This window comes from Microtus oregoni, unplaced genomic scaffold, assembly GCF_018167655.1.
Source record: "Microtus oregoni isolate MIOR12 unplaced genomic scaffold, Mior012 000023F_ref0000262, whole genome shotgun sequence".
NCBI lineage: Eukaryota > Metazoa > Chordata > Mammalia > Rodentia > Cricetidae > Microtus > Microtus oregoni.
The window spans coordinates 28996605-29128919 of record NW_024543082.1 but is presented as its reverse complement, the minus strand read 5'-3'; the positions used below and the strand labels follow the sequence as shown (position 1 = coordinate 29128919).

General features: G+C 35.0%; 9 protein-coding genes and 3 pseudogenes across 9 annotated transcripts; 3 read left to right on the top strand and 9 right to left on the bottom strand.

The window, feature by feature from the left end:
- Positions 1 to 262: 262 nt before the first annotated feature.
- Positions 263 to 1195, bottom strand: LOC121461935 (olfactory receptor 4C16-like). Its single transcript, XM_041673309.1, has one exon. The coding sequence runs from the start codon at positions 1193 to 1195 to the stop codon at positions 263 to 265; it is 933 nt and encodes a 310-aa protein (XP_041529243.1).
- Positions 1196 to 8833: 7638 nt separating this feature from the next.
- Positions 8834 to 11072, top strand: LOC121461647 (ATP synthase F(0) complex subunit B1, mitochondrial-like). Its single transcript, XM_041672733.1, has 2 exons — positions 8834 to 8845; positions 10207 to 11072. Exons 1-2 carry the CDS (start codon positions 8834 to 8836, stop codon positions 10975 to 10977), a joined length of 783 nt encoding a protein of 260 aa, XP_041528667.1. The 3' UTR covers positions 10978 to 11072.
- Positions 11073 to 23439: 12367 nt separating this feature from the next.
- On the bottom strand, positions 23440 to 24372 carry LOC121461932 (olfactory receptor 4C16-like). The gene has a single exon (XM_041673305.1). The coding sequence runs from the start codon at positions 24370 to 24372 to the stop codon at positions 23440 to 23442; it is 933 nt and encodes a 310-aa protein (XP_041529239.1).
- Positions 24373 to 42259: 17887 nt separating this feature from the next.
- On the top strand, positions 42260 to 45845 carry LOC121461646 (olfactory receptor 4C15-like). The gene is made up of 2 exons (XM_041672732.1): positions 42260 to 42279; positions 44924 to 45845. Exon 2 carries the CDS (start codon positions 44934 to 44936, stop codon positions 45843 to 45845), a length of 912 nt encoding a protein of 303 aa, XP_041528666.1. The 5' UTR covers positions 42260 to 42279; positions 44924 to 44933.
- A 4282-nt stretch (positions 45846 to 50127) lies between these two features.
- On the bottom strand, positions 50128 to 51519 carry LOC121461645 (annotated as a pseudogene).
- Positions 51520 to 53590: 2071 nt separating this feature from the next.
- On the bottom strand, positions 53591 to 54516 carry LOC121461863 (annotated as a pseudogene).
- Positions 54517 to 66893: 12377 nt separating this feature from the next.
- On the bottom strand, positions 66894 to 68142 carry LOC121461644 (annotated as a pseudogene).
- Positions 68143 to 78097: 9955 nt separating this feature from the next.
- LOC121461866 (olfactory receptor 4C15-like) lies at positions 78098 to 79030 on the bottom strand. The gene has a single exon (XM_041673200.1). It carries the CDS (start codon positions 79028 to 79030, stop codon positions 78098 to 78100), a length of 933 nt encoding a protein of 310 aa, XP_041529134.1.
- Positions 79031 to 97221: 18191 nt separating this feature from the next.
- LOC121461849 (olfactory receptor 4C15-like) lies at positions 97222 to 98178 on the bottom strand. The gene has a single exon (XM_041673181.1). It carries the CDS (start codon positions 98152 to 98154, stop codon positions 97222 to 97224), a length of 933 nt encoding a protein of 310 aa, XP_041529115.1. The 5' UTR covers positions 98155 to 98178.
- A 7480-nt stretch (positions 98179 to 105658) lies between these two features.
- LOC121461996 (ATP synthase subunit e, mitochondrial) lies at positions 105659 to 105954 on the top strand. The gene has a single exon (XM_041673394.1). The coding sequence runs from the start codon at positions 105682 to 105684 to the stop codon at positions 105895 to 105897; it is 216 nt and encodes a 71-aa protein (XP_041529328.1). The 5' UTR covers positions 105659 to 105681; the 3' UTR covers positions 105898 to 105954.
- Positions 105955 to 107138: 1184 nt separating this feature from the next.
- On the bottom strand, positions 107139 to 108074 carry LOC121461876 (olfactory receptor 4C15-like). The gene has a single exon (XM_041673209.1). The coding sequence runs from the start codon at positions 108072 to 108074 to the stop codon at positions 107139 to 107141; it is 936 nt and encodes a 311-aa protein (XP_041529143.1).
- Positions 108075 to 121140: 13066 nt separating this feature from the next.
- On the bottom strand, positions 121141 to 122088 carry LOC121461875 (olfactory receptor 4C15-like). Its single transcript, XM_041673208.1, has one exon. The coding sequence runs from the start codon at positions 122074 to 122076 to the stop codon at positions 121141 to 121143; it is 936 nt and encodes a 311-aa protein (XP_041529142.1). The 5' UTR covers positions 122077 to 122088.
- Between the last annotated feature and the right edge of the window lie 10227 nt (positions 122089 to 132315).

Sequence of the window (132315 nt, the reverse complement as noted above, 5' to 3'; positions counted from 1 at the left end):
AAGTGTTGTTGGGACAGAAAGGCTAGAAAGGCAGAGACACAGTAATACACATGTACAAAGAAAAAGTTTTTATATTTATGTATATTTCATTCTTTATCCCTCTATATAAAATTGACTCAAAAACCTTTTTTCCCTTGTTGCTTTAATATATAAGCTTATAAACCCACACCCTTAGAAACTGATATACTAAACTAATAATATAAATTGTATTTACTGACTTATTATGTAATGCTAGCTATGAAAAAAGATTGATGACCTCCTATTACTTTCTATCATCTGAGACAAGTTTCTTCCTCCATAACATTTTCATGGCATTTTTCACCTCTGCATTCCTCAGCGTGTAAATCATAGGGTTAAGCAAAGGTGTCCCAATTGAATAAAATATAGTTATCATCTTGTCCATAGGAAATGTGGTTGCAGGTCGTGTGTATATAAATATGCAAGGTCCAAAGAAAAGGATGACCACGATGATGTGGGAGATGCAGGTGGATAGGGCTTTTCTCCTCCCTTCAGCACTGTGGTTTCTTAGGGAATGCAAGATGATTATGTATGAGACCATCAACATGAGAAAACTCACTGTACAAATGGCCCCACTGTTGGACACCAGAAGAAGGTTGATCATATATGTGTCTATACATGCAAGTTTCAACAGTGGCTGCAAGTCACAGAAAAAGTGATCAATCTCATTGGGACCACAGAAGGGTAAACTCAAGGCTAGACATATTTGAACTAATGAATGCACACAGGATCCCACCCAGGCTATGACCACCAATATCCCACAGACCCGGTGGCTCATGATTGTCATATAATGCAGAGGCTTACAGATGGCCACATAGCGGTCAACAGCCATGAGGATGAGGATGAAGATCTCCAGGCAGCCAAAGAAATGGAAAGTAAACACTTGTATTATGCACTCACTGAAAGGGATAGATGCCTCCTTCAGCAAGGAATCCACAATTGTTCTAGGGGCTATGGTTGTAGAGAAGCAGGTGTCAGACAAGGATAAGTAGAACAAGAAGAAGTACATGGGACTCCCAAGGTTCTGGCTTGTCTTGATGGTCGCAATGATCAACAAGTTACCCAATAATGTCCCCATATAAAAGAGCAAAAACACAACAAATAGGATTTTCTTTCTAAATGGATCCTGTGTCAAACCAAGTAGAATAAACTCAGTCACATTGTTATTCAGCCACATTGTTTCATTAGTGATCAGAAGTGGTACATAAGAAATACTTTATCTGTAAAACAAAAAAGACACTTATTTTGAAGTTGGTGTGTAATTCTAGGTAGATTTTTTTGCAAAACTAAGTAATCCCCATTAATGATATTCTGCTATTTCTTTAATAAGTGATTCAACACTTCTTTCTAAATTTTAGTGATAATACATTTGGATTATTGAATGTGATGGTTTTCCATAGCAGTCTCTAAACACAAATCCCTGCTATCACAATTATGGTTAATTTAATAACTCAATGAATATAAATTTAGAATATGTTATCTATAGTATTTTGTCATTCACTAACTTCATTTTTCATTATAAATTAATACCCTACAACAGATGGGCACAGGAGATCGCTTCCTATGTATAACCCCAGAAGCACAGACATTAAGGGCAACATTGAATAAATGGGACCTACTAAAACTGAGAAGCTTCTGTAAAGCAAAGGACACTCACTAAGACACAAAGGCAACCTACTGACTGGGAGAAGATCTTCACCAACCCCGCAACAGACAAAGGTCTGATCTCCAAAATATATAGAGAACTCAAGAAACTAGACTTTAAAATGCTAATTAACCCAATTAAAAAATGGGGCACTGATCTGAACAGAGAATTCTCAACAGAAGAAGTTCAAATGGCCAAAAGACACTTAAGGTCATGCTCAACTTCCTTAGCAATCAGGGAAATGCAAATCAAAACAACTTTGAGATATCATCTTACACCTGTCAGAATGGCTAAGGTCAAAAACACCAACGATAACCTTTGCTGGAGAGGCTGTGGAGGAAGGGGTACCCTCATCCATTGCTGGTGGGAATGCAATCTTGTGCAACCACTATGGAAATCAATGTGGCGATTCCTCAGGAAATTCGGGATCAGCCTACCCCTGGACCCAGCAATACCACTTTTGGGAATATACCCAAGAGATGCCCTATCATATGACAAAAGCATTTGTTCAACTATGTTCATAGCAGTATTATTTGTAATAGCCAGAACCTGGAAACAACCTAGATGCCCTTCAATGGAAGAATGGATGAAGAAAGTGTGGAATATCTACACATTAGAGTACTACACTGCGGTAAAAAACAATGACTTCTCGAATTTTGCATGCAAATGGATGGAAATAGAAAACACTATCCTGAGTGAGGTATCCCAGACCCAAAAAGATGAACATGAATTCAAGAACAATTGCAGTGGGTTTTTGATCCTACTGCACGTACTGGCTTTGTGGGAGCCTAGGCAGTTTGAATGCTCACCTTACGAGACCTGGATAGAGGTGGGCAGTCCTTGGGCTTCCCACAGGTCAGGGAACCCTGATTGCTCTTCGAGCAGATGAGGGGGGGGGGACTTGATCGGGGGAGGGGGAGGGAAATGGGAAGCGGTTGTGGGGACGAGGCAGAAATCCTTAATAAATAAATAAATTAAAAATAATAATAAAAAAAAAGATGAACATGGGATGTACTCACTCATAATTGGTTTCTAGCCATAAATAAGGGTCACGGAGTCTACAATAGGTGAACCTATAGAAGCTAAGAAAGAAGGTGAACCCAAGGAAAAACATATAGTTATCCTCTTGGCTAAGGGAAGTAGACAAAATTGCCGGGGAGAAAATCGGATCTTGGGGGTGGGGTGGGATGGGGGTAAGGGGAGATGGGGAGAGAAAAGTTAGAAGGGAAGGAGGTCGGGCCTTGCGAAAGCAGGAGGATTGGGATAAAGGAAGGTTGGACAGGGGAGCACGGAACCACAATTCTTAGTTAAGGGAGCCACTTTAGGGTTGGCAAGAGACCTGACCCTAGAGGGGCTCCCAGGTGCCCAAGCCGAGGTCCCCAGTTAGTTCCTTGGGCAGCTGAGGATAGGGAACCTGAAATGACCCTATCCTAGATCAATACTGACGAATATCTTGCATATCATCATAGAACCTTCATCTGGTGATGGATGGAGATAGAGACAGAGACCCACACTGAAGCAATGGACTGAGCTCTCAAGGTCCCAATGCGGAGCAGAAGGAGGGAGAACATGAGCAAAGAAGTCGGGACCACGAGGGGTGCACCCACCCATTGAGACAGTGGAGCTGATCTACTGCGAGCTCACCAAGGCCAGCTGGAATGTGACTGAAAAAGCATGGGATAAAACTGGACTCTCTGAACATGGCGAACAATGAGGGCTGATGAGAAGCCAAGGACAATGGCACGGGGTTTTGATCCTACGTAATGTGCTGGCTTTGTGGGAGCCTAGCCAGTTTGGATGTTCACCTTCCTAGATATGGACGGAGGGGGGAGGTCCTAGGTCTTACCACAGGGCAGAAAACCCTGACTGCTCTTTGGACTGGAGAGGGAGGGGGAAAGGAGTGGGGGTAGGGGGAGAAGGGTGGGAGGAGGGGGAGGGAAATGGGAGGCTGGGAGGAGGTGGAAACTTGTTTTTTTTTTCTCCTTTTCTCAATAAAAAAAAAAAGAAAACTAAAAAAAAAACAAAAAAACAAAAAAAATTAATATTAAATCGTATCACCAATTAAATATTTGACATATACTTGATTTTCTTGGGGTTTCATGAAATATGAAGATGCCTTTCATTACAACACCATAAAGAATGACATACTTTTACATATCATCATACATTCTATTACAGATATGATTAAATATGTAATATTTCAGCATTATAAAACAGCCTAAAATGAGATATTTCAGATATTCCAGCCTAAAAATGAGGAAAATAAATATTTATAACTTCCAAATAATCTTAAAATACACTGTGATACTTATTATGTGATATATTCAATAGATCGCAATAAATATTTTTTGGTAACAAGAAATATCATTACCATTACCTCTTTTAATTTTAACCATGCAGAGCCCTGTATTTGAGTAAATTAATATGGTGGTCATTATTGTTCAATTGGCAAAATTTTTGTGATAACAGTTTTATTTTCGATTTATTTATTTAGATGTGTTTGAATCAGCTTACATTGTACTGGAAAATACATGTAATCTTCTGTAGTTTTTATTATTTATTTATCTATAAACACTGTATTCTTGGAATGAGGGAGCAATACATTAGAAAAGGAAAGATGTTATTTTGCAGAATAGGAAATATAGATAGTCAGTAAATGATCATTCATTTTTTTTTTTGCCTGCAAAAGTCAATATTTACAGATGTTAAAATACCACTTCTGGCAATAATCACTAATATGTAAATGATATTAGCATGGTTTTTGCTTTTAAGAACAGAGCCATTTTACCAATTATTTCTGATCAAAAATGAAATTGTATGATATGTATAGACAAGTAATACCAATGAAGTGGAATCTATTTATAAGCTATACAAAAAGACTATTTATCCCACTGTGCTCCTACCAATCCCACCACCATATTTTCTGTATGGTGTTGAAAGTTGTTAGTCAAAAAAAAAAAAAAGGGACAGACCAGACATGACAGACACAAAATTGTCATTACAGGGATTTACTTTGCTCTCTTGACAAATTTTATTCTCTATCAAGGACTTGAGATGTCTTCCCTTTGTATGAATCAAAATATTAATGGCAAAATGTCAGACAAAGTTACTCACCCATAGGTTCTGTGATCTTTGACAAGTATCTTAGGCTGTAAGAGAACTGAATTGTTCTATCAATCATCAAATATTTTTTCCTTCCATTTTACATTCGACTTTGCTGTGACATGTTTGTACACTATTATAACATATGGTTTGTGGACATGGTGATGGAAAAATGCATATGCTTCTTATATAAAACAGCGTTTTGTATTAATCCCATTACTGTTTTCATTTTTAGAATAAGCACATTAACCTCAAACACAAACTCTGATTTCTTTCTCTAAGGAATCCAAAGGACTAGATTTAATGATCTTGGTAAAGTTTATAGTTTTGATTAAACATTTAACCATTACTTTCATCAGTAGTCAAATACTTATCTTTCTTCATGGAACATATTCAATTTATAGTTATTATGACCATCTTGACATTTTAAGACTCAGTTTTAAAGACAATTAATGAAGTTTTTAATGATTGTTTTGTAACAAGGAAAATAATCTATGGTTTGTGAAAAAACTTTCCTCATAGGTTTTGTTGTACTAATGTAGATACTTGATTAATTGCAATTACTGAATGGTTCTTTTGTTTTCTTCCTTGAATAAATATGCAGAAAATCTATGCTTCCAATATATCATATTCCATTATAACAAACTCAACATTTGCATATATGGATACCTAACAGTTTAAATTGAGCATTGTTCCTTTCTTCTTAAAAATGTAACACTTGTCTTATAGAAGGAGACAGGGTTCAGTGGACAAAGTGGTTACTGAGTATGATGTTATGAGTTTAAATCTCTACTATATAAAATGCTAGGCTTGGTAGAATGTACTCATAACTCAAGAGCTGAGTGCTCACAACCCAACAATTCTAGCCCAACTGAACTTCACAATATTTGAAACAACTGAAGAAAGCGTCCTGATGTCTGCTTCTGACTTCCACACACAGGAAAATACATTCTCATGCACATGTGCACATACACACACCCACACCTCAAGTTTAGTATTTATCTAATTATTTTAGTGCTTTTCTAACTTTAAATCATATTGAAATCATGAATTTATTGGGGTTTCCACCTATTATGTGTGGAGGGCAAGAAAATATTATCCTAATTTATTTTTTAAAAGCCCTAAGTTCTAAGTAACTGATAAATTAACAAAATAAACTGTAACACAAGATGTTTTATTTTAAATTGTGCTGGGTCTCTGGCACCCACAAAATGAAAATTTTCAGAATCTTTTCATTGTGTTTTACATAATCTTGCTGATTTCATATCCTAATACAATTTTTTTCTCAGTGTCTGTGCATAAAAATCTTATGTCCATTTCCCCCCAAAAATTGTTACATTTTCAGCAGGTTCTTAAAGAATAAGATTTTAAAATTCTGTTGTACTGGTCTGAAAACAGAGCAGTGCTGAAGGGAAACTGGGATGACTATAGGATGGGTATAAAAGATCAACACAGCAATAACTAGAAAATAGGTTGTTGTTGTGAGTGGAGGAAAAGAGCTCAATGAAAAGAAACCCAGAAAAGATAGGAACAGAATTGGACTAGAATGTGGTGTGATGACTCCTCCCATGGCTGGACGCTGCAATGCAGAGTCCATATGATAAGCATCAGTGCTTCTCCAAGTCCCTATTTTGCTAATTCAGCTATCCTGCTTGTCTCTCTTCTAGAAAAATGCTACACTCCCCTATTTTCATGAGGAAGTTAATATTATTACAGAAAATATAAAAATCTTTTCTTATACGTAAAAATATATTATTTCTCTGGAGTTTCAATACTTCCTAAAGCCCAAATTAAAGAGTGATAATCTCCCCTCGGGGTAGAATGATACCTGAAAAGCAGCTTTTCTAAGGACTTATTAAACATTCAAAAACTCTAACCTAGTTTTGACTTGCCAGATTCCTTAAATAGCATGAAATTATTATGTAGTTATTCTTCATTTCAAATATTACTAAGCTGAGGACAGGATCATCATGTTTGGGCACGAGTAAATCATAATAGCGTATTTTCAGTTAAAAAAAGAGTTACTAGGACAAACACTGAAGATAAAGGAAAATTTTCTGCCAAAATATTTTGATGGTTTTCTGTGCTCTATAGAATCTTCTCTCTACTATATTATATAATCATCTTTATATTTCTTTAATTCATGCTACTGATAAATGAGTTACATAATGTATATATATTATGTTTAGGGTCCATTTATATATTTGCTCTAAAATTCTCTGAGATACAGTCACTTATTTTACAGACTAAATCTCAGATGTGAGTGAGTTACAAATTGCAGTCTCATGATATCATTGAAGATACATGGGAAAAGCACAGTATTCTGCCCTAGTTTGTCAGTTGGAGATGGAAAAAATGGCATCCTCCGGAAGGCTTAGCAAAGTCACTAGGATTTATTTGCCTTACTCTAGTTGTTAATAAGGCAACAGTCTTCTCTCAATTTCTGAGATCTATAGCTTCATAGAGATATCATATTTTATCCCACCACCTCAGAAGTAAAGTATTTGTGAATTATTCTTCACCATCCCATATCAATGAATTATCATCAAATTTAACATATGGAACACATTTTTTTCTTCTCACTATAATGATTTTTCACATACTTGGTGTTTATATAAAGTTTTTGTCAACATTAAAGAATGTCTTCATCCAAATATTTGGATTTCATTTGATTTAGTAAGTGTTTAAAGTTTGGGGTTATTTTTATTTATTTCTTGCTCATAGGATGTCAGAATGATGCAGATTAAACATGGACATGTATTAAAATATATTTAATTAACCTACTATAATGAGAGGCTGACCCCCAAAAGCAAAACCTCTCACTTACCAGTTGGTAGGCTCAGGAAGTTAACATCATTGTCTGTCTGTCCACTGCCTTTTGAAGGCAGATTTTCCATAGGGAAAAAGAAATTTATTGTTGCATCCCAGAGGGAATTTTTTGACAATAATGCTATAAAGTATCAATAATCCAAAATAAATTATTCCCTAAAGTTATCATTATTTTACAAATGAGACTTGTATGATATTATGAGTTCAACTATGAGTTCTTAGCTCATTCAACGTAATCCTCATCTCACCTGAGAACCAGATGGAAATGAAAGCATGGGATTAGAAGCTTCAGACAAACTCAACCATTCTCACACACATGCACACATGCATACACTTGTTCATGCACACACACACACACACACACACACACACACACTACAAGTACATGATGAAGAAGATAGCTGAAAATAGGAAAAAATAATTTTATTAGTGAAAGAATAAATGGGTAGTGGAAGAATATTACTGCTCCCACCAGTGCCTTAAGCTACTAAACAGAGTATTAGCACATACGTCTTCAAGCTCTTATAATATAATGTGTTATATTTTCTCTGTTTTTTATTTTATGTTTTCTTTAAATTTTGTACAATGTTTGTTTGACCATGCTTTCTCCTCCATAAACTCCTTTCAGATCTTGGTCAATTCTATACCCTGCTGTTGTCATATTCTGTTTCTCTCTCCCTCTCAACTGCGACCTGGGTGAGAGCAGACCTAAGACAGCAAACTCCATAGGAACAGGTACAGGGGAGCAACTACTGAGCAAGTGAGCCAGAGCCAGAGACTGCTGAGGGTCTGGACATGTATCTGGGATCTTCAAGGGGGTATACTTAAGCCAGGACTTCTATGGGTCTGAGCATGAGGCAAGGACCTCCGAGGAACTAGGTCTAAGACAGGGCCTCCATAGGGCATGAATCTTTGACCTCCAAGGGAGTAGGCAGAAACTAGAGCTCTCTCTGTGTCCTATTGTGAGTCTGGGACCTCTGAAGGAGTAAACCTGCACCAGGTCATCTGCAGGTCTGGGTGCACCTGAGCCTGGAACTCCAAGGGAGTAGACAGAAGCCAGAGTCCTTTGCAGGACCAACCCCAAGCCAGGAACCTCTGCAAGAACAGATCCAGGCCAGGGACATTTACAGAAACAGGTTCGAGCCAACAATGTAGGATAAGGCAGGCCTGGTACAGCAAAGTCCAAGGAGAGGAGCAAAGCCTGGGAGCACTGAGTGACCCAAAGTTGTAACTAGAACCATGGAACTTACTGTACCACGAGGAACAACCATCTGACCCTTGGATTCATTGGCATCTAGAAGATTAATCAATAGAATCACAGACAGACCCAACCAAACCTATTAGAGGAAAAGATGAATAGAAAGGGTAAGAACACACAAAACACCACAAAGAGCAACATGATACCAGTAAAACCTAAAGACCCTACAACAGCAAGACTTGAACAACCAAATATAGATGAAGCTGAAGAAAATGAGATTAAAAAATAACTTCAGGAGAATGTTTAAAACTCTTAAAGAGGAAATGAGAAATTTCCTTAAAGAAATGGAGGAAAAGACAAACAAAAAATTGGAAGACATCAGCAAATCCCTTAAAGAAAACCAAGAAAAAGCAATCAAACATATGAAAGAAACTATTCAAGACCTGAAAACTAAAATAGAGATAATAAAGAAAACACAAGCCAATGGAATTATAGAAACAGAAATCATGAGAAAATGATCAGGAACCACAAACGCAAGCATGAACAGCAGAATATTGTTCAGCAGAGATGGAGGAGAGTATCTCAAATACTGAAGATACAATAGAGAAAATAGACTCATCAGTTAAAGAAAACACTAAATCTAACAAAAGCTTAATTCAAAATATGGAGGAAATATAGAACACCGTGAAAAGGCCAAGCTTAAGAATAATAGGCATAGAAGAAGGAGAAGTTCAATTCAAAAGCACATTTAACAAAATCATAGGAAAAAACCTTCCAAACCTAAAGAAAAATATGCTGATGAAGATACAAGAAGCTTACAGAACACCAAATAGACTGAATCAAAAAAAGTCCTCTTGCCACAAAATAATCATATCACTAAACATACAGAGTAAAGAAAGGAAACATACAGAGCAAAGGAAAAAGGCCCAGTAACATGTAAAGGCAGACTTATCAGAATTACACCTGACTTCATTGGAGACAATGAAATCCAGAAGGTCATGGTCAAGCATTATGCAGACATTAAGAGACCACAGATGCCAACCTAGGCTACTATACTCAGCAAAACTTTCAATCACCGTAGAAGGACAAAATAAGATATTCCATGACAAAACCAGTTTTAACCAATACCTAACCACAAACCCAGCCCTAAACAAAATACTAGAAGGAAAACTAACGCAAGGAAGTTGGCTACATCAACACAAACACGGACAATTGATGGTCTCAAAGAAGGGGAAAATGTACAAATTAACATCACCAACATTGAAAACTAAATTAACAGGAGATAGCAATCACTGGTCATTAATATCCCTTAATATAAATGGACTCAACTCACCTATAAAAAGGCACAGGCAGCCCCTGACAGTCTCCGGTCGGGGTCACAGGGACGTGAAGTCCGCTGCCTGGACCTTTGCAGACTGTACTGTCCGGGGTGGTACTTTCTGCTGCCGCTGCAGCGGCCCCGTGTCTGAAGAACGCGGCTGTCCTGGGACCAGGGATAGTACAGGCGACAAGGGTCTTTCACACAGGACAGCAACGTCTCGCCCCTGTACCACCTCTTCCTGAATATGGAGGAAAAGTACGTCTTGGGCTGATTCCTGAAGAATTTTTCCAGTTCCTTTACCCTAAAACTGGTGTAACAGGACCCTACGTGCTTGGAACTGGGCTTAGCTTGTATTTTCTGTCCAAAGAAATATATGTGATTACCCTAGAGACCTTCTCTACCATAACAGTAGTAGGGTTGATTGTCTATGTGATTAAGAAATATGGTGCTTCTATTGGAGAATTTCCTGAAAAACTTAAAGAGGAAAAAATTGCCCAACTAGAAGTAAAGCAAGCAACCATCCAACAAATCCAGGATGCAATTGAATTGAAGAAGGCACAGCAGGCACTGGTTCAGAAGCGCCACTACCTCTTCGATGTTCAGAGGAATAACATTGCCTTGGCCTTGGAAGTCACCTACCAGGAACGGCTCCATAGAGCATATAAGGAGGTAAAGAATTGCCTGTACTACCATATTTCTGTACAGAACATGATGCGTCGCAAGGAGCAAGAGTACATGATAGACTGGGTGGAAAAGCATGTGGTGCAGAGCATTTCTGCACAGCAGGAAAAGGAGACCATTGCCAAGTGCATCTCAGATCTAAAGCTGCTTGCTAAGAAGGCTCAAGCTCAGCCAGTTATGTGAATGTAGCTATCTCAGTTGAGATGGCCAGAGAGAAACGGGAAGTAGTCTGTGTGAAGAACTCTTCCTGTATTGCTGTCTATTGAAATCACAGTGTACCTTTCCTGAGAAATGATCTAGATTCATTTATTTAGTGACTTAATCCTATTGGCCAGTTCGGGTATTTCTGATCCTTGTTGTGTATCTGGAGTTGACTGAAGATCACTTTTGAGTAAGTAACTTGCAGTAACTTGCTGCCTGACTAAAATTACCAAGTTATAGTTTAAAGTTGTAATTAGTTATACCATCTGGCAATAAAATGACATTTGAAACAAAAAAAGGCACAGGCTAACAGATTGGATACAAAAAGAGAATCCATTCTTTTTCTGCATACAAGAAACACACCTCAACCTCAAAGACAAACATCACCTCCGAGTAAAGAGTTGGGAAAAGATATTCTAATCAAATGGACCTAAGAAACAAGTGGGTATAACTATTCTAATATCTAAGAAAATAGACTTCAGACTAAATCAATCAAAAAGAAGACAAAGAAGGATATTTCATATTAGTCACAGGAAAAATGCATCAAGAGGAAATCTCAATAATGAACATCTATGCCCCCCAAACAAGAGCACCCTCATATGTAAAAGACACTTTTCAAGCTAAAATCATACATTAAACCCCACACACTAATTGTGGGAGACTTCAACACTTCACTCTCACCACTGGACCAGTCAGTCAGACAAAAATTGCACAGAGAAATAAGATAACTAACAGATGTTATGACTCAAATGGACTTAACAGACATCTATAGGATATTCCATCAAAACAGAAAAGAATATACCTTCTTCTCAGCTCCTCATGAAACCTTCTCAAAAATTGACCACATGCTCAGTAACAAAACAAGCCTCAACAAATACAAAAAATGGAATAACCCCATGTACCTTATCAGATCACCATAATTTAAAACTAGAACTCAACATCAATAGTAACTCCAGAAAGCCCACAAACACATGGAAATTAAACAATGCTCACCTGAATCATCAGTGGGTCAAGGAAGATATAATGGGAGAAATTAAAGACTTCCTAAAAATTCAATGAAAATGACCACAAAACATACCTCAATTTATTGGACACAATGAAAGCAGTGTTAAGAGGAAAGTTCATAGCTCTAAATGCCTACATAAAGAAACTGGAAAAATTCCACACTAGTGAATTAACAGAACATTTGAAAACTTTAGAAAAAAAGAAGCAAACTTACCCAAGAGAACTAGATAGCAGGAAATAATAAAATTGAGAGCTGAAATAAAGAAAATGGAAACAAAGAATACAAAGAATCAATGAGACAAAGAGTTGGTTCTTTAAGGAAATCAACAAAATAGACAAATCTTTATCCAAACTAACCAAAAGGCAGAGAGAATATCCAAATTAACAAAATCAGAAATGAATGGAGGACATAAAAAGAGGCACAGAGGAAATACAGAGAATCATCAAGTCATATTTCAAAAGCCTGTACTCCACAAAATTGGAAAACTTAAAAGAAATGGACAGCTTTCTGGATAAATATCACTTACCAAAATTAAATCAAGACTAGATAAGCAAATTAAACAGATCTATAACTGCTGAAGAAATAGAAACAGTCATCAAAAGTCTCCTAAACATAAAAAGCTCAGGACCAGATGGTTTCAGCTCATAATTCTACAAGATTTTAAAAAAAGAAGTAATACTAATACACCTTAAATTATTCCATACAATAGAAACAGAAAGAACATTCCCAAACTCTTTTTTTAAAAGATTTTATTTATTATGCATACAGTGTTCTATCTGCATGTACACCTGCAGGTCAAAAAAGGGCACCAGATCTCATGGATGGTTGTGAGCCACCATATGGGACTTGAACTCATGACCTCTAGAAGAGCAGTCACTGCTCTTAACCTCTGAGCCATCTTTCCAGCCCCTGCCAAACTCTTTTTATGAGGTTACAATTACCCTGATACCCAAACCACAGAAAGACATTACTAAACAAAAGAATTCCAGACCAATCTCACTCATGAACATTGATGCAAAAATACTAAATAAAATACTGGCAAATCAAATCCAAGAACACATCAGAACCATCATCCACCATGATCAAGTCAGCTTCATCCCAGAGATGCAGGGATGCTTCAACATATGAAAATCTGTCAACATAATCCACAATATAAACAAACTGAAAAATAAAAACCACATGATCATATCATTAGATGCCAAAAAAGCTTTCAACAAAATACAACATCCTTTTATGATAAAGGTCTTGGAGAGAGCAGGAATACAAATAACATACTTAAACATAATAAAGGCAGTATACTGTAAACAAATAGCCAACATCAAACTAAATGGAGAGAAACTACCAGCGATCCCACTGAAATCAGGAACAAAAGAAGATTGTCTATTCTCTCCATATCTATTCAATATAGTTCTTGGGGGTCTTAGCTAGACCAATAACACACCAAAAGGAGATCAAGGGAATACAAATCTGAAAAGAATTCAAACTATCACTATTTGCTAATGATATGATAGTTTACATATGTGACCCCAAATTTTTTTTACCAAGGAACATCTACAACTCATAAACACTCAGTAATGGAACAGAATACAAGATTATTCAAAAAAAAATCAGTAGCCTTCCTGTACATAGATGATATAGGGGCTGAGAATGATATCAGAGAAACATAACCCTTCACAATAGCCACAAGTAGCATAAAATATTTCAGAGTAAATCTGACCAAACAAGTAGAAGAGTTGTATGACAAGAACTTTAAATCTTTGAAGAAAGAATTTGAAGAAGACACTGGAAAGTGGAAAAATCTCCCATGCTCTTAGGTAGGTAGAGTTGACATAGTAAAAATTGCAATCTTACCAAAAGCAATCTACAGATTCAATGCAAAGCGCATCAAAATCCTAGCAAAATTCTTCATATACCTTGAAAGAATAGTACTCAACTTCATATGGAAAAGCAAAAACCCAGGATAGCCAAAGCAATCCTGTACAATCAAAGAACTTCTGGAGGCATCACAATCCCTGACTTCAAACTCTACTACAGAGCTACAGTACTAAAAACAGCCTGGTATTGGCATAAAAACAAACAAGAGGACCAATGAAACAGATTTGAAGACGTGGATATTAACCCACACACCTTCGAACACCTGATTTTTGACAAAAAAGCAAAAAACATCAAATGGAAAAAAGATAGCATATTTTAAAAATGGTCCTGGCATAACTGGATATCAACATGTAGAAGAATGAATATCGACCCATATCTATCACCATGTACAAAACTCAAGTCCAAATCAATCAAAGACCTCAACATAAAGCCAGCCACACTGAACCTTTCAGAAGAGAAAGTGGGAAGTATACTTGAACACATAGACACAGTAGACCACTTTCAGCACAGACACTGAGAGAAAAAATTAATAAATGGGACCTCCTGAAACTGAAAAGCTTCTGTATAACAAAGGACACAGTCAATAAGACAAAATGACAGCCTACAGAATGGGAAAAGATCTTCATTAACCCCACATCAGACAGAAGTCTAATCTCCAAAATAAACAAAGAATTAAAGAAATTGGTTATCAAAAGAACAAATAATCCAATAAAAAAATGGAGTGCAAACCTAAACAGAGATCTCTCAACAGAGGAATTTAAATGGCTAAAAGACATTTAGGAAATGTTCAACATCTTTAGTCATCAGATAAATGCAAATCAAAACAACTCTAAGATGCCATCTTACACCTGTAAGAATGGCCAAGATCAAAAACACCAAAGGTAGCTTTTGCTGGAGAGATTGTCGGAATACAAGCTGGTATAGTCCCTTTGGACGACAGTGTGGCGATTTCTCAAACAATTAAGAAACAACGGTTCTCAAGACCCAGCAATACCACTTTTGTGTATATTTCCAAAGGATACTCAATCATGCCAAAGGACATATGTTCAGCTATGTTCATAGCAGCTTTGTTTGTTATTGCCAGAACCTTGGAACAACCTAAAAGCCCCTTGACTGAAGACTTGATAAGGAAAATGTAGTACATTTACACAATAGAGTACTACACAGCAGAAAAAAATAACAATATTTTAAATCTGCAAGCAAATGAATGGAGCTAGAAAATATTTTGAGTGAGGTAACCCAGACACAGAAAGACAATTATCACATCTACTCACTCATAAGTGGTTTTTAAACATAAAGCAAAGAAAACAAGGCCACAAATCAGAACGTAGACAAAAATGAGGACCCTAAAAGAGCCATACATACATCTAATCTACATGGGAAGTAGAAAAAGACAAGATCTCCTGAGTAATTTGGGAGCATGAGGTCCATGGAAGAGGGTTGAAGGGGAGGGGAGAGGCAGGGAAGGGAGCAGAGAAAAATGTAGATATCAAAAAAAGTGGTATGTAACTGGATGAAGACTCTAAAGCAGACAGCTATGGAATAAATGAGCCAACAATTATCTCTATGCTTCCACCAATATTTAAAGGAATTTACAAATAACAAAAATCTTTTGTTCAAAAAATTTATAAAAAAATTATGCTGGATAATAGAAACGTTGGAATATCCTCATGATAAAGTATGATCTTATTCACGATGTAATGTGGGTGGCAGTATCCATAAAGAAAATGTATTTAGCTCAATCTTTGATGTTATTTGTTGTTTTTCTAACAATATTTTAATATTTTTATATTTAAGTCCAGACTGCTGGAGGTTGATAATAATATGATTTGAGAGAACTATTTCTATGGATCCTGATTTTTCATACCTAACAACATTATCGCTTTAGTTTGAATAAATAAAATCTTTTAGGACTATTTTCAATATTTACCTTATTACATTTTGATATTTTCAAAACAATTCACACATTAGGCTTTCAGCAAACATTTTATTACTATGAACAATACAGTCATAAGCATTTTTTGTAATGTAGTTCATAAACTGCAATACATGTCATACTTCATTATCTACAATGATGTCATATATCCAACACGTAGGCAAGGAAATTTTGTCTATGGTCCACAAAAAAATAAGCTGAGATATTGGTATATTCATTAAAAATAGATTTAACTTCTTTATAGAATCTTTGGGGGTTGCACATCATGCACCCCACTTCTGTTCACCTCCTGAATCCCTCATATGCCATTCTCCACCCTGTTGTACACACCTCACAGGAAAGTAAACAAAATAAAATAAGCAAATAGGAAAGCATCTATTTTTTTTAACCTTTTTAATTTAACTTCATTTGTTTTAACAATCCATATAGTAAAAATCATTTAAAAATAAACTGACAAGTTGTGTTTCATTATTCTCTGAATATTTTATATAACTAGCTTACATCACTCATGATGTTTTTTCTTCTAATTCCATCCCTCTGCCTGCAAATTTTAAGATGCCATTGGCAAAACTCAAGTCGAAGTGTATCAACGTCATCAACATAAATCCAGTTACACTGAACCTAATAGAAAAGAGGGAAGTTGCCTTGAAAGTATTGACACAGGAGACCACTTCCTACATGTAATATCAGTAGCACAAACTCCGATAGCAGCAATCAAAAAATGGGACCTCCTGAAACTGAGAAACTTCTTTAAGGCAAAGGACATGGTCAATAAGACAAAATGGTATCCTGTGAGATGGGAAAAGATCTTCACAAACCCCACATCTGACACAGTGCTGATCTCAAATATATAGAAAGAACTCAAGAAATTAGGAATGAAAATACAAATAATCCAATTAAATAATGGGGTACAGATCTAAACAGAAAATTCTCAACAGAAGAAACTCAAATGGTAGAAAGACATTTAAAGAATTGTTCAACATCCTTAGCCATCAGGGAAATGCAAATCACAATGACTCTGATATACCATCTTACACCCATCAGAATGGCTAAGGTCAAAACCGCTAATGACAACTGTTCTGGAAAGGATGTGAAGTAAGTGAAACACTCCTTCATTGCTGCTTCAAGTGTTATCTCTGGACACCACAGTAAAATCCATTTTTAGCATAAAAATCAATTTATCATCAACTTGATAATCTATTCCTGATATCCTTACAGTTAGGAAGAGACTCATGGAAACTATATAAGCTGGCTCTCATGGTCCAAAAAATGTTGTCGGAGAAAGCATTAACTTCATTAACAAAGGCCTTCACTTTCAGAGGTTTATTACATTATCATTGGTAGAAGCCTGGCAGCATGAAGACAGACATGATGCAGGAGAGTACCTGAGAGTTCTACATCTTGATCTGCAGGCAGCAGAAAGAGAAACTGGATCCCACACTCATAATTTCCATTCTTAAGTCATGACTGGGTGTCACATGTCAAGTGACTTCTTACTCTCTAGACATGTATTCTGACAGCCATTATTAAAACCTTCAGAATCCACTTTCATATTGAAGTTCTCATAAGGCCCATTCCTGCACCTATTTAAGTATCTCCTAACATTTCGTCAAATGTCTCCCATCTCTGTAAGTCTGTATTTTCCTAGCCAGGCTTTCCTAAGATGTTTCACTGAATTGCTGGGGGAAGCAAAAAGTAATATAGGAAGGTGATTGTGCAGAAAGCAAACAATACCAAATAGCAGGTTTTTCTCATAAACAACAGTGTTGTCTAGATGTGAAAAACAATGCTCTCTTTCAAAGGAAAGGAAATGGTAGTGACAACCCAAGAGATGTAAAATAGTTCAACAGGTCATAGCCCTCCCTCATTTGCCCACATCAATGTTGCCATTACACTGCTCAGATTTCCATGTTTTCCTCCACTCTAGTGTTTACTTCAAGCAAAATACCTATTGGTGTTGAAATAGGAGCAGCGGGGCTGTGTCCCGCCACCCAGCCGCCCGCACGGCTAGCTTTATACCCGAAATAATTACATGGAAACTGTATTCTTTTAAACACTGCTTGGCCCATTATATCTAGCCTTTTTTCAGCTAACTCTCGCACCTGGACTAGCCCATTTCTAATAATGTGTGTAGCCCACGAGGTGGCTTACTAGAGAAGATCTTAACCTGCATCTGTCTGGAGTGGGAGAATCATGGCGACTCACTGATTCAGCTTCTTTCTCCCAGCATTTTGTTCTGTTTACTCCACCTACCTAATTTTATGTCCTATTAAAGGGCCAAGGCAGTCTCTTTATTTAACCAATTAAATCAACACAAAACAGCAGACTCCCACATCATATTGCAGTTACACACTTAGTCTTATTTGTATCTTTATTGCAAATTCTTTCAAATGGTTTAATGTAGGTCACAATCTGCAGGATATGTGCAACAGTAAAAATGGAGCTCTATGTTCACTACATATTCAGAAGTAATGTTAGATAGACTATAAAGAAGGTCCTAATAGTGGTAAAAAAGATGACTCAGCAGTTAAGTGCTGTTTTCAAGAAGACCCAGGTCTAATTGGCATCATCTGTATTGAGGTTCACAACCTATTGTGGAATATTTAAGTGGGAAAAGATGTGCTACATTTATTTATACTGCAGAATATTTCTTTAACCGTGTAAAGGTGTGTTACTTTTGTTTATGTTGCATTTGTATAATTATGTAAAATTGTGTAGCCTTTGTTTCAGCTTACCTGCCTAAGGTAACTGATTTGTCTAATAAAAAGCTGAACAGCCAAATATTTTTTTTATTTAAATTTATTTATTTATTAAGGATTTCTGCCTCGTCCCCGCAACCGCTTCCCATTTCCCTCCCTCTCCCCCGATCAAGTCCCCCTCCCTCATCTGCTCGAAGAGCAATCAGGGTTCCCTGACCTGTGGGAAGCCCAAGGACTGCCCACCTCTATCCAGGTCTCGTAAGGTGAGCATCCAAATTGCCTAGGCTCCCACAAAGCCAGTACGTTCAGTAGGATCAAAAACCCACTGCAATTGAACAGCCAAATATTATGCAGAAAGAAAAGATAGCTGGGGCTGCTAGGTAGATAGAATAAGGAGAAGAAACAAGAGAAGGAGGAGGAGAAAGCAGTAAGATACCCAGTGCAGGAAGCCAGGCAGATGCCAGCCAGGAGACATGAGAAGCACTTAAACTAAGATACACAGAAGAAAAGAAAATTTAAAAGCCCCAAAGCAAAAGTTAGGCAAGGAGAAGCAGGATAATTTAAATTAAAAGAGTTATCTTGAAACTAATATAAACTAGATCAAGCATTCAAAACTAATAATAAGTCTCCTTGTCATGACTTGGAACTGGTTGTTGTGTTAGGCCAAAAGAAAAACCCTGGTCCAATAAGAATTTGCAATTCCAGTTCCAAGACATCTAATTTCCTATTCTTGTGTCTGTGGACACTAGGCACATACACACTGCATGGACATATATGAAATCTAAACACTCATATCTATAAAGTAAAGTAAATGAAAACTATGCATTTATATTCAATATGCATTGTTTTCCTTATCTTTATTATTCTTTTCTCATATGCTACATCCCAGCAGCAGTTTTCTCTCATAGCTCTCCTCCCAGTCGGTCCCCCAAACTTGCCTCTTCCGCAGATTTGCCCTTCATCCATTTCCCTTCATAAAAGATCAGGCCTCCAAGAAATATCAACCAAACAAGGCATATTGAGTTGCAATAATTGGGTAGGCAAATTCCCTCATATTAAAAAAGAATGGAAGAAACTCATTAGAAAGAAAAGGGTCCCAAAAGCATGCAAAAGAATCAGAGACAGCTCCTTTTCCCACTTTTAAGAGTCCCACAAGAACACTAAGCTACAAACCATAACATATATAGAGAACCTAGGTCAGACCTATGCAGGCTCACTGATTGTTGGTTCATTCTCTATGAGTCTAGGTTAGTTGATTCTGTGGGTTTTATTGTGGTGTCATTGACCCTCTGGCTTCCACAATCCTTCCTCAGCCTCGTACACATGATTCTTTCATTTCCTTCTAATGTTTGGATGTAGGTTTCTGCATCTGTTCTCTTCATTTGCTGGACAAACCCTCTGTGATAATGATTATGATAGGCTTCTGTCTGTGAGTAGAGCTGAGCTTCAATAGGAATCATTTCATTGACTTTTATCAAATTAGATTTAGTTCTATCCTTGGCCTCTTGGCTATCTAGCCTCTGATTCCTGGCTCTCAAGTAGTGTCGGGCATGGGTTCCCTTTCATAGCATGGGTCTCTATCAGGACCAGCCATTGGATTGTCACTCCCACAAATTTTCCATATTTACCCAAGCACATATTACAGGTAGGACAGATTTGTAGGTCAAAGGTTTTGTGACTGAATTGATGTCACAATCCCGCCACTAGAAGCCTTTCCTGCTCATAGAAGATGGCCAGTTAAGATTTCATCACCCCCAATACTAGGAGTCTTAGTTAGTATCACCCTCATAGATTCCAAAAAATTTGAAAAATATAAAGGATATGGACAATTTTTTTGATAGTTACCACTCAACAAAGTTGAAACAAGATTAGCAATTTAAATAGATCTATAAGTCCTAAGAAAATAGAAGCAGTCATTAAAGTATTATAACCAAATAATAAAAAGCCCAGTATTAGACCGTTTTAGAACAAAATTCTATCATATGTTCAAAGAAAACCTAAAGCAATACTCCTCAAATTATTCAACAAAATAGAAACGGGTGGTACATTGTCAGATTCATTTTGTGAGACCGCAGTCATCATGATATTCAAACCACATGAAGACTCAATGAAGAAAGAGAATTACAAAACAGTTTCCTTCAGGAACATTAATGCAAAAATATTTTATAAAATACTTACAATCAGAATTCAAGAATACATTAAAAATTCATTCAATATGATCAGTTTAGGCTTCATTCCAGAGATGCAGGAATGGTTCAACATACAAATATCTGTGGATATAATCCACCATATAAACAAACTGAAATAAAAAATCCACATGATCTTTTCAGCAGATGCTGAGAAAACATTTGACAAAATTCAACATCCCTTTATGATAAAAGACTTGGAGAGATCAGAGCTATAAGGAATATATCTAAACACAATAAGTCAATTTACAACAAGTCAGTAGTCAACATCAAATTAAATGGAGAGAAATTCAAAGCAATTCTACTAAAATCAGGAACAAGACAAGCTGTCCACTCTCACTACATCTATTCAATATAGTACTTGAAGTTCTAGCTAGAACAAGAAGAAAATTGTAATTTTATAAGAAAGAGAAGGTACCAAATATTATTTTGTCATCTTGAATTTAAAACTGAAAATTCGATACTAACAGAATCAAGCTATAGGCATTACACAATAACAATATTTTCAAGAATGATGGGAAACTTGAAAATAAAAGAATATAAAAGGAAGTGATGTACAATATACATGGCAGTATGGCTTATTGTAGACTATACTTATTTCTACTAACACACAAAAAATGTAATCATGCTTTGAGCTAAATAAATTTAAGATATGATTATGTCTCTACCATAGATCCTATGGCCTGCAAGTACAAGGACCTACATATAATTCCAGGCACTAAAAATAATCCAAGGAATGCAAAATAAGAAAGAAAGAAATTTAATGGTTTCTGATATAACAAAATTGATTAAAAATTTGCTATACAATTTATTGGTTAATGAAAGTAATAGAAATCTTAAGTAAAAAATAATTCATGTTTAATTTTTTTCTATGAAGAAAATCACACAAGAAAACTTTGACATTAGAAATATTATTAGCATTAATATTCTTCAGTACTAGAGTGTTAATTTATGTCAAATTCAACACTTCTCTAATGTAAAAATTTCATCCCAAAGTCTGCTTTTCCTTTTCTAATATTTTCTTCTGGATTGGATTCAAAATTCATTAAAATAATTTATATTTGCAATATAAAATTTCTGTTTCAAAGCCTGAAATATTCTCTTGGGTCATCCTATTTCTGTTTAATCTGCTAATATATCCAAATACCCTATCTTGAAGTGATTTTTCTTTTGGTGCTGTCTTGTATAGACATCTATACCTTAAACTACTCCAGATATGCTGCACTAAGTCTTACACTTTGCTATGAAAAACATACTATAATTAATAGATTAAAGATGAATCTTAATAGATAAAGTAGAATAGATCAAGTCATAAGAAAGCTATAGGGATTATGAACACTGACTGCTCTTTGGACTGGAGAGGGAGGAGGAGGGAGAATAGGGGAAGGGGGAAGAAAATGGGAGGAGGGGAGGAGGTGAAAATTGGTAATAATAATAATAATAAAATACCATAAAAATTTAAAAAATTAAAAAATTAAAAAATGAATCATGTGACTGCAAACCCAACATTTAGAGAAGAGAACCAGAGGCTCTCAAGAGTGAAATTTTTTCTGTGTATCCTGTTAATGTTTGGTATAGATGGAAATTTTGGTTCTGCCTGTTCCCACAGCCATTCAGTCCCAAAGAAACATGAAAAGGCTTACATTAATTATATATTAGGCCTCTTCATTCATGCTTATTATTACATAGCTCTTACAACTTAAATTAAGCCATAATTCTTATCCATGTTTAGCCATGTGGCATTGTTATATGTTCCAGTAAGGCATTCTCATATTTATTCCTCTGCATCTAGCTTGTGACTGTTTCTTTGCTTTTCTTCTTACCAGAATCCTCCTAGTCTGATTGCCCACCTATACTTTCTGTCTTACTACTGGTGTTATTCATATTAAAATAAAATGAACACATAGTAAGAATTCTGGGTCAATCCACAAATAAAATAGGAATTCTTTTAAGTGTATGCATTTTCACATATATTCACACTTGCTACAATTATTTGTATCTTTAAAAATTTACTATGTTCATAGAATAACTTCTGTAAAACCAAAGCATCTTTATAAAAAATATCTAATTGGAATCTATGCATAAATATATATATACAAATAAGCATGCTATAGAAAGGTGAACCTAAAGAAGCTAAGTAAGAAGGTGAACCCAAGGAAAAACATATAGTTATCCTCTTGGCTAAGGGAAGTAGACCCAATTGCCGGGGAGAAAATTAGAAAGGAGTAAAAGGAAGAGGTTACAATTTTGAATGAGTGACAGAAAATATATATGGAAGAGTTTTGAGGGACGAAAGAGAAGAAAGAACAGTTATAACTATATTAAAATCTCACAAATAAAATACTAAAAATAATAAATAATTGAAAGTGGTAAACCTTATCAGGCTTTGAATATAAAATGTGATTTAACAGACAAATACATATTAGGAGGAAACATCAGAAGTCAACAAGAAAGAGGACAGAAGATTACAACCACACCTGCAAGCTGTTAGGACAGAAAGACTGGAAAGACAGAGACACAGCATCACTCATGAACAAAGACAAAGGATCTTCACACTTACTTGTGCTTCATGCTTTATTCTTCTATGTAATTGACTCAGCATGTTTCACATTGTCCCTTTACTATATGAGTTTATAATCTAATGCAGTAAGAAACTGATATATTAAACTAGTAATAGAAGTAAAATTTATTGACTTCTAATTTAAAGCTAACTATGAAAAAGGATCGAAGAAAGACCTCCATTTATTTTCTATCATCTGAGACAAGTTTCTTCTTCCATAACATTTTCATGGCATTTTTCACCTCTGCATTTCTCAGTGTGTAAATCAGAGGGTTAAGCAAAGGTGTCCCAATTGAATAAAATATAGCTATCATCTTGTCCATAGGAAATGTGGTTGCAGGTCGTGTATATATAAATATGCAAGGTCCAAAGAAAAGGATGACCACAATGATGTGAGAGATGCAGGTGGATAGAGCTTTTCTCTTCCCTTCAGCACTGTAGTTTTTTAGGGAATGCAAGATGATGACATAAGAGACCATCAACATGAGAAAACTCACTGTACAAATGGCCCCACTGTTGGACACCAGAAGAAGGTTGATCATATATGTGTCTGTACATGCAAGTTTCAACAGTGGCTGCAAGTCACAGAAATAGTGATCAATCTCATTGGGACCACAGAAGGGTAAACTCAAGGCTAGACATATTTGAACTAACGAATGCACACAGGATCCCACCCAGGCTATGACCACCAATATCCCACAGACCCGGTGGCTCATGATTGTCATATAATGCAGAGGCTTACAGATGGCCACATAGCGGTCAACAGCCATGAGGATGAGGATGAAGATCTCCAGGCAGCCAAAGAAATGGAAAGTAAACACTTGTATTATGCACTCATTGAAAGAGATAAAGGCCTCTTTCATGAGAGAATCCACAATTGTTCTAGGGGCTATGGTTGTAGAGAAGCAGGTGTCAGACAAGGATAAGTAGAACAGGAAGTAGTACATAGGACTTTGAAGTGCCTGGCTTGTCTTGATAGTAGCAATGATCAGCAAGTTACCCAATAATGTCCCCATATAAAAGAGCAAAAACACAACAAATAGGATTTTCTTTCTAAATGGATCCTGTGTCAAACCAAGTAGAATAAACTCAGTCACATTGTTATTCAGCCACATTATTTCATTAGTGATCAGAAGTGGTACATAAGAAATAATTTATCTGAAAAACAATAAAATCATTTATTTTGATGGTTGTATGTAATTCTATGAATTTTTTTTGCAAAAGTAAGCAATCCCCATTAGTAACATCCCTCTGTTTCTTTAATAAATGATTCAACAATTTTTCCTAAATTTGAGTGGCCATCTTATGCATTATTATGACTGTGATCATTTCCCAAAGCAATCTCCAAAGAGACATCATTGATTTTACAATTATGGTTCATTTTCCAACTCAATGAATATAATATTAGAATAAAAATTGTGTAATAATTTGTCATTAACTTTATTTTTTATATTAAATTGACATTAACAAAGTCAGGCAGTGGTGGAGCATGCCTTTAATCTCATCAGTCATGAGTCAGAGGTAGGCAAATCTTTGTGAATTTAAGGCCAGCCTTGTCCACAAAATGAATGCCAGGACAGGCTCCAAAGCTACACAGGGGAACCCTTCCCTGAAAAAACAAAAATAGCAGGGCAGTGGTGGCAAAAGCCTTTAATCCCAGAACTGAGGGGGGCAGAGGCGGGTGGACCTCTGTGAGTTCAAGGCCATCCTGATTTACAGAGTGAGTTCCAGGACAGCCAGAGATACACAGAGAAACCCTGTCTTGAAAAACCAAAAAAAAAAAAAAAAAAAGAAAGAAAGAAAGAAAAAAACAAAACCAAAACCATAAATTTATCATTCGTACACACGACCAATTCAATATTTAGCATGTCTTCCATTGCCTTGGGGTTTCCTGAATAAATCGGAAGATGCCTTTCATTACTACATATTTTTGACACATCATTACACATATTTTTGCAGGTGTGATTAAATACATAATTTATCTATACCCACCAAAGCTTCTTTCAAATATTCCAGCCTAAACATGAGAAAAATGAACGTTTATAACCACAGAATAATCTTAAAATCTACTGTGGTTCATATTACTTTATATATCCACTGATTCAGAATAATTATTCATTGGTAGATAGAAATATTATTATTATTACCACTTTTAATTCTTGCTTATTGTCTTCGAGGCATATTTTAGAACATCCAGAGCCCCGTGGTTATAGTTGAATGAAATGATAATGATGGACATCATTGTTCAGTTGTTAATGTTTTCATGATAAAGTTTTATTTCACATGTGTTAGAATCAGCTGATAGGGGGTGAGAAGACAGTTCTAATTCCCAGTAATATACATTATCAATGTATCTGTAAATACCAGGTTTTTGACACAAAGCAGTAATACAGAAGAGAAAGTAAGCTATTATCTTTTAGAAGAAGATATGTAAATTGTAAATAATTGACTTTTCATTCAGTTTGTTTCTGCTTGCAAAAGTCAATAACTGCACATTTTAAGTATTACTTTTTCAATTAATAATTTAAAATGAAATATATTTTCATGATTTTCACTTTTAAGAACAGAGCATTTTTTAACCAATTATTTCCTTGAAAATTATTTTGGATGACATACACAATCAAGTAATAGCAATATTGGAGTGGAATCTATTTACAAGCTATGTCAAGACCACTGTATCCCATTGTGCTCCTATCAATCCCACTAAATTGTTAACTGCTTGATGCTGGAAGTTGTTAGTCAAACAAAGGATATGACAGACACAAAATTGTCATTATATCAATTTACTTTTCTCTCTTAGAAAACTTTCTTCTTTTTTATAGACTTGAGATGTCTTTCCTTTCTATAAATCAAAAATACATGGTAAAATATCAAACAAAGTTGGTCATCATAGGTTCTGTGATCTTGGCATGGATCGTAGGTTCTAAGAGAATTGAGTTGCTTTATTTGTTATTAAAATAAGCCTAGTCTTTCCATATTTTTGCACTTAAATCTGCTATGAAATATTTGTACATGAGAATAATATAAGCTTTGTGGAAATGGTGATGTGTAAAAATGTTTCACCTCAAATTATTTTCATAACTTCTTGGATAATACAATGTTTTGGATGCTTATTCTGTCAATTCTAGAGCAAACTTACTAAACTCAAACATCTTCATAGTCTTTCTATAAAGGATGAATAATAGTTGATTTAATGAATCAGCAAAATTTATAGTTTTTTTTTTTGAGACAAGGTTTCTTTGTAGCTTTGGTGTTTGTTTTGGAACTAGCTTTTGTAGACCATGCTGGACTCAAACTCATAGAGATCCACCTGCCTCTAAATTTATAGTTCTTGACTGAACATTTAATCATCATTTCCATCAATAGTCAAATAGTTATTTTTCTCCCTGGAACATATTCAATTTATAGCTATTATGACTATCTACATTTTAAGGCTTAGTTTTAAAGAAAACTCAAAGAACCTTTTAATGGTCCTCTGTAGCAAGGAAAATAATGTCTAATTTGTTAAAATCTTTTCCTCATAGGGTGTTTTTTGTATTAATGTAGCTACTTGATTCATTGCAATTATATGAATGGTTCTTTAGTTTTCTTACATAAATAAATATGCAGGAAATCTGTGCTGCCAATATATTATTCTCCATTATAACAAACTCAACATCTTGTATGAATTGATATATAACATTTTAAATTGAACATTGTCTCTTACTTCCTAATATGTAATACTTATCAAATAGATGGAGAGATGGTTCATTGGACAAAGTATTTGCTGAGTATGAGGGCATGAGTTCAAATCTCTACCCTGTAAAATTCTAGGCATGTTGGAATGTACTCATAACGCAAGAGCATAGTGTTCACAGCCCAGCAACTCTAAACCAAGTGAACTACATAATATTGGAAATGACCGAAGGAAGTATCCAGATGTTCACTTCTGACCTCCACACATGGGCAAACACATCCTCAGACACATGTGCACATTCACATTCTCACACCTCAAATTTATTACTTATCTGAATATTTGAGTGCTTTGCTGACTTTAAATCATATTCAAAAAGTGAATTTAATAGAGTTTCTATCTATTTTGTGTGGAATGAATGAATATATTTTTCTAATTTATTTTTTTTAAAAGAATGAAGATGTTGTATTTTAAACCAGACTAATATTGCTGGGGCTCTGGCACCTACAAAATGAACATTTTAAGAATCTGTTGTTGGTGTTTTACATGGATAATCTCGACATTTTCACATCTTCTTGTTACAAATTTATTCCACTTTGGGTGTCGGCACATATATTATCATGTCCATTTCCCCACTAAAGTTATTATATATTCCAGTGGGTTCTGAAAGGAATCAAGAGTGAAAACTCTGTTCTACTCCTCTGAAAACAGAGCAGAGCTGGGAAGACAGCTGGAAAGACTCTAAGATGGCTATCAGAGATCAACACAACAATAAACTGAAAATGAGTTGGTGTTGTCGGGGGTAAAAAAAAAGAGCTGAGAGAAAAGGAACCCATTATAGTTTGAGTGCAGAACTGGACTAGATTGTGTGTTGACTCCTCCCTTAGATGGACAGAGCACTGTGAAGCCCCCACGAGAATGTGTTGACTCCTCCTGTAGATGGACAGAGCACTGTGGAGCCCCCATCAGAATGTGTTGACTCCTCCCTTAGATAAAGAGAGCACTGCGGAGCCCCCATGAGAATGTGCTGACTCCTCCTGTAGATGGACAGAGCACTGCGGAGCCCCCATAAGAAGCATTACTGACTCTTGTCCCTACCTTTGCTAATTCAGCTACACTGCTCGTCTCACTTGTAGATAATCCCTACACTTTAATTTCTTTGAAAAGAAAACGAGCTTTTTCTTGTCTTCCCTCCTGGTGGAATGATACATGAAAAGTAACTTGCCTGAGGATTCATTTAATAATCAAAAGTTCTAACCTATTTATTGAACACCAAGTTCCTTCAATAGCATTAAATTAATATGTAGTTATCCTTTTTTTTCAAATATTACTAAGCAGATGACAGGATCATTGTATTTGGCCAAGAGAAAATTCTATTATCATATTTCCAGTAAGATGAAAGGAATAACCAGGGCCAAACACTGAGGGAAAAAAAAAAGATTTTTTTATCCTCAAATATTTTTAAGCTTTCCCATGCTACCTTTATAGCATTTTTCTCTGACCTTTAGTATAAATTCATATTTATATGTCATTGATTTATTCTAATTTTAAATATTTTACACATTGCATATATTATGTTTTGAGTCTTTTTATGCAATATCTGAAAATTCTATGAAATATATTGATTTATTTTTCACACTAAATCTCAGATTTGAATTAATTACAAATTACAAACTCATAATATCATTGAATAAACATGAAAAAAGTACAATATTAAGTTTGACTATTGGACATTGAAAAACTGATATCCTCCCAGCAGACTTGGCAAAGTCACTAGTCTTTGTTCACCTCACTTTAATTGTTGATAAAACACATAATATCCCCTCACTTTCTGATTTCTATCACATCATAGTGATATCATGTCTTATTTCATTACCTAGGAATTAAAATATTTGGGAATTCTTCACTCTCAATATAGATAAATTATGGTCAAGTGTAACTTAAGCAACACATCCTGTCTTCCCACTATAATATTTTTTCACAAGATTGGTGTTTATATAAAGCTTCTGCGACATCAAAGAATGTCTTTATTCAGATATTCATATTTCATTTGATTTATTTTCTTTATAACAGTACATATTTAAAAGTTTTATGCTTTTTATACCTTGCTCATAGAATGCTAGAATAGTGCAGACTTATGAATGGAAAGGTATTAAAATATACTCATTTAACCTGTGATAATGACAGTCTGACCTCAAAAAGCAAACCTGTCACTTACCAGCTGGAGACCTCAGAAAGTTAACATCATTGTTTATCCATTGCCTTTTAAGACAGATTTCCCATAGAGTAAGGGACAACAAATTAATTTTTGTATCCCAGAGGGAATTTTTTATCACATAATGCTGTAATGTATCAATATTCTAAAATAAATTAATCCCCAAAGTTATCATTATTTTACAGATGAGACACCTGAAAGATACTGTAAAATCAACTTTGAATTCTACTTAATCCATAAGAACATCAAGATAACTCCCATCTTACCTGAGAGCTAGATGGAAGCCAAGGTGTTGGGCTAGAAGCTTCAGACACACCCACAACAACAACAAAAAGAAAAAAACAATAAAAGTGAATGATGAAGAGGATAGTAAAAATAAGAAAAAATAATTTTATTAGTGAAGGAAGAAAGGGATAGTAAAAGAGTATTACTGCTCCTCAGTAGATAACCCTTCAAGCTCCTATAAAATAAAATGGGTTATATTTTCTCTTTTTATTTACTTTCTTCTTTCTTTAATATTTATGCAATATATATTTGACCATGGGTTTTGCTCCATAAACTCATTCCAGGACCTTTCCGACTCCATACATAGCCAACTTCATCTTCTGTCTCTCAATCAACCAAAAAATAATAAAAGATATAAAATGATGATGATATTAAAATTGTAAAAAAAAAATCCCACCAACTACAGATTTGGTGATGTGTATTATCCAACATTTCCTGGGAATGGAGAGTGTGGTTGATACAAACAGTGAGAATTTATTGGAGGAAACTGATTATCACTTTGCCAGTTGGTATCAATTTCATATAGCTTCTTGATTAGAAATGGGAAACAATATCCATTACTTTTTCTCAGTGCTGAGACCTCATCTGACTTGAAACCATGCAGGTCCTATGTACTCTCATAGAGTATCTGTGAGTTCATATGTGGATCATTCCTGTGGTTTCAGAAAAACACTCTTTCTTTGGATTCTCTGACCACCTCTGGCACCTTAATTTTTTTTTTTTTTACCTCATTTTCCATAAAGATTTCTAACCTTTCAGAAGAGACATATGAAGTTGTTCCATTTATAACTAAGTGCACAAAATTATTGCTCAATGATTTTTTTTTATTTGTAGGTCTCTGTGGTAATTTCCATCCACTGCAAAATGTACCTTCTCTGAGGAGGGTTGAGCAAGGAACCATGAGTATTATAGTTGGTAAATTATCAGGAGTGATTTTATTGCTAAGTTCCTTATGCAAAATAACTGCAGTAGTCTTTCCCCTTGTCTCATGGCCCATATAGCCTCAGGTTCTTAGTCACTTTACCACTGTCAGATATGGATTTCATTTCATGGAGTATGCCTTAAATTTCTTTCTTTCATTTTTTTAAATTGGAAGGTGATTTGTTACTCCATAAAATGTGTACCCCTATTGGAGTGGAATTTCTTTATTTCGAATCTAAATCAGGGATAGCAAACTGATACAATGAAAGTATAATCTGTTTCCTAGGTTACAGACATGTCCTTCCAAAGACTTCAAGACTAATATGCAAATATGACAGCAACTATTTTTTTACCCTTTTAATTTAGTTTCATTTGCTTTAACAATTCATACAGTAAAAATCATTTAAAAATAAATTGACAAGTTGTGTTTAATGAAATATTCTCTGAATATTTTATATAACTACTAAAATTATATTTTAATTTACATAGTTGCTCTATAATGTAGGAATTAACAAGAGCACTCCAAATACAAGAAGCTAAGATCCACAGGCAGAAGCAATTTTTCTGATTTCATATTTATGAATATCAGTACTAATATATCTATTAATGCTTAGTGCTTTTCTTTTCCCATGTGCTTTGCTTATGTTAACTAAAATGAAAACTAGAGAATGGTCAAAGGTAATAGTGATAATGAGGATACTTCCAGTAGGGAAGAAATGTGTATGCCCGGCTTAATAATTGTAAGCAATGAAAACCATATCATTTGTCAATGAGACTCAGGTCCCTATGTTAAATACAAACTAAACTATTCGGTAGATTGGTAAACATGTTTCATATTTCTCAAATGTCCACAAGACGATGTAGTAAATCTTCATGTGATTGATCAATAGACAAACCCACAGGAGCTTTATCTGGTGGGGAACCTGTTTGCAGAGCTTTGGGAACACCTGTCTTTTGCATAGTTGCTGTCAATTCTGTAGAAATCTTGTGATGACTCTTCTCCCTTTCATAATGGAATTCATCCTGAAATATCTCAGCAGTGTATTAATCATTCGTTGAGAAAACTTCTTCCTCTAAAGCAACTGCAAGATCCTTTTCCATATGATGTGGCCCTAGTGTGAAAGTAATCATTTAGCCAAACCTTTGTTCTCACACTATAATCCACATAAAGCTTGTTGCTCCACAATTATTCTTATCAACAGGACTTTCAACAAAGATACGAGCATTATCAATATGTGGTCGCCTAAGAACTACAATAGGGACGGGCATCGAGGAACAAAGACAACATGTCTGTCCTTATTGATAAACAGTTCTTGGTGGCCATTCTCTAGGAACAGCTCAAAAAGGTGCAATCTACTGTTCTTTGCTCTCTAAAAAGCTATTAATATTCTGTATTTACCCTTTATCTTGGTTATAATTAACACAAGATCATAGGTAAGTAGAAATTTCTTTTTTTTTGGACTGCTATTTTTTCTGTATCTCTAAGGGTAAAGGCATAAACAGTTAATTTCCTAGGTTATGATCCTGTGTTAATTAAAACCAAGGTGAAATGAAAATCCATAACAACCATGAATATATATTTTCAGATATTTTTAAATGTCAATTGGTCCAGTTCATCACATTTGAAACATTTCTTAAGCTCTAGAAGTGACTAATGTCCCTGAATAAAACAGTTTATTTGAGATGCAAAGCCTTACTATTATTCATAAAAATATTACAATATCTGATCCGGAGAGTCAAATTTGATTATAAGTATATATAATAGTCAATCAAAAACATTTATTTGGTAATTTCCTTGTACTCTGAAAAACATACATTAATTACAGATGAATTGCCAGGTCTACCAGGGGTATAAATTTAAAACTTTTAAAGTACTGTGTGAAATGTTATAGTTCTTTCCTTTCTAAAATGCCACCTGGGAACATAAATAGATGAATAGATGGTCCTTTCTAATGATATCTATAATAAATCTGATACCTTCTAAAGTCAGATTCTGTATGCAATGTTGTTTAAATGTAACAGAATTTTTAGAATGTGAAATTAGTACCTCCCTAAAAAATTATCATTTTCAGTGTACATCATGATTTAAAAGTCACTACTTTGCAGATAACCAGGGATGAGTGAGCATATGCCTGCCACTTCTCAGTGGTCATATTTATGTAGCCTGTAACCTATATGCTGGTCACACTCACAAAAATGCATTTTTTTCTAATCAGCTCTACACAGAGAAAGCTTAGAATGTGAGTTTTTGCTTCAGGCATATGTAGCAGGGAAGGGACAGAGCATCCCCAGAGATGCTTGGCACACTGTGGTCAGTGTTTTCTTCCCATACGGTCTCTTGGTCTCCAAGGGTGATGCAATATTTTAATTGTTTGCAATACTTGTTGCCAAAACCACTTCTTCACTAACAGTCCTGTTGTTTATCAACTCCCCAATGATGGGTTCTAGCAGCCAACAGTTTCTGGCAAGAAGCTTTGGATTTGGCTATTGAAAATGACTCCTGAAAAGAGTACCCAATTCCCCAAACATAACAAAAGGTTGTCTGAGCTCATTATGTTGGCAGCCTTGTATTATGTTTTGGTCTCCAGTGTCCTGCCTGGTCAAGATGTATTGTTAATGCAGTTTAACTCTTTCCTTTCTCTATGTGAATCCGTGCCAACCCTGTTTTCACAATAACTGCTTCTTGAAATGACTCTTTCCCCCTCCTGTCATTCAGAACATGCCATATTTCCACCCTTATTCAAAACCTATGTGTTTCTAGCAAGTTTCTATATTTATATTCAAGGCACCTAATAACATTTTATTATTTTTACATATTTTTTCTTAAACTTGAGATTTTATTGAACTCCTCTAAATAGGGATGTCCTGAAGCTTAACCATAGGCAACTATCATTATTGATTTTAGTATCTGACAGGTTGAAATTGAGATGCCTACATGACTGTCATTTCTTATACATCTATATTTCAAAATATCACTGCACATTCTACTACCATTTCTAAGCCTCACAATAGTACCATTCACTCGAGTCATAGAGATTTGATTTATGTTCAATCTTCAAATATATTTTCTCTATTATTTTTGGATACCCTATATGTAATTGAACATAGGTCTTCTTAAAATACATTTTCCGCACAGTTTTTTATATCAAACATTAATCAAATTGATTATATGAATATAGTAATAATAACAATCATTTTCCTACATTTACACCTAATAAAGGACAACATAACTATACCTGAAATCAGATCACATCAGGTTAGAACACAAACATGGTCACAAAGAAAAAGGAAACTGAAATTGTACAGCCTTCCCTTGCTTCAGGTTTAAAGCAATACCATGTTGAAAAGCAATGGAATACTATTATATGCTACTGTAACAAGCTAATTAACAAAACATCCTGGTGAGAAAATGACAGTATTGTGATACTGGTCAGTGTTAAAGATTGAATCTGGAGTGTCTTCTGGAATGCCTGTGCTAAAGTTTGGTCATCAGCCTGTGAGACTAAAGGGGAATAACAGAACTCTTAGATGGTAAGTTTTATGTTCTAGAAGAAATGTGGTTCATACATTTGTACCCTTGAAGTAAATATTGAGTTTCTCCATTTTCTTCACATTCCAAGAATTTAATAAACCCTCTCTATTAATGCTCTTAATATAATTTGCTGTCTGCTACATGCCCAAAGCAACAGATCCAAGAAAACATGAAGTGAAACCTATAAGTCTATGAATCAATATAAACTTTTCTTCTGTTTAAGATAATTACCTTGGGCATGTTCTAAATGTATTGCAATTTTTTCCTTTTTTTTAAATACATCATTTTATTTTAAAAAACAGTTTTATCATTTATCTTACATAACCAACATGTTCTTACCCAAAGGTATGCATATTCAGACATACAATCCTTAAATAATATAAAATTTATACTGCATTAATACTTTTGGTTTAGGTAAAAAATGACAGTACTAAAAGGCGACTATTATTTCTCCAATAATATTATGTAAAAATATTTTCGTGGTAAGCTCATAAATAAAAGAGGATAAAGACAAGTCTTAGTTAATTTCTTACTACTACCATACAAATAAATGGAAATTAGATAATCATGCAAAGAAAAAACCTTTGACAAAATCCAATACCCCTTTATGATATAAGTCCTGCATAGATTGCACATACAAGGGACATACTTGGACATAATACACCAAGTCTATAGCCAGCATCAAATTACATGGATGAAAACCCAAAGCAATGCTATTAAAATTAGGAACAAAACAGAGGTGTCCACTCTGTCCATATCTATTCAATATAATAATTAATGCTTTAATTAGATGAGTAAGCAAATTGAAGAAGGTCAAAATTCTACAAACAAAAAAGTAAGACGTCAAAGCATCATCATTTACAGATGAAACAATAGTATATATAATTGACCTGAGAAATTCCATGGAGGAACTCCTACAGCTGACAAACACTTTCAGCAAAGTAGCTAGATACAAGATTAACTCACAAAAATCAGTAGATCTCTTATAGACATAGCAAATGGACAGAAGAAGTGAAGCAATAACCTTCACAAATAGCTTCAAATAATATATATTATCTTGGGATGACTCTAAGCAAGCAAGTGAAAGAGTTATATATAAGAAAATCTTCAAATAAGAAAATAAGATGAAAAGATTTTCTGAACAGAACACTGATAGTGCAGGCACTATTATCAACAGTTAATAAATGGGACCTCATAAAATTGAAGGTTTCTTTAAGACAAAGGACACTGTCATTCAGATAAATGATAACCTATAAAATGGGAAGATTTTACTAACTTCATATCTGATAGAGCACTACTATCCAAAATATATAAAGAACCCAATAAAGTAGATGTCAAAAAATTAATAATTCAATTAAAAATAGTATACATATATAAACAGAGAAATCCCAGTGCAGAAAACTCAAATGGCTAAGAAATGCTCAATATTCTTAACCATCAGAGAAATGTAAATCAAAACTACTTTGAGATTCCATCTTACACCTGTCAAAATGGCTAAGAACAGTTACGTGAGAAGCAGCAAATGCTGGCAAGGATGTGGAATAAGGGCAACCTCAACTTACTGGTTGGGGTGCAAACTTGTGCAGCCACTCTGAAAATCAGTGTGACATTTAATCAGAAGGTTGGAAATTTTTTTACCTCAAGTTCCTGCTATGCCACTCTTGGCATATACCCTAAGTATACTCCATACTATCCTAAGAACACTTAATCACATATGTTCATTGTAGCTTTATACAAAACAACTAGAAAGTGGAAATAACCTAGATATCCCTGAACAGAAGAGTTGGCAAATAAAATGTGGTACATTTGCACAGCAGAATATTATTCAACTTTTAAAAATTGATTTCATGAAATTTGCAGAAAAATGAATGGAACTGGGAAAAATCATTCTGAGTGAGATAACTGAGACCCAAGAAGATAAATGTGCTATGTATTTGTTTATAAGTAGATAATAGCCATTAAGTAAAGATAACACAGTTTCTACAACAACATGCAAGTTATCTATATACTTTATTTGAGGTTGGCATTGGATAGCCTGAACATTTTGACATCTAGGAATGGCCTCATATCATATGGCATCAGGAGTGACTGTGGGGATGAATATATAGGAAATAAATTCACATTACAAGATAAAGATTCATGAATCATATGATATTCACATGATATACAAAGATTCATTAGTCAGTGTCTTAGGGGTTTTATTGCTCTGAAGAGACACTATCAAGACAGCAACTTTTATAATGTTATACCCAAATTTCTGGTCCCCAACTAAATTCATGGAGCAGGATTCTGATGTAAATTACATGAGGGTTTTTAATTAATATTCAAACTTGAGTTTGAACTACACCTCTACCACACCAATGCAGTGGGAGAGGGAAGTGCAGCTCTAAACACGGGGAAGGGGCAAAGTTTTAAAGGGGAAACACCATGGTCGGGGAGGCCATGTCCTGTTGTTTTGGGATTGGGTAAGAAGTATATAAGATAAGGTAGATCTAGACCTTTGGTCAGTTTTTGGTCAGGAAAACCTAACAAAGAGCCATAAATTACTAACAAGTTATCTTTAAGGACAGGATGCCACCCAAGAACACTTGAACCTTATTAAATTTTATGGCCCTGCTCCCTGTCTTCTTAATTGGCCATTTTAATGCTATCTCTTCAAATGCAAGTGACAGGATGAGCATTTCCCCTAACAAAAGCAAGAACTCTGAATCTAATATCCTTTGTTTAACTTTTCTCCTGACCATTTTCCATAACAATTTGTAACCAACATTTTAAACAAAGGAAAATGTCTAGAGTCCAATTTTTGGGGAATGTGGGCATAGTTTTCCATGCTACTTCCTGATGATTGGAGGCACTGATAATTTTATGGGGACCTAAAGAAAATTTAGAATGATGATCAAGTCCTGACTGGAGTATGCTGTGAGGCTTGATCATCTCAGGCAGCATCTTGAATCCATTCTGGATGTAGAAGTCTGACATCTGGGCCATCTGTTCCTGCTGGAGATTTCTCAGATGGTCTTCCTTGATCAAACCTGAATTTTCTTAACCTAGAATAAATCCACAGCCTCTCATTTCTTGTGTAAACAAAAGCAAAGCCTCTTCTACAAAGTAACATTCCTTTTGACTTCAATTGTGAAGTCAAGGTATTTTCAAAATACCTATCTTGGATTAATTCAGCAGCATTTATAAACAGGTACTTTTTAGCAGCTGTTGCTCCTTCCTCAGCATCAAAACAATTCAAACATAATAACATACAGTATCGAGACTCTCTGCATGTTTTCCATCTTTGTGTGGCTTTATTTTCAACTCTATTTTTTTATTTTTTAATTTTTAGCTTTTTGAAACAGGGTTTTTCCATGTATCTTTGTCCTTGAACTCACTCTGTAATCCAGGCTGTCCTTGAAATCAGAGAGATCTGACTGCCTCTCCTCCCATATGTTGGGATTAAAGGTGTTTGCCACCACACCCAACTACTCTCTTTTTTTCTTTTTTCTTTTAAGGACTTTTTCCTTTTTCATTTCTCTCCCAACCCTACATATATCTTTAAACACAGTGTAAACTATTTAGATGTTTTCTTCATCTTTGAATCTATCTTTACTGTACATCTATTTTTCTGACCACACAAGTCTTTAATTTGCTTAGTGATATGGCTAGGATTAAAACCATGGCTTTGACAGTTGGATCCAGCCTATTCTTTAGCTTTCTGAGATTCTGGCCTCATGACAGAGGTACTGTCGGGAACCATGTTTATTGACACAACTATATGGCATGTCAAGGCTCCTGCCACACCCAAAAAGCATGAGGTCAGCTACTCATAAATACCAGTTAAGTGTCTGGTGGTGGGGCCTCTTAAAAGAGCTGCAAGGCTCTGCAACGAAAGCTGAGTTAGGAAGCCTCTCTTAAATGAGAGAGCTTGCCTCTAGCAAGCGGAGCCCATCCAAGAAAGTGCTGCCATTAAGAAGTCGTGCTTAACTCTATTCTTTTCTATCTAGAATAACTTCCCAAGGTCTCTCATGTTTTTAAGTGGATGCAGTTGTCCTTGTTGGCACCATTTGTTGTCTGAGATTTCTGTCCCACCCAGTACGCAGCCATTCAGCCCCAAAGAAATACACAGAGGTCTACATTAGTTATAAACTGATTGACCCATTAGCTCAGGCTTCTTACAAACAATTCTTACATCTTAAATTGGCCAATTATTCTTGTCTAGGTTAGCCAATGGCTCGGTACTTTTTTGGCAAGGCAGTCAAATCTTGCTTGCTCTGTGTCCAGATTATGACTACAGACTGCAGAATCCTCTTCCCAGAATTGTTCTCATTTTCCCATCTCTACTTCTCGCCTGGTCACCCCTCCTATTCTTCCTTCCTGGCTACTGGCCAATCAGCATTTTATTAAAAATAATACAAGTGACAGGATAAAATACTATTGTCCCAAAGCATACAAAGACAGAAAGCACATGAATGACAAACACCACAGTTAAACAAAGGGCAGAAAACAGATTCACATGGGTACCAGATGGTCTGATTTGCTGAAAGACCAGAAATTCAGCCTCAACAAGACCAAAAGTCATACAGATGGGACAAGAGTCATTAAGGCTAACTGATCCCCAGATTCTTACAAGTGGGGCCCTATTGGGTTCCTGACAGGATGGTCTCAGAGGAGAGAGACCCCTGTCCATAAAGGAAAAGAGATGTCTCTCAATTCCCCCAGGTAGGCCCTCTAGCGTGTCCACCATTGCAAACTGACCTTTTCAGATTCAGATTTAGTGTGCCACAGAATAGAAAACAGAAGACAGACAGAACCAGAAACACATAAAGCCAGTAAAACTCACCAGATTCTGGGGGTCTATGGAATCTTGGATTTCCTGAATGAGCCCTGAAATGTTATGCACAATTTTCTGGTCCTCAAATCAATTCACAGAGCCAGATTTCTGATACAAATTATATAAGAGTTTTGAGTGTGAACTCCACCTCCACCACACGATTGCAGTGGGTGATGGAAGTGCTGATCTGAACCCAAATAAGGGGCAAACATTTAAAGGGGAAATGCAATGTTCATGGGAGGCCATGTCCTGTCATCTTGGGATTGGATGAGGAGTACCTAAGATAAGATAGTTCCTGAAACCATTGATCAGTTTTGAGGGGCAAAATCCTAACAAAGAGCTATAAATTACTGACAAGGTATCTTCAAGGACAGGATGCTTCCCAAGAACAACTGGACCTCATTCTTTTATGGCGCTGCTCCCTAGCTTCTTAATTAGCCATTTTTATGGTATCTGTTTAAATATTTGCTCTCATAGCACATTTCTGAAGCTGATATCTGCTCACCCCCAAGCTCATTACATTCCTTAAGATGAAGCCCCTTCTTTAAAATGGAGTTTGCAAAGTTAGATCCTCACAATAAAGGAAAAAAATAATTATGGTGGCTTATATTTACAGAACTTTTGTCCACTATTTTCAGGTTGCAACATGGTGGTATAGGCAGACATGCTGCTAGAGGAGTAGCCAGGTGTCTGACATCTTGCCTTGCAAACAACAGGAAGTGGTCTGTCTCACTGGGCATGGTTTGAGCATATATGAAACCAAAATTTCCACCTTCACAGTGACACACTTCCTCAAACAAGACCAAACCTATTCCTAAAAGGCCACACCTCCTATTAGTGCTACTCCCTTTAGAGGTCATTTTTTTCTAAACTTCCACATTTATAACCTTGATACCCAAAAATTTATAGATATAAAATCATGTAAAAATGCATTTAGTCAAACTTCAAAAGTCCCCATTGTCTATACAGTCTTGAGCTTACTTAAATGACTAAAGTTCAAAGTCTCTTCTGATATCCATGCAAGCTCTTAATTTTCATACCATGCAAAATCAAAATCAAATAGCAATTCAAGTAATTCCATATAATGACACAGGATATACATTACCATCCCAAAATGTAAGAAAAGGAGAAAAGCAAGGAAATACTGAACAAAGCAAGAATGAAAACCAAACTATACATCTTCATGTCAGATGTCAAATGTTCTCCAGATCTCCAACTCTTTTCACTTTTGTAGACTGAATCACATTTATCTTTCTTGGGCTGATCCCATATGTGTTAGCAGCGTTCCTTGACAGGTATTCTCCAACTATGTCATCTCCAAAATTTTGGGGTCTTCAAGACAATCCAAAATACACCTTCTTAGTTTCTTGCAATGGCATCTTTAGGCTATCATTCAGGGACACCCCTGATATATGCCTGACCTCTGCAGCTTTCCTTCATCACCCCTTGATTCTAAAACCGAAAACACATGACAGAAGTTTCCAAGTTGAGGCTGGAACATGTCACCCTTATTTAACTACATCTTCACCAGCTCTGTTTTTAATGATTTCCTTCACTGCCTAAACTTGGCTGTTCTGGAGCTTCCTTTGTTGACCAGTCTGGCCTTAAAACTCAGAGATCTACCAGTCTCTCCCTTCTGAGTGCAGGGATTAAAGGCCTGTACAACCACACTTGCTGTGGGACAATGTTTTTATCCTGTCTCTTGTATTAGTTTTAATATAATGCTGATTGTCCAGTAGCCAGGCATGAAGTAGAGGAAGGGCAATGTGAATTCTGGCAAGAGGGAAGTTTTAGTCTTCAGTCATGACCCAGATACTGAGCAAGCAAGATGTGACTGCTTCACCGAAAAAGGTACCAAGCCACATGGCTAACATAGCCAAAAATAATGGGCTAATATAAGTGATAAGAGTTAATAAGAAGCTTGAGCTACTAGGCCAACCAGTTTCATAATTGATGTAGACCTCTGTGTGCTCATTTGGGACTAAACAGCTGAAGGTGGTATGGCTAACATAGAGGGACCAGGTAGGACATAAACCTTGGTCAACACCCAACTGACCTTAAACTTTTATTTAATTCTTTTTCAAAATTTGGAAATTTAGCTGGGTGGGATCTTGCCCTAAGGTCTCTATTTCCTTTGTCCATGTTCCTATTATTATGACCCACTAAACAACACTTAAAGCATCCAGCTTTTTTTTTCTAATCCGTAGTCCCTTGGTTCATATACCTTCAAACAAAAACATTATCAGGCCTATTAGAACAATATTTCATTCCAGGTACCAATTTCTGCTTTACTTATACTTTCTATTGTTGTGAAAAGACACCAAGACAATAGAAACCCTTCTAAGGAAAAATATTTATTTAGAGTGCCTTATATTTTCAAAGGATTAGTCCACTATCATCATAGTACAACATGGTGGTGTGTAGAGAGATACAGTGCTAGAGAAGTTGCCCAGTGTCCTATATCTTGACTTGCCAGCAACAATAACACAGCAAGACCACACCTCCTCCAACAAGACCACACATTTCAGTAATGCTACACATTTTGGGGACATTTTCTTACAAACCACCACAGTCAGTGTTATTACTTAGGGCTTCTATTGCTGTGATGAAACACCATGACCAAAAACATGTTTGGAGGAAAGCATTTATATAAAGCTTACAATTTTGTAGCATTGTTCATCATAATGTAAGTCATGACAAGAATTCAAACAGAGCAAGAACCTCGAGTCAGCAACTGATGTAGAAGCCATGGACAGGTGTTGCTTACTGACTTGTTCCTCTTGACTTGTCATCCTGCTTTTTTATAGAACCCAGGACTACCAGCCTAGGGATGGCACCAAGAACAATGATGTATGTCCTCCATAAATTATTAATTAAGATAATGTTTTACAGACATTCCTTCAGCTTGATATTATGGAGACATTTTCTTAATTGAGTTTCCCTCCTCTTGGATGATTTTTCTAGTGTCAAGTTAAAATTATCCAAACAAATTGTGCTTGCTCTTTTCTTAAAAAAATTATGTTATCCAAAAACTATATGAAGAATCTAGGAATAACAGCAAATTTATAAACACGAAAACTGTAGAAACAGAGGCAGGCAAATCCCTTGAGCTCACTGGCCAGCCACATTAACTAATTTGAGTGTTCTTTGTCAGTGAGAGACATTGACTGGCTCAAGAAAACTAGAAGGATGCCTCCTGAGATATAATATTGAATGCTGACCTCTTGTCTTCATGCACACAAGCACACAAGTGAATTTACTCTAATGTAGATGCCTGTGCTTATGTGAAGGCACACACACACACACACACACACACACACACACACACACACTTCTTGGATACTTTTCATATATTTGATTTACTAATGTTGTTCATATGGTTGAGTCCATCAAATTATTTTATCACTCCAGTAATTTAAAAGTCGCACAAAATCACCTCTGAGAAACCCCTGTGACCTAAATCCTGGGAGACTAAGAGTCAATCTCACAGGCTTATGAGCACTGAAGAAGACCTCTTTAAATTCCACTTTCAGTCAAGCAGAAAACTTTGTCTCCCATATTTTCATTTTAACCTGAGGCCACATTGAGGGCAGGACTTGAGTAGCAGTGGCAACATTCTCTACATCAACTGCCAGAGATGTTTTTCTACACTTAGGTATACAAGGAAGAGTTAGATACAAACTATCTGCTTTAATCATACTTTCTGTCATAGCAGACAGGGATTATCTATGAGATTTTCACAGACTGACACATGGTGAGATTTACAAGCTACAATTTTGCCTGTTATGACTCTACAATAATTTACTATGTATCTTTCCAAAGTGTTTCTTGAGTGAAAAAATTTCATTATAATTGGTATGACTTTTAAAGTGGGGTTTTAAAAACATATTTATTATTATGACCATTTCAACTTTTATCTTAGTCTCTAAAATTAATATTCATGTTTCCTTTTATCTTAGTTTATATAATATGTCAATAAAATTGTTAGTTATTTTTTTGCCTGAGTATGATGTCACAAGCTTGTAGTCCCAGCACTTTAGAGGCAGGAACAGCAAGAGCAAGAGCCCATGGTCATCCTAAAAAGCATGGTGAGTTCACACTCATGCCCATCCTGGGCTACAAGAGACATAATTCATTAAAAGACCACTAAAAATAAAAATGAACTATTATTGTTTATAAACCCATGTGCAAAATCATTGATATGAAATTGTTTGTTCAATGGCAAATGGGTATCACATATGAATATTTTCTCTGGCTTTTTGATATCAGACTTAACAATTTTGTTCTTTCTACTTAATGTTTTATTTATCCAATTTAAGATTAACAAAAGTATGAGGAAAGAATTTCCTTATGTGTATGTTATTCATTTGGTTTCACATGTCATGCTATGTTTAGAAAAGAAGATTGCATTTGTGCTTGTTTTAGAACGATGACAATGCATTGTAGAGATCTAATTCTGTTGTTTCCTGATCTAAAGTATATGAGTAGATACTGAGTTTATGTTACATCAGAAGACATAGAAATAGTATTTGAATGTTTTAGACAACACTGTTTTGGCTTTGTTTTCTATTTTCATAAAAATGTTAAACTATTTCTCTTTACTCTAATTAAAAATTATTTAAGTAAACTTATTCTTCCTCTTAGTACAAATACATTATTATTTTATGCACAAATTTTAAGAATAACAATCTATAGATGAATACTATTCATATAAAAATTTGTATTTTACAGAAACTTGCATTGTATATACAGGACAGAATATGGACATTTTGTAAGCTGTGTCTTCTTGAGAAAAATAAGCTTAGGGGCTGGATTATTTATCTGAATGATTCACAGGAAAATTTCTGTGGATATGGAAGTTGCAATTTCAGAAGAATGAATTGAATTATAATTGTAAAAACATAGCAAAAGCAGCATTTTTAAATTTTACCCCCTTCATGAGCTTAGACTAAACAGGTAAGTTGTTTACAAATATCTCCCATAGACTAAATTCACACACATTTCAAACCATGTCATAGAATTATACTTCCTAAAACCATGTGTCATGGTATGTAATAGTTGATTAAGAAGTGTAAAGACTATATTATAGTACAGCTTCTGTTTTTCTCTATAATAGGTTCAAGTAGATGTAGTCAATTTGCTTGCAAAAGTGTTTGGCCATTGTTTTCTAAGTCTTACTTTTAATTTCACTCATGTACAAAATATATCTTCATCATATGCACACCTCACAGTCCTTCAGACCCTCACAGAGGACTCCATTGCATAACCTCTCAATTTCATGACTCCTTTTATAATTTTTTAATTGATTATTTATTTAGTAATAGTTTCCTTTGGATTAGTTCAGGTATCATAACAAAAGACATTATTTTATTTAAGAAAGGGTCACATTTTACAATACTGAGTTAAAATTTATATCATAACTCTTTAAAAATATCAATCTTTCATAGAGCTAGACACCTCACCATAGACATTTCTGTATTAAAAAGAATGAGTTAATCTAACTTAAGTGTTAATGCATTCTAGACATCAAAGAGAATTTGAAATATATCCAGGATTTCTAAGTTCATTTCCTGTTCCTTCATCAATTGGCATAACAGAGTGTTTGAGTAGGCTCTAGCAGATATGGTTAATCAATTATGGTTTTTCTGTCCAGAAGTAGAATGTGGTTTGGGGATGTCTTTTAAGACTACACATCAGGAAGCTGCTGGAGAATGAGAAAAACTGAAACTTTAAAGATGCACTGTTTCTTTCTTTACACCAAGCAGGTGGTTTTTATTTCTTATAATACAAACAAGACTATTTTGAATATTCAGTAATTTTTATCCATCACAATTCTTCCTGATCATCAACTGATAAATTCTCAATTTTGTTTTAAATATCAAAGGAATTAAGCAATAGAAGGGTGCATATCAATGCACATGCTTGCTCATAATATTGTAAAGTTTTTTGAAACAATTTTTCTCATTAATTACAGATTTAAATGGCAACAGAGAAGGCACAGTGGTAAAGATACTTGTAATCAAGACTGAAATCTGAGTTCACACCCCAGAACCTGCACAGTAGAGAGGTGTTATTCCTGCTAACTGTTCGCTGACGTCTACACAAAGACTAAAGCATTTTTGCCTGTGCGCGCACACACACACATCAAAGTCCATAAGCGCACACACATACATAAATGACTAAATACATGCATAAATAAGAGGAATTTTATCTTAAACTTTCTTGAGAATCATGCCAAATCAGACTATTGTAACAGAGTTCATCCTCCTGGGACTTTCACAGAACCCAAAAGTTCAGAAAATAATATTTGTTGTATGTTTGTTTGCCTATATTGCAACCATGGGAGGCAACATAATGATTGCAGTAACCATCCTCTGCAGTCCTGCACTGCTTGGGTCACCTATGTACTTCTTCTTGGCATTTCTGTCCTTCTTGGATGCATGCATTACTTCAGTCATTGCACCAAAGATGATTGCTGACTCCCTCAATGACAGCAAAACCATCTCCTTTGAAGGCTGTATGACACAGATCTTTGCTGAACACTTCTTTGCTGCAGTAGAAGTGATTGTCCTCATAGTGATGGCCTATGACCGCTATGTAGCCATTTGTAAGCCCTTACATTACTCTTCCATAATGAACTGGAGGCACTGTAGCACTCTGGTGGGGGTGGCATGGGCAGGGGGATTCTTGCATTCTATCATACAAATAATCTTCATGTTGCAGTTACCATTTTGTGGGCCTAATGTCATTGATCACTTCATGTGTGACTTGTTCCCATTACTGGAGTTGTCCTGCACTGACACTTATGTGTATGCCTTGCTAGTGTTTGCCAACAGTGGCTCTATCTGCATCATAATCTTTTCTATGTTGCTCATATCCTATGGTGTCATTTTGTTCTCTCTAAGAAATCACAATTCTGAAGGCCGATGGAAAGCCCTCTCCACTTGTGGATGCCATATTGCTGTTGTTATTTCATTCTTTGTTCCATGCATATTTATATATGCACGATGCACATCTGCATCTTCTTTCGAGAAAAAGGTGGCTGTATTTGATGCCATCATGACTCCATTGCTCAATCCTATGATTTACACTTTCAGAAATAAAGAAATGAAAAATGCCATTAAGAAAATGTGGAAAATATGAGATGTGGTCTGACAAAATTTAAAACTTTAAACTCAGCCAGGTGATGGTGGTACGTGCCTTTAATCCCAGCATTCGGGAGGTAGAGGCAGGCAGATCTCTGTGAGTTCAAGGTCAGCCTGGTCTACAAGAGCAAGTTGCAGGACAGACCCCAAACCCTATTTCAATATACCATTATAAAACTTTAAATTTACAAACTTTAATGTATAGAATAAAGAGGTCAATATTTACTTCAAGTTCTTTAGGATTTGTTCATTTTACAGAAAGAGATGTCACAATTCTATAAAGAAGGCATCATTACTGTAGGCTGAAACCTGTATTTATCTTGAAATTAATGTTTGCACTATCTCAGTTATGATAGCTTGAATGAGATGTGGCCTATAAGTATAGAGCATTTGAAAATTTGCTCTTCGGTGGTGGCTACATGCAGAGAATTAGGAGAAATTGACTTGAGGGAAAAAGTATGCCATTGGAGTAGTCTTTTAGGTTTCAAAAGTCTTGCAATTTCAAGTTCTCTCTTCCTCACATTTGTGTTTTAAAATATGATCTCCCAGTTGCAACAGTCACCTGCCACTTACTACCTCTGTTCCTTCATCATGGACTCTGATCCTCTGGTACCACATGTCTCAAATAATCACTTCCTTTTGAAGGCTGTTTTTGTCATGATGTTTAATTACAGCAATAGAAAGTAACTAATACATGAGTTTTTTTTATTTGAAAGTCTATATCTTGCTCAGCCTAGATATAGTAGGGAGGGCCTTGGAGCTTTCACAAAGCAATGTGCCTTACTCTCTCTGAGGACTAAATGGGGTGGGGTGGGAGGGTATGTTTTTCCTGGTAGCCTACCATTACAATCATAGATTATAATTAATTCATCTATAAACAAGCTGTCCTACATACTAAAGGAGCTTCTATGAATCCCCTGTGTAAATATTCGAGCTCCAGGATTCATGGATTCATGGCCACAGGTAGTTACAGAATCAAAATGTGGCTGTATCTTCTGTATCCACAAACTAAATATTTCAGTAAAACTAATTTTATATGTGAATGTGTACATGAATATACATGAATGTATTGGTATATACATAAATATTTATATTCATAGTTAAAATATTTGAGTACAGACTTAAGAGTATTACAAAGAACTAAGCACAGTTTTATTGATTGCCACATACATGATCAGACACAACTCTACATCTTAAAATCAATTGTAAGAAGGTGCATACATTTTCTTCAAAACAGCATTTATCTTTATATTCCTATGTCACTACTTCACCAGCATCTGGACTCTTTATCAACTTCCAAATTAAATCCAAGAAAACAGTGGTGTGAAATGAACCATACAGGTTCACAGGATAATCATCAGTTATAACAGACTAAGGATTACACTATATAATTAGCCTGCTATTCTTCAAAACTAAAGCAGGATGACTGAAGAACTACCACGAGTAAGGAGAACACAGGGCATTGTCCATGTGTAAAATATCATAATAAAACTCAGAATTTCTTACAATTACCATAGTTGAATAGGATTCTGTAAGAAATGGTGTACGTGTTTTGGGGGAGGGAATGAAGGAGGGGAAGTGCTGTAAGGATGTGTTGTAATGAGAGAAGAATAAATTTAAAAAATATATGGTAGTTTCTCTTTTGTTGTTGCAGGTATTTAGTAAGGTAGGGTTTTTCCCGGTAATAGCCCTAGATGATCAGAACACACTTTGTAGATCAGGCTGGCATCAAACTCACAGAAATCTGTCTGCCTATGCCTCCTGCATGCTGGAATGGAAGGCATGTGCCACAAGTCTGGCCTTCTGCTGTTCTTTATAATCAATAGTGTAATGTGAAATCCCACATATATACTCACAGGGACTCATGTATCAGATAATTTTTCTGTACAAAGAACACCAAAAAGAGCAGAATGTTCTAAGGAAAATGGGCCTCCTGGTAATTTAAAAATTAAGAAAATCTTAGCTTCATTTTCATGGTCTACTTAACATGGCCATTGAGGCTAAGAAAATTTTTCTCCCAGTAAAGCAATTGCCAAATTTTCAGTGAAAATCCACAGAAGAGAGAGTACAGTGTAATTAAAGGTTATGATCACAGGGGCTGTGATTTTAGACTAGAAGATAATCAGTGTAATACAAAGTGTAGTCTAAATTGAATCACAATTCTCTATAATGCAAATGGAGCCAACTAAAGAAATCCACAACTACTCAGAGTGTAGAAAACAACTGACTGTGTGGTGACCAATGCAACCTGATGCATCTGCAACATAATTAACAGAACTAAGATTTGACGAGCCCTGCAGAAAGCAGGGGAAAAATTATAAGAGGCAGAGAGTCAGGACATCTACCAGGAGAAAGTTATCTTCTATATAGTAGAAAGATAAATAATTTTTATATGGCTAAATTTATCATGTCTACAACTATTTCATATTCTTGTTAATGCATGCATAGTAAAGCAGTATGGCAGCTATCAATGTATATACATGATATCCTAAAAGTTTCAATAATTCCCTAAGTATGTTAATCTAAGATTAGAGCAAACAAATTGTAAAACATAAGTTTTAAGAAAAATTATTCATTTTCTTCTTTTGAGTGGGTCTGGGTCAAGTTGCAGTGTTGAGAACAAGAAATAGATATGACCAAAATATCCTATATACATATATGAAATTTTCAAAGAATAATATATATTTAAAGCTAAGCTCTAATGCTGGTGAAGAAGTGAACTTGCCAGAGAGGCACAGAACAACCACTTCCTTCTTTCATGTCCTTTATCTAGGCTACCAGTAGAAAATGTGGCCTGGATTATAGTTGGACTGCCCCACCTCCAATGACCTGGATAAATGGTGGGTCTTCACACTTAGAATGATTTAATCAGAAAAAAATTACTCACACATGTACCCAGTCACTGGAGATTTACTTAATTCCAACCAAGAATAACCATCACACCAACCATTTGTAACTCTAGGTATTTAACTCTTGTCTTTAACATGGCTAGAACTGCACACACATAGAATACATGTATATAAGCAGGAAAAGCATTTGTACATATAATAATGTAAACATAAGTAAACATTTTTTAATGTATTTGTGTCACTGTCTGAATGTTCTCCTGTCTTGAAAGTTTCTTCACCGAATGAATTAGTTTATCATAATGAAATATTATTTCATTATTATTCTCATAAATAGTTATGATTAATATCTTGGCTGTCAACTTGACTATATCTGGAGGTAACCTAAATTTTAGAAGCTAAGTATATCTGTGTAGGATTTTCTTTGATTAAATCATTTGAGATGAGAAGACCTACCTTAATTCTAGGCCACACCTAATCACTACTGCAATGGTAAATATGAAGCCAGATTCTGGAAAAATACATCATGTGAATGGCTCATACATACTAGGAATTTTTTGACTAATGTTTCAGTCTTCCATATCCATCCCCAAATCACTTTTAAAAGGTAAAAAAAAACACATTATTATGTTTAAGAAAGAAAGAATCAAACTTCTTGTACCAAGTTTATGTATCTGTTAATCTAATTCTTATCCAGAGAACTCTATTCTAAATAAGGACACATTCATGTGTCTCACAGGGCAATGGTGAAGTCCATAATATCTGGCGGTCATGACAACAGGAACTGAAGGGAGCTGGTAATGTTGCATTCACAATAAAGAATCATAGTGATAAACAGCTCAGAGAACAAGACTGCCCACTTTTCAGGTGACCCTTCCCTGTCAACAAGTCAAGATAAATCAAATAGAGATAAATCCTCACAGGCATGCCCAGATGCTAGTCTAATCAAAAATTTCCTCACATGTGTTTCTGGAGACTAAGCAATTTGATTGTTCTAAATCCTGTCCAGCTAACTGTTCACACTGACCATCACAGTATTTCTCATGCTACCTTACTATATTGAACAGTAATAGAGAGAAGATATACTTGTCTTATACTTGAATTAGTCGGAATGCCTAAAATGTTCTCTCTTTCAATACCTTGTTCTCAGAACTCGTATGTCTCTTGATTTATGAGAAATTCTTGACTCTATGGACTTTGTTAGCCTGGTATATGCGTAAGTTTCAAGTACCCAACATTTTAGTGGTGGTGGAATTGATGACTCAGGTCAGTACACCAGTGTCTACTTAGGGTTTCTGTTACTGAAGTGAAACAGCATGACCAGATGCTACTTTGGGAGAAAGGGTTTATTTGACTTAAATTTCAGCATTGTTGTTTATTACTGAAGGAAGTCAGAAAACAAACTCAAACAGGGAAGGATCCTAAAGGCAGGAACTAAAGCAGAGGCTTCCGTGGATCCAAGAAAGAGACCTGAGCTTGAGAGCTCACTGCACACACTGACCATTCACTATATGATAGATCAGATGCATATTCTCTCAATGATATGGCAATTTGTTGGAAAGGAGCTTACACAGTGTATTTTCTTTTTATTCTTTTCTTTTCTTTTCTTTTTTCTGAAATGGGGTTTCTCTGTAGATTTGGAGCTTGTTCTGTGACCAGCTCTTGTAGACCAGGCTGACCCCAAACTCACAAAGATCCATCTGCCTCTGCCTCCCGAGTGCTGGGATTAAAGGCATGTGCCACCACTGCCCGGCTCACAAAGTATTTTCAACTTTCCAGAGATGAAAATAGTCATCCAATGATACTACTCCCAACTGCTTTTTCTTATTGAAGGCTAAAGACTACAACTTTCAGTTGCCCAGGTTTGTATGCTCCTTAAGGATATCATTTAAGACTTTGTGAGTGATGTGAGGATACACAGGGGCTAGTGACACATTATGTCTTGCATTGCTTTTGGTCAATCCATCATTTGTCACCTCCAAGAGTATCACAGAGCCATCCCATGAGCCAAACTGCAAGAGTATCATTGACACAAGCAGTAGAAAAGATCCAACTCTTATGTCCATCATCACCTCCACCACACATGCAGGATCTAATGTGGACAGTCAACAGAATGCAAGACTAAGTTTCCTCCTCCTGTGTCTAGGAGTGTTTAAAAGGATTTAGCTCAATGGCATGAATACTACAGCCCTGCTGAGTCATACCTCTAGGATCAGGTCTTTCAGAATGGGAATCTTGGTGATCTGTCTTGTCTGAACATCCACTACAAAGAGCATATTAATTTTTTTTTTGCCATACACGCTTGCCTATGATTCAACCACTGAGAAGCAAGCACTTTATTAAGGGTCCTAAGGTGAAATTCTCCTTCAGAAAGTTGTGTGCATAATCATGTAATACCCAAAAGGAGTTAATCTCATTCTGCATCCTGATTTCCTAGTTCTTCATATAGTACCCTAAGGAGGTCTTCACTGGGTGAAATCTTTTTTTTTTAATATTTATTTATTATGTATACAATGTATGCCTGAAGGCCAGAAGAGGGCGCCAGACCTCTTTACAGATGGTTGAGAGCCACCATGTGGTTGCTGGGAATTGAACTCAGGCTTCTTAACCACTGAGCCATCTATCCAGCCCCCTGGGTGAAATCTTTTGTTTTGCTCAGTGAGTGTTCCCAGCCAAATAGCAGACCCTGAACATCACTCCAGCTCCAGGCCAGGCAAGTGATTTCTGCTTCCTGCTAACAGTTTTCTGGCCATAGTAGACAACTCCTACGTATTCAGACAGACCCTTGGAGCTGAGGAAGCAAGGCGTAGCAAAGCTACAGGTCATATGCTGGACTCCTCCTCTTTCCGTTCCCCACCACCAACTCCCACGCCTTGCATGCTTTCCCAAACCTGGCCCAGAAAATGGTCTGGATCCCCAGGAGCGACAGCTCATCAAATAAAGACACATAAAGAGAATGAGGGATGGGAAAAGGAAGGGAAGAGGGAGGCAAAAAGAAGATACAAGCAGCTTTCTTACCACCGTGTCTGGAAAACCATCAAACAGTTTTAACGTACTGTTTTATGTACTCTTGTCACTTTAACACACTACAGGAAATGCAGAACTTAAACGATGTATAACACTAACAACAAAACCCATGACTACTATATGAATTCTGAGAACTGTATTCTCAGAAACATAGCTTCTAGAATAAATGAATTCAAGAAACAAGGTTTATTTTCTTTAAATATAATTTTATACACGTGACCCTACATGAAATAATCACATGGCATGAATTATATCTTATAACAGGTAATATTTCCTAGGTAATGATCAGCAATCAAAGACTCACATTTCTGTATCCATGATTCTCATTTTAAACCATTCTTGGAAATTTTCTGTCTGTTTTTCTTAGTTATCCGTTATCTGTTTTTGTTAGAAAACACACTAATAACAATGTATGAAAATGTATTGTGGCTGAGAGTGTAATACATGTTTTAAACAGTTTAAAAATTACTAAAAACTTTAAAAATTGAAACATGCAATTAAAAAGAGACAGAGCTGTCTACAAATGAGGAAATATATACAATAGTGTTTGGTGTGTGTATAATCATTCCAATAATTGATCCAGTATTCCACAAATTTCTATCGATGTAAAATCCCCTCTCGTGTTTAATCCCTGCACTGCAAAAGCAGAGTGTGGCATATCTGTGAGAGTTTGAAGTTATTTGGATGTGCACAGTCAGACAAGGATATATAGTGAGACCATGTTTGAAAAATAAATGGCATATTTACACATTAAATTTGAAAAATAATGTAAGGTTCCTAAATATGTATTTATAGTTTATGTAATCTCAATGTCACAAAGAAACCTATATTCTCCTGGAAAATTCTCAACATGGGTTTTTCTTCCAATTTCAAGACACATTTATTCCATAAATCAATTTTTCTTAGACATTCTAATTGCTAAATCTTTCCAATATTTCCTTAAGATTTCTTAGAGTATAGACATCAACTAACTTTAAATTTTTTATTATTTTTAAACCTTACTATTTAAAAATATTTGCACAAAAACCTAAAACATTGTATTCCAAAATTAACCAGACCCCAGATGCATATAACTCAAGTGTTTTGAAAGAGGATAGAGTCCTATTTGTTTTTAATTCTTAGTTATAATTCTGCCATTGACTTTTTTATTGGTGGATAAGTGTATAAATTATATTCAATAAAGAAACTCTGAAATTTAATGAGAAGTTTCACAGCATCCTTTCTAAATGTCATTTTAACTGTGTAATTTTTCATTAAAACTGATTCTAACTTTCATTATAACAATCTTATTCTTCAATTCATAGTAAAAGTATATTGCAAAAAAGTATGATATTGCAAATGGATTTCCTCACATACAGTGTTAATGTACCCTCTATAGAATTGTGTCATGCACTTACATATAAAGGTAATCATGAAAGACTTACATAAGAAATTATAGATTTTCCCTGTTCTTTAAATTAAGATTGCTAAGAATGATTTGTTTGTGCATGTTTACTTGAGTGCTTGTGTGTGTGTCAAGGGGCTTGTATGTGCAGGTGTGTAATATTTGTAAACATATAAAAGCTCTGATACCCATACATGTTCCAGCAGAGACTAAATGATGTGTTGATATATATGTGTATTCCTTTCTACCGCCATTCCTTGAGAAAAGGATTGTGATGGAGTCTTGAGATAGCTGTGTTATTTAGAGAAGAGTTTTCAGTTTGTCCATGGGAACTGCATGGTTCCGATTCAGCAACAGTGGTTTAAGGTTGATCCACCATGCCTTGCTTTGGACATGAGAGCTAAGAATACAAACAAAAGTCTTCATTCATACTCAGCAAGTACTTTTATTCACTGAGCCATCTCCTCAGTCCTTAAGTACGCTGTTTTAATATTTATCAGAAACCACCATCAGTCTCGTCCACATTTTTCTGACAGCACTTATCATTTCTTTATTCCTGAAAGTGTACACCATAGGATTGAGCAATGGTGTAAGGACATCTGTAAATACAAACACATTTTTCTCAAAAGAGAATGGAGATGTAGGTCGGGCATATATTAATATACAAGGTACAAAGAAAAAAACGACAACAGTAATATGGGATCCACAGGTGGACAGAGCCTTACGTCGTCCTTCAGAACTGTGACCTCTCAAAGAGAACAAAATGACACCATAAGAAACAAGAAGAAATGAGAATATAATGATGCAGATAGAGCCACTGTTGGCAAACACCAAAATGACAAAAATGTGTGTGTCAGTGCAAGCAAGTTTCAGCAATGGGAACAAGTCACATATGAAATGATCAATGACATTGGGTCCACAGAAGGGCAATTGCAAAGTGAAGATAATTTGTATGATAGAATGTAAAAATCCTCCAGCCCAGGCCACCCCCACTAGAATACCACAGAGCCTCCTACTCATGATTAAAGAGTAGTGTAAGGGCTTGCAAATGGCCACATAGCGGTCATAGGCCATAGCTGCCAGAACGATCACCTCCACTGCAGTAAGAAAGTGCACAGCAAAGACCTGTGTCATGCAACATTCAAAGGAGATCGTCTTCCTCTCATAAACCAAGTCTGCAATCATCTTTGGTGTGACAACAGAAGAGACACATGCATCCAGGAATGATAGAAGAAGTACATAGGGGATGCCAACAGAGCAGGACTGTAGACAATGGTCACCACAATTATCATGTTGCCCACAAGGGTTGCAAAATAGACCAGTGAAAATATAACAAATGATATTTTCTCAATTTGGGGGTTCTGTGAAAGCCCTAAGAGTATAAACTCATTGACAAAACTCCGATTATGCATTATTCTACAAAGGCATTGAAAGGAGAATGTATTCATGAATCTGCATTCATAAACCTCTCTCTGTATATTACAAGTTTACAGTATCAACATCATCAATATAGTGTATCTTTATGTAAAATTATATTTAATGATTTTATTACATTCAGAACAAAGTAGTACATCTTTTAAAAAGTATCAATAGATCTTACATAAAATTGCCAAGTGGTTTTGGTGGCATACACCTTTAATCCCAGCTTTTAATTGGGAGGTAGGGGCAGGCAGATCTCTGAGTATACAATGTTCTAAGACAACAGGGCTACCCAGAGAAATATTGTCTTGAACCCCCTGCTCAAAAAGAAACAAAAATACATATAATTGAGATAAAATTATTGAATAACTTAATATAGTAATAATTTTTAAATATTTTTTTGATTAAACCATATGTGTTAGAGAAACCATGAATTTTCACCTTTTTTCTATCTCTAAAGCTTTCTGGTAGTAAAATATTGAAAATCAGTTGGAAACTATACCTTAATAATAAACCAACATCTACACTTTACTAATCATGTCTGCCATCTGCATTGAGAAGGTATGGCTGGTCATCTACAGCGAAGAATTGAAGTTCCATCTACCAATAGAAGAAGAGATAAAATGTACTTTGAAAAACCTGAGAATATTTTAAGTTTTGTCTCAAAACATGAAGTATATTAGAATTCAAATCAAGTAATTTGTTCTATAAAACACTGAAAGTTCTGCACAAGAGTAACTACCATTAATATGATGTTCAAGAAAAAAATGTTGAAAATTTATTTTAATTAATCAATGTACATGGTGACCAGAAGATATAAAAATGATGTTTTTGTCATAATGACTAATTGGAGTTGAAAAATTAAACTGGGTGGGACTCAGGCTCACTATCCTAAGGATTAACAAGGTAAAGAGTGAGTTTTTTTTTAAAAAAAAAAAACGGCGAGATTTCAGAATAGATGTGGTCTTCGTGCAGACTCCCTCTATCTATATTGGTACTGCATCCATTGTCCAAGTGTGAATTAGGCAGTTTAATAAAAGCAACAAGGTAAAAGATAGATGATTAAAACATGATGAACCAATAACCTGTATGAAAATTGGCAAATATGATATAGTATGAGGAGAGATATTTATATTTTAAATATTTAGAGTCCTGAGATTCAATTACGCACCAGATATTTAACAATTTGACCTAGTTTAGAAAAATATACTTCTATAAAAATATGGTTTGACATTCAGATAAATTTAGTAAAAAACATATTCATTATTAGCTTACTTGTTCAACTACAATAACTTTAAGGAGACTCAAATTAGACATTCTAAAAACATTTCTAATGATATTGCCCTTACAATCCTAGGACTAATTTACTTACTTGTAAACTCAATTGCTTCATGTAGATCATATGGCAAATTTTGCAGCTCTTGAACTCATTTTCCCAGGAAGTCAGAGTTTTAAAAGGTATTCTTATCTTCTCTTCAGTATAACAAAAATGTTTCACTAGATATATTTTTCTGTGTGAATATCTGTATGAACACAAGGCATAGATATAAATACATACATGTATATGTGTTAATACATATTTTAAGTAAAATGTATCTATATAGAAAAAAGTGGTGATTTTAATAACTCAAATTTACAGAGTACAGATACATTGCAGTTGTAGTAGCAATAGAAGAAAATACATACAATTACTTTGAAACAACCACTCCCACAACTACTTTTATGACGTTCTTAGGGTACTCGCTAATATCTATAATGGGAACTCTGTTTCCAATCACAAGTTACAACCAAAGAAAAAAATTAAAAAAAACCCCTACAGGATCTCTGGGTCACTGGATCAGGCAGTAATCATTTAAGACAGACAAAAATGGTCACCACATAATTCATCAGTTTTAATTGTGTGCTAAACTGAAATGAGTAAGGAGATTGTGGCAGATGGTGTCTAAGTATGAAATATCAGGACAAGGGACTGGAGAGGTGGCTCAGAGGTTAAGAGCACTGGCTGCTCTTCCAGAGGTCCTGGGTTCAATTCCCAGCAACCACATAGTGGCGTGGCTCACAACCATCTGTAATGAAATCTGGTGCCCTCTTCTGGCATAGAAATGTACCTGCACAAGGAACATTATATACATAATAAATAAATTTAAAAAATATCAGGACAAAATTCAGCATTTCTTAGAATGACAATACATGGAAATAAAAAAAATACTGCTCCAGATTCTTAATTTTTTTCTTTTCAGATTTAGACCTCTTTCTCAGGACAGGTCAGGTTACTTGATGATTCAAAAATGTAATAAACATAGGGACATTCAAAGGTCCTTGTGAAAATCACATCAAACTAATAATGTAAGCAAAAATGTAGGAGGAGTTATTGAGTGTTAAGAAAAGGGGAATTCAGATAATGATAGAGAGCAAGTAAGATTATTATATATGGAATCCTATTTTTTTCCCCAAAACCAAAGCTACTGTTTTTCTTCCTATTTTTTTCACAGTGCAAAATATTTGGTTTTATTAGTCGTGGTGCAATATGATAGTTTTAATGGTTCCAGTGCAAAGCATGGTCTAATGCTCTTAATTGGTAGTGAAAGGCTCAAGTTCTGTCCTCACTCACAGACACTCATATTTTACAGCAAAACCGCGTGGAAGTTCTCAAGGTAAACAAAGGCCAATATTAACTTTAAAATTAAGTAAATGCTAGCATAATCTTTTATGTTTACTTAAGATGCCCATTAATTCTGATAGAAACAAAATGGTCATTTTCAGATAGTAATTTTCTAAATTTGCTGTTACAAAGTCAGCAATGGATAATTCAGTGTAGTCACTATAGTTTATAACCACGAGTTATGATTTCATATTATTGAAAAGATCATAAGCCTAAACAGAAGCTACAACATAATTTATTCCTATAAAATAAAAGGCTTATACTAGAAAACTGAGCTAAATACACATAAAAATCTCTTATTTGGTTAAGGCTAATATATCCCTGTTTATTTCATAGTCTTGCCAAAGAAACTCTTATTAAAGCCCTGTGGCAGTGGCAGTTTCAATTTTGGAGATCATCAGATCTCAAATCTTATGACACTACACACAACCAAATTTGTTTTTAATCATATTCTAAAAAACCATAATTCAAAAATTACTTGTGACTATTGATGTCAACATTATTTTAAGAGATTCCTACACAGCCAAACTGGAATGAAATACTGAATCAATGTTTTTCATAAATCACATTATAGAGTAATCCAGTTAAAATGAAATGGATTCACTCATTCGATACATTTAGAAGACATATTAGAAATTATTCCAGAATCCTATTGGCAATTCTGAAATACTAATACAGTTCTCAAATTGTACTTTGGAAATAAAATGAGAGGAGAGAATTTTGCAATAAAGTAACACACTGTCAAAAAATGCAATACTATGAAAAATATTAAAAAGTTAGAAATATGGAAAACATTCATGAAGTATGTAACATGACAATCAGAATCTAACAACTCACTACCTTGTACTAGTGTAAATAAAACATTAAAAATAAAAAATAAAATATTTTAATTGTTTGGTGTTAAAGCTGGCAAAATTGATTTTTATTTTTAGAAGTTAAAACATAATATATTGTCTAGAACGGAATGGTAAATATGTTATACTTTATTTGTAACAAATACTTTGCTATCATCAAATTACTTAAAATTAAACATCAACCAAAGCCTACAACGCAGTTTTCCTTTAAATTTATAATAAAGGATGTGAGCTTTACAAAACATCCACCATATTAACAAAAGTAGAAGTAATGGGCTAATGCAACACAATTCCATACTGTTTTTCACTATGATATGTCTATGAAAGGCCACACCATTGACTCATCCATTTCAATTTCCAATACTCTTTGATTTTAGATCTATATTCTTATGTGTGAACTAAATCATTTTCTCTGCCATTCTCCTGAATATTCCATAACACTCTTTTCTCTAACAGTCATGCATTCAAAAATTCTGTAACTATCTGAACTTTCTTGGGACCCTCAGACCCAGAACTGTGAATACTGAGCCATGTTCTGAGCAGTGATGATGGGAAGAGATCTCCCCAGCTCTACCACCCACACAACCTACTATTCCCTTTCTATTCATTTTGACAGGAAAACTAATTATTGCACCAAAGTATCTACAAATATTTAAATTTTTTTGTTAACTGTGAAGTATACATAATGCTCAAAACTATGAAATATATGAGAATTCTCACCATACGTAAATATTCCTAAATGGATTTTAAAAGAACCATCATTTAAAAGAGACATTAATAAATTAAGATCCTATTTGAAATTCCTTCAATGTCAAGTTCCACAGATTTATCATATTATTGATCTATTATATACCAAGCAAAGATTGATTTCTTATATTTGTAGCTGAGCTAATTCCTCCCCATGACGCTGTGGAACACAGCTGTTCAGTTTTCCAACCATTTCTCACTCTGAGCAGTGGGACTCTGCTACATTCCCTGACTGGCTCAACGTTTCTTTTATTTCTGGCATGTAATGGAAAGGATTTTGCTCTGTTCCCTTCATGCCCTTCCGGATGGGTTTCTGAAACTTGTGGCTATCTTGGTTTTTAGTTCATCATAAAAGACAGGCCGCACCAGAATTATGAGCACTTATGATGTTCAGAGCTTCAATCACTCAAAATACTGGGCATCTATGAGGTAGAAACCTTATGCTTATTGGAACTCAGAGGAACACAGTTTGACTTTTTGACATCCAGTGTCCTTCGTTAAAACAGGTTTGAGGATGCATTTCTGGAAATGGGATATTTTTATACTTGATCTGAATAACAGTCTGTGGAATGGGAGCACTTTCATTCACCATGTTTCTAGGTCAAAAGTCTATATAAAACCACAAAAGCCCAAAATTCTTCCTTCCAAAGTGACTATCACATTTTGTTTGCACTAGTACATAAGTGATCATTTATTTAGAAATATAAACTATTATTGCAGATAGATATGGAGAGAAGAAGAGAATTAAGAAGGTAACCAAGTAAGGAAGGAAGCATAAGAAAGAAGAAAAGATTTTGTCCTCTAGTAAATGATATTTGAGCACTGTCAATATTTGAGCAGTTTCTATTTGTGAAGTGTTATTCTTTGGGCTCCTCATGTATTACTGCATATGCTCCTGGAATCATCAACTTTGTTCACATTTTGATGAATTTAAAAAAATCTGAGCATCAGAATTTATGCAACTCTCTCAGGGACAAATAGTTATGAAGTGAAAACCTCATGGTTGTATTATCAGTAATCTGTCAAGAATATCCAAGATTTAAATAAATATCACAAGTTGGACTCATTTCTGATAATTTAAAAGGGTGCCTTATGAGTCTCATCATATGTCAGTTCTAGAAATATTCTGAAGATATATGCTTCCCATTCTCTATTGCACAGTGACCATCAGTCTTGACTAAGATTCTCTACTGTTTTCATCTCTTCCTTCCACATCCAAGGAAGAGCAAAAGAACAGCTGTCAGTGAGAGTAGAAAGCATTAATTACCTTTGTGTCTCAAATGCTGTATTTATCATAGTTGATGAGAAAAATATACATGAAGGAACCAAAATTCTTCCTTCAGTGTATCCAGAATTTAAACATGTTTCCCTGAGACATCATGAATTTGTAAGAGTGATTCCTAGTGCCCTTGGGTTTTATAAAATGCCTGTCCTAATGGGATTCTAAGACATACTGGCCTGCATGTTTTCAATTATGGCAGAATTCATAATGCTTTTATGTACATCCAAACTTATTTTGTGTTCTAAAAATTACAAAAAGATTTGATTGGTCATGTTTTTGTATACAATCTTTTTCAGACACAAAACACAATTTTATAATGAATGGAACACAATGCCTCTGATATTTAACTAAAATTTTTCTTTTCACAAGGAATATTTAAATCAATCTGTCAGGAAAATATTCACTGTTTTCAGAAACATTAACAAAGATTTTCTTTGAAGAAAAAATGATATGCATATATATGGTTTTATATTATATATGTATGTAAGAATTACTACTAATGTATATATTAATTTCTCTAAGAATTTTTGTTTTACTATTATGAGTTTTTGACAATGTCATATGAGTACACATGTATTATGATCATATTGATCACATAACTGCTTCTTCTTCCCATTTTGCAGATATACTTCTTGCAATTACCTCCTTCTATATTGATATTCATTCAATGACCAATGAGTTATTTGTGGTCTCTCATATGGACATGGATGGAAAATTATGACTGGACTATTGGAAACTTACTGGCGACTATGCACATGTAGATGCCTTTATCAGTATCCATTAAATTCAGGAGGGAAGAAAACTCTTGAGTCCTTCCTCTATATAATTTACTGAAATATTGAAGAGTAAATTTTGTGCCAGTGTTGTTCAGGGACCATGAACTAATGCTTGTTAATGATTAAAATGGCCATATTGCACCTAGCAGAGAATGTATCATAGTACACCTCACCATTCCCTAAGTCTTATTATATCTTACCCTGTCAGTTCCTTTTCAATGGTAGATTCAATGCCCTAGACACAGTTGTCTTCATGCCTATGCAAACCAATACCTTGTTGACAATGCTTTAAGTCTCATTTTTTACCAGCTTGAAATATGATGTGGGATTCCCCTCTGTATGCTGTAACTATGTTTTGTTACCATTTGTTAATAAAGAAGCTTCTTTGGACTATGGTAGGGCAAAATAGAGCTAGGCAGGAAAACTAAATTGAACGCAGGGAGAAAGAAGGTGGAATTAGGCAGAGGCCATGCAGCTGTTGAAGGAGAAAGATGCCAGAACATTAATGGTAGGCCACAGCCTCATGGTGATACACAGATTAGTAAAAATAGGTTAATTTAAGATATGAGTTAGGTAGGAAGACACCTGAGCTATTGGCCAAGCAGTGTTGTAGTTAATATTGTTTATGGGTGATTATTCAGGTCTGGGTGGTTGGAAAATTAAAGCACTCTCTCTTTTTACAGAAATATAGTCTTATATTCCAGTTCTACAACTTGATGTCTTGTGCACGCTACTCCAATGAAAGACAATCCTAGGCCGTATTCCATAGAAAAGTAATTCCTTCAGCTACATTTCTCAGTTCATGTGTTCCTCTACCAGTTAGGGCCACAGATCACAAGACATTTGATGGGTGGGAATTTTCTCTAATAACTATTTTTCTAATATCCTAGTTAAGAGCAGAGTTTTTCTTTGGAAGAGAGACATATTTATGACAAACACCTTATTCTTTTCCCCTTGGAAACTACATATTTTAAAATAACCTTTCGGTTCATAGTTACATTTGTAAAAAATACAGTGGACATGGAGAAATGTAGTGAAAAATAAATATAGTGCAGACACAATGCCCCCCTGTACTGAAATTTCTTCTGCTGAATAAACTAAACCGTCATCTTCCACGTCCTCATGACACAGGCATGAGGAAGTCAGATTCTTGAACAACATGTAGAACAAACAGACACCAATATGGAAGCTCAAGAGCCAATGTACCACTACCCATATTTCTTTATGCATTCTGTGGTCTAAGTTTCCACAGGAAATGTTCACTGAACCTTGATTTCATCCTACTCAGGCTTTTACACGTTGAAACCACGGTTTCATTTTAAAGGTCCAAACACACATTGTTTATTTTTACTAGAACAATAGCCCCACTTCTTGCATCAATTTTACCTGCTGGGTTTGATATTGATATGTAAAGACTTATTCCTATTTTGAATAATGACAAATACTAAAAATGTTGACTTTAGACACTGAAAAAAATTTACCTTTTATTTTATTTGTTAGATGATATGAATGGTGTTTATGGTGGAAGAACAGATCTATGTAATGTATATGTGAATTTGAGTAATCTGAAGAAATCAGATATCAACATGATTTGCTTGTTAGTTTGGTTGCTACTGTTTTTTTCCTGTTTTTACATGCCAACTGAAGTCCTCCCTCCTTCAGCTCTACCCATCCATGTCATTCACTGCTCCTCCATTGTTTTTCTGCAGATATAGAATGTTATTCCTTGAATATCAGCCAACAAAGTTGTATTAATTAGCTGTCTGGGCTGCTTCTCTTCTATTAAGACTGGATGAGGCGCTGGAGAAATGGCTTAGAGGTTAAGAGCATTGCCTGCTCTTCCAAAGGTCCTGAGTTCAATTCCCAGCAACCACATCCATCACAACCATCTGTAATGGGGTCTGGTTCTCTCTTCTGGCCTGATGGCATACACACAGACAAAATATTGTATACATAATAGATAAATAAATAAATGAATGAATAAAAAAAGACTGGATGAGGCAGTGCAGATGGAGAAATAAGTCCTAAGACCAAGTGTCAGAGTCAGAAACAGCCCTACTCTCACTGCCAGAGTTCCACAAGAAGGTCACATTACATAATTGTGATATAAATGCAGAGGCCCTAAGTGAGTCCCATACAGGCTCTCAGGTTGTAGGTTCAATCTCTATGAGGCCCTATGACCCCAGGTTAGTTGTTTCTATTTTGTGTGTGTGTGTGTGTGTGTGTGTGTGTGTGTGTGTGTGTGTGGTGTCCTAGACCCTTCTGGCTCCTAAAATCTCTCTTTCCCCTCTTTGATAGATTTGTTGGAGCTCTGCCTAGTGTTTGACTGTGGTCTCTGCAGCATTTGCTGGGTGAAGAATTTCTGATGATAGTTGAATACCAATCTATGAGAACAGCAAATATCATTAGGAATAATTTCATTTCATTTACTTTTTCTGTTTCGTCAGTCATGGTTGGTTTTATCTTAGCTCTCTGGGGTATCCTGTCTCTGGGTTTTGGCCCTCATGGGTGAGCTTCCTCTCAGCATAAGGTTCTGTTGTTGCACCCATCACTAGTTAGTCATTCCTACAGCTTCTGTCCCATCTTTACCCCAGCACATCTTGTACACAGGAAAACTATAGGTAAGAGTTTATGAGCTGGGATATCAATGCTTCCACTGAAAGTCTTGCTTAATTACAAGAAATGTCCAGTTCAGGCCTCTCATCCACCATTACTAGAAGTCTTAGGTAGGGTCACCCTCATAGATTCCTGGTAGATTTCATTACACTAGGTTTCTAGTTCCTCCCAGAGATACTGCAGTTGCCCCTCCTAGTACTTTTTTCCTCCATCATCCTCCACCTGGTCCTTACTGTTCCCATCCTCATTTCCCCTTACAGCCCCCACCACTGCACACACACAAGTGACAGCTCATGCTGGAAAGGAAGTGGAGCAAAGGGACACTCCTCCACTGCTGGGGAGAGTGCAAACTTGTATAGTCACTTTGGAAATCAATATGATGGTTTCTCAGAAAATTGTGAATTGATCTACCTCAAGACTCAACTATACTACTCTTGAGCATAAGCCCAAAGGATGCTCAATCACACCAAAAGGACACTTGCATAATGATTTGTAAAGTAGCTTCATTTCTAATAGCCAGAATCTGGAAACAATGTAAATGTCTCTCACCCAAAAAAATGGATAAAGAAAATGTTGTACATTTACACAATGGTGTATTACTCAGGTGTTAAAAGCAATTATGTTAGCAAATTTGCCAGAAAATGGATGGAAATAGACAAAAATCATCACAAGTGAGGTAATTCAGACTCAGAAACAAAAATATGTTATATACTCACTCATAAGTGAATATTAGCCATTCAGCAAAGGAGAAACAAGCTATAACCCACAGACACAGAGAAGCTAAGTAACATAGGTCAATATATTAATGTCTTCATCTTCTTCCTCTATAGAATTTTTGAGCCAGATTCTGTTACTGAACCTGGAGCTCATCCATGAGGCTAGAATGATAGAATGAGCTTAAAATGATAAATCCATTAGTTAGAAATATGTTTATTATTGTTATTACTATTATTAAAACTTGAAAATGAAATACCACAATAACACCCACAGTATTTAATTTCTGAAAATAATGTCAGATTTTCCGTCCATTATCTGAATTTGAAAACTGGCAATCATGATTGAACTTAACAGGGCATCTTGACATGGGCTATTTCATTGTAGCATGATCTTTCCCATAACAACCATACATTGGACTTGATTGTTTTGCAAATTCATTGCTTTTTGGTTTCAAATCTATATAAACATTTAGGAACAATTAACTTTCCCTTTACTTATCCTAAAATATTCCATGATCTTTCCCATAGCAGCCATGCACTTGAAAATCGTAGAGGAGTAACTTACTTTACTCAGGGGTACAAAGCAGAAACTATCGTCACTGAACCATCATCTCCTAATCAGTGACCTAGCGAAGTGTGCCTCCCTTCTCAACCCTCCACCTTGATTCTTATTTTCCTCATATTCATTTAAGAGGCACAATTAATTGTAGTCCATATTTGCTTTCAGGTGACAGAAAGTCTTCTCTTCATTAGTTGTAAAAAAAATGCAGAATTGAAATTACCCATGTAAAAGTTTATAAATAATGGTGTCCCAAACACCATAGCTTCTACTGTTAATAGATATACCCAGGGTTAATCCATTGGAAAAAAAGACATGTTTTTCCTCTTCCAACAGGTATAAATGACAGTTCATTTGTTAGCCTTTCACCTATTGTCTAGGTTTCCATTTATTCATCTATTCATTTTTGAAAACAGCAAAATAAAAATGCGATTGGATAGAACAAAACTATCATACCACAATTAGGCAGGATAAACCAACAGAAGAAAAGGAGCCCAAGGGAAGAATCAGAGACCCTTTCTTTTGCACACTGAGGAATTCCATGCCAACACTGACTGAACTGGAAATCATAGTATGTACACAGAGGACCAGGTGCAGACCCAGATAGGACCAGTACTTGTTGTATCAGTCTCTATGAGTTCATATGAGATTGCACATGTAGATTTGGAGAACCTTGTTTCCTTGGTGTCCTCCATCCTCCCTGTCTCTTAGACTCTTTCACCTTCCTCTTCTGCAAGATTCCCTAAGCACTGAGGAATGTGATTTAAAGGAAATATCCCTTTTAAGATTGTGTGTTCCAAGGACTGTTTCTCTCTGCATAATGTCTGCCTGTTAGTCTCTGTATTTATTCTCATCTATTAAAAAAAGAAACTTCTCTGATAATGGATGAATAATGTACTGATATATGAGTATAGCAGTTTATGTTTAGAAGTTCTTTAATTGAAATAGGTTCTTTTAAATTTGTTTTTTGAGAGCAATAAAATTTGTTTTGTCCTAGGTTCCTAGGCTCAAATCTGTTGACGCTGGATTATTTCCCCTCTAATATACAGTAGGAGGCATATGGTCACTATATCAACATATTACACCTGGTATTGATGGGAGAATAATGACCAAATTCCTTTATGTTTAGACAGGAGGTGCCTCTGGGCATTTTTTTTTATAGAATCAAGTAAAGGGCCCAACAAAGTAGAATATGCAGAGGCACCTAGAGACGAGGCTCAATTGACCTCCTCTCTCTCTCTGCATTTTGAGGTTCTGAGTTTTCACAATGTTCTTTAAATACCATTTTCCCTTGAAAATATTTCAAATATTATTTTAGTAATTTCAATTAATTTTAATTTAATTTTATTTTTATTCAACTTTTTAAATGAAAAATGCTGTGAATACCAAGAATTCCAATAGTTCCAATAATTATAGTCACTTTTAATATTTCACTGGTTTCAGGAGAGTATAAAATTGAACAGACTTTATTTGTTAAATAATAATACTGGGTAGTCAATTTAGAGTGAATATTTGAGCTCAGAAAAATAATTTTATCACTCCAATATTATTTACACTTTATAAACTGATGTCATGTCTTCATAATAAATGACATATCTGTACAAATCAATATTGACATCTTTATTTTTGCTTTTTGTTTTCAAAGTGTACAGTTTTTTATTTGTACAATATGTGTCACATGGTGTGAGGTACATATCTGTGTATACATGAGGAGTAGATGGTATTTGTTGTTATGCACATGAACATAGCGTCAAAATGGTACTGACTATGACTATCTGTGGCACTAAGCATCATTCCCTTGTGACAAGGTCTCCACTAAACCTTGAACCAACAGTTCTTAGAATAGATTAGCAGTCTGGTGAGACCATTTAATCTACTGGTTTCAATTTTATGAGCATTGGATAAACATCTACTACACTGTCTTCTGAAATGGGTGCTGAAAATTCCCACTCAAGTCCTAATAATGATCTTATCCGCTGATCAATCTCCTCAGCAGTGTATATGAAATATTTTAATAATTATCAGAAATCACTATCAATTTTCATCACATTTTCCTAATGGAGTTCTTCATTTTCTTATTTTTTGAAGTCTATACAATAAGCCTGAGCAACAAAACCACAGCCATAATATGGGATCCACTGGTACACAGAGTTTTATGTCACTCTTCAGAGCTGTGTGCTCTCAGAAAGAATAAGACATCATCAGAGAAGACAAGCAGGAAGGAGAGGATAATGATGTAGGTAGAACCATTTGTAAACACCAAAAAGAAAAACAAGTGTGTCAATGCAGGCAAGATTCAGCAATGGGACAAAATCAAAAACATGATAAAAATATTGGGTCTGCAGAAAGGTAGCTGCTATGTAAAAATAATTTGTGTAATAGAATACGAGAATCCCCCTGCCCAGGCTACCCTCACCAAAATGCCAGAGAGTCTCCTGATCATGATGAATAGCAGTGAGAAGGGGTTTTTAAGTGGTTATGAAGTAGTCATAGGCCAAAACTGCAGTGAAAAATACCTCCATACCAGTGAAGAAGTGGACAGTAAAAAGCTATCCACTTCTTTATGCAACATTCAAAGGAGATGGTCTTCCTCTCATAGAAGAAATCTATAGTCTATTTGGTATGACAGTAGTAGAAATGCAAGTGTCCAATTTGGACAGGGATACCAATAAGTAGTATGTGGGAAATGCTAGCAAAGCAGAGCTATAAATAATGCTTGCCACAATTATCATGTTGCCACCTATTATTGTTAGGTAGTGTAGTTGGAAGCTTTTCTGCATTCTACCTGGTCCCACAGATAATCATTGTGAGACTTAATATTAATTGTAATGGCTGGGCAATGGTTTAGGTATATTATTGATGAGCTCTCATAGTTAAATTAGCCCTTTTCTACTACTCTGTTTATTCTACATGGTCATAGTTTGCCAGTCATGCCCTGGCATGCTACCCTTCAGCAGATACGTGGTGTCTCCCTGACTCTGTCTTCTTTCTTTCTATATCTCTGTTTGGATTTCCCATCTAGCAATATTCTGTCTTGCCACTGACAAAAAAACCCAACAACTTTATTTATCAACATTAAAACAACACATATTCGCAGCAAACAGAAGTATATCCCATATAATCTCTCCTTCTCTGCCTAAAAAGTCTCCTTCAAGGGCTATATGGCATCTCCCTGACTCCACCTTTGTTCTCTCTGTACCCCTGTTTGTATTTACTGCCTAGCTATATTATGCCTGGTCAATGGCCAAGACATCTTTATTCATCAATCACTGAAGGAAGCACATATTTGAAACATACAAAAGGACATCCCCTGTCAACATAAACCAACAAAAACACAACAAACAAAACTATCTGAATCTTTGGATTGTAGAAAGTCTCAGAAATTCAAACTAATTTACAAAGATTTGGTTTTAAGAGATTCTCAAGAGGAAGATGGAGGCAAAATATGTTCTGTAAATCTGAGTAATGATAAAAATTATTGTACACATATATCATATTCAATCAGCAAAGTTGTCATCCAAAATTGAATTTCATGGAATCAGTAAATTATATGTTCTTTTCTTAGTGAGAATTTTATTGCACTGTTGTTTTATCTAGTCTCTTTGCTATAAGCAATAAAGCATCTTTTTTATTTTGTCTGTGTGTAGACGAAGCATATTCATAAATCAAAAAGAGCAAATGTTGATTCAGATTATGATGGCCCACTCACATACATATAAAAATCGGTGCTGGCACATAACTCAAGAGAATTGACATGTTGAATATAATTTAGTCTCTTGAGGATTAATTAATTGGCACTTACTTATACATTGTTAACTTATTTACGAAAATAATATTCTGTAATACATGCTTTAAAATTTATTTCAATTTACTATAAAACATTCATACATAGCTTACATGCTCAAATCGAAGTGTTAGGGTCAAACTGAAAATCATAAATGTCACTCGTGGTCATATTTTCTTACAATAACAAAGGAAAGTTTTTAATGTGAAGATCCAGATGCTTTACCCACAGACAGCACTTTTACAAACACTACTTAAATTGTTTAGCTCTAGCATCTGAAATATGAACTCTGAATCTACTCACAAACTAAAACCAAGGAAATGGGAGAATAAAATGAAGTTCTATGAGTGATTGGATCAGTCAGTGATAAAAAAATGACAGTCAAATAAGTTAATTTACCCATTATCACTCAGTGAAAAAGCAGAAAGTTTGGAGAAGTACAAAGAATAAGCTAAGCACAGAACATGCCACACATGAATAAAAATATCATAATGAAACTCAGCATTTCTTACAATGATGATACTGGGAAATAAAAAGGAAAATATTCTAGACTTTTGAGATTTGTCTTTAGATCCAGATCCTTACCATTACCTGTGATATAGATCAGGTGACTTGATGGTCCTAAAATCTTATAATCCTTAGGTTTTGATTAGAACATCTTTTGTGAAAAAATGCATAAAAGTAAAGATGAAATAATAAACATATTAGGATAAATTAAATATTAAAAATAAAATAACACAGAGCTGAGAAATTAATTTTAGTTTTGAGATGTACATTTGCATATCTAAAGCTTATGAATGATATAATTGTTATTTGCAAAGAAAACAGTTTTATCTCATTGATTGCAGTAAGATATGATAGTTGAAGTGGGCAATGTATTCTTACATTCTTAATAATCAATGGTGCAGTGATTTAGCCCTGCCCCCATCTTTTGTAGTGTTTTCTGGTGATATTCAATTTAGACTACATAAAATTTTAAAGAGAATTTTTACTTTCTCTGTGTGAGCTTCTAAGATATGAATTGGATATGATTAAAATACATTGTGTACAAATGTGTAATAATATAAAAATGAGTAAAATAAAATTTCAGCAGTACCATCTATTTTTCAAGTGACTGTTCCATGTAAGCAAATTGAGATAAACCTAAGATATATAAATCCTTACAGGCTTGCCCCTAAGCTCTCCTATTAAAAAAATTTGCACATGTGTATATGGAGGATATATATATATATATATATATATATATATATATTGACGGTCCTAAATCCTGTCTAGTTAACCGTTCATATTAACCATCAAGTAATTACTAGTTACATTACTGTATTGAATAAAAATAGAAAGTAGACACTCTTGTCTTATTCTTGAATTTACTGGAAATGTCTCAATCTCCTCCCCATTTAGTACATTGTTCTCAAGATTCCATAGCTTTCTTTTTTTTTTAAATTTATTTATTTATTAAGGATTTCTGCCTCGTCCCCACAACCGCTTCCCATTTCCCTCCCCCTCCCCCGATCAAGTCCCCCCCACCTCATCTGCTCGAAGAGCAATCAGGGTTCCCTGACCTGTGGGAAGCCCAAGGACTGCCCACCTCTATCCAGGTCTCGTAAGGTGAGCATTCAAACTGCCTAGGCTCCCACAAAGCCAGTACGTGCAGTAGGATCAAAAACCCACTGCAATTGTTCTTGAATTCTCAGTATTCCTCATTGTCCGCTATGTTCAGCTAGTCCGGATTTATCCCATGCTTTTTCAGACCTAGGCCAGCTGGCCTTGGTGAGATCCCAATAGAACATCCCCATTGTCTTAGTGTGTGGGTGCACCCCTCGTGGTCCTGAGTTCCTTGCTCGTGCTCCGTCTCCTTCTGCTCCTGATTTGGACCTTGAGATTTCTGTCCGGTGCTCCCGTGTGGGTCTCTGTCTCTGTCTCCTTTCATCGCCTGATGAAGGTTAATATTCCTGAGGATGCCTATGTGTTTGTCTTTGGATTCACCTTATTTAGCTTCTCTAGGAACATGAATTATAGGCTCAATGTCCTTTATTTATGGCTAGAAACCAAATATGAGTGAGTACATCCCATGTTCCTCTTTTTGGGTCTGGCTTACCTCACTCAGGATAGTGTTTTCTATTTCCATCCATTTGTATGCAAAATTCAAGAAGTCCTTGTTTTTTACTGCTGAGTAATACTCTAATATGTATATATTCCATACTTTCTTCATCCATTCTTCCGTTGAAGGGCATCTAGGTTGTTTCCAGGTTCTGGCTATTACAAACAATGCTGCCATGAACATAGTTGAGCATATACTTTTGTTGTATGATAGGGCCTCTCTTGGGTATATTCCCAAGAGTGGTATTGCTGGATCCAGGGGTAGGTTGATCCCGAATTTCCTGAGAAACCGAAACACTGCTTTCCAGAGTGGTTGCACAAGTTTGCATTCCCACCAGCAATGGGTGAGTGTACCCCTTTCTCCACAACCTCTCCAGCAAAGGCTATCATTGGTGTTTTTTATTTTAGCCATTCTGACAGGTGTAAGGTGGTATCTTAAAGTTGTCTTGATTTGCATTTCCCTGATCGCTAAGGAAGTTGAGCATGACCTTAAGTGTCTTTTGGCCATTTGAAGTTCTTCTGTTGAGAATTCCCTGTTCAGATCAGTGCCCCATTTTATAATTGGGTTGATTAGCCTTTTACGGTCTAGTTTCTTGAGTTCTTTATATATTTTGGAGATCAAATCTTTGTCAGTTGCAGGGTTGGTGAAGATCTTCTCCCAGTCAGTGGGTTGTCTTTTTGTCTTAGTGACAGTGTCCTTTGCTTTACAGAAGCTTCTCAGCCTCAGGAAGTCCCATTTATTCAATGATGCCCTTAGTGTCTGTGCTGCTGGGGTTATACATAGGAAGTGGTCTCCTGTGCCCATGTGCTGTAGAGTACTTCCCACTTTCTCTTCTATCAGGTTCAGTGTGTTCGGACTGATATTGAGGTCTTTAATCCATTTGGATTTGAGTTTTGTGCATGGTGATAGATATGGATCTATTTTCATTCTTCTACAGATTGACATCCAGTTTTGCCAACACCATTTGTTGAAGATGCTCTATTTTTCCATTGTATACTTTTAGCTCCTTTATCGAAGATCAGGTGTTCATAGGTTTGTGGGTTAATGTCAGGGTCTTCTATTCGATTCCATTGGTCGACTTCTCTGTTTTTATGCCAATACCAAGCTGTTTTCAATACTGTAGCTCTGTAATAGAGTTTGAAGTCAGGGATGGTAATGCCTCCAGACAAACCTTTATTGTATAAGATTGTTTTGGCTATCCTGGGTTTTTTGTTTTTCCATATAAAGTTGATTATTGTCTTCTCCAGATCTGTGAAGAATTTTGATGGGATTTTGATGGGGATTGCATTGAATCTATAGATTGCTTTTGGTAGAATTGCCATTTTTACTATGTTGGTCCTCCCAATCCAAGAGCAAGGGAGGTCTTTCCATTTTCTGGTGTCTTCTTCAATTTCTTTCTTCAAAGACTTATAGTTCTTGTCAAGTAGATCTTTCACTTCCTTGGTCAGGGTTACCCCAAGGTATTTTATGCTATTTGTGGCTATCGTGAAAGGTGATGCTTCTCTGATTTCCCTCTCTGCTTCCTTATCCTTGGTGTATAGGAAGGCAACTGATTTTTTGGAGTTGATCTTGTATCCTGCCACGTTACTAAAGCTGTTTATCAGCTGTAGGAGTTCTTTGGTAGAATTTTTGGGGTCGCTTATGTACACTATCATATCATCTGCAAATAACGAAAGCTTAACTTCTTCCTTTCCAATACGAATCCCCTTGATCTCCTTATGTTGTCTTATTGCTATTGCTAGAATTTCAAGCACTATATTGAAGAGGTATGGCGAGAGTGGACATCCTTGTCGTGTTCCTGATTTTAGTGGGATGGCTTTGAGTTTTTCTCCGTTTAATTTAATGTTAGCTGTTGGCTTGCTGTAAATAGCTTTTATTATATTTAGGTAGGACCCTTGTATCCCTATTCTCTCCAAGACCTTTATCATAAAGGGGTGTTGAATTTTGTCAAATGCTTTTTCTGCATCTAGTGAAATGATCATATGGTTTTTTTCTTTCAGTTTATTTATATGGTGGATTACATTGATAGATTTGCGTATGTTGAACCAGCCCTGCATCTCTGGGATGAAGCCTACTTGATCATAATGGATAATTTTTCTTATGTGTTCTTGGATTCGGTTTGCCAGTATTTTATTGAAGATTTTTGCGTCGATGTTCATGAGTGAGATCGGTCTGTAATTCTCTTTCTTGGTTGGGTCTTTTTGTGGTTTTGGTATCAGGGTAACTGTAGCTTCATAAAAGGAATTTGGCAATGACTCTTCTGATTCTATATTGTGAAATACCTTAAGGAGTATAGGTATTAATTCTTCTTGGAAGTTCTGGTAGAATTCTGCATTGAAACCATCTGGTCCTGGGCTTTTTTTCGAAGGGAGATTTTTGATAACCATTTCTAATTCTTTGCGAGAAACCGGTCTATTTAGATCATTCACCTGGTCTTGGTTTAGCTTTGGTATATGATACTTATTTAAAAAAATGTCCATTTCTTTTGTATTTTCCAGTTTTGTGGCATACAGGCTTTTGTAGTAAGATCTAATGATTCTCTGAATTTCCTCTGTGTCTGTGGTTATGTCCCCCTTTTCATTTCTGATCTTATTTATTTGCGTGTTCTCTCTCTGTCGTTTAATTAGTTTGGATAGGGGTTTATCAATCTTGTTGATTTTCTCCAAGAACCAACTTTTTGTTTCATTGATTCTTTGGACTGTTTTCTGTGTTTCTATTTTGTTGATTTCAGCCCTCAGTTTTATTATTTCCAGTCTTCTACTTCTCCTGGGCGCGTCTGCTTCTTTTTTTTCTAGAGCTTTCAGGTGTGTTTTTAAGTCCCCAATGTATGCATTCTCCGTTTTCCTTAAGTGGGCACTTAGTGCTATGAACTTTCCTCTTAGCACTGCTTTCATTGTGTCCCATAGGTTTGAGTATGTTGTCCCTTTATTTTCATTAATTTCAAGGAAGACTTTAATTTCTTTCTTGATTTCTTCCTTGACCCAGGTGTGGTTCAGTAGATGACTGTTCAGTTTCCATGAGTTTGTCGGTTTTTTGAGGGCAGCGTGGTTGTTGCCTTCTAACTTTAATCCGTGATGATCTGATAAGACACAGGTGGACACTGATATTTTTTTGTATCTGTGGAGGTTTCCTTTGTTTCCGAGTATGTGGTCAATTTTTGAGAAGGTTCCATGAGCTGCAGAGTAGAAGGTATATTCTTTCCTATTTGGGTGGAATGTTCTATAGATGTCTGTTAAGTCCATTTGCTTCATTACCTCCAATAATTCTCTTAATTCTCTATTAGGTTTCTGTCTGATTGACCTGTCCCTTGGAGAGAGAGGTGTGTTGAAGTCTCCTACTACTAGTGTGTGTGGTTTGATGTCTGCCTTGAGTTCTAGTAATATTTCTTTTACATAAGTAGGTGCTTTTATATTGGGGGCGTATATATTCAGGATTGAGACGTCCTCCTGATGAATTGTTCCTGTTATGAGTATAAAGTGACCGTCTCGGTCTCTTCTGATTGATTTTAGTTTGAAGTCAGTTTTGTTAGAAATTAGTATGGCCACACCTGCTTTTTTCTTAGGACCATTTGCTTGAAAGACCTTTTCCCAACCCTTTACTCTGAGTAGGTGCCTGTCTTTGTGGTTGAGATGTGTTTCTTGCAAACAGCAGAATGTTGGATCCTGTTTTCGTATCCAATCTTTTAGCCTGTGCCTTTTTATAGGTGAATTGAGCCCATTAATATTAAGTGATATTAATGACCAGTGGTTGTTTACTCCGGTTATTCTTATTGCTTTTGGTAGTAGAGATTGTGTGTCTCCTTTCTTTGAGATGTGCTCGTGAAGGGTCATTAGATGCCTGGGTTATTGTAGGCAGTGTTGGCAGTGTTGGATTCCTTGGGTTGCGATTTTCCTTCTATTACTTTCTGTAGGGCTGGATTTGTGGCTACGTATTGTTTAAATTTGTTCTTATCCTGGAATGTCTTGTTTTCTCCGTTGATAGTGAACGATAGCTTGGCTGGGTATAGTAGTTTGGGTTTGCATCCATGGTCTCTTAGCTTCTGCAGAACCTCTATCCAGGACCTTCTGGCTTTCATAGTTTCCATCGAGAAGTCAGGTGTAAGTCTGATCGGTTTACCTTTATAAGTTACTTGCCCTTTTTCTTTTGCAGCTCTTAATATTCTTTCTTTAACCTGTATATTTTGTGTTTTGATTATTATATGGCGAGGAGATGTTTTTCTTTGATCCAGTCTGTTTGGTGTTCTGTATGCTTCTTGAATATTTAAATGAATATCTTTCTTTAAGTTGGGAAAGTTTTCTTCCATAATTTTGTTGAAAATATTTTCTGGGCCTTTGAGCTGTGACTCTTCTCCTTCTTCTATTCCTATTATTCTTAGGTTTGGTTTTTTTATTGTGTCCCATAGTTCCTGAATGTTTTGTGTTGAGAATTTGTTGGCTTTGCTGTTTTCTTTGATCTGTTCGTTTATTTTCTCTATGGTGTCCTCAGCATCTGAGAGTCTTTCTTCTAGCTCTTGTATTCTATTGATTATGCTTGTTTCTGTAGACTCTGCTCGTTGGCCTAGATTTTCCATATCCAGCTGGTCCTCAGTTTGTATTTTCTTCTTTGCCTTCATTTCAGTTTTCAATTCTTGAACTGTTTCCATTACCTGTTTGATGGTTTTTTCTTGGTTTCCCAGGGTATCATGTACGTATTTACTCATTTCTTCAAACTTTTTGTTATACTTCTCATCCATTTCTATAAGGGCATTTTTTACATGTTGTTTAAGGGACTCTATTATCTTCATAAAGTCGATTTTTTCCACTTCTTCTGTGTTAGGTTGTTCAAATACTTCTGTTGTAAGATCATTGGGTTCTAATGTTTTCATGTTGTTTTTCGGATTATTGGGTGAGTTCTTGCCTTGGCGCCTGCCCATCTCCTCCTATTGATCCTATCCAATGGATCCTTTAGAAACCGGATCAGGTTTCCCTGCTGGCCAAGGGCTCCGCTTACAAAATGCCCCCACTCTCTTTCGTGGTTCCTGCTGCAGGCCAAGAACCCTCTCACCCCTCCGAAGGATCTTCAGGACAGGACCAGGCTCCCCTTGTGCCAGTGACCTGGCCAACCAAAGGCCTACCTCTTTGATTCAATTGTAGTAGGGCGATCTTCTCTCCCTATTGCAAGCCTGTCCCAGCCGCTTGGGTCTGGCCACGCTCCGCCGCGTCTGGCGACGCCGCCGCTGCGCCTCTGTGCGTCTGGCGCCGCCTGGCGCCGCCTCTGCGCCTCTGTGCCTCCATAGCTTTCTTGATTTGTAAGAACTTTCTCATTCTACATACCATGTTAACCTGGTACTCGCATTGATTTCAATACTCCGCATTCTGGTTGTTCGAACTGATGACACAAGCTAGTACAACAGGATTAAGTTTAAATTTTATAACAGAAAATAAAGATTCTAGAGAGTTAAAAATAATTTCTCTTTTAACATATATGGCAGATTATATTAAAGCATGTTTAATATGAGGGGGGAGAGTATTGTGTGCACATTTAAGGGAAAATTTGTACTTGCACATTAGACCCTGCTCAGAGAGGGAACATGCTAAACTGTTTAGTACATTAAACAATTTTAATGCAGTGTTTCATGTACTCCTATTCTATTAACACACTACAGTAGATACATAACTTAAATGACTCATAAAAGCAACAACAGTGGTAGCAGCAGCAATAAAAATCATATGAATACTAGTTCTCAAAAACACCACTTCTATAAAAAATGAATTCAAGACACAATAAATACTTCCCTTCTATCTTAGTTTTATTCCTCTGTCCAAAGACAAAATAAACACATGACATGAATTATACCTCATATCAGATAACATTTACTAGATAATGGTCGGGAATCACACAGTAACATTTCTGCATCCATGACTACCATTTTAAGCCATCTGTGACTACCATTCTTGGCATTTTTAACCAGCTGTGGTTAGTTATCTGTTTTTTTTCTGTTAGAAATAGTATAGAATAGCAAATTGAAAGCATTGTGTGAAAATGTCTTAAGAAAGAGGATGTAAGAAAGAACACTAAAATTACTGAAAAATGTAAATATCAAAACGGAATCAAGAAGAGAGACAGCTACTTACAAATAAGGAACTAGTATATATGTATATATATGTATACATTCCCTTATTATATATATAGTTTTGATGCCAGTTATCCCTTCTAGATTATATCCCACACCCCATGAATTCATAATGATTTAAAATCCTATCTCCTATTGGCATGTTTGTGTAAAAGTTTAATCCCTGCACTCCGAAAGCATTACCAGGTAGATCCCCAAAGGTTTGAAGCCAGTTGGGTCTCTGTCATCAGTGAGGAATCTGTAGTGAGATGTCATGTAAAGAATAGAGAAAATTCCACCCACTTATGCAAGATGTTCATGATTACACTCATATTAAGAATAAATATCCTATCTTCATATACTAAATTAAAAAATATAAGGTTTCTAATTATATTCTTCACTTTGTATTTCTAACTTTCATTATATCAGTGTTACTAAGCAACCTATATTCTCCTGGAATATTTCACATGTTGCCCTCCCAATTTTCAATATGTATTCTAATATGTAAATTTTGTTCATGGTTCCTTAGATTTTTAAGATCATAGAGTACAACTGACTTTTTATTTTTTTAATTATTCCTTAACATTTTATTTTGTGTAAATATATTTGCAGAAACCTAAAACATCCCACTCCATAATTAACCAGACTCCAAATCAATACAATTCATGAGTTATGAAAAAGTATATAACCATTTTTGTTGAATTTTTATTTCTAATTTTGTCATGAACTTGTTTTTATTGATTGGTAAGTACATTAAATATATTCAATATGAAAACTATGCAATTCATTGTGAAGGTTCACAGAATCATTTCTGAATACCAATTCAAAATGTCTATGTTCATTGAAACTGACTTTAAATTGTATATGCCAATCTGAGTATTCAATGCATAGCAGAAGTGTGATTTCCCAAAATTTTCTCATATACAGTGTTAATGTGTTCTCTATAGAATAGTGCTGCATATTTTAATATGAGTGTAATTATGAACATCTTGCATAAGTGGGTGTGGATTTTCTCTATTCTTTACATTAAGCTTGTTAAGTATAATTACTTGATTTGATTGTATATGTTTACTGTATGCATATATGTGAGAAAATGTAGGAAATTCAGGTATCAAGGTACAAGCCTTCAAAGCTTTCAGGAGGTGTTAAAGATCCATTTCTATCACTGTGACTGAGTCTTGAGCTAGCTGTGTTATTTAGAAGTTAGTGTCTAGATCATCCTTGGGGACTTTCTGGTTCTGGTTTCCACAACAATTGTTAAATGATGATCTACTATACCTTTTTGGACATGAGTGATAAGGAACAAAACAAGGGTCCTTATTATGATACAACAAGTGTATTTATCCACTGAGTGGATGTCCTTAGTCATTTAAGTACAGTGTTTTATTATTTATCAGAAACCACTGTAAGCATCTTCCAAATTTTCCTAATGGCATTTATCATTTCCTTATTCCTGAAAGTGTACACCATAGGATTGAGCAATGGTGTAAGGACATCCGTAAACACAAACACATTTTTCTCAAAAGAGAATGGAGATGTAGGTCTGGCATATATTAATATACAAGGAATAAAGTAAAAAGCTACAACAGTAACATGGGATCCACAGGTGGACAGAGCCTTACGTCGCCCTTCAGAGCTGTGTGCTCTCAGAGAGAACAAAATGACACCATAAGAAACAAGCAAAAAACAGAATATAATGATGCAGAAAGACCCACTGTTGGCAAACACCAAAATGACAAAAATGTGTGTGTCAGTGCAAGCAAGCTTCAGCAATGGGAACAAGTCACATATGAAATGATCAATGACATTGGGTCCACAGAAGGGCAGTTGCAAAGTGAAGATAATTTGTATGGTAGAATGTAAGAATCCTCCCGCCCAGGCCACTCCCACTAGAGTGAAACAGAGTCTCCTGTTCATAATGGAAGAGTAGTGCAATGGCTTGCAAATGGCCACATAGCGGTCATAGGCCATGGCTGCCAGAATGGTGACTTCCACTGCAGCAAAAAAGTGCACAGCAAAGACCTGTGTCATGCAACATTCAAAAGAGATGGTTTTTCTCTCATGAACCAAGTCTGCAATCATCTTTGGTGTAACAACAGAAGAGACACATGTATCCAGGAATGACAGGAATGCCAAGAAGAAATACATAGGGGATGCTAGCAGTGCAGGACTGTAGACAATGGTCACCACAATTATCATGTTACCCACAACAGTTGCAATATAGACCAATAAAATTATAACAAATGATAATTTCTCAATTAGAGGGTTCTGTGAAAGCCCCAAGAGTACAAACTCATTGACAAAGCTCTGGTTATGCATAATTCTCTAGAGAACTAGGAAAGAAAAGTATATGAAATCTGCAAAAGTAAAGTTTATCTTACAAATTTAAAGTGTCAACAATATGGTGTATCTTTCTGTATAATTATCTTAATTGATTTTATTACTCTTTAGAACTTAATGGTGGAAAGATATTTTTGAAAATATTGGTAGATATTATATTGAATTTATGTGAAAAATTAAATAATTTAAAATAGTCACAAGTTTTAATATTCTTTAGATAAAAACATCTGTGTTAGATAATCCATATTTTAATATCCAGCTTGAGTAAATCTCTAAATATTTTTGGAGTAAAACATTAACAATCCTTGGAAGCCATACCTTAAAAATGAACCAAAGACTAAATTTTATTGATAATGTTTACCATCTGCATTGAGCAAGGTAGTGCTGAGTCATCTGCAGTTATCAACTGAAGCTCCATCTACCAATAGAAGAAAAAATAAAATGTTCTTTTAAAGTCATGACATTTTAAGTTTTGTTTTAATGCATGTCAAGTAGTAGAATTCAAATCAAGTAATCAGTTCTTCATAACACAAAAAGTTTTGTACAAAATTAACTCCCATTAACATAATGTTCATGCAGAACTTGTTGAAATTTCATTTTAATTCATCAATTTACAGTGTGTTCTCAGCTTATAAAAATCATTCTATTGGTATAATGACTAAATGGAGTTGAAAAATGAGACTGGGAAGGACTCAACATTTTAGACAAATATGTAACAAATTTAAAACTTTTAAGTCAAATTTAAGTTTAAAAAAATCAAGTTACTTAAATTAGGACTTTCTGAAATTCTAGGTCTAAAACTCCATGACCACTCCTGAGAATTGACACCATAAAAAGTGAGATTTTTTTTAAGATAAGAATTTTAGGTAGACATGGTCGTCTTTATTAAGTCTCCCTCTATCTATAAAGGTACTGTACCTCTTTTCATTGTCCAAGTATGAATTAGGCATTTTAATAAAGCGACAAGGTAGAGGATTGAGAATTAAAGAATGCTGAACCAATCACCTATACGAAAAGTACATAGCTGTAGAGACAAATCCCAGTGCCATTGTCATTGGCCCCTCAGTCTGCCCCAACTGTCAACCACATTCAGGACTAGTTTGATCCCTTGCTTGTTTACTCCCAGTCCAGTTGGAGTTGGTGAGCTCCCATTAGCTCAGGAAAATTGTCCCAGTGGGTGAATCCCTCATGGTCTTGACTTCCTTGCTCATACTCTACTGAATGTACTGACTTTTTGAGATCCTATTCTCTTTGGTTGTATACTGTGCTCAACCTGGATGTAGTGGGGAGGGCCTTGGACTTTCCACAGGGCAGGGTTTCTTGCCCACTCTTAAGATTGGAGGAGATGTGTGGAGGGGATGTGGAGAGAGTGGGGAGAGAGGAAAAAGTGGGAATTTTGATTGGTATTTTTTTAAAGTAATAAAATAATAAAAAAGAGAAAAGTACATACCTGTAAAGAAATTAATCATGGAATTATTTAGAGCACTGATATTTAATTTTTAATTTAACTTGTTAAGAATATTATGATTAAATTATATTATAAAAACACAAACAGAAACATGGTTTTATTTGCATATAAATTTAGTATAAAATATGTTTTTAAACAAATTAATTATCTCTAATGACTATAAGGACAATCTAACTTGACAAGGATAAATATTACTTATGAAATTGGCCTTTAATGCTAAGAATAAACCACTCACTTGTAAACTCTCCTTAATTGGATCATTTAGACAAATATGCTATTTCTTGCATGCAATTTCCCCAAGAATTTACATCTCAGAATGCATTTTATCTTCTCCTGCATATAACAGAAACATTTTACTTAATATATTTTTTCTGTGTGACTATCTGTATTAATATACATACATAATGGATATTAAATCTTTGTTTACAAATATGCTTATATACAGGTGTTTAGTGTTATTCTTCATATTTATTTGCAAGGTAAAATACTGGATTTCATAAGTTTTGGCAGAATATACATGTGTGAAGGCATAGCATGGTCATTAGTTCTTAATGTTAAGCTCATGTCCTCACTCATAGACACTCATTTCAACAGACTTTTTCTACAAAAGGCAAACAAACAACAAACAAAACAATAAAATAAAAATGCCTACAAACCTGAATAAAAGCTTTCCAAGAGAAAAAAAGGCCAGTGTTAACTAAAAAATCAAGGAAAGGTTAGCTAAATCTTTAGCTAACAGAAGATGCCCAGTTCTAATTGAACTGACTCTATCATCTCCAGAAAGCAATTTTCTAATTTTTTGTTACAAAGTCAACAGTAGATAGTACAGTGTAGTCACTATGGCAAATTGTCACTCATTATGTTTTATGTCATATAGAACATAAGCCTAAGCAGAAACTATAGCAATCTAGTTCTATAAAATTAATGATTAATAAAGGATAATTTAGCTAAATACACAAAAATCTTTTAGTTAAGACTAATATATCATTGTATATTTTATAATCTTGCAAATAAAGTTTTATTAAAGTGCTGTTGCAATGTCAACTGAAACTCAGCAAGTAGTCACCTGAAACCTTCTGTTCAAACACTTGTGTTCATCTGAAATGAAAGTAAATACAATGTTAAGGTGAATCTATGTGTTGCTTTTACTCAGCTGTGGGGGAACATAGGAGGAATTGGAAGCTTATGGGCTAAAAAAATTAAATACATGAAATTCTCAAATAATAAAAAATAAACTTATTAAAAAGCTAAGAAAAATAGCTTATATGTAAATAGTTATGTGGTTGAACAAACTACCAGATATTTTATCTTCATGAAAATATCTGGGTTTAATGAGATTGGTTGAAGTCAGGTTGTATACATGATCAACCATCTCTACTTCAGTGTTATAGTGTTACAGTCTTGTGCCACCTTACCCAGCCAACCTCGCCATTTTAATCATATTCTCTAAATCATAATTAAAAATAACTTGTGAATATTGGTGTCAACATTATTAGAAGCGATGTTTACATAGCCACAATTGAATGAAATATTGAACCAGTCAAAAGAAAATGTTATCTTATAATTATACATTTAAAGCATCACAATTAAAATGAAATGGATTCACACATTCAAAATATTTAGAAAACATATTAGAAATTATTCAGCATTCCTACTTCTAATTCAGAAACTGTATTACACTTCACAAATTTTACTTTGAAAATAAAATGAGATGAGGAAATTTTACAATAAAACACTATATTTTCAAAAAATACAATGCTATCTAAAATACTGAAAAATAAGGAATATGGAAAACATTCATAAGGAATATAATATAAAAATAAGAACCTAATGAATCACTACATCATGCTAGTATAAATTAAAGACTAAAATATGAATGATAAAGCATTTTAATAATTTTGTAACTGATAAAAGCAGGCAAAATTTAATGTCCTTTTCTAAGAGTTAAAATACAACACAGAATCTAGAATGGAACAGGAGCTATGATATACTTCATTTGTAACAAACACTTTACTATTAAAAAAATATTTAAATAAAACAAAAGCTAAAGTACAAAAAACAGTTTCCTTTAATTGTGACAGAGGATATGTGAACTTTACAAACTGTCCGCCACATTGAGAAAAGTGGAAGTATGGGCTAACACAGTGGCAACATGGAGTTTTTCAATATGAGCTTTCTAGAAGGGCTATACCATGTGTTCAACCTATTTTCAATTCTAATGTTTTATATTTCATGTTCATATTGTCATGTGTGAACTAACACAGGTTCACTGAATCTCTCCTGAAATATTCTATGACATTCTATTTCCAAATTCTCATGTATTTGAAAATTCTATACCTATTCTGGACTTTGCTCAGGGACCCCCGGGGCAATAACTGTCACTGAGCCATGTCCTTAACAATGATGTTGGAAAGGGTCTTTCCCAGCTCTACCATCCACAGAACCTACTGCTTGCTATCTATTCAATTTGTCAGAAAATTATAGCACTGTATCTACAAATACCAAACATTATTTGTTAACTATAAAGTATAAGAACCCTCAACACTATAAAATGTATGAGCAGAATGGTTATCATTATAAGTACTTACTTCAAAATATGTTTCAAATGAACAAATACTGACATTTAATAGATTAATTTAATAAATAAAATCCCTATTTGAAATTGCTTCAATTTAAGTTGTACAATTATATCATATTATTTGTCTAAGATTATTGTGTGCCAATGAAAGATTTATCTCTTATGTTTGTAGCTAAGCAAATTCCTCTCTATAACTCTGTGAAATACATGATATTCAGAATTTTAGTCATTTCTCTTTATCCTCACTGTTGCTATGCTGAATTCATTAAGTGTCTTCACTTTTTTTCTTTTTTTCTGGTTATAGGGTAAGGGAATTTTCTGTGTTCCCTTCATGCCCTTCCTGGTGGGTTTCTGAAAGTTCTTGAATGTCTTGGTGATTCAGCTAATCTTAAAAGACAGGCCAAGCAAAGATTACTTACACTGATGAATATGAGAGCTTCAAGCACTTAAGTTTTCTGGAATATTCTTAGGTAGAAACCTTATGCTTATTGAAACTTAGGTGGACATAATCTCAATTTATAATATTAATTGTGCTTCCTTATAGCATTGTTAGTGTGCATTTTTGGAAGTAAGATCATTTTATATTTGATATCAATAAAAATATGAAATAGAGCAGACTTCTATTCACCATGTTCTTAGTTTTAAAATATAAAAAACACAGAGATACTATATTTCAAACTTCACATCACATGTTTTATGTGGTAGCACGTAAGTATCATGTTTTTAAAAAAATAAACAAGCATTAGAGGGAAGATTGAAGAAAAGAAGGGAATTTAAAAAGGGACCAAGAAAGGAAAGAAGCAAAGAAAGAAGAAAGTATTTTGTCCCACAGAAAGCACTGTCGAAGCACTGCAGGCATTTGTGCAATCTTTGAAGGTGAAGTGTTGCTCTCTTGGCTCTTGTATTGTTGTATGTGCTGTTGGAACCATCGACTTTAGTCACATCTTGATGAATTTAAGGAGTCTAAGAATCAGAATTTAGGCCACTCTCTCTAGAACAGATAGATAAGATGTGAAAACCCCATGATTTGTTCATAAATTGCAAAACTCAGTTTTTGAACCATAAATTTAAGTATGTTTGCATTGATTTCAGAGCCAATTAAAATTCTAAGACTCAAAAAAAGAATAAAATGTAACCTGTCAACAATATCTATTTTGAAAGTAATATCACAAGTTGGACTTACTTCTGAAAATACAAAAGAGGATCCTATGAGTTTCACCTTGTCCCAGTTCTGGAAATACTCTAAAGATATATATGTTCTATTTTTTATGGTATAGGGTCCATCAATCTTGATAAAGATTTTCTGCTTGCTTCCATGAATTTCTTCTACATCTAAAGGAGAGCAAGAGAATAGCTCTGTCAATAAGGGTGGAAAAATTACCTCTGCTTCTCAAGTGCTGTGTTCATCATGGTTGATGAGCAAAACATGAATTCAGAAACCAAAATTCCTCCTTCACTGTATCCAGAATTTATCAATGTTTCTCTGAGACATAAATTTGTGAGTGTGATTCTTAGTCCCTTCAGGGATTAGAAAATGCTTGTCCTCATGAGATTCCAGGACATAGTTCCCAAACTTTTTATGTCCATCCAATTCTATACTGTCTAATTTTATAAATTACATTAAGGTTCTGCTTGCTAATGTTTTTGTACACCACTGACTTCAAATAAAATATCAATTTTATAATTGATGGAATACAGTGTCTCTGCGTACTATTTCACCAAAATTCTTTCTTTACAAGAAAATTTTTATTTATTCTATCTGGAAAACATTTATTGCTTTGAAGAAAACTAAGTTTTTCTTTTAATCAAAGAATCATATATATACATACATGTTTTTATTTTATATATATATGAAACAAAATTATAACAAAATATTTGATGTGGTATATCCTTCTGTATATATGTTGTTTTTTAAAAGTAGATTCAATAATCTAAACTTTTGTCTTATATCTATAATCTCTCTTTTTTCAGAGTAGATTCAAGAATTTACCCTTTTATCTTATCATATCTATATTCCTCTATTTTCTTTTCAAAATAAGAACTTTAAATCTAATTTCTTTTGTTTAGCTTTTTTTCAACTACTACCAGTGATAACTTATAACTAACCACATAAAGTCAAGTATCCATAATCCATTGAACAACCGAGTACCACCCACTCAAACTTTTGGGCATCATATTCTTAAATTTACTTCCTGATATCTGGTGGTGATGGTATATTTAGGGGATTCTGAAAAGAAATTTTGGGTTGTCAAGTCCTTGGAGAGGTTGCTGTATCTGCTTTTGAGCATTCTAAGAATAATGGGAATGTACAGCACTTGTCTAAAATCCTGGATAGACTGGTCTGTTAGGCTGGATCATCTCAGATGGCCACCTTGAAATTTCTTTGAGTGGTTTGTAGTCCAAAGTCGATATTTAAGTGGTTCTATCAGATGAATGAAATCATACGAATCAGGTAAAATAGTTGTTGTGGAGACCGATCTATTTCCTGGAAACTTTAGAGATTACTGTAGAAACATGCATTGCTCACTGTGGAAAACTTAAACATCACTTATATCAAAAGGGAAAGTTTGAATTTTTATAGACATGTATTCAAAAAAAAAGGTACCATACAGGCAAAAATAGATATGGGGTTAATTAGAATTATTGAAAGCAGAGTCTTGATAACCTTAATCTCTGAATTTTTATCTTTTTTCTGTCACACAACAGATGACTGCTTTTTATAGTACCTTATACTATCCTTCCTAGAATCATGAGTTGATTTATGGTCCATTTCTGATACTACAGAATGATAATGGAGGAATGTTAATCTGGGTATTCCATTGCTGTAACAGATCAAAAATACATAGGTTTACTGCTATATTAGTCATATATGGCCTTAACCTGATGGTGGAAGATACAAAATAATCTGACACTAGTGCAGAATTGTGTATAATAAAGGGCTATATATTTAGGGGAGACTTATAAATCTGTGCACAAACATGGAACAGGAATAGAGTCTAGTAACTGAAAGCAAGAGCCAAAAGCAAGAGAATGAGTGTATACTTTACAGCTACATTTATAGTATAAGAGACCATGCCCAAATGGGTTAGTATATTAAAGACTACTAGCTGAAGGTACAGAACAGCACCTCCCATTTTGTTTCAATAAGAGAATTCCAAACCCTATACAAAACTCTATATACTAGGAACAGATATCAAGTATAAGATTAGAAAATCAACCAGCATAAATAATATTAAACAAGGAATATATGTTAAATGTTTTAATAAACTTTCTATCATAGGAGTCTATGTCTTGTATTGGAAATGGCTTGGCTAGATCATAAGAGAAGGGTAACTATGACTATCTAATCTTCAACCACATTGAACACTTGAGAAGGGAGATAATAGCAATTTAGTATGCAGGAAGTACAACCAAACAACTTCCAAAATGTGCAGTAGATGACTGAGACAACTGACTGTCTGAGCAATCCCCCGAAGTCTCATTTGTGATGTTGAAGTAACCAACTCTGGCTAATGCCTAGAATAACTAACAGACCATTTTCAGAGGCAGAAAAATTTTCAAAACCATCTTACCCTGTCTTGGCAAGATTTTAAAGCCTTTTTTTCTTATATCCTGCTTGTCCAGTCTAGACATCATGAACTTTGTCCGTGGTTGAGGCATAGGCAGTTCCTTGCACAAAGGCCAGTTTTGCCAGGAAGAAGACAAACTCCAAGTGGAGTGTCTTTGGTTCTCAACATTCTCTCGTGAAAACATCAGGGTTGTCAGGAGCAATTGTGTCTCATGTCAACAGAATAATAAGGTATTTAAATGTCATGTTCTACAGATCTTTGAAGTGGTTGAAAGTTACCTACCTTTACAGAATACAATCTGTATCTATCTAAAGAACCTAATTAATCTGACTAAAAATATAACAAACATGAATAACTATTGACCTATAACACTTAATACCTACATAGCTCAAAGATTAAGACTTCATATCAGAATATTAAACAATCTTTAAACAACTGTGCAATAAAGGGGACAATGACATCAAAAAGTAAACAATGTATAAATATCTTAATCAGAGGTAGAAATATATAATGCAAAATGATAAATGTATCCTAAAATTGTATCAATATACAAAATGTTTTGAAAGGAGGTAGGAACAATCATGCATACAATATGGCAAAATAACTGCATAGGTGTACAAATATTGTAAACAGAAATAACAAATATAATTTGAACTTGTATCAATATACAAGAATTTATATCAGTGTAAATTGTCCATAAATAATAGCTCACAAGTACTCACTCTATTACTCACTATTATTGCTATTATTAGTGTGAATAAGTTCATATTAAATTACCTATTATCCCATTCAATCTTCTTTTTTTTAAACTCTAAGCCTACATAATTTTCACCTCAACTCCCAACTCTAAGCAAATAATAATCAACCCCTAGATGGTATCTCTTATTGTGAGGACATACTTTGTTGAAAGAGGTGATGTTGCTTTCTTGAATTGCTTCCTGCTGTCATGGGGGTGATGTTTTTTCTATGAGATCCTGTAAAAGTAAAATGATGGTTACATTTTAAGATTGTCTTTTTTGTATAATTACAAATGGTCTTTGAGAAGTCAAAAGGGTCATTTTGTTTTTCTGTTTTGAAGTTCCTATTTGGAGTTCTGGCCAGAAAGTTTAAGAAGGTGCATCATTTCCACAGCTGCTACCAAAAAAACAGTCTTATAGTAGTGTTATCAGCATCATGACTTCATATCAACCAGGCTGAGTCACTGTTGTGAGGCCCCATCTTCTTCCTTGAAGCTTCAAAGATTACTGCAGAAAATCTACTGTTCATTGTGGAAAGCTTAAGTATTACTAATATAGATTTATGTTCAATGAAAGATATGATATAAATAAAATGGTCATGGAGAAAAGTAAAATATTTCCTTAAAATCTATCTTTTTTCTGTCCTATACCAGATGGCTCCTGACATGAGACAGAAATTCTGAATTTTTCTTTTAACAACATGCTTGGAATTTGAGAAGGATAACCATTCTCCAACTCCAAAGCCAGCTCTTATTATTAAATAGAGATGCATATGTGTCCTAGTAATCAAATTTTACCATGCAGATAATAAAGCATCATAAAGCAAATTTTTCTTTGCTTGTTGTTTCTTTCTGGATAGCTATCTTTTTATCTTTAGGCATCTAGATGCCTAACTTCTCTCCACTCTTTGAATATAAATATTTTCCTGCAAAGACAAAACAGAACCCTGCCCCAACCCTTATGAGGTTGTCTTACCACCTATATGATTGTCACCTCTGTGCATGAGCCGTCCTTTCTCTTTCTCAAGAGATTTCTCTTTTTCAAACTGAATCTTTATCAATTTTGAAGATATTCATAGCTTTTCTTCTCCTGTTGAAACAAGAGCAAAATCCTTCCTCAATGTATCACATCTCCGGGTTTCCATTGTGAGGTCAGCATATCCTTGAAAAATACTGGATGATTTATTTCAGAAGGTTTTTCTATTATTCAATATCTCTCTGCTGCTGTTTTTCCTTTCTCATTAGCATTAAGAAAATTCAAGATTAATAAAGCATTCTGCAGTCTATTTCTTGTGGTATTTTTCATCCCTTTCAGTTTGTTTAGTATATCCTTTATAGTTTAATTTGATCTTTCTATAACTGCCTGACTTGTAGGATTGTTTGGTATAGCTGTAATATGCTTTATATTATAATAATCAAAAATGTTTCATTTTCTCAGACACATGTGCTGGACCATTGTCTGTCTTTATTTGTGTAGGTATACCCATGGTGGCCATAACTTCTAATAAATTACTGAATCTGCCTTTTCTGAGCTCAAGGAAGTTGCCCATTAAAAACCTGAATAAGTGTTAATGGTGTGGTATACATATTTTAGTTTTTCAAGTTCTACAAAATGGAACACACCCGTCTACCAGATTGCATTATTTTGAGTACTCTTTGAGTTACTTCTCGCAGGTAGTGTTGTTTGGTTATAGAAAGAGCAAGTAATACATCTCTTTATAATCTTCTTAGCTTTTTGCCATGTAATAGAAAACTCCTTCTTTAAACTTTTGCTATTGACATGATGTTTCCATAAAATTCTGAGGCCTTCAGCACACTACCAATCAACAATCAATCAATATCTACACTACCTTGTGCTAGAAGACCTGGGAGATCAGTATGGGATCAGATGTATGTTATGTATATGGGACAAAGCCTATTCCTGATTATAGCTTGAACCTGTATGAATAATGAAGTCAATTCTGTATCATCTGGTATAAATTCAGCAGTTTCATAAGCAAGACAACTCTTTCTGCATATTGTGAAGCAGTAACTATATTCAGAGGTTCTTTAAAATCCCTTAGTACCATGAAAATAGCATATAATTCAGCCTCTTGGAAAGGATTATAAGGGCTTTGTTCCACCTTACTTAATTCCTCTGATTTGTAACCTGCCTTTACTGATTTATTTGCATTTGTATAAAATGTATGGGCTCTAGTTATTGGTGCTTCATGTACAATTTGGGGAAGAAACCAAGTAGTTTTTTGTATAAGGTTAATTATATCATTTGGGATAATTATTATTAATTTCTCTGAAAAAATAGAAAAAGGTCTTTGTCAAGATTCATTGTCTTCCCATAATTTTTAAATTTCATCAGCATTAAAAGGAAGTATAATTTTCTGTTGGGCCTATACTTGCTAATTGACAAAGTCTCAACTTTCCTTTTATAACTAATTCAGAGACTTTTTCACATAAGTTTTTATTTTTTTTACTTGGCTTATGTGGTTAAAAAATCCATTATAAGATAATATCTTTCCTCTGCATTAAACTTCTGTAAAAGAAATTCTGGAAGGTAATATGACTAGAATACAATTAAGATTTGGATTCACTTTATCTAAATGTCCTTCCTGTAATTTCTCTTCAATGACCATCAATTCTTTTTCTGCTTTAGCTATTAATTCTCTGGAACTGTTTAAGTCTTTGTCATATCTAATATTTTGTTTAAATGAACTATTAGGTCAGGTGTTATCCTAACAGCTGGTCATAGACTGGAACTATCACCTAACAATCTTTGAAGTACATTCAGAATCTACAATCAGCCTCTTCTAATTTGTGCTTTTTGTGTTCTAATTTTCTGTAAACCTATTTTGTAATCTAGGTAATTTAAAGAATCTTCTATTTGTATTTTTTCAGGAGTAATTTTGTAATTCCTATTTAGGTAAAACTTTTTTTTTTTTTACTTCTTAAAACATTTCTAAAGTATCTGCATTTGAGTCAGATGACAAAATGTTTTCCATATAATGATAAATCATAGACTTAGGAAATTGCATATTATTTTCCATGGCTGATTTACAAAGTATTGGCACAGAGTGAGACTATTGAGCATTCCCTATGGGAAGACCATATACTGGTATCTCCTAGTAGACTGAGAATTATTTTAAGTAGGCACTATGAGAACAAAATTTTTCTCTATCCTTTACTTGTAAAGAAATAGTGAAAAAACAACCTTTTAAATCAGTAACTATCAGAGGCTATTCTTTTGGTAATAGAGAATACAGAGGTATTCCAGACTTTAGTTGGCCCATAGGTTGGATAACCTTGTTGGCAGCTCTTAGGTCTGTCACCATTCTCCATTTTTCTGATTTCTCTTTAACAAAAAATACATGGGAATTTCAAGAGATGGTTGATTCTTCAATATGGTGAGCATCTAATTGTTCCTGTACAAGTTGTTGTAAAGCCTGCAGTTTGTCTTCCAATAAAGGCCATTGTTCAATCCATATGGGTTTATGAGTAAACCATTTTAAAGGAAAGTCTGTTAGTTCCTCTGAAGGTTTTCTAGTTGCTTTGTGTTCTTGTACAGCCTGAATAGCTGGGATATATTTTTATAATAATTTATCACATCCTTCTCAGAAACATGAGTTTTGGGGACTGCAGGAATGTTAACCTGAGTATTCCATTGCTGCACCAGGTCATGGACCAAGAGATTCACTGTAATATTAGCTACATATGCCCTCATCCTTCCTTTCTGTCCTTCTAACACTATGAATTCAACCCATATCATGCTTTATTTTACTTGAGAAAGAGTTCCAATTACTTTCAATTGAATATCTGCCATCTAAAGGGGTCAATCTGGATGCCAAGATTCTAGAAAAAAAATGATAATCACATCCACACCTGTGTCTAGTAATACCTCAATTATAATATCATTTTTATGTATTCTTAGCTTTGATTTTTGATCATTTATAGACGGCTGCCAAAATGTATGTTTCCTATTTCCTACTGGAGTTTTTGACTCATCCTCCAGAACAGTATTTTTTTTTTTACAGTGGATTGTTACATTGGAGCTGCTCCAGGAATGCTGACTGAATGTTTGACACTTTATCCATACGGTATCTTGAGGCACAGAACATATTTTTGCCAGTATAGTGATCAATCTGCTGTTGAAATAAAAGACCTTAGAACTGAGACCTCCAGAAAATTTACCCTCTAGGGAAAAGAGACATGTTGAAAGTTTCTGCCAATGCTCAGAGAGTGACACAGGTCAGACTTATTTTTTAAACTTGGAAGCAGCAATGCAGTTCGACTATAGGAAAGAAAAAAGACCCGTAGCTCATCACCATCTTTTTTATTAGAACAGATATAAGAGAATTGTGATTTGACAAATTGTATGTTTGTGCTACATTACTGATATTGACCTGTTAATGTTTCATTAACAGGTTCATGATTATTAGAAGAAGATTAGAGCTTGTCTAAGAAAATTTTTACATGATAAATCCATATAACACGTCCCACCTCAGGTCATTATTAGGAAACAGGGTAGCCATAAGATCTTATGAATCACAAAGCATTATCTGCTTGCATATGATTCAATCTCTTGACAGAAAATTGGCTGAAAGATGCACAGAACCTAGAGATAAATTTTCCCTTAACCATTTATTCACAGAGACTGGACATTAGAGACAGTCAAGGTCTTTTACCCCAACGCTATCTAAGACAGAATATACATGAGGGAATGCCTGTACCAATTATGGATGAGTCTGGAAAATGACTCCCAAGACAGGCACACTTATCTGTCTTATAGCAGGAGCAAAGGACATATTAAATAAAATTAAAAGGTAGGAATTGTTTAAACTCACAGTGATGTGAGCCTGTTCTACCTTGACTGGAGGACAGAGAGCCTGTGATTATTTTTAAAATTGAAAATGCTTCAGTATATATTTCTAAGAAAATAAAACAGAATTTTACTGATTATACTATAAGAATATTACATGTATATTACACAATTCTACAGGGCAAGCAGTTGTATAGAGATCAAATGGAGCTCTAAAGGTTATGTTAAAATAATAGAAAGTGGTAATAAAGACCCCCCAGAAATAGATCACATAATACTTTATTGACTTTCAATTTTCTAAAGGCTAATGAGAAATGAATGACAACTGCCAAAGACCTTGAATAATAAAAACATGCAGATTAAAGCAGTCAATATACTTTAAATATGTGATGGCCTCAGAATGGAAATTAGCACATGTGTTATTTTGGGCAAGGGGTTTTGCTTGTTTTCACAGGACAATAAAAGCTATGGATACCATAAAAAATTAATAAAGATTTGATTTGAACAAGACAGACCTCTTAATTAGAAGAGATGATTGTTTGTCAGGCAGCATAACCATTTCATCTAAACTAGCCTATAAAACTAACAAATGCTTTTCATTTGATCAGACAACACTTTCCAAAAAAGAACTTCTCTTAAATTAAAGTTGGTGAAGGGTTTAAGTTTCTGTTTTTCCAGGAGAATAATGGCAATCAACTAAAAAATATGAAGACCACTAGGCAAATGAGACATGTAAAGAGCAAGGAAAAATAATCTAGAAAAAATTGCTCCAAGGAAAAAAAAGAGCAAATTTATCTGTTGGTATATCACATTCAAACAAGATAAAATTTCACAAATCTTCCCAAAAGTTTGATTTTGCTTTTCCCTACATATATGCAGTACAAATGGTCTTTTTGTAGTCCAAGTCCAATTAAAGATTAAAGCTAACTTTGGAGTTTGATTTTGACTCTCTCCCTTTCTAAACACAAGAATGCTTGTTGAATAAAATAGAAAATTGCTGTCTCATGTCAGAAGAACAATCTGATATGGGACAGAAGAAAAACCAAAATTAAGGAACTATTGCATTGCCAATAACCTCATAATCCATTGGTTTAAACTGACTCTTTAACATCTTATTTTAAAGTATAAAAGTCTCAAAATTTATAATATATATTTAACTTCTTGTCATGATATTAATGGTCATACTAATTTTAAAATACTGCTTCATCTACTCCCTATACAAGATTCTTGATTTGAGTCCCTATTAGTTTTCTACAATGAATCATGATAATGTCTAATAGTGATCTTTGAAGTCTTCCAAAGAGGATGGGGCCCCATAATGGTGATACCACAAGGGCTATGATAATACCACCAAACTGACAAATGCCACCCAAAGATTGGCTTTGAACTACAAACTGTGCAGAACAATTTCAAATTGGCCAGGACTTGAGACAAGCCCTGCACATTACCATTATGCAGAGACTGGACAACAAATGATACAGCTACCTCTCCCATGAATTGAAAATTACCCCAAATTCTTCTTTTCAGGACCCCTATACAATAGGAGTAAATTTAAGAAAACAATGCCCACATTCTTAAGATGTGGGGTGGGTTGTTTTTTGGTCTTTCATTGGGTTATGGATATTTGTCATTGTTTAGGGGAACTGGTTATAATATGTTATTGGTAATATTTTCTAAGTAAGCAGGAAAAATGAGCAAACAACTTCCAAAATATGTGAGAAATGACAGAAAGAGGTGACTCACTGGTCAGTCACCCAGGTTTCCTATGCAACACTGTGACATTCATCTTTGGCTTAAAGGCCAAGAATGTTGTACAGACATTTTTATGTAGGAGAATTTTTGAAGTACTGCCCTGCCTTTTCTTGACAAGGCTTGTCAATCGTTTTGTTTTGTGTCCTGCTTGTAAAATTAGCATATTGTCAGCAGTCAAGGCAAGAGCCATTTCCTGCCCAGTGGCTTACATTTGCCACATAGAGATTACTTTCTATATGGAGTTTCCTTGATGCCTATCATCGTCTCACCATCAAATACCACCCAAAGATTGGCTTTGAACTATAAACTGCACAGAACAATTTCAAATTGGCCAGGACTTGAGACAAGCCCTGCACTTTACCATTACACAGAGACTGGACAACAAATGATACAGCTACCTCTCCTATGAATTGAAAATTACCCCAAATTCTTCTTTTCAGGACCCCTATACAATAGGAGTAAATTTAAAAAAAACAATGCCCACATTCTTAAGATGTGGGGTGGGTTGTTTTTTGGTCTTTCATTGGGTTATGGATATTTGTCATTGTTTAGGGGAACTGGTTACAAATTGTTATTGGTAAAGGTCAGGAAAAAGCCAAACAAAGGAGATTAGATTCAGGGTTCATATTTTGAAAAGAAAAAAAAGTGGGATACAAAAAAAAGTGGGATTCAGATATGATAAGATAAATAGGTAGATTATTGAATTTACTGTAAAAAGGAAAAAGGGAGGCTATAAATAAGATAAAAGAGATTATTGGATCTACTTTTTAAAAGCAATGACTAGTTTTAAATATTTTACACTGGATTGAACTTTGAAGATTGTATACAATTTTTGTATACTGATAAAAAAATGAGATTAATTTTGTTAAAACATTCTACATGTTTTTCCAATCTTGCTCAAGGTATTGTACCCATACAGTTCATTTAACAATGTAACTCAAATTTTAGCTCTTGAAAGTTATTATTAACAAGTATTTAGAATAATAAGTAAATGGAGATTAGTAGTTAGTCACCTATTATAATCAAACTTGTAGTCATTTTAGTTATGTTTTCTAGTTCAAACAGATATATTTTAGGTACACAGGTTGTCTTCAAATGCTTCATGCAAGGGCAGAATATGGCATTTAATATGTTTTTATAACATAACTTCTATTTTAAGGACAATGAGGCATTTCTGCTTTTGGCAGCATCAATCTATGTTAGAGAAGAAGATGGGCATCAAGGAAACTCCATATAGAGAGTAATCGCTATGTGGCAAATGTAAGCCACTGGGCAGGAAATGGCTCTTGCCTTGACTGCTGACAATATGCTAATTTTACAAGAAGGACACAAAACAAAATGATTGGCAAATCTTGTCAAGAAAAGGCAGGGCAGTACTTCAAAAATTCTCCTACATAAAAATGTCTGTACAACATTCTTGGCCTTTAAGCCAAAGATGAATGTCCCAGTGTTGCATAGGAAACCTGAGTGACTGACCAGTGAGTCACCTCTTTCTGTCATTTCTCACATATTTTGGAAGTTGTTTGCTCATACTTCCTGCTTACTTATATAATAATATTTCCCTTTTGGATCTCTGAGGGAAATGAAGGTTTGATAAGTAGAGTTTTTATTGCTTACCAGACACATAAAAGAAACTAAAGAGGTATAAAGTGTATAAGGTTGAGAGAGTTCAGTAATAGTTTTGAATGGTAATGTAATTCGGTATAAGAGTTTGAACTTACCAAGACAGGTTTGGTTTCATGAGATTCTCAATAGGAAGATGGAGTCAAATATGTTCATGATGGTTTCAGTGGGCAGTGCAAGACATGAATTATATCTCATATCAGGAAACACTTATTCAGTAATGGTCAGCTATCAGAGACTAATATTTCTGTATCAATGACTACCTTTTGAAACCATTGTTGGCATTTTCTACCAGCTTTGTTTAATTGAAAATTATTTCTATTAGAATCAGTATATAATAACAAGCTAACAACAATTTGTGAAAATGCCTTAGGAAAGTGAATACAAGAAAAAATTCTAACATTATTCAAAAATTTAATTATCAAAAGATAGAATTAAGAAAAGATAGCTATTTACAAACAAGGGAATATATACAACAGTGTTTCATGTCAGTTATCCTTCCTAGAACAGTTTCAACATCCCACAAATCCCTTATGGTTTAAAATTCTATGTCCTATGGATTTGTTTGTGTATGAGTTTAATCCCTTCACTTCAAAAGCATAGCTGGGCAAATCCCTGAGATTTTGACACCAGTTGGGTCTCCATAGCAAGCCAGTAATATATAGTGAGATTCCATCTGAAAAATAAATCCTATCTTCATATATTAAATTTGAAAAAATAATATAAGATTTCTAATTATGTTCCTCTCTGTGTAATTCTAGTTAATATAATATTAATGTTACAAAGAAACCTAATTCTGTTCAACTTGTTTGTCCTAATTTCAAGACCAATTTTTCATAGGTATTTTAATATCTAAGTCTCTTTCCATGGTTCCTTAGATTTTTAAGAATATAGAGTTCAATTTAGTTTAATTTTCTTTTTATTAGTTCTTATTCTGTCATGGACTTTTTTGTTTTTTTTTTGGTAGGTGAGTGCATAACATAAATTCAATATGGAAACTATAAAATTTTTGTTAAACTTTACAGCATCATTTCTGAATGCTCTATTTAAAATGTATATGTTCATTTAAACTGACTTTAAATTATATATGACAATATGAGTGTTCAATGCATAGAAAAATTATGATCTTCTGAAAATATTTCTCATATACAGTGTTAATGCATTCTCTATAGAATAGTTTCTATATATTTATATAAGTGTAATTATGAAGAGCTATTAAGTGAATGTGCATTTTTTCTTTTCTTTACGTGAAGCCGGCTAAATGCAATTACTTGATTTGTTTCTGTATGTTTATTGGGTGAATGTATGTGAGAACATGTAGAAAATGCAGGTACAAATTCACATGCCTGAGAGGCCTTCGGGAGGTGTTAAAAGATTTTTCTATTGTTCTTTACCGTGTTTTCTTAAGGAAAGGTCTGCGACTGGGTCTTTAGCTAGTTGTGTTAATCAAAGATTCCTTGCCCAGTTCATCTCCAGCATCTGCCTGGTTCTGATTCAGCAACAGTAGATAAAAGATTATCTACCATACCTGGATTTGAGCATGAGTAATAAGGAACCAAACAAAGGACCTTATTATTACACAGCATGTCCTTTTGTGCATGGAGCCATCTCCTTAGTCTTGTAAATACAAAAATTTATTGTTTATCAGAAACCACTACCAGCCTCCACATTTTCTTTATGGCATTTATCATTTCCTTATTTCTGAAAGTGTACACCATAGGATTGAGCAATGGTGTAAGGACATCCGTAAACACAAACACATTTTTCTCAAAGGGGAATGGAGATGTAGGTCGGGCATATATTAATATACAAGGAACAAAGAAAAAAACTACAACAGCAACATGGGATCCACAGGTGGACAGAGCCTTACGTCGTCCTTCAGAACTGTGACCTCTCAAAGAGAACAAAATGACACCATAAGAAACAAGAAGAAATGAGAATATAATGATGCAGATAGAGCCACTGTTGGCAAACACCAAAATGACAAAAATGTGTGTGTCAGTGCAGGCAAGTTTCAGCAATGGGAACAAGTCACATATGAAATGATCAATGACATTGGGTCCACAGAAGGGCAATTGCAAAGTGAAGACAATTTGTATGGTAGAATGTAAAAATCCTCCAGTCCAGGCCACCCCCACTAGAATACCACAGAGCCTCCTGCTCATGATTAAAGAGTAGTGTAAGGGCTTGCAAATGGCCACATAGCGGTCATAGGCCATGGCTGCCAGGATGATGACTTCGGCTGCAGCAAAAAAGTGCGAAGTAAAGACCTGTGTCATGCAACATTCAAAGGAGATGGTCTTCCTCTCATAAACCAAATCTGCAATCATCTTTGGTGTGACAACAGAAGAGACACATATATCCAAAAAAGATAGGAATGCCAAGAAGAAGTACATAGGGGAGATCTGCAATGCAGGACTGTAGATAATGGTCACCACAATCATCATGTTACCCACAACAGTTGCAAGATAGACCAATAAAAATATAAGAAATAATATTTTCTCAATATGGGGATTCTGTGAAAGTCCCAGGAGTATAAACTCAGTGACAAAGCTCTGGTTTTGCATAATTTTATAGAGGACTTTTAAAGAAAAATATATGAAATCTGCAATTACAAGAAAAATAAATCTTAAAAATTTAGACTAAAGCTTCAACAATATATTGCATCTTTATGTAAAATTATCTTGATTTATTTTATTACTACTCAAAACAATGATGGAGACAGGTTTTTTTTTTAAAAAAGTTTTGTTAGTTATAGCATAAAATTGAGGTAGAAACCGTTGAATAATTTAAAATAGTCACAAGTTTTAATAATTTTGAATAAAACCATTGTGATAGAGAATTCCATTTTGAATTTTCAACTTTTGTCAATTTCTAAATGTTTCTTGTAATAAAACACTTAAATACAATTGGAAACCATACATTAATAATTAAACGAAGACTAAATATTATTAATTGTGTTTGTCATCTGCAATGCACAAGGCTATGCTGAGTCATCTGCAGTGGTGATTTGAAGCTCCATCTACCAAGAGAGGAGATAAATGTACTTTTAAACAACATTTTTTTTTTACTTTCCACCAATTTTTATTATTCAAAACTTCTCTATAAATTTTAGAAAAAAAAGCATTGATTACAAATAAATGACACAAGACAATTTGTTTACTCATGACCATTAACATTGCCTGAGTGTTAACTTGTGTTGCTGTGATCCTTCTCAACTTCATTCTTTCTTAGTCTACTATTTCACCCAAATTAACTGTTATGCCAATCCCATGCTGGTTCTGCTCTACGTTAAACAGCATTTTAAATGTTTAAAAGTTTAGTTTTACAGCATGAAGTGTATTAGATTTCACATCAAGTAATCTGCGCTTCATAACTCAGAAAGTTTTATACAAGGATAGCTGCCATTAACATGATTCTAATATTAATTTTCTAAAGTCATCAATTTTCTGTGTGTCCAGAGCTTATAAAAATGATGCTGTTGTCTTAGTAACTGAAAGGAATCAAAAAATGAGACTGGGCAATACTCAGTCTCCTAGTCAAAATATGCGACATATACAAAAGTTTTTTTTTTTTTTTTTTTTTTGGTTTTTTCGAGACAGGGTTTCTCTGTGGTTTTTTTTTTTTTTTTTTTTTTTTTTTTGGAGCCTGTCCTGGAACTAGCTCTTGTAGACCAGGCTGGTCTTGAACTCACAGAGATCCGCCTGCCTCTGCCTCCCGAGTTTTTAAAAAATTTTAAGTTCAAAGAAATAAGATGTTAAATTTGGATTTTAAGAAAAACCATCCATGATCTCTACTGAGAATCAACAAGGTAAAATGCTAAAAATATTCACTATTCAGATAACATACTCACCTTTCCTTGGGGAATAAGGCTAAGGAGGTCTGGTACTGCAGAGGTCTCTGGTTCAAGTCTGCACCCTCAGCGGTGTTTCCCTTGCACCTTCTCCTGTGGAGGTTGTTGCCTCAGGTATGCTCCGGTGGAGGTTGCTGTCTCTGGCCTGTTTCTGTAGATGTCTCTTGCCTGGGCCTGCTGCTGCTGAGGTTCCTGATTTTGGCCAGTCTTGCAGAGGTCTCTGACTCAGACCTACTCCCTCGGAGGTTCCAGACTCATGTCTGGACCAGTACACATATGGACTCCAGCCTATTCCCTCGGCAGTTGCTCCCTTGTACCTACTCCTGTGGAGTTTGCTGCCTCGGTGTATAACCATTCTTTACTGAGGTTATGGATACTGGTATGCTTCCCATGATCCACTGTCTAGGACCACACCCATGCACATATGGACAACAGTACCTGAATTCAGTGAGTTAGAGAGAGAGAGAGAGAGAGAGAGAGAGAGAGAGAGAGAGAGAGAGAGAATCATAATGTTGTAAGAGGTGTGTTTCATTTGACTTGGGAAGATTTGGAGAGTGGATTAATGGCAGATATGATCATGTTCAATTGGATACAAGTATCAATGTTTAAATATATAGAAAGACTAAAAGTATATTAAAATTAGCCTATGGTAATTTTATGGTAAGTATAAGGAAAATTGATCACTCCTAAAAAGCAACCACAACAACAAAATCAAACTTAGTAAAATATGTTATTTATCACAGAAAAAATAACAGACTGCATGATCTCTGTTCATCAAAAAATGATTTGATAGTTGTTTACATTGGTGGGAAATTGACAAGATCTAAGTAGTCAAAGCTGGGTTCAAACTCACCATTTAGCTTAGGATGACCTTAAACTCCTGACCCTTTCTCCTCTATAATCAAAAGCTGTAAATAAAACATTCTGTAACTATACCTAGACAATTCACAATTTTGTATCAAGATATTCTTCAGACTACATATGAGTATTTATTTCAAGATTATTTTAAAGACATGGTGAAGTGAAAACTGAATCACTCAAAAGACAAATGTCTTCTCAAAATTTAAAAGTTATATTAATTATAATGAAATCAGGTTATTCCAGCAATACTTTTAGAAAATGCATCAGCATCAGAGGTGTTTGAAAACCACAAGTCTGTTTATCTTAGTATTAGTAAACCCAGTCTTCAAATTATATCCTAAAAGTAAAATCAGTAATGATCCAGTGTCAAGTCAAAACACAGAATTATCTAAAATGCTCCTAACAGGGATAATTGTAGATAACAAAACTACAACTCAGTATTACATCACATGAATGAAACAGTATTAACATGAAGACCTCAAACACAAAGCATTTTCATAGTTAGTTACATCAGAAATTCAAGAAAAATTACATGGCCATTTAGTGATAGTGTTACTATACTTTACAATATAAAAGTGAATGATAAAATTATATATCTTATAATATATAAGTTGCTACTATTATGGAATATTTCAAATTAATCATCAAAATTACAACCCACAAAAATTAATTTTCTCTGAAGTTTTGAAAAGGTTGTAAAGTTTGTAGACCATTCACCATAGTAGTGAACTCATATGCTGACAGTATAACATCTCATATTAATGTTTTGAGCAATTATAATTTTGCCTTAATTGGCCATAATGAAGAGAAAACCCTATCCCACCCCTATACAATCTTGATTTTCAAATCCATATATTCATACAAGGACCAACTGACTCTACTAGTATTCTTCCTGAAATATCTCATGTCCTTCTTACCCCTAAAAGTCACATAGTTGAATATTCAAAGGCTGTTCCTGATCCATGTCTACCACAAAAGGAACTGTGGTCTCTGTGCCATCTCCTTGTGGAGTGACATTGGGAAGTCTTCCTTGTATTCAACTGTGCACATTCCCCCACTATTCCCTTCCCATGCTTGATAGCATTAAAATTAATTATCATACCAATCTGTGTATTTAAGCACCATGCACCAAACAACTGAACCACTGAAGCATATCCAATCTGTATAAAGATAACAAGATTTCTTTGTTAATACAACGTGTGAATGACATTCAAATCAGCCGTAGGGACTAGTAGAAATATCATTCTAGGAAGCTGATTTGACTATATTACAAAATAATGTTATCACCAATGGCAGCAAATAAAAATCTTACATGAAATTATCTTTATGATAAATTTCACTCATGAAGCCACTCATATTTTTATTTCATACTGTTAAGTACTAATAAAATATTGTTCGTTTATAAGTATAGCTATGGAAACTCCTTTCAGCAGCTCTCTAAGAAATACTTTCTCTTTGGCTAACAATGAATTTTCTTTCTTCATGACTGCTCTGCAGAGTCCCGTACATGTCCAAACATTCATTGTCTCGCTAGTTCTGAAATGTAGGAGAATAGACATCCCACTGCTTCTTATCAGTTCCTTCAGAACTGCTTCTGAAACCTCTCTTTGAATGACTTGGTAATTTGGACACTTAAGGTTTCAGGCCAGGACTAAAAACACTACAGCAGTTCTGAACTTCATTTAAGATTTTTTTTTTGAGGTAGAAACCTAGTGCTTGGGAGAAATTAAGTTTACTTAAATTGTGGTATTCATTTTGTGACCTTACTGAGTCCATAATGCTTTTCGTGAATCATTTGTTACTGTGTAGCAGTGTAAAAAAGTACATTTATATTTGTTTGCAATATTGTATGGAGTTTAGCACAGCACTTCAATGTACCATGACTAGTGTTGTTTATTCAATCTCAAAGCCTATCACATTTTTACCTAAATATAGAAAAGGCGATTTTTTATTCGCTCTAATTAAATATACTGTTAGAAAAGCAAATAAGATAGTATTGCAAAGATAATATAAAATGCAAAACATTGATACTTTCTACATTACTTGATTTCTATATAGAGATAAAAAGGTGAAATATGCTTCATCACATTAAGCATGAAAAAAATAAGAGTCAAGAGAAGAAGAAATGCTGAGCAAGAAAGCAAACAAGGATCATCAATGAAAGGAGGGAAGGTGAAAGAAAGGAAGGAGGAGGGGAATGAAAGAAAAAATGAAAAAAGTAAAGGGAACAACTACTATTTATTAGGTGTTACTACATTTAAGTGTTATATTTTAGACTCCTCATATTTTACTTTTACTAAAAATTCTTCATGTTTGGATTTACATTTAAAAAAAGGTATAGGCAAGCAGTGCCCTTAAAAATCCATTTATGAAGTAAAAACCTCAATGTTTTCATTAATCACATAATGGCCTGAGCAAAAACAAACAAACAAAATTTAAAGTACTTTTTCACAATCAAAAACCCATCTCTAAAATTGTAAAATTGTGTTTATGAGTCTTACCATGTGATATTTTGGTGAAAACTCAGGAGATTTCCAGTGCTTATTCTTTATTGTGATATTCCATTCAGTGTTGACAAAAGGCAATGTTTATAGTCAACTCTTCCTTCCCACCTAAGATCTACACTTTAAAGAAGGAAAGTGCTCTTAATGTTCATCTCATATAGTCTTAATCACAGTTTAAGGATAAAGGAAAGTTTATCCTGGAATTTAATTTGAGTTTCCTGAGAGGTGATCTCCCTCTGGAGACTTTGCTCTCCTAGGGTTTGAACAATTTCATGCCCCATTAGTATTGCATACTTTTTCACTAGGTAGAATGTTCCTGCTTCTATTTACACAAAAAGTCATCCAGAAGAAACACTTGAGGGCATTTTATTTATGATGTTTTTGTATACCACCCTGTTAAGTGACAGAATAGTTGTATAATAGATGGGATACACTGTCTATGTGTAGAATTTAAGTTAAATTCCTGTATGCTTTTTTCCATTGTAACAGATGATTTCTTGTAGCCCAAACTTTGGGAATATAATCCATTAAAATGGGGTGTCATAACTACCACCATAGCTAGAAGTGAGTCATGAAATGCTAGAACCAGTTATGAAATTTGAGGATTATGCCAGAACAAAAAGTCCTCTTAGATGCTGAACCATCTCTCCAGCCCAAGAAGCTTGTGTTTACAATAGTAAAAATTATTGGATTCTTTTAAAGTTTAAAACACAAAAAAATGTGGAATCATAATCAGGGATTTACAAGCGCTGGGATATGAAGATGGCATCCTTCCCTTGTAAAATGTACCCAGGATTCTATAATCTTCTAGTTATATAAAATTCAATTTTAATATATTAAATGTGAAATTTTAATAATGTCTTGGTTTAGCTTATATTCCTGGGATAAAAATAATGGTCACATTGAACTTGGGAAAGTAGTCATTTATATGACTTTCACTTCCACATTATTTTCCTTCACAGAGGGAAGTTGTGGTAGGAACTCTAGCAACCTGGAGGTAGGAATTCAAGTGACCTTGAGGTAGGAAGTGAAACAGAGACCAAGGAGGAATAGTTCTTCCAGGCTTGAATGCCTGGAGAGCTCCATTTCTTTCTTATACACCCAAGGACCACTTGCCCAGGAATGATACCTTTCTAGATCAATTATCAATCAAAGAAATACCCACAGACTAGCCTGGAGGCCAATATGATGGGTTCGTTTCCTAAATTAATCTTCCATCTGCTCAGGTGACTCTATCTTGTTCCAAAAAAATAACCAATCAAGCAAATGGGTTCTAAAGTTGAACAGCTTAATTTCATTGTAAATATCTTTCACTTTTTTAGTAAGGTTTATTCCAAGATATATTTTTAGGTGATGAGTAACATTCATTCCCCGATACCTTTTGTTGCTGTTGTTGCAGGTTTGTTGTTTATGTTCAGGAAAGTTACTGATATTTTTGTCTCTCTATATTGTGTTCTGCTACTTTAATATAAGTTTTTATCAGATACATAAATTTTTTGGTGTGTGTTTGTTTTTGTGTGTGTGTGTGTGTGTGTGTGTAGAATGATATCTGAAAATAGGAATACTTTTACTTCTTTCCTATTTCTTTTACAAATATGGTCAGGTGTATTCTATATATATTGTTCACAAACTTTTTGACACAAACTGTGCTGGTATAATTTTCTGAAACTATTTCTTAATCCCAAAAGATTAAATTTTTCCCTGATCTGAAAGAAAGATGATAATCTTTGAAATCACTTGACTATAGATTTAACCTTCTATCCTAGTATGTACTCAGGTTACTTAAATTTAACTCCCCTCTAAGACAAAAATGTAAACTACTATGCATATTTCCCATCTAATAAGTTTTTCAAATCTAATATAAATTCATAAATTTCCTACTATATTAATATTCCGTCCCACATTCCTGAGGCAGAATAATGTATGTCTGTGTTGTGATAACTATTTCCTGAAAGCAGCCAAAAGGTTGAAAACAAACTGAAACAAACAAAAAATTCCATAAATTCTGGAAAAGCAGGTTCATTTAGGCTGATAACATACACTTGTAGTTTGGGATATCCTTCTGGATCAGCTGGAGTCAGTAAAGCAACTTCCTCCCTTTTAAGTCCCTGTTAAAGACTGTTGCAAAGATTCTCTTATCTCTTTTCCACACCACATTTCCTCTGCTTTTCAATGGACATAGAACAAACCCTTTTCTCAGTCACAGGAACAGACACAGAAGAGACTGATACAGATATGGAACCAAAACATGCACAACATATCAGACAGAACTAAAGACAAACAGTTCAGACACACACAACAGACAGCAGACACGCCAGTCACCTCAAAGTACAGACAGGCACAAAAGCAGGGAGAGACATAGAGAATTCAGTCTCAGTCTTGTTCTTCCTAAAACTAATCCTAAAACTAATGTCTCTGTTGCTTAATGTGATATCAACATATTTTGAAACTTCCTCTGTGGTTTCTTTAATCATTAACTGATGCACCAAATAGCATTTTTTTTTACCATAAAATTCAGTTACTTGCTACTGCTGCTGATTCTGAACAGAAGGTATTTAACAGTAAGTTAATTTTCTGCAAATTTCTCTTGACAGTATGAATGTAAGAAAACTTAAACATGAAAAGACATAAAAGTCTCTAAATTTTAACAATCTATTTTTTGAAGTCTGTCCTGGAACTAGCTCTTGTACACTGGGTTTGCCCTGAAATCACAGAGATCTGCCTGCCACTGCCTCCTGAGTGCTGGGATTAAAGAAGTATGCCACCACCACCCAACTCAATTTTAATAACCTTTATTCATAAGTTTAAAAATGTTATCATCTGTGCACTCAAAGATAAGAATATTTGAAGCTTCCGGCGCGAAGGTCACGGACAAGATGGTGCCCCCAGTTCAGGTCTCTCCGCTCATCAAGCTCGGCCGATACTCAGCCCTGGTCCTCGGCATGGCCTACGGTGCCAAGCGCTATAGTTACCTAAAGCCCCGGGCAGAGGAGGAGAGGAGGGTGGCTGCGGAGGAGAAGAAGAGACTAGATGAGCTGAAACGGATTGAAAGAGAACGGGCAGAAGCTCAAGATGACAGCATACTCAAGTGAAGCGCCAGTGAGCTTGCCTTTCTTAAGTCGCTGAGAATGAATAAAAGCTTTGTCATGAGAAAAAAAAAAAAAAAAAGATAAGAATATTTAAATCATGTAATCAATTGAAATAAACTGACATTTTGGAAACTAATTTTAAATCTGTTTGCTCTGGCTTCTATTTTCATATTCACTATGTCACTGTTATTGCAAAGCTGTGGCTAGGACAGTAATGTCCCACGAGCATTCGAGTACAGTAAGAAGTGCTTGTGGGGCATTATCGGTTATTTATTTAATCAGGGTCCAAGAACTCACTGGAATCAGATAGTTGCATCATTCAAGAGAAATTACAGCTGATCTCAAGCATTTTATTGGTCGAAAAAGTAACTGGTGTTTTCCTCCAAACATGAATGGACCCACCTTAAAAAATAGTGATACATTGAGATTAGCTTCTGGCTCTCTCTCTCTTTCTCTCTCCTCCTCTCCCCCTCCCCACTTCTCTCTCTGCATTTCTAGGTTCTGAAGTCCCAATATGTCACTTAGAAACCTGTTTTCTCTTGGAATAGTTTATATATTTTTCATGTCCAAATACACATTTATTTTGTCAACCAAAATTTTAAGTGAAGCATAGCATTAATAGAAAGCAGTCAAATAGTCAAAAAATTTCAAATGTGTAATTAAGTAAATGAGAGAATAAAATTGAACTACCTTTATTTTTATTTAACAATGACGAGTAGCCAATCCAGAAAAAAAATATGAACCTAGAAACATATTCACATTTCCACTCTTGTTGTCTTCTGTGTCAAATGATGTTATTTCTTTATAAAAGTTAATATTTTATTTGCCCAATAATTCTTTATTCTTTACATTAACAGTGTATTTTTATTTGTTATATTGGTGTGTGTGTACATGTGTATATGTGTATGTATGGTATACATGTAGTATACACGCAGGGTGAATGGTGTTTGTATCTGTGAAAATTCATGAAGAACCAAAATAAGGGACTGACTATGAGCATTTATTGCATTTTACCTTATTTTCTTAAGGATAAAGTCTCTACTGAAACTTCAATTTACTCTTTCTTGAATATATCTGCAGCAAAATAAAACTCTGGGATCTATAAATCTCCTATTTACCAACACTAGAATGAAATGTACTTCCATGCTCAGATTTTGACATCAGTTCTGGAAACTCTTATCCTCATGTTGATATAGAAATTTCCTTAGTCATTGATTCTTCTCCCAAACAGTGTGAAAGTAAGATTAAAATTTAACAAATATCACTTTCAATCTCTTCCACATTTTTCTGATGGCATTTATCATTTCCTTATTCCTAAACGTGTAAACCATAGGATTTAGCAATGGTGTTAGGACATTGACAAATATAAGTGTGTTTTTCTCAAAAGAGAATGCAGATGTATTCCGAGCATATATTAATATGCATGGAACAAGAAACAAAACCACAACAGTAACATGGGCTCCACAAGTGGAAAGGGCTTTACGTCGACCTTCAGAACTGTGGGCTCTCAGAGAGAACAAGATGACGCCATAGGAGACAATTAATAAGGAAAAAATTATGATGCAGATAGCCCCACTGTTGGCAAACACCAAAAGAGCAAATATATGTGTGTCAGTGCAGGCAAGCTTCAGCAATGGAAACAAGTCACACATGTAATGATCAATGACATTGGGTCCGCATAAAGGCAGCTGCAATGTGAATGTAATTTGTACGATAGAATGCAAGAAGCCCCCTGCCCATGATATTGCCACCAAAATACTACAGAGTCTCCGGGTAAGGATGGAAGAGTAGTGCAAGGGCTTGCAAATGGCCACATAACGGTCATAGGCCATGGCTGCTAGCACAATCATTTCTGCCCCAGAGAAGAAATGGACTGAAAATAATTGTGTCATGCAACATTCAAAAGAGATAGTTTTCTTTTCACATAAAAAGTCTACAATCATCTTAGGTGTAACAGTAGAAGAAACACAGGCATCCAGGAAGGACAGAAATGCCAAGAAGAAGTACATAGGACATCCCAGTAGTGTAGGGCTGTAAATGATGGTCACCACAATTATCATGTTGCCCCCAACAGTTGCAAGGTAAACCAACAAAAATACAACAAACAGTATTTTTTCAACTTTTGGGTTCTGAGAAAGTCCCAAGATTATGAACTCAGTGACAAAACTCTGGTTTTGCATGATTATCAAGAAGACAGCAAAAATAAACTTTTGTCACACAAATTACCAATTGTTAAAAATGTTTCTTATATGTTTACAATATTTATATCAACATATAGTATATTCTTATGCAAATTATCTTGATTAGTTCTATTACTGTAAAAATAAAATATTAGAAAATTGGTAGATATAGATATATAACATACTTTGTGGAAAACAGAATTATGGAACTTTTAGAGAAACCATGTTTTAAATTTTGGCTATTAATTCATCCACTTGTGTGAGAGAACAAGTATAATGTAACAGAATTATCAGCTCTTGGAAGTAATATTAAAGGACATTTTATAACATTTATAAACTCGATGTGAACAAAAAACCAGTGCTGAGTAGCCCATAATACTTGTCAGAGAATTTCCTTATATACCAATAGAAGAGACAAATGTATACTTAGGTGTACACAAAATCCTGGCTACCTTTTAAATTTGTTTAAACCTAAGAAATATTCAGATATCTCATATAAGTTATTCTTTACAAAAGAAAATTTTGCAGGAAATGTCTAGTAATATATATGATATATATATATATATGTATATATAATTAATTTTTCACTTTTATTTCACTTTAAAGTGTAACCAAAACATAAAAATAATCTTATTATCAGTAAATGCAAGAGAAAAACCAAAAGAATTTCTCATGTCCTGGTCTCAATCTCCTGGTCAATAGTATATGGCATTGTTACTATTTCATTTGTCTGATTTTCTAATTGAAGTAAAAGACCAAACAAATCAGGAATGATTAATCTGGGATATTAACAGACATATGTTCCAAGATCCATGAAATCTCCATGGAATCAACTTTAAGACTGTGAGATTGTTTATCTTAGGTATAGCAGCACTCACAGCTGTTCTTTCTGTTCTCCTTCTCCCAATTAACACAAAAGCATCTTCTTATTTGGTCCTATGTGAATGTGGTATCTTGAGAAAGGCAACAGTTAACAGTGAAGGTTCAGAAGGTGATGGACCAATACATCATGTATGAAACTTGGTGATATCACATAACTGAAAAAAGAAAACATGCATTGAATTAATTTTAGAGTCTTGAGATATAATTCTATATTACTTACTCATGTAGTATTAGTCTGTTTTAAAAGTATCTAATAATACAAATGGTTGGAAATCTGTATGAACTTATGAAACCTTTTAATAAAGGACTTAACTGTTCATCTCCAAGACATTGTAAAAGAAGTCAAATTAAAAATGTGAAAATGTTGCTGATAGTCAAATGCCCTAAACGTTCTAGGTATAATTCATTATCTTGAAAACATATCTGCTTCATGGTAAGCTCCTCCATAGAAATTAAGGGAATATTCCAGATCTTGAGTTTATTTTCCCTCTTACAATTTTAAAGGCCATTTGTTCTCTCTCTTGTCTATACAACTCAATTTTCTTAGAAATAATATTTTAGTGTGTGAATATTGCTTGGTTTTTACATGCATACATATAAATATACATACAGACATTACAATATTTTCTTAAAAATTTGTGAGTAAAAATGATGCTGTTATATTGAAAATAAAAACTGTGGCAATCGTAATGACGATAATTAAAATAGAAGAGAAAATTTTACTTTCAATAGCTACATAATTCATTAGATATGGAGATACTGAGCTGGTGCCTACTTAGAATTTTCACCCCTATGTTTCAGTATCTTTTGTATGAAAACATACTCTGCAAGCTGTAAAAAGGGAAATGTAAACAATAGACCACAAAACCTTTTTCTAAAATAGTGTGCTGCCTGCAAGATATGTTACAGCAGTGGCGGCACAAAGCTTGTGGAAGACACCAACCAACAACTGATTTGACTTGAACCCCATTCCGTGAGATAAAACCCATGCTGACACTGCTTAGGGAAACAAAGAACAAGTCAGCCTCAAACATTTTATCTACAATGGTGGCTGCTTACCAGATATGCTAGCACAATGGCGGCACAAAGCTTGTGGGAGAAATCAACCAATAAAAGATTTGACTTAAAGCCCACTGCATGAGATGGAACCCATTTCCAATATTGCTTAGGTGGCCAGGAACCAGTGACTATCTAGTGCAGAGACCTAGGGTAAATCTAAATAATACTAGTCTGGTGTGGGAGGTCCATCTGTCTGTGTGTTGCTTTTCTTGGTTAATGAATGAAAAAATTGCCTTGGCCTGTTAATAGGACATAGGCAGGGAAGATGGAAATGAATGCTGGGAGTAAGAAGGGTGGAGTCAGGGAGAAGCCATGGAGCTGCCAGAGACAGACCCTGGGAATTTTACCCGGTAAGCCACAGCCTCATGGCAATACACAGATTAATAGAAATGGGTTAAATTAATATGTAAGGGTTAGCCAATAAGAAGCCAGAGCTAATGGGCCAATCAGTGATTTAATGAATACAGTTTCTGTGTGGTTATTTTGGGGTTAAGTTAGCTGGGTGGCTGGGATGAACAAGAAGATCCCCCTTGCAACACTAGTTAAGTGAATTTTTAAATGTAAATTTTGCTACTCATAGTATATAAATAGTACCTTATTCAGCTATCAGAAGAGAAGATTCTTCTTACAGCAGATGGGAACAAATACAGTGATCCACAGACACACATGAAGCAGGGAGTAGGAGACCTTGGAAGATTCTGCCCTAATTGGATGCCTCCATCAAATCCATCCCTTCGAAGCTAAGGGAACTACATGAAAAAGGAAGCAGAAAGAATGTAAGGACGAGAGGAAAAAGAAACCTTTAAATCCACATGAACAAAGATCATATGAACTCAGAGTCTGAAGCATGATACACAAGGACTGCATGGGTCCGCACCAGGTCCTCCAGACATATATTATGACTTCCATTTTATTTTATTATTCCTAGAAAAACTGAAAACTAAAAATAAATTAATGGAAGGAACTTTCTAGGAGGCAAGGATGGAAAAAGTTTGCACTATAACAATAGTTATTTTAGCACTGTGAGCACTTTAATAATTATTGATCATGAAGTGCTGTTCTTTGATTTCTTCATGTAACATTTCAGTCACTTAAAAAAACACCGAATGTGGTAATAAAATATCTAAAAAGAGAAATAATATGAGACCAAGCTTTATAGAACTCTCACAAGAATAGATGGTTGTGAAGTGAAAGATGTTTAATTTTGTTGAACACAGTAGGCTGCAGACAATACCTAAAAATAAATCATTTTATCAAAAATTATGTTTTTATTAAAGTACATGATATGCTTACTTTGCTTCCCTAAGTACGTCTGTGAAAAAATTGAAGATAGCCTTCTTGTCATTCATTTTTAGCCATGATTTTCTGTTTGTTTCCATTTCTTCTTTCCACATCTAAGGGACTGAAGGAAATCAGCTCTGGCAGTGGGGGTGGAGGATGTTATCTCTGCGTCTGGTGTGGTGTATTCACCATGGTTGCTAAAAAAGTAATCATAAACTCAGATTCTAAATATCTTTCTCTCACTGCAACTGACATTTAAAGAGATTTCCCTTGTATGCCATGAGTCTGTGACACTAATTTTTAGTTCTCCCAGGGTTTGTAAATAGTCAGGTCCCTTGATAGTCAATGATGCAATTTTGTAAAACTTTCTACCTGTATCCATGCTTATAATATTTATAAGTATATCTACTATTAGTATAGTTTTTGTAATTTGGAGAGAGTTTTATTTGATAATAATTTCATATACCATCATATTCAGAAAAGAGTAGATTGTCTACAATGAATGGAATTCAATGTTTCTGTGCATAAACTAAGCAAAAGGTCTTGTGTCAGAAAAAATATATCTTTAAGGAAAATGTTCATTGTTTTGTTAAATACTATTAAAGACTGCTCAGTTAAGTATATTTTAGTACTTTTATAGACAGTAAAGTATAATTATGTTATGTGTAAATACATGTGAAACATAAAATATTAGAAAACCTTTGTAATTTCAAAGAATTCTTGTGCTTTATACTTACTTATTTTTCACAGTTCTACATACTTACCCAAAGAAATATGATCACATTGGCCACCAATATTTCCTCCTTCACTTCCCTTTCATGCCAGCCTCTTCTCATTATCATCATTTCCCTTTGATATTTATGCTTATTATTGACCACTGAGTTTGATAAGGGAGGCTTCTGTGAGCATGGTTGGAGCTTGTTTCCTAGACCGTGGGGCACCTTACCCAAGGGTACATATGGGAAGAAAATACTATGAACTTGGTGTATAACTCCAACTATCAATAGCTTTTCCAGGAGGAGTAGGGCTTCATGATATGATCTTAAATCAGAGATAAACTGTCCTAAGGCCGAATTTCAAATTAGTCATGCCTTGGTGTCCACAGAGATGTTTGTTAATGATAGTAATGTCTGTACTATGTCTATCAAACAACTTCTTATAGCATAAGTCTCCATTCTCTAGGAATAAGCGTATTACAGTTAAACACTAGAAAATGTTTCAGTCAAACATGAGAGACATTAGGTGGAAGCACATGGGAGGATTAGCGGGAGGCAACACAGAATATGTTGGAGAAAGTAAATGGAAGAGGAAAATAGTGTAATTATGTTATTAAGAAATTTAAAAAACACAACCGAAGCAATAAAAAAGAAAAGAAAAAAGAAAATGGGGCAGAATATTAAAAGCTACTTAAAAATTTTCAGATCTGTTCTTGGTTCTAGAACCTTTTGGTTATCAAATGTTTCCAAAAATATATAATCTCAGATTTAACAGCTATAGGTTCTAATAGCAATATGTATTATTGTAGTCTAGAGGGCATTGTTGTTGCCTCACAAAGGCTTCCTGGAGAGAGCACCGAGTACAATAGGAGGTTCCAAGGAAAATAAAGGCCTACATTTACCTAAAAATTAAGTACATCATAGCTTCCTTTTCATGTTATAATTTAGATGTTGATTTGTGTTAAGCAAAACAGTGTCATTTTATTTTCAATATAACAATTTCCAAAGTTTGTTTTAAAGCATTCACGGAAGTGTATAGCAGACTGAAGTTTTACTATTTATTACAAAGGATATAATTTCAAATCGATTAGAAGATAATTGACCTGACACAAGGTCCATTTGAATTGAACCTTGTAATAGTAAAGTCATAGTAGTTGAAAATTAAGTTAAATATAAATAAAATCTCGTATTTAGATTATACAACTATATTCAAGTTTTCTTCACAATCTTGACTACTGAATGCAGAGTAAAGCAGTAAAGCAGAATCAAGTGAATCCATATGAATGATATGATTGGATCTTCTGTTCTATCTTATGTTCATCTGAAATTACATCAAACTCAAGGGTGTAAGGGTGAGGTAGTAAGTGATCAGTCTTGCATTGGATAATTATACTTCTCCTACACCATTGCCAATGCTCACAGAACCATATGGGAGAAAAAGGGGGAAATGTATTAGCCAGGGAATAGGAAGAAGTGCACTGGAATTTCTCCTAGGCTTGATGTAGCCATTACTGTGGTTATTACAAAAAATAAATTCCAGGTCTAAATGTAGAGATCATTTCCAGGACCCTATCATATTGAGAAAGTATGCACCCTTGAAGTTCCTAGGAGATGAAAAAAATATTCTTTGCTGAGAATCTGGCCACTAGTAGATTACCCATGACCTAGTAGCTGGCACCATATACGTGTGCAAAAGGACAATGTGTGCATATGAATTTATCTGATTTTCAAAAGGGAAGAGACTTGTCATGTTAGGTAGGGCATGTGACAGTTGATATTGGAGAAATTTGAAGAGAGGAATAAATATAGAAAAGATCGTGTTTAATTGTATACATGTATGTACGTATTGAATCTTCATAAAAAATAAAAATGTGTTAAAATTAGGCCAAATACAATGATCATTGACTAGAAAAGAATCATTCACTTCTTTTTCTCAAATAGGCAAAAAATAGCTTTAAGTGTGATACAAACAAACTAAGAGACTGGTCAAATCTATGCTCTATATTTTCTCCTCTATTGTCTTTAAGGTATAAGGTCATATGTTGAAGCTATTGATCCAGTTGGATTGAAGTTTTCTGAAAAATTTAGTCAAGAATTCTAGATTCATTTTTTCCATATGACTATTATATTATACCAACATCATTTGTTGAAGGCACTATATTTTCTTCAATTGTTGGCTTATGACAAACATCAGTTAGTTGTAATATAATAAGTTTGTATGTAGATATTCAAATCTATCCAGTTATCTATATGTCTTGTTTTCATGCCAGTACTATAAATTTATTATTATATCTGTGTAGAATAATTTGAAATCTGTATGCTGATACCTCAATCCACACTTTTATTGGTTTTGTTATCTAGAGTATTTGTTATAAGAAGCATAACAGTTTTTTTTCAGTTCCTCTGAAAAAATTATGAGTATTTTGATGGGAACTGTATTGAATATGTAAATGGATGAAATGAGCAAAAATCATCCTGAGTGAAGTAATCCAGATCCAAAAAGACCAATGTGGTCCATATTCTCTTGTAAGGGAATGTTAGCTTTAATCTTTCAATAGGCATGCTAAATCTGTATAACCACAATAGTTAGGCACAGAGTGATAGAGTAAGAGACTATTGGGAAAGTAAGGTCATTTAGAATATAGAGAATATATAAATATGGAGAGATGGGATGGAATGGATATGAGGCCTAAATGAAGAAAGGAAGAGGAAGGGGGAGTAAGGGAAAGAATATATAATTGTAGAATCTTTATACAGGTTAAGTTTTCTCAGTGATCACATGCTTTACATCATCAAAACAGTAAAAGTTTAAGAAAACAATTTGGATGAACAAGAAAAATTTCTTATCAGATTTTTAAGCATTGTGATAAATGCTCACAATATTTACCTATACCTCATCTGGGAGTAAATCCTCAAGGCCTACTTCCTAATCACTTATGCGAAATGGATCTTACTCATATTTTGAATTTGGAAAATTAGGATACGTGCATGTGCCAGTTAATAGATACTCAGGTTTCTTAATGACCATCACACAGACTGGAAAAGCCACTAAGCTTGTAATAACTCATTGTTTAAAGTGTTTTTCATATATGGAAATTCCTAAAACTATAAAGACAAATAATGAATCAAATATATTAGCAAAGCATTTCAACAATTTTGTTCCCAATGAGATATTAAATATAAAACAGGTATTCCTTATAATTCTCAAGAACAAGGAGTTATGAAGCATGTCTGCAGCTCCTTGAAAACACAACTTCAAAAGATAAAAATGGGGAAATTTTGCCCTCAATCTCCACATAGTGCCTTAAACCATGCTCCTTTTATCCTAAATTACATGAATGTGAACTTCTGTGAGCAATTTGCCATGGATAGATTTTGGCATGATTGCATCAGAGTTACCTTTGCTAAAGCAAATGCAAAGACTCTTGCAAGGATTGCAAAAAGAACCTGACCCTGTTTTAATATAGCGTTGAGGATATGTTTGCAATTTTTCATAGGAGAATGACCCTCAGTGGCTGCCAAAACATCTGGTCTGGTGTGTGCAGCAGAAGAACGCCATCCTGATGACACAGTTAATACTGAGGCCTCCCAGAGGAATTGGAGTGAAATTGTTGAATCTTCACTCCTGCTGCTCGTATGACATCATACCACTGTCTGAGAAGGAAAGGAAGATCTCAGTGATGGTTGGTGATTACAAGTTTTCCTCATAGAACTGCTACAAAAATTTCTGGACCTCAGTGAGTCCTATTTACTTTGGAACTAGCCAAATAATGTTGACTGTGTGTCTGTTCATGGATCTACACCACAACTTGGGGCACAGAATTTAACTTTGTCAGTAAGGTGTTCAATCTGCTGTTGAAAAAAATGACCTGAGATCTGGGACCTCAGAAATTTTCCCTTTAGGGGAAAGAGACTTGTTAAGGTTTCCCTAAGACATCATGAATCTGTGAAACTAATTCTTAGTTCCCTGTAGGCCCATTTTTCTATATGGTATGGCAGCCAGGTTGTAAAGCCATAGTCAGTATCAGAAGTGGCCACATAACCTTCCAGACAGGCTGTCACTAACCTAAGGAAAAGTCAGGATGTTGTTTTGCTCTTTTTTTTTTTTTTTTGTAATTTGGAGGATGCCTGAAAAGAATTGCTAATTCAACCTACTTGACAGAGCTAGCATACTGACCAGGAAAAAAATAACAGAAAGCACAGGTAGTTGTGGACATGACTGAAAAAAAATATAATCTCATTGGACGCTGAAAATTGCTTTGTCAAAACTGAATATCCATTATGATAAAAGTGTTAGAAGGATCTGGGATACAAGAAAAATATCTAAACATAATAAAAGCAATATAAGTCAACATCAAGTTAAATAAAGAGAAACGCAAATCTATTTCACTATTTCACTAAAGTCAGGAACAAGGCAAGGCTATACACTCTCTCCATATCTATTCAATGTAGTTCTTGAAGTTCTAGCTAGATCAATAAGACAACAAAAGATCAAGAGGATTCAAATTGCGATGGAAGAAGTCAAACATTCGCTATTTGCAGATTATATAATAGCATACATTAATGACACCAAAATCTCTGCCAGGGAAGACCTACAGCTGACAAACACCTTCAGTAATGTGAAAGGATACAAGATCAACTCAAAAAAAAATCAGTAGCCCCCCTAATACAAATGAAAAGCTGAGAAAGAAATCAGAGAAACATCACCTTTCACAGTAGCCACAAATAACATAAAATATCTTGGTGTAACACTAAGCAAAAAAGTGAAATCCCTATTTGACAAGAACTTTAAGACTTTGAAGAAAGAAATGGAAAAAGATATCAGAAAATGGAAAAATCTCCCATGCTCTTGGATAGATAGGATCAACATAAAAAATGTGAGATTCCTACAAAAAGCAAATTCAATGCAATCAGCATCAAATCTGAACACAATTCTTTACAAACCTCTAGAGAACAATACTTAACTTCATATGAAAATCTAATAACTAAGAATAGCCAAAACAATCTTTTACAAAAATGAATTTCTGGGGGCATCACTATCCCTGACATTAAAGTTCTATTATAGAGTTACATTAATAAAAAGAGTGTGACATTGGCATAAAAACAGACAGGTTGACCAATGGAATCAAATTGAAGACTAGAAAGTCAATCAGTGAATGACTGATTTTTGATAAAGAAGTTAAACTAATATAAAGAAAAAAAAGGAAGTATTTTATGTTGGACAAAGGAGATGCTTATTTATCCCAGCCACTAGAATTGAAATAACCACACAGAAACGGTATTAATTAAATCACTGCTTGGCCCATTAGCTCTAACTTCTTATTGGCTAACTCTTACAAATTATTTTAAACCATCTCCATTAGTCTGTATATCACCACAAGGACGTGGCCTACCAGCAAAATTTCAGCACATCTATCTCTGGTACCAGTTCCATGGCGTCTACTGATTCTGCCCTCCTTTCTCCTAGCATTCAGTCCAATTATACCTTCCTACATAAGTTTTGCCCTATCAACAGGCCAAGGCAGTTTCTTTATTCATTAATGGTAATCACGGCACACAGAGGGGACTCCCACATCACCTCCCCTTTTCTGTTTAAATAGAAAAGAAGGTTTTAACTTTAACATAATAAAACGACATATAACAAAACAGGTATCAAGCAAGAATTACAGTAACAACATTTTTATTTACTTTATCTTTTATCATAACTATGGAAAACTATAACTATCTATTCTTCAACTCCATCAGAGACTCCAGAAGGATATAATATTACCTAAGTAATAAGAGGAAGTGCATTGCAAGCAACTTCCAAAATTCTAGAATTAACAGAGACATCTTGCTACCTGGACAGTCACCCAAAGTTCTTCTGTACCGTTGTGGCATCCATCCTCAGTCCACAGGCCCATAGTATCCAGTACACTTTTCCATGAAGCAGGAAATTTCAAAATCAGTCCCACCAATACTGGCAGTTTGTCCATCACATTTTTCTGTATCCTTCAGAATGTCTCATGGGCTCTTTCATGAAGCAGGAACCTCAAAGGATCACCTCACCTTTAGACAAGTTCAGTAGTCATTTTACTGTGGGTTCTGCATGACCAGATTTTACAGTATACCATGAAGCAGTCAAGGCAAGAACAGTTTCTTGCCCAAATGGCTAACCAGCTCCATAAGGAGTCTCTTAAATGTCCATCATTCTCTTGATGTAGCTTGGTGTTGTGAGGAGCAGATGTGTCTTATTGTCAAAACAAAGTCCTAAGTTCTTAAAACACTTTAAATGTTATATTCTGGAGGGTTCTGAAATGTTTGAAGAATACCTAAAACTGAAGTATATCTCTATATATCTATAAAACCTAACTAATATGACTATAATCTTGACTATTATAAATGACTCTCTATTAAGTTATATTTCTTAAATATAGATTACATTTTTAAATGAGCTGTACAAATAAAATACCTTAATCCAGGGCAGAAATAAACATATAACAATATATTATGATAGTATTGTCAACCCATAACTGTATCCTCTCTGCTCTCCAATCTTCTGGATCATCTTATCATCAACTAGTTCAATTTGTTTTTCTACTATATACATATGTGTGAATGAAAACTTTTCTCCATCTTGCTTAGTTCCACTAGACAGGTTTCTTTCCACCTGCCAGCCCCATAGCTGCTTATAAGTTAACAACTCAAAGGCTCAATATTAATTGTAATTGTTTGGCCTATGGCTTAGGCACGTTAATGACTAGCTCTCACAATTAAATTAACTGATTTCTACTAATCTGTGCATTGCTACATGGCTGTGGCTTACCAGAGATGATCTGGCATATTACTCCTTCATTGACTACATGGTGTCTCCCTAAATCCACCTTTTTTCTCTCTGTATCCTTGTTTTGATTTCCTGCCTGGCTTTCTTCTGCCTGGCCATTGGCTGAAACAGCTTTAATTCATCAACGGATGAGAGAGTTACATATTCACAGCATAAGAAGGACATCTTGCTCAGTCAGTATAGCATGAGACATTCAAACTCAGGGTCCTGGGTTTGAGCCTCACATTGGGTGCCAGATGATGCATGAACTCACAGAGTTATAAAAAAGCAATTTATTAAGAGGTGTAATAAGAGGACAAAGTCACATATATAGAGTAATGCTGAAGCCGCTGCCAATATCATGCTAAATCTTTACCCCCCACCCCCCCTTAAGCCTCCAGCCATGTCAAGCCAAGCAAGAGCACAAGAGTTAACATACATTCCTCTCAGGCTTTTCAGTCCTCATATAGCCCCAAGACCATGCTTGAAGGGCAATACTCAATGCTATTGGCAGAATAAATTCCCACAATACATATGGATTTAAGAGCAGTTCCTTTCATATGCACAAATGGGAATTTATTTACTGGACACTAGACAAGTTACCTTTATGTATACAGTATCCCAAATTGGTAACTGTTCACACACAAAAAATTTTATCATTGTTCTCCAATGGAGTGTCACTGGTATGCAAAGGGTACTTGAGTGCAGATCCCTTGACCAGAAATATAAGTCCAACACAAATGAACTCAAAGGTATTTTTGGAGGCTTTTCATCTCATAATGCTTTGTTGGGGCTTTTAGCCTTAAAAAAAATCTTTGTGGTGTTTATTTACATGTTATGGTTTCCAGTTTTGTGTTTTTATATCATTCCTTTGTATTCAAATGGAAAAACAATACAGTCTCACACATCCTTTGTAGGACCATGCACTGCGGCTCTAGTAATTAAAAATAAGGAGACATAAACACAGTAAGAGCATTTAGTTATTATGCCCATAAAGTCATCGCACTTGGTTATAAAGGGAAAATGTGTAATTAAATTAAATTCCTGCACATTCTGCTTGACATCTTAACTTTGTAAACCCACAACCATGAAGTGACATAATATATCTTAACTTTATTTATCTCTTTTGATAGCTATTTGAATGCAATCAATTTCATACACACACACACACACACACACACACACACACACACACAAAGAATCTCTAAATCACTAAATAAATTGAAATTTATTACTCTTTTTAACTTATTACTCTTTTTAGTTTTTTATTCTTTTTAATGGTAATTAAATGTCAAGATCCTCTGGATTCTATCACTTCTTTCTTGGTCCTGCTAGAAAGTGATGCCCAATACCTGCCATTGTTTGACCTAGAAGACAAGATGCCTTATGGGTATTTTTATATGAAATCTGGTCATTGAAATTATTGGCTGGGGATAGGTATATCATACAAAAGAAAAACTTACTCATTTTTTCTATGAAACATGAAGGTACCCAACTTAAAATAGAGTCAAATGATGCTGGAAGACCTAGATTTAGGGCTCTGATTTAATCCCACTCTCAAGGTTGTGTGGTCTTATAGCATCACTCAGAACCCATTTCCTCTTGGAAAAGTTTTGTGTGTTTCTTTCCTAATTTTAGGGACACATTTATTTTACTTTATAATCATTTTTTCTTTACACAAAATATAGTGGTAATGACAAACATTGTAATTGTTAAATTTTTTAAACTATTTTTTAGATAAATAAGAATATGAACTTGAACTGGTTTAATATTCATGAAGCAACACTAAGTGGCCAATTTAAAGTGAATATATAATCTAGGAAAGAGATTTCTTACCCTCAGTATTGATGTACTTTCTACCAAACAATATAATGTCTTTCTCTCTGAGTGAATAATGAGATGATTGTGTGAATAAATACTGGCTACTTTTTATTTACATTAACTGTCGTATATGTGACTATTTTTGCCTCGTTGTTCATGGAAGTAGATGTACACACGTACATATGTGTTTATACATGTTTTGGGGATGGTGTTTGTGCCTATGCACATGAATGTAGAGATGAAAAAGGGCGTTGTATATGTACATCTTCTGCTCTCTACCCTATCTCCTTGTCAAAATCTAGACTAAACCTTGAACTTGCTATTCTTCAGATAAAATAGCTGTCTACCAACCGGATGACTGGAATCTGCACTTCAACACTGATTAAAGATATGCTACCATGCCTGACTTCTCACCTGGGTGGTGGGGCTGAGCTCAGGTTTTCTTGGCAGCACACCAAATGCTCACACTGGCAAATTCTTCTGTCCAGCACCATAAAAATGTTTTTTAGTATTTATCAGAAACTACTATCAGTGTTTTCCAAATTTTGCTGATGGAATTCTTCATTTCTTTATTCCTGAATGTGTAAACCATTGGATTGAGCAATGGTGTCAGGACATTGGCAAATATAAGTGTGTTTTTCTCAAAGGAGAACGGTGATGAAGGTCGTGCATATACTAATATACATGGGACAAAGAACAAAACAACAACTATAATATGGGATCCACAGGTGGAGAGAGCTTTACGTCGTCCTTCAGAACTGTGGGCTCTCAGAGAAAACAAGATAACACCATAGGAGACAAGTAATAAGGAGAAGATAATGATGCAGATAGAACCACTATTGGCAAATACTATAATAACAAAAATGTGTGTATCAGTGCAAGCAAGCTTCAGTAATGGGAATAAGTCACACATGTAATGATCAATGATATTAGGTCCACAAAAGGGTAACTTCAAGGTGAAAACAATTTGTATGATAGAATGCAAGAACCCCCCAATCCATGCTACCCCAACCAAAAGAACACAGAGCCTTCGGTTCATGATGGAAGAGTAGTGCAAGGGCTTGCAAATGGCCACATAACGGTCATAAGCCATAACCGACAGGATAATCACCTCTACAGCAGTAAAGAAGTGTATAGCAAATAGTTGTGCCATGCAGCCTTCAAAGGAGATGGTCTTCCTTTCATAGAAGAAGCCTACGATCATCATGGGTGTTACAACAGTAGAAGTGCAGGCATCTAGTAATGACAGAAATACCAAGAAAAAGTACATGGGTGCGCCCAGCAGTGCAGGGCTGTGGATAATTGCTGCCGCTGTTATCACGTTGCCACCAATAGTTGCAAAGTAGACTAGCAAAAACACAACAAACAGTATTTTCTCAACTTTTGTGTTCTGAGATAGCCCCAGGAGTATGAATTCATTAATAAAGCTCTGGTTTTGCATGATTCTCAAGAAGATGGAAGCAAAATGTGTTCAAGTAAATCTGCAAACATTAGTGAAAAATGCTTCATATAATTTTTAATATTTCCATCAACAGTCAAAATATAATAATTGACTTATTACCATAGAATATTAAAATATCTTGATTTGTGTATCATGTAGAATTGAAATTAAGGCAAATTATGCAATATCTTTAAACAGCCACATTTTTAATATTGAATGAAAACAATTACATTTGCTTAAAGACAGAAATAGTGTATCTTTTAAAGGTCAGGTTTTATCAACTTCTAGTGTATTTTTCAGTAAAATATTAACATATCTTTTGAAGCTAGAGCTATCTATTAGCAAAAACAATTTATAAACCATACCTGTCATCAGCATGTGCTTCAGTCTGTTACTCGATGGACGCTACTCAGTCCTGTTCCATTCCATACACAGTAAAGCATCAACTGAATCGATATGTCTGATTTCTTGGAATGTTCTATTGTTTATTATTAGTGTTAATCTAAAATTATAGTAATTACAAGGTGCTGAGAATGAGTAAAATGTTGGTCCTACATGATGTATATTTGTTTATTCCCTTCTCAACACAGATACAAACACACACACAAGCACACAAATCCTAAATAGAAAATTAGTACTCTTTTGCTGTAAAATAGGTAAGAAAATAGTTTTACTTATAATAGGCACTATAAATGGGCAAAACTACCAGACATAAGGGTTGGTTCAATGAAGGAAAAAGCAAATAGTTCTTCATTTTCATAAAGGATTGACCAGTTCTGATATAGTCCAGGCTGAAGTGACATTCACCATATATCCTAGGAAAACTTGAAAATTCCAAACTTCTCTCCTCCACCTCCAATCTTGTGCCACTATATCCAGCCAAATCTGTTACTATTACCAGGATATTATGCAGAGTATCAAAAGGAAGCTGTAAATATTGAGCCAGTATTGTTTCAAAAAGCATCTACACACACGTTGATATAAAACTAAATAAATTAAAATAAAAATGCTTTAAAATAACATTTGAAGAATTATACCAACTAAAATGATATATTTTATTCAGGTAATACTTTAAAAATACTAGAAAATAACTCCAAGCCATAAGTTTGTTTAAATTCTTGCATTATTAATACAATCTTCAGATTTCATTCTAAAAAGAAAATGAAATTTTACATTAGAATGTGATGCTGTTCAAATTATTAAATAAAGATCTTAGACGTGCATGATATTTTGGTACATAAATAAGACTATTACAAATTATAATCACATGATACTATAACAAGCATTAATACCAAGAAGACTTCAATTATTATGTAGTTTTCTAATGTGTTAATGGGAAAAAAGACAGGAAAATTAAGTCCCCATTTATTGACATTGTATCTACAACATTATAAAAGAGACTACACACACACATGCATTCACACACAATGATAGAATTAGCCTGGCTTTAGTCCAAGCACTAGGAAGGCAGATCTCTGAGTTTGAAACCAGCCAATCTACATTGTGAGTTTCAGGACAATCAGAGCTATATAGTGATACCCTGTCTCAAAAATTACCCACCCCAAAAGATAGGATTTAACTATTTTCATAATATTTCAGGTTAAACATCAATTATAAGTTCACCAAACAAGACTTAAAGTTCTAAGGAAGGCTGTGAGTTTGCAGCAAATTCAGATACTAATGGAATTACATCTCACTTTAACATCTTTGCACTCTTTTATTCTTTTCATAAATGACTATAATACCAAATCAATCCTATCCAATGTCATGTACTCTTAAACTTTTAAAGCTATATTTTTACATAAGGACCAATTTATCTATTTTCTATTTCTCCTGGAATGTTTGATGGTCTTGCCCCTAATAGCTATGTAGTAAATATTCAAGATCTGTTCCTCGTCTTGACCAGGAGTCCCTCACAGTGGTAATTATGATCACCATGGGAGCTCCTTAAGGGGTTATCTTGGGTAGTGTGTTTCTATGTGCTCAACTGTCCATATTGCCCACTATTTCTTTTCCATTAATCTTAGCAGCCAAGATAATTGCAACACCACTCTATCTGAAGATAAAAGAATTTCTTTGTTAATGTAAATTGTGTATGACATTCAAAACCACCAGGTATCAACAGAGAGGTTGTTCTTTTAGATAGTTGCTTTTAAATTCACTTCAAATAAGTACATAAATATTATTGCAATGAGAATAGCGAATTAAAATCATATTCAAAATTAGGTATTCAAACTTGCTTAAATCCATTATATTTTACCTAAAATTATTAACTTCCAATGAAATATTATTATATGTAAGTATGAAGATTCTTTCCATCATTCTCTAGGAAACAACTTTTCTTTGGATTATTGATCCTTCTCTCTTCATGTTGTTCTGGTGTGTCTCCTTAATGTCTCAAATTTACTCATTTTACTACTTTTGTAATGACCGAGAAAGGACTTTTCTGTTTCCTCTCGCATATTTTCTAACAGATTCTCAGAGCATCTCTTTTCATGTCTTGGGGAATTCAGCTCATTTTAAGAGAATGATAAGCCATGACAGCTAAAACTGAAGCAGTTCAAAACTTCAACTTAGTTTTTCCTAAACACTTCAGAGGCAGAAACCTAGTGCTTGAAAGAATGTAGGTGGTTTTTATTCAGAATAATTCACTTTGTGGCTTAAATCATTCTGAAAGTAAAGACCAGTATCTGATTTGTTAGTCTCACCATGTGTCAGTTTTGTTGAAAATCTGGGGAAAGCTGCTCCTCTTTTCTACAGAGAGTTCATTCAACGATGTTCAAAATGCTGTGACTATAGTCAATTCTTCTTTCTAGATTCAAAAGAGAAAATATCCTGGCAGTTAAGGTAGAAGATATTAAAATATTAAATGTTAAGTAATTCTTTGGTACTGTCTTCAGTGCGGTTTAAGAATAAAAGAAAAATAAAGGAGCCAAAATCTTTATATAACTGAAAGCGGAACTTAATGTAGGTTTAATGAGATGCCATCTACCTGTGAGACTTACTCTTAGTTCCCAAAGGTTTGGCCAATTAATGGCCTCAGGAGTTTCCAGTATATGAGTTTACGTACTTTTGCAAATGTTTGAATGTTTATAATACTTCTCCCAAAGTTAGTTCTCAAAATAAGTAGTAGAAACAAGTCACGTTCCTTTGGATACTTATCCAAAAGAAAAATACCTCTTTTTGAGTGAACTTTATTGTTACAATCTCTTCAGTGAAGAACTGATACTCAATAGTGTTTTCCCTATCCATGAAGAAGTGTTGAAAGGCCAGATCTTATGCCACTGGTGTACATTCAGCCACAGGTGCTGCTTGTTCCCAATTACAATGTTTTTCTTGTATGCGGAAGACAGCACTGAATAACATTGATCCCCATACACTACCCAGCTTTTATGCTCTTTCAGCTCTTTCCTTCAAGACATTTCCTGGATCTAGGAAGGAGTAATAGAGCTGTTCCATTTAGGCATGTTCATTTAACAGTGACTTAAATTCAGAATGTCAGAGATTTGAGCCAATGTATTAAGCTCCTACCTACTGTAAAAATAAGGTATTCTATCAGTGTCTAAGAAGTAAATTACACACACACACACACACACACACACACACACACACACACACAAACACATTGACAAAATTTCCTTTTAGAAAAACAAAAAGGTTTTTTTTTTTTCTGGTAGGGCTTGTAACCTTCATTTTTATAGCCCTATGACCAAATTTACAGTACCAGCCATGTAATTTCTTTGTGGAACACACTTCAAATCCATTCAGAAACTTACTACCTAACCTCTAATCATTCATGTTATCATTTTGCCAGTGGGTATATATTTTCTTGTGGGTCAGCATTCCAGTATCTCATGTCCACATCTGGTTAAGACCATAATTTTTTCCCAAAACAAACTGCATAACCTGTACTGAAACTGTAAAAACTAGCCACCAAGGAAGAATATTCTTAAGAATTTCTTAGCTGTAAGTGAGCTAATATGTAATTATAAAAATTTACTGATTCCTACAAATAAAATCTCACAGAGTAAGCATTCCTATTATAATGGAAAGGAATGAAGGTCTAATAAGCAATTTTAAAATAAAAGCCAGAAGAAAACCCAGCAGTTCAAACTCCCAATCCTTCAGCTCCATATTATCTGTCATCTGGGACTTAGAATCATTCGAGATATAAAGGTATAAGAAAGCTCTACCATTCCAGCTCTGGTGCCTATGAAATAAGCAACCTCTTCTTCTGACTTACTTCCACTACTGTATGGAGACTGTTTCTGTCTAAGTCCCATGATCTGGCATTATCATTATCCTGATGTCACCACTGTAACTTAAATTTCATCATTATGGTTTACTTGGTGGCCTTTCAGAAGGTATCTGTAGGATCTCCAGCCTTCCATACATATCTAGCCTTCAGTACCTTTATTAAACAATGGAACAAAACTCCATGACTCAACCCTTCTCACATTATTTTTGTTTACAAGGCAAAACCATATCTACAATGCTTCATAACTCTCATGTCAGTTCAATATTGAAGTTTCCACCCTTGGGCCACAGAAATATGAGCTCCTTTATACTGAGAGAATAGTAGTACATGGGAATCACTTCTTTGGCGGTTGTTTTTCAGGAGCACTGAACTTCTGCAACTCTTAGATCAGACTTTCTACTTTCAAATATGTTTGCTTTTCCATAAGTTTGAAACATTGATGAATGAGGATTTCCAAATTCTAGTGAATGTCAGGAGGAAGCTTGTCTTTATCAGTTAGAATCTTTTTTAAAGTACATAATTAGTATGAAAAGTGTTCAACTTGAATTGTTTTTTTCCTGACAAACATATTTTAAAATATATTGCTGTCTTTCTTCTATCTTTTCACTGTAGACATGAATAAGTGCTACAGCCTAAATGTTCTTCCTGCCAAAAATTCCTCTGTCAACTAAATTGGCTTAATATTTGTGAACTCAACTCCACCAAAGTACTCATGAAATAGACAGAATGAAGCCAGATTCTTGACCAAAAAATTATTCAAATAGCCTCTATTCCAGTCCCTGATAGGAAGTCAGGACCACGAGGGGTTGGTCCACCCACTGAGACAGTGTACCTGATCTAATGGGAACTCACCAAATCCAGCTGGACAGGGACTGAATGAGCATGGGAGCAAACTGGACTCTCTGAATGTGCTGACAATTGGGTCAAACTGAGAAGCCAATGATAATGGCACTGGGATTTGCTCTCTACTGCATGTACTGACTTTTGGGGATCCTATTCTATTTGGATGCATACCTTTCTAAGCCTGATTGTAGGGGGAAGGACCTTGGACTTCCCACAGGGCAGTGTACCTTACCCTCTCTTAGAACTGGAGGGGGACAGGAGGAGACTGTGTGTGGGAGCTGGAGGGAAGTGGGAGGAGGGGAGGAAGTGGAAATTTTGATTGGTATTATTTATAAACTAATAAAAAATAAGTAAGAAAAAAAGAAGAGAATGCTAATGTAGAGTGGAACCAGCTAAAGAGAAAGAAGTATGTTGCAGTCAACAAAGCTGAAAGGAACTGGAGAGCTGAAGAGTGCTTTGACATCAGACATGGAGATGTAGAGTTTGAAATTTGCCCAGATGTTTTTTTGGTCTGACTTTGGTTCAGTATTTCCCCATTATATTATCTTTCCTTCCTTTTGGAAAAAAAATACATATACTGTACTATTATATGTTGAAAGCATATGATCATCTTTTTCATTTTGGTTTTACAGGGGTTATAGTTAAGAGATTGCCATGAGTCCTGAGAAGAGAAATGAACTTTGGACATTTAAACAAGTTTGATACTGTTACAGACTATGAGGACTTTTGAGTAGGACTAAATTGCACTTTACAATTTGATATAGTTATAATCCTCTGGAGGTCATAGAGTCAATTGTCATAATTTTAATAAAAATATCCCCCATAGGCCCAAAGGTCATGACACTATAAGGAGGAATGGCCTTACTGGAGTATGTGCAGCCTTGTTGAAGGAAGTATGTCTTTGGTCGTGAGTTTTTAGGTTTCAGACCTCATGTCAGGCCCAGTGGCTCAGTTTCTCTTCCTCCTGCCTACTGATCAGACACAGAACTCTCTGCTATGTCTCTAGCACCATGCATGCTACCATGTTTTCCATAATGATGATAATAAACTAAACCTCTGAGTTATAAGCCAGCCCCAAATGAATATTTTCCTTTAAAAGACTTGCTGTGGTCCTGTTGTTACTTCACAGCAAAAGAAACCTTATTAAGACACATATAATCCAAATCCAACAGAATGGCTTAGGAAGTTCCATGACCTGCACTAGAGATTTCCTAGTCCAGTGGAACAAATTCTTATTCATTGCAGCTACAAAATTGAGTCCTTCTTCATCCCACCAATGCCAGAAGCCATTAGTTGTGAAGAGCTATACTTTAGCAAATTTATCACAGTTTTTAAGAGATTTTCAATAGTTTCATGTGTGGACTATTTCTCTTTTTTCTTTTTTAGTGGTGGGGTGAGGGGGGAAGAGGTTGACAATGAGGCTTTCAATGTCTCTCGCTCTCAGTTCAGAGTCTGAAGTCACCGATACCACAGCAAAAGATGCCTCCCTGCCCATAGCAGCCTGTGACAACACGAGGCACAGCTCATGGGCATCAACATGACAGCACAGATACTGGACATCAGCATGGTCTCTTGTGGTAGCACTGATCACAGATGTGTTGTATTATAGCTATGGAAGGAAAGGCTTCCCGAGTGGAAGCATACACCTCTGTTCCTGCTGGGAAGTTTCCCTCAAGAGTTACAGCTCTGTAAAGTATCCTGGCTGTTGATACAAAAAAACATCACATAAGATTTATTAGAAGAGAAAGACCCTGGAGGGTGGATGCCTCTGCTCAGGCAAGAAGCAGCAGAGAACTGAGCAGAAACGGTGTTTATAAAGCGTATTTTGGGGCCAGAGCTATTTATTGTGAGGATTGGTGGGGTTTCAAGTCCAGAGCTTAAGCTTTTTATTCTATAGGACAGGGGTTGGCTTTAGCCATTAGGGCAGTAGGGGTTTTCTGTCGGTGAAACCTAGTGGTTGAATGTTCTCAGGGGAGAGGCCTGGCCAGTTTCGTTCCTCAAGGGGCTGATAATGTACAACAATGTGATTTTCAGAAAGAACATGGATCATGGACATCAACATGGCTCATTAGACCATGGAAAGCTTTTGAGGACACTTAATCCAGAAAAATTAACAATTCTTCATCACAGATATCTTGTTGTTTCCCACTATTAGGATGATGGTACAGTTGGACAGTTAATCTGGGGACAGGACCTGCATAAGATCTAAGCTGATATATACTATCATGCCCTATGTACCTTCCAGGACCCTGGGCACAAATCATTTGCTTTGCAGTCTATGGGTAATGCCACCATCCTATACTCTTTTCCACACAGGGAACTATGCTGCCAAATTTCTAGTTCCAGGTCTCTCTGGCACACACCACTCCATTCTGCTATTCTTCTAGTCTTCTTATTTTTAAGGTTGATTGTCCCACTTCAACTAAACTAATCAATATAAAACTCGTAGGTGTGGCCATAGGCCAACATAAACAGCATAATCACGCATATATATCTTCTAGGTGATTCCATCATGTCAAGTTTATTATCAACAGTATCCATCACAGTACTTATTTTTATTTTCTTCTCTTGCCTTACTGCTTTATATAAGCCTTCAAGCCTGACACAGAATAGAAGTAGAGACAGTGGATACCATCGACGTGCTCCTAATGAGAAGGTTTCAGTTGTCCACCTCTTCCAAGTTTTTTTTGTCTCGAGAATTCATAAAGGTATTTGTGTGTGAGTGTGAGTGTGTGTGTGTGTGTGATGTGGGAGTGTCATATATCAATCTGTTGATTTCATTGGTTAAGCAATAAAGAAACTGCTTGGCCCTCATAGGTTAAAACATAGGTGGGTGGAGTAAACAGAACAGACTGCTGGGAGGAAGAGGGAGTGAGCTCAGACTCGACAGCTCTCCTCTCGGGAACAGACGCCTCAGAGAGATGCCATGCTCCCGCCATGCTCCCCCCTCGCCTGGGCAGGCACACGCGAAGAAGCTCCGACCCAGGATGGACGTAGGCTAGAATCTTCCTGATAAGCGCACCTAGCGGTGCTATGAAGATGATTAGAAATGGGCTAAATTAGTATGTGAGAATTAGCCTAGAAGAGGCTAGATAGAAATGGGCTAAGCAGTGTTTAAAAGAATACAGTTTGTGTGTTGTTATTTCGGGTAAAGCTAGCAATATGGGCTGCCAGGGTGCTGGGGACGCAGCCCCGCCGCTCCTATTACGATGTGTGTGTGTGTGTGTGTGTGTGTGTGTGTGTGTGTGTGAAAACTTCATTCTGTAGCCCAGTTTAGCCTTGAAAGCAATCAATATTTTTTTCTTTCTTTCTTTTGGTTTTCGAGACAGGATTTTTTCATAGCTTTGGAGCCTGTCCTGGAACTAACTCTTGTAGACCTGGCTGACCTTGAATAGATTTACACTTTTTAAAGTTAAATCTTCAGGGCAAATGAACAACTCAGCATCAGAAACCATTGTATGTTAGACAGAGTCTTCAAGAAGTCATAATAGACACATGACAGACATAGAGAGGTAGGCAAATCTCCTTTGCACATCTATGCTTTTGTTACATGTTTGGTTCAATGTATTCTACACAGGCTGTCAAAATACTGTCTTAACCCAAATCCTAATACTTAATTCACTTTCCAATGGGAAAACAATACATACAATCATAAAATTTTATATATCTTTTACAGGGTCTTATATATTTGCTTGGCATGCAAAATTAAGGAAAAATATACACAGTGTATTTACTATTTTTTTCACATAAAATTAACCAATCTTCTAATACTCTTATTTATGAGAGGGAAAATGTACAACTTTAATTTTCTGCACATCTACTTGGCACTCTAAATTTAGCAATACAAATATTAAGTGAAACACATTATGTCTTAATTTTAGTAACCTCTATTGATAATTATTTGAACATTATTATTTCTGTGTAGATACACAAAGAATACTAAAGTCACAAAATACATGAAAATCTATTACTCTTTTAATATTTTTTAAAAAAATCTGGTTCCTCTTGATCTTAACCCCTCTGTAAAGAGTAGATGACATGAACACACTAAGGTGACATCTTGGCCCTGTTCCTGCCAGCAAAGTGATTTCCAACACCTGTGACTGGTTATGCCGGAACTGAACGTGCTTATGAGTATTACTCTATAAAACTGGGTCACAAGGCTCACTAGATTGAGGTAGTTATAACACCCAAAGGAGGTTCTGTCTCATGTAGTAAATCTTTGTCAAGAAATTCAAGAACTAACTTAAACTTTCTCCCAGATGTGAACGGACACACATTACATGATACAGGTGGATGAAACATGATTAATAAAAATTCAGGATCAGAAATTGGGGTTTTGCCCGAAAATCTGAAAAGCAAAACAGCCAGTCATTGACTCTTATATCGACCTCAGTCTGAAATGGCGATCCTGCTGCCCAGAATCTCAGAATGAGACTGTGTCTGAGAGCTGCCTTCCCCCATAATATATTTCTTTATCAGGCTGGGATTAAAGGTATGCACCACCATCATTAAAGGCATGCACTACCCAGTTTCTATGGCAGCTAGTGTGGTTAATGAGATTAAAGGTGTCTGACATTATGGCTACTGAGATTAAAGGTATGTATCATTGTGGCTGCTGGGGTTAAAGGTGTGTGTTACCATAACCTGGTCTGTAAGGTTGACAAGTGTAACTCTTTTACTCTCAGATCTTCAGGCAGTCTTTATTTATACATAATGCAGGCAAAACATTGAAATGTCACTACAGGCATAAACAATATTTGGGTTCTGTTTGTCATCTGCTCTCTGTATTTGTAGGTTTTAACATCTTATATTGTTTCTTAAAAATCTATTTTTTCTTAAAATTATTTCAGTAATATTCTAATGCCAATAACATATTTATAATTGTCAACCATTGAAATATATTTGGCTGTTTTACCTAGGTGTACCATAAGTGTGATTTCTGCCTGTAGATGCCAGAAGAGAATGTTAGGTGCCCTGAAACTGAATTACAGACAGCTGCGACCTGCCATGTGGGTGCTGGGAATTGAATTCAGGACTTATAGAAGAGCAGGCATAAAGCGTTCTTAAGTTATGAGCCATATCTTCCACCCCTTCATCCATTTTTTTTAAAATAAAGCATAGGGTTAATGTCCAGC

Bases quoted from the DNA above. Each gene is read 5' to 3' on its own strand.
- LOC121461876 (XM_041673209.1), bottom strand. From the start codon at position 108,074: ATGCAAAACCAGAGTTTTGTCACTGAGTTCATAATCTTGGGACTTTCT.
- LOC121461646 (XM_041672732.1), top strand. From the start codon at position 44,934: ATGCCAAATCAGACTATTGTAACAGAGTTCATCCTCCTGGGACTTTCA.
- LOC121461875 (XM_041673208.1), bottom strand. From the start codon at position 122,076: ATGCAAAACCAGAGCTTTATTAATGAATTCATACTCCTGGGGCTATCT.
- LOC121461866 (XM_041673200.1), bottom strand. From the start codon at position 79,030: ATGCATAACCAGAGCTTTGTCAATGAGTTTGTACTCTTGGGGCTTTCA.
- LOC121461996 (XM_041673394.1), top strand. From the start codon at position 105,682: ATGGTGCCCCCAGTTCAGGTCTCTCCGCTCATCAAGCTCGGCCGATAC.
- LOC121461935 (XM_041673309.1), bottom strand. From the start codon at position 1,195: ATGTGGCTGAATAACAATGTGACTGAGTTTATTCTACTTGGTTTGACA.
- LOC121461849 (XM_041673181.1), bottom strand. From the start codon at position 98,154: ATGCAAAACCAGAGCTTTGTCACTGAGTTTATACTCCTGGGACTTTCA.
- LOC121461932 (XM_041673305.1), bottom strand. From the start codon at position 24,372: ATGTGGCTGAATAACAATGTGACTGAGTTTATTCTACTTGGTTTGACA.